The sequence below is a fragment of the Eschrichtius robustus genome, chromosome 1, assembly GCF_028021215.1.
Source record: "Eschrichtius robustus isolate mEscRob2 chromosome 1, mEscRob2.pri, whole genome shotgun sequence".
In the NCBI taxonomy this organism is placed as follows: domain Eukaryota; kingdom Metazoa; phylum Chordata; class Mammalia; order Artiodactyla; family Eschrichtiidae; genus Eschrichtius; species Eschrichtius robustus.
In genome coordinates this window covers 59,974,472-60,118,650 of record NC_090824.1, presented here as the reverse complement: position 1 = coordinate 60,118,650, position 144,179 = coordinate 59,974,472, and the positions used below count along the sequence as shown (strand labels likewise).

Genomic DNA, 144,179 nt, shown 5'->3' with positions numbered 1-144,179 from the left:
ATCCAGATGAGAGATGAGTAGATTAGACTCCTTGTTAATGGTCCAGGGATGGGCTACACCTTGGTGCAGGATGTGACAAGTGTTCAAATTTGGGATATATGTTGAAGGTAGAGTTTACAGGATTGGATGATATGAGATTAGAGAACAATAGTTGAGTAAAGATGACTCCAAAAGTATATAGCCTGTTGAACGATTGTGTCTGTTCCTGACATGAGGAAGGCTGGAAGAAGAGAAGGTTGGGGAGTGGAATCAGGAGTTACGTTTTGGTCAAGTGAACTGTGAGATGCCTATTTGACACCTAGTGGAGATATATCATAGACAAGTAAACATACAATTCTGGAATTCAAATGAGAAGATGGGCTATAGGCATATATTTGAGCTTACACAGATGGTATATAATGCCATGGAAATGGAAAGAAACACCTAGGGAGTGAGTGTACATGGAGAAGAGGTCTGAGAACTGAGCACTCCCAAGATCATGTCACAATTTCAAATTAAGGAGGAAGAGGAGTGTCCAGCAGAGAACACTTAGGACTGGCCAGGGCAGCATTAAGTCCTGGAAGTCAAGTGAAGAATAAGCTAAAGTTTACAGCAGTGAACCAGCAGCAGCATCAACTGGGAACTTGTCAGAAATGCAAATCTCAAACCCCACCTCAGACCTACTGAGTCTGAGGGCTGTGCTTTACCCAGGCCCCCAGAATGTTTTGACATATACAAAAGTTTGAGAACCGAAGAAACTCAGTATAGAAACAAAGTAAAGGCAATACTTAAAGGGATATGGTCCCCAGAATTGTTTGCTAAGACTCAAACTGAATACATACACATGTAAACTCTATGAGCTGTGCTAGATTTTAAAGTACTTTTTTCTTTCGCAGTATCAAGTGATGCTTATCTAACTAGCAGTTTTGTGGAACAAATATCTTTAGGAGTCTCCCTTCATTTTAATTTTCACCAGATTTGTCTTATCACAGATAGTAGCTATTGTTTCAAGGAACTTACTTCCCACTATTTCTTTTGCAAACAGACTTCACTCCCTTTTACAAGCAGATCTTACCACTCTGCTCCCTTTCCCACTATCCTCAACCACATTAAGGTTCGCTTTACAGGTTGGAACACAAAACAAACTCACATGAAAGAAATTTTCACATAGGACAAACTTTAAATTCTTACGTATTTTAGACCACTGGTTCCCAAATCTACCTGCTCATCAAAATCACCTGGGGAGTTTTAGGGGTTTTGGGGTTTTTTTTAGTAGATTCCTGGGCTCCACTCCAGACCTATCTCAAAACAGAATTTTGGAAGTAGGGCTCAAGAATCTATATTTAAAATAAATTTTTATATAATTTTTTGAAAAACCTTTCCAGTTGATTTTGAAGATTAGCTGAGCTTGGGAGCCACTGTTATAAACTGTAAACAATTTAGAAATTCAGGAACCATAAATCTGTCAGGACTGAGCAGTAAGGGAAAGCTCTGTGGCATAAGTGGGATTTGACTGAGCAGAACAGGCCATCAAATGTAGCAGACTATAAACTGACAGGCAGGGCAAGGGCATGAGTTTTCCAGAAATGAGCGATAATCTGACAAAAGTAAGAAGCAACACAAGCTGGTACATTTGTGGTCCTAGGAGATGATGAGACTCACCAGAAAGCAGAGAGGGTGTAGTGAGAAATGACAGGAAGTAAGTTAGACAGGGAAGCACCTTACAGTTAATTTCAACAAGTAATAGTAGTTCAAGCTTCAAGATAGATGAGTGTGACACAAAGAATAGAATAAAGGGAGTCATGACCCGCCCTGAGTTTTAGCCCAGCTCTGAACTAGCTAAAGACCCTACATAGGTGATGCTAGCTATGACTCTGGGCAAAAGGAGATTTTATACAGATTTGTGATTCTCAGTAAAATAAAAAGACAGACCTAAATGGCATCTAAGATTTCTTGCAGATCTAACCTTTATGATTCTATTTTTTTTTTAATTCAAACACTTAGAAGTTTTGTTTTTTTAAATTAATTAATTTATTTATATATATATATTTTTTTTTTTTTTTTTTTTTTTTTTGGTTGTGTTGGGTCTTTGTTTCTGTGTGAGGGCTTTCTCTGGTTGCGGCAAGCGGGGGCCACTCTTCATCGCGGTGCGCGGGCCTCTCACTATCGCGGCCTCTCTTGTTGCGGAGCACAGGCTCCAGACGCGCAGGCTCAGTAATTGTGGCTCACGGGCCCAGCTGCTCCACGGCATGTGGGATCCTCCCAGACCAGGGCTCGAACCTGTGCCCTCTGCATTGGCAGGCAGATTCTCAACCACTGCGCCACCAGGGAAGCCCCTATGATTCTGTTTTGAAGTCCTACTATTTCATCATTTCCAATGAGCCCCTTTAAGCATTCTTTGTTGTTCTTTGAACTTTACTTCTCTCCATTATGGAGAGAATAAAGTGCCAAGTAATGTGGGCAATGGCGGGTGATTTTCTTCATTAATCTCACAATAGGAAGTCTTGCATCTACATTCCAATAGCAATCAACTTGGAACAATACGCACATTTCTCCAAGGTTTGCTCTAGAGACTTTGGACCTTAATACAGATTTTTTTGACCGAGATAAAGCCTTACAAAAACACAAAAGGATGGATTCATATGCCACATCGACCTAGAAGAATAAAACTCTGCAACAAATGTGTTAGATAAATCTGATGTGACAAGCACTTCTGTGGTAGTAGCCATTTTACCCAAAGGACTTATTGATAAATGAAGACTAATATACTCACAGAAAAGAGACTACAACCTTCTATTTCCAAGTACACTTGGCACAAACCAAAATCAATTTTCTCCTCTCCTTAAAGTTAGTTCCATCTGTCAAGATCCATCCCTCTTTGGCCACATCTCCAGCCATGTCCCTTTTTCCATCATATTATTTAATGACTACCATTGCAAATCACAGAGATGAAGATTCAACAGAAGATAAAATGTTGTTGTTGAAATAGAGAATTTGATATTATTCACTTTAAAACTGTCTTGCTGAGAGGTCATGAGATTATTCCTATGATTCCAGGAACAATTCTTTTATGATTTTCCGTGAAGTATAGAATAATGTCCAAAGGAGATTTCAAGGAAAAGGAATTATGATGAAAGTGTACAAACGAAGCAAAAAGCAAGATGAAGTTAATAAAGCCTCTTTTCCTTAAGTCTGTTTAGTGCTATAACTCTGTACTATGTTAGGAATATCTGATGGCTTATCCAAGTTCCAAATAAAAGACTCACAGGATAAAACCTGTAGAGGAAACAGAATGATTTACTCGGGAAGCCCAGTTCTATTCCTCTTATATGATGTGTGCCCTGACAAATGATCTTTTTAAAAGTAGTGCCAGGATGTAGTGGAACCTGACTTCCTATTAAAAAATCCCCAGGTAAAGACCACCTGTACCAAACCCTTAATTGTTCACTGACATGTTTATTAGGTTTAAGGGTTTAAATACATATATATTTTTTAAATTATTATAATATTATATCCACATTATATATATTATTAATTTATATAAAATAAAGTTTCAAAAGCTAACAAGCTGGTAGGTAAAGGAAATATTGCAAAACAATAAAAGCCAGTATATATCTATTACAATGGACATAAAGCTGACCTCATATGTGGTGAATAATGGTCTTTCTTAGCTGTAAGTCATCAGAGATAGTTTTGTAGAAGATCAGATTTGAAGTAGACTTTGAGGGATCAGCAAAGCTAAAGACCTTAATATTTTGAGGGTACCCTCTGAGTATCCTGTCAATTATACCATCTCAGTGGATCTCACATTTGTTCCCTTCTCTCCAGCTGCTCTGCCGCTGCCCTAGTTGCAGCCATCATCATCTCTCACCTCAATGCCTGCAACAGCCTCTTTTCTTCTTCCACTTTGGCCCAATCCAACCCACTGATTGTGTCTGCCCACTTTCTGTCCTGGAATATACCAAGTGCTTTCTACCTCATTGCCCTTGTCTGTAGTTTTTACTGCTGTAGAGTGTTTGGCACATAGTAGCTACCCAATAAATATGTGTTAAATCAATGAATAATTGTTTCTTCTTCTAGTTTGTGAGCTCCACAAGGTCAGAGACCATGTATGTTTTATTTCCCACTCTATTCCCAGAAGCCTGCATAGCATATAACAGATTGTAGGCCTTCCATAAATAGTTATTGAAGGAAAAAAGGAAAGAGAGGGAGGGAGGGAGGGAGGGAGGGAAAGACTAAGCAAACACCAAATCTGCTGCATGAGTTTTGCTTTAAGGACATGTTATTATCCTTGTCACAATTATAATAATTCTTAGTTCCCTTTGGAAGCATATAATAATACTATGATTCATTGTGGAATAAAGATAGGAACGCCTATGTTGGTATTTGCCCTATTAAAATTGTTTTATAACTAGTATCTATTTGACTAAATGTGCTGTTTTGAAAAATAATGAACAGTAATAAAAATTCTATAATTCCACCTAAATTAGCCCCAAAGCATTATCACTAATACCTACTGTCTGTACTTTCAAATGCTAACTAATAACTAAATATGCATGTCTTCAGTCATTTTAACAAGGCTTTTACTTGAATATTAAAAAGACAAGGTACGTGATAGAAACTATCTTATTAACATCCATGAACAGTAGTTTGATTCCTATAAAATAATTGCATATACTCAGAGAAACATCATGTTTCTAATGCTGGAGGTAATATTACTTCAGTGACACTATCGAAATGAATTGTTCTTTTTTTCATTACAGCTAGACATATGTCATTATCTGTTGGATTTAACAAACATGCACCATCGAAGCTGTTTCATATTTAGTACCCCAGGGTATACCATGTAGTAATAATATATTATGAAAAGAAAATTGTTTTACACTCTTCCTTGTAAATTATTCTCTCTTTCCCATTCTCCATGTGTTGAGATTTATTTAAAGTTACATTTTTTAAGCATAGAGATGTGCATGGCACTTGATCAAAGTTAATAACAAAATTATACTTTGTTAGCTTACTAGGAACTTATAATACAGTATAAAACAATGTAAACAGAGAAAACAGGTTGAGAAGTTCTTCTGGTTTTGGGGGGTTTTTTTGGTGTAATATCAAGAGAGCTGCAAAGACCTCTTTGGGGTAAAGAATTTAAAAGCATATTATATACTTTGTGGGGTATACATAAGATCTGCAAAGTATAAGTTTGGCTTCATTCAACACAATAGAAATTTCAATTTCATAAAGAATTCCATCAACTATTTCTCTCAAATCAGAAAAACAAAAACTGAATTTACTATAAGATAAAAATAAATGCAACTTGAATGAAGGAAATTGGAACTAAAGTTTCCTAAAATTAGATACTCTGTGATTTTAAGAGTACTGATCCAGTTTTTATGAAGCAAGGCTTCTCTGAGGATAGTACACTGCCATCTTAGAAGGAGTTATTTCTCTGGGATGATAGTTGAACTAAATAATTCTCTTTGCTGTCAATTTTTATGATTATTTTGATTGATCTTCTGTTGATATGTTAATCATACAGTCCTATTACAGCAAACTATACAGTTTCATTCTTTGCTTTTCTTCCTGACCATTAAAAACAACGGTGTACATGATTTTCTAAAATTCAGTAAGTTTACAAATTAGTCTTTCTATACCAATTTTAATAACTTTCTTCTAACTAGTGAGAAAATTGAAAAATATAGAAGAGCTCTACAATATCACCATTATTTTGCCTCCAAGAGTTAATCACTGGTAACACTTTCACATATCCTTTTCTACTTAATGCATTTTAAATAGTCATTCATGCAATAAATCAACAAATATACATCAATGCCTGCTACGTGCTTGTCATTATTCTAGGTATTAGCAATACTACTATGACCAGGACAGTTAGGATGCCTGCTCCCATGAAATTAACATACTGGTAATAGAGATAGATTAAAAACACATATAAATATATAACATAGTAGTGTAAGTACTCTGAAGAAAAAATATTTCAGCTAAAAAGTGTCATCTGCAGAAATGGGAACACTGGGAAAGGAATACATTGAAGGGAATCAAGAGTCTGGTTTTAGACATGTTCAGTTTACAAGGACTATCAGATCATCTGGGCATTTATAGTACCATATTGTTTTTAATGGTTTGTGATCTGCTTCTTCTCTTGGCCTTTTATGGGTATTTTCCCTTTTCTTTTTTTTTTTTTTTTTTAAATTTATTTATTTATTTTTGGCTGTGTTGGGTCTTCATTTCTGTGCGAGGGCTTTCTCCAATTGCGGCAAGCGGGGGCCACTCTTCATCGCGGTGCGCGGGCCTCTCACTATCGCGGCCTCTCTTGTTGCGGAGCATAGGCTCCAGACGCGCAGGCTCAGCAGTTGTGGCTCACGGGCCCAGTTGCTCCGTGGCATGTGGGATCTTCCCAGACCAGGGCTCAAACCCGTTTCCCCTGCATTGGCAGACAGATTCTCAACCACTGCGCCACCAGGGAAGCCCTCCCTTTTCAAAATACATATTTCTATATGGTAATCTTAAAAACTTACCTAGAAATCCACCTATTGCTGAATACTTGTTTCCTTTTTTATAACTATAAATAACTGTCAGCAGAAATTCTTTGACATACATATTTATAAAAATGCCTGATTATTTTGTTATAGTAATTCCTAAACAGAGAAATATTTGGTTGAAGGATATGCACATTTTAAAATGTTTTTTGCTTATATTGTCACTTTTTTCTCTAGAAAGATTATGCCAATTTTCACACACACTAATTTGCCACTCAGTATTTTATCTTTTCTTCAAAAAAAATAAAGTATTTCTTTGCTATGTTTGATATATTATAAAAATTATAGCTAAAGTTTATTGAGAAATTATTACTTGGCAATGCTGTGCTATACACTTACATGTATCATTTCACTTGAAAGCTAAGAAATCTGAAGTTTTAAACAGCTAAATAAATTGCCAAAGGTCACTCAGCTATTAAGTCAGAGCTTAGATTTAAATTCAAGCCATCTGATTTCATAAACTTTTTCTATTAAATCAGGACACTATAAGCAATTTAATTAACTGATGATTGATGATTGGCAATTTGTGTTTGACAACTGTGATATTAATATATTTGTTTATGTTTATAGGGTTTTTTGTAATTTTGATGCTCTCAATTTATACATGCATTTATTTGTTCTATACCATGATAGACTCTATAGAAATGATGTTGAGTGAAAACTGACAGGAGCTTTCACCACACAGAGAACACAGCCCAGAGCAGGAAAGATAGTTAACTCAGGTTAGAGAAAGAACTATAGGAAGGGTCAAGCAAAGATTTGTTTTTTAAATCCGTTCCCAGTACTGACAACTCTGGAAGATCAGGGCCAGGTGTGTTGCTTGAAAGGACCCTTGGCTGGACTCTATAATAAAAGTTGAAGAACCCTAAGCCCTGTGGCTCAACTGGAAACCCTACTCTTAACTCCTAAAAGTCAAATCTGAGTTATGGAGCAGCCACAGGACAAGTGTATTGTTCCAAGGCAGGGATTAGGGTATAATGAAGTGGCTTCCTGGGCTGGAAGGTGTAATGATTAATTTTATGTGTTAACTTGATGGGGCTAAAGGATGCCCAGATACCTAGTAAAACATTATTTCTGGATGTGTCTGAGAGGTCGTTTCCAGAAGAGATTAGCATTTAAATTGTTGAACTCAGTAAAGCAAATGGCCCTCTCTCCAGTGTGAGTGGTCATCACCCAATCTGTTGGGGACCTAAATAAAACAAAAAAGCTGAGGAAGGGTGAATTCACTCTTTCTCTGCTTGAGCTGAGACATTCATCCTCTCCTACCCTCAGACAGTGGCGTTCCAGGTTCTTGGGCTTTTGGACTCACAATGGGACTTACATCATCAGCCCCCTGATTCTCAGGCCTTCCAACTCAGACTGAATTATACCACTGGCTCTCCTGGTTCTCCAGCTTGCAGATGGCAAATCATGGGACTTCTCAGCTTCCAAACCCATGTGAGCCAATTCCTATATTAAATTTCCCCATATATATATATTGATATATTCTATTGGTTCTGCTTCTCTGGAGAAGTGTGACTAATACAGAAGGGCATAAAAATGTGAGCATGTGGAAACTAGCAGGACCCCCACCCAGCAGGCCACATGAACCAGCAGACCCAGGGTGCACCTTCGTGTGGGATAAGGAAAGCACACAGTAGGTCATCCACTTTACCAAGATACCCTCTGCCCTCTCTAGCTAGCTAACAGCTTCCTTTCTACAGACCCACTAACCTGCAGGCGCCCTGCATTTCCACAGCTTGGAAAAGTAGCATGTTACAGAGAGGAAAGCAGAGTCCCTAAATCACCAAAATGACCTTTGATCAATCGCATCATCAGAGACTGAAAAATATGCAATTAGAAATGATTTCCGGGGGAAAAAAAACAAATTGAAAAATCCCAGGAAAGGAACACAGAAGGTGTTAACTGAACAAACAGCTAAAAGAGCAGACCTGAGCATCTTCAACACACTGAGTTGTTCCTATCAGCTGCTTAGTGTGAAGAAAATCCAGGTTTTCCAGATCACTGTATAGTCTCTATAGTGTTGTATTTATACTTATCTAGCTAATGTAGAGTCAAGTGTATGTAGTTTCATTAGAAAACATGAATTCAATCATTCTCATCGAATCCTTTTGTCGTCTTCGTAAAATCCAAACTAAGAACTCCCCACACACAACTATTCTTTTTTAATACAGATTCCCGAACAATGAAGTCCAAGATTCTGGCACCTAAAATGAATAGAACCAGATGCATAACCTCTCTCACAGAATGTTGTCTTCAGGTTTATTTCTCCTGGGCATGCGGAACTACCCTTTCATATGTGTCATTTCATTTCTTCCCTACGACAGTCTCATTGGAAAAGATATGCTGGAATAGATATTATTAAGCTCCCATTAAGAATGAGGAAATTGAGACTCAAAATGGATGACTTGTCCAGGGTCACACAACTATTAAGTGAGGCCTGGAACCCTGGCTCCTGTTCAACCACAATGCCAGTTCTTTTTCATTTCATCAGACTTTATGTTCTTCATCACGATTTTGAAGTTTAAAATAAAAGCATTATATTGGGACTCTCAAGTTCAATAAGCTTATCATCAAACTTGCTTTTTAAATTAGAGGTACCATAGCTTAGACTTGGATTTTGCATTGTTGGGGAATGTATCTTTTGGTATTAGAAAGATTTATATTTTTTTAAATTTATTTTATTTATTTTTAGTTTTGCCTGCACTGGGTCTTCGTTGCTGCACATGGGCTTTCTCTAGTTGTGGTGAACGAGGGCTACTCTTTGTTGCGGTGTGCGGGCTTCTCATGGCTGTGGCTTCTCTTGTGGCGGAGCATGGGCCCTAGGTGCGCGGGCTTCAGCAGTTGTGGCTTGCGGGCTCTGAAGCGCAGGCTCAGTAGTTGTGGTGCACGGGCTTAGTTACTCTGTGGCACGTGGGATCTTCCCGGACCAGGGCTCAAACCCAAACCCGTGTCCCCTGCATTGGCAGGCAGACTCCTAACCACTGCGCCACCAGGGAAGCCCAAGATTTGTATTTTTGTTTCAATTATTTCTTTCACACTGCCTTTTTCTAATAACCTTAGCCCCTGTCCCTTCTTTGCATACTATTTGTTTACTAGTGGGACCAATATTGAAATTAGGCAGTAACCTCTTCTTCTACTTCCTCTCTTTCATTTCCAGAATAATTTGAAATACATTTTTTAATTCTCAGTTAATAACTATAAAGCTACCAATAAGTTTACCCTGCTTACCATATATTCTTCTGCTTTTCCTGACATTTTTAACAGTTGTAATATCTCAAAACATAATATACTGCCCCCTTATGTCCATTATTTACTCTTAGTTCTACAGGTAAATATGTAGTGTACATAGATCACTCTCAATTTCTTACCCAGTCACTTTTGTTACCTGAACTTGTTCTCTAGTAGATTCTATGGGAAGGCTTATAATAACGATATTTCCTGAGTTCTATTATATAGAGCTTTCCCGAGGATTTTATATTTGAAGGTCAGTATTTAACTGGATATAAAATGCTTGGCCCACATTTTATTCAAATATGTTACTCCATTATCTACGGGCATAAAATGTTGATATCAAAAATTTTTATATAAATCTGACATTCTTTTCTTAATAAATGCCTTGGTCTTTTTGCCTAAATGACCAAAGAATTCCCCACCCCCAATTCTACTTATGCTGTTTGATCATAGTTTGTATTATTTTCTTAATTTTTAAAAATCATTTTGAAATACTAGGTTAACTTTTTCATGTTTTGTGGGCATTCTTTCTTTTCTGGAAGAGTATTATTCTCTCCATTTCTCTATTTTTTTTTATAATAATAACTTATATGGAATGTGATCATGGTCCAATCTTGTTGCTCATGTGTAATAGGAGGAATGGACCAGGAAAACTTTCCTAGCTTCACTCTCTACGGTTCTTTCTTCTGTTGTTAGCATGAAGTATTAAAAAATATGGCTGTGTATCTTCTGAGATATGCCACCCCTGTTCCCTCCTCCATTTTCTATCTGACATTTCTCTCCTCTGCCCTAGTATTCTTTTTTTTGTTTTAATTTTATTTTTATTTATTTATTTATTTATTTTTGGCTGTGTTGGGTCTTCGTTTCTGTGCAAGGGCTTTCTCCAGTTGCGGCGAGCAGGGGCCACTCTTCATCGCGGTGCACGGGCCTCTCACTGTCACGGCCTCTCCCGTTGCGGAGCACAGGCTCCAGACGTGCAGGCTCAGTAGTTGTGGCTCACGGGCCTAGCCGCTCCGCGGCATGTAGGATCCTCCCAGACCAGGGCTCGAATCTGTGTCCCCTGCATTGGCAGGCAGATTCCCAACCACTGCGCCACCAGGGAAGCCCTGCCCTAGTATTCTCGTCCTCTCAATTTAGATTCTACTCCCAGCAGTTATCTCTGTGGGGTGGAGGTGAGGGGGAGCTCTGTCCTAGAAGAGATTTAGTTGATTGGTATTATGACTTCATCAGGCCCAGACCATTCCAGCACCATCCAATTTTACATGGTCACCTTATACTCATGTGTGAGCTGGGAACTAGTAAAGCCTCCTCTCAGTTTTCATTGCTGTTTCTCAGTTTGGCTTTCCATGGTCACTGGGGACTCCTCTATTTGAGATGAATACCTATTGGTAATTTGTTCCCTGAAGTTCCATTACCTCTCCTCTGCTTCATTACACACAGCTGCTGATCCTACTCTGGTCTTGCTGCTGTCTGTGGTTTGGCCTTATCCTTTTTTATTTCTGAGGTTTGTGGAGATAATTCGTTACTTCATTTTTTGGTAGATGTTGCCAATGAGTTTTGGTTTTGCTATCCTAATTGGTCTGTTTTTATGGGGGAAATTCAGGGAGTTTAAAAAACTACCCCACCACTGCTGCCAACTTTTCTCTGAGTTCTCTATCAGCATGGGTTTCCCTTCTTCTCAACCCCAATCCACATTATTCTCTATCCAGCACTCAACTGTTCTCTCAAAAGCACTTGTTTTTCAATTGTTTACTGCTTCTCTCCTTCCCATTTCAATATAATCTCTGTAACAGCAGAGACTGTTTCATTTATTACCATAACCCCCAGCATACAGCACAGAGATTCCACAGCAAGCACGTGATAATACCTATGAATAAATAAATAAATGAATGGATGGACAATGTCAGTGCTGTTAATCTACATCTATAGAAAATGAAACTTTCTTTCCTTAAGCTTTCAGTATCCTTGCATACAATCTTCCATCAATTTAAAAGATTTATTCTAATTTGCATTAAAAGTTACAATGATTATTTTTTAAATCTTTAAGATAATTCATATAATCTTTATGTTCAGAAAATTTATTAAGCACACAAATAAAAAGATCTAATCCATATATTTTATAAGAAAATAAGCAATGATTTACAGTTCCTAATTTTCAGTGTTTTATACTTCATAAAAATTTAGAAAAGAATAAAAACTAGATTCTAACTATAAATAAATAAATAAATTAGAGGTACCACGGTTGGTCACAGAGGCCGTAAAAACTCTCCCTGTGGCTTTGAGACCCTTGTTTACTGCTCACTGATCGCTATGACAATGCTACCATAAATAACCCCAGATAGATTACTATGTATAATCACAGAAGACATGCATATGCATGAGTCACCTGTCAGCTCTCCAATCCCATCATTTCCAATACCTGTCAACATGTCATCAAGGACTCTCTGAGTCTGTGACACAAACAAAATTTATTCTCTCAAAAAATTATGCAGGGTTTCCCTGGTGGCACAGTGGTTAAGCATCCACCTGCCAATGCAGGGGACACGGGTTCAAGCCCTGGTCCAGGAAGATCCCACATGCCACGGAGCAACTAAGCCCGTGTGCCACAACTACTGAGCCTGTGCTCTAGAGCCCGCGAGCCACAACTACTGACCTGCGCGCCTAGAGCCCGTGCTCCACAACAAAAGAAGCCACTGCAATGAAAACCCCAAGCACTGCAACGAAGGGTAGCCCCCGCGCGCCGCAACTAAAGAAAGCCCGCGCGCAGCAACAAAGACCCAACACAGCCAAAAATAAATAAATAAATAAATAAATTTATTTTTTTAAAAAATTATGAAGCACTACACAGATTTGGGGTGGAAGAAAACAAAGTAAGAAATACCCACTATTTGGGGGAAAGAATGTGTATAGATTTGCCAGGTAGCTAGGGACTGTTCTTTGTCCCACCCCCACTATGCAAGGATCCAGTCTCAAGGATGAAAATTCAAACCCATTTTTCATTTGTGGCTGAACAATAATACCCACTCACTTCTCGTGAACCACAAAAGGCAAGGCACAGAATTCTCTCAAAATCTTCTAGAACTACCAAATGGCAACTAAACCTGATGTGGTGTATATCAGCCATAGCAATTTCTCAGCAAAGGCTTTGATCACTTGGGCAGGATTAGTTGTGATGGGTCAGTATGACCAGGAAGATGTTTAGACTGAAAGGCTATTGATAATACAAGGCCAGGTCAGAATCAAGAGTCGGGACAGAAGGGTCAGCCTCCAGGCCAGCAAGGTAAACAGTATGCAACTACTTGAACCCAGGAACAGGAAAAGGGATGAGATTTCAACAGACAAGAGCCAGGAATCAAACAATTCACAGTGAGAGGGAGGCAGGAAAGCATTCATGAAGACAATCCATGACAATCCAAAGAAAATTCATGTAGACAATCCATAGGTAGGGGGAAGCAACTTGTAGAGGTCCCGGCAAGTAAAGGAGCCAAAGCCTGGGGAGAAAAGTGGGTCATTTCAAGCATCAGCAGTCAAGGCATCATGTTATAAATCTGACTCTGATACAAGATTTGTCTCATCCAAGCGCCTCTTATATACTGGCTACCGAGTCTCAGCACACAGCTCAAAAGAGATAAGTGGCTTCACCTGTCTAGGAGATGGCTTCTGGTGGTTCTGAAAAAGAGAAGCCAAAAACAAAAGCTGAAATAAGAGTGATTTTGCATTTTTTATTGATCTAGTAAGTATATATGAATAAACGCATGTGCCATTTAAATAAGACTAATAATGCACAAACTGTACCCCTGAATTTGTTTCACTCATGTCTACAGAAAATGACTAATGTGGGTAAAAATAATAATGATAGTAATAATAAAAAAATATACATGCCAGGCACTTTTTGTGGATAACAAGAAAATAATAGTAACAACAGTAATAGCTAATATTGTTAAGCACTCGTTAACCACCAGTCTCTGTTTCTAAGTGCTTTCCATGTGATGTCTTTTATTCCTCTCAATGATTCTCAGTTAGGTACTATTATTATCTCTATTTTACAGATGAGGCACAAAGGCATTAAGTAATTTTCTCAAAGTCACACAGCTAGTGAGTGCGGATTTGAACCCATGTTTTCCAACTTCAGTGGCTACACCTAGGAGGAAGAACTAAATGACACTAGATCTTGTGATGGATCAAAGGAGAAAAAAATGTTCACTCCACACTCCAAAATCTCCCTTCTCAATTCTGATTCTGTCTAGCAAACAGCCTAAAAGTCTCAACTCTACTCCACCATCACCTCCTTCTTCCGACATCTGAAAATGCTAAGGTTGGAAAAATGGCAAGGAATTAACATTTACTGAAGTATATAGCATTACTTAGTGCCAGGTTCCATGCTCAATATATTATATATATGACCCCATTCAGCAGATGGCTTTAGAATGTTTAATCCTCAGTCAGTCCCCTCCACAGACCAGAGTGTCCCTTTACTAGCAGCTATTATTGCATAAAGCCAGAAAACAAACTCCAAATCATGCCAAAGGTCATAACCAGAAAGGTGGGTTTCAGAGGCTGGGGTAGATCCGAAATGAAAGGTAGAAACAGGAAGAGAACTTGTTGACAGTCTTGATAAACACTACAGAAAATGAGCTCTAACGGCGAGAGCCTAGACGCTTGTATGTTCATGACAAACCTTGGTCTGAGTAGCTCAAAAGTATCTGAAGGGCTTAGGATGAAAGAGACAAGTTCTTTGAACTTCTAAGGGTGGGCCAAGCTTAGCTTTCCACATTTCACATGTGATGAGTGAGTATAAAATTCACTCAAGGGGCTTCCCTGGTGGCACAGTGGTTAAGAATCCGCCTGCCAATGCAGGGGACACGGGTTCAAGCCCTGGTCCGGGAGGATCCCACACACCACGGAGCAACTAAGCCCATGCGTCACAGCTACTGAGCCTGTGCTCTAGAGCCCTCGAGCCACAACTACTGGAGCCCACACATCTAGAGCCCGTGCTCTGCAACGAGAAGCCACTGCAATAAGAAGCCCGCACGCCACAACGAAAAGTAGCCCCCGCTCGCCGCAACTAGAGAAAGCCCGCGTGCAGCAACGAAGACCCAATGCAGCCAAAAATAAATAAATAAAATAAAAATTTTTTTAAATCATATTAAAATTCACTGAAAATTGTCTTTCCAACCAATGACAAATATATGGGGGGCAGTTACTCCTTGTGTATAATCAGATGTTGAAAAATTGTAACAAACAGGGAATACATTAAAAATAAAATGAGAAATGAATATTATCATAAGGATGAGACAAAGGATAGTTAAATGGCTGTTTTCATGTAATCTGTCTACTCTAGCCCTTCTCATAAGGGCATCTCACACATTAAGAAGGGACAAGAAAGCAAGCAATTAAACATCTGTCATCCCCCTTTCCCTTTAGTGTTTAATTTGTAACAACTTTCCATTTCCTTCTAAATGAGAGTTGATTATTCAAGGGAATGCTGGCTGCACTGTACATGACTTTGACTTGGCCCAGACTAGCATTAATCAGCCAACGTATCAACACTGAAACTCATAGTTTCAACAAGATGGAAAAGGAACATTTTCACAAGGGTTCAGTGAGGCTGCCTGTGTGAGCATTCCATTCACTGACAGTAACAAGATTAATGAATATAGTCACCTGGATGGTGCTTCCAACGTTACCCTCAAGCTGATTTTCAAATACTGCTAATCAAGGAGCCAAAAATCACGAAATGAAACATATCATATCTAATGTCTATATAGCAACAGACCTTGTCTATGAGGAAATGTGGGAAATGCTTCATGTTTTACTTCTTAATTTTTCAGGTCTTCATTATAAGGGGTGGCTACCCTAACTGCCTTTGTGATGTAAATCTACTTTGACTATTAGCTCTGACCTTCCTTAAGGAGCTCCCAAATTTTCCCAGGTCTGCTCCTTTTGCTCACAGAACTCCATGATCAGTATTTATAACCCAAGAGGTATTAAGCCAAGTGGCCATTTTCCTTCAAGGTTATCCAGTTACTCAAAGAATGCACTTAACTCTCTCATCTCCCACCACACCCCCTCCTATGGCCTTGTCTCCAGACTCACATAGCTGCTCATCTTCCCTTAAACACACTGTGTGACTCTGTGAGCTGCTCATTGTATTAATCTACTCAGGCCACCACAACAAAATGCCATAGGTTGGGTGGCTTAAACAACAGAAATTTACTTTCTCACTTTCTGGAGGCAAAAAGTCCAAAATCAAGGTGTCAGAAAATTCAGATTCTTGTGAGAGCTCTCTTCCCAGCTTGCAGATGACTGCCTTCTTGCTGTGCCCTCATATGAATTTATTCTGTGAGCACAGGGACAGAAAGAGAGCTCCAGTGTCTCTTTCATTTCTTATAAAGACACCTGTCCTATAAGAGTCCCACCCTCTGACCTCAATTGACCTTAATTACTTCCTTAAAGGCCCTATATTCAAATATAGTCACATGGTGGGGGTTAGGGCTTCAACATATGAATTTGGTGGGAACACAATTTAGTGGATAACACTCATGTGCTATCACCAACCCAGAAAGTTCTTTCCTCTCTTTCTCCCTGAGAGACATTCCACTCAAGCCTCCAGATTCTGCCTAAATGTTATCATCTCCAAGAAACCTTCTCCAATTCCGTTCAGGAATAATTTATTACCATTATGCCATTTCATTTTCCCTCATATTATTTCTTGTTAGTAGCTTATATGCCTCTCTTCACTAATATACTATGAATTCCTTGGAAACAAGGACTCTATCAGACTCATCGTACATTGCCCGTAACACCCAGCACAGTCTTTTGTGTCACAGTCATTCACTCTTTCTGTTTCTGCAGTGTCTAGCACATGACTATACACAATAGGCACTCAATAAAGGAATAAATGAACTTTCTTTTTCTTTCTGCTACTCACACTTTCCCCGATTCCCCTTCAGTCCTTTTTGTCCTCTTTCTGAACTCTCTTCTTTCCCTTTTTCCTTTCCACAACATTAACATTTTTTCAAGCCCCCTAAAAGTATAGTTTGCTCTCTCTTCCCTTATTTCCTCTCCTGTATACTTTGCAAAAAAAGAAATACAAGAAGAAAGGCTTCAGATATGATTCCCAAAGTCTGTCTGCATCCCAGACCTCTCTGCTGAGTTTCAGTCCTGCATGCCCATATCCCTGCTTGACATCTCTATTGGCTGTCCCACATGCAGCCCAAATACAACAACCCATCTACGCATAAGTCACCCCACATCAAATCAGTCTCCAAATCCTACAGATTAGACTGCCTCAACATTTCCCTTTCTGCCACTTCCTTAATCGAGCCTGGTATGCTACTTGCCAGGATGATGATAACAACAATGGTGGGTGTGAGAGTAAGGCAGTGGTGGTGGTAGTGATGATGATGACGTTAATGATGATCATGATGACAATTACTTCAGCAACAACTTAGTTATTTTTTCCAATTGTGGGTCTAGGCTCATTCCCACCACTCCCCTACATTTTCTTTTTGATCCCACCAGTCCAAGAACAATTCCCCAATTACATGTGATATTTCATGCCATGTATCTATACACTACCCCACCCCAGCCAGCATTATCACCCTCCACCTTCTGGATCCAGTTAATTCTCACTCATCTTTCAAAACTTAGGTTAAGTTGCCACTTCCTACAGGAAGACTTACAGGATATCCTTTGTAGCCAATGGCACTGCAAGCAATACCTCCCACTTGTGTTGGGATAAAATTTGGAAAGATAAGCTAAGGGTTTTCCTTGCTGACTCCTGACTTTCCTCTTCTGAGTCAGTGGTCTTCATTGCCCCAGGAAAAGGAATGTACACACACACACACACACACACACACCAGAAACTAAAGAGTCATCTGACTTTATAAATAGAAATTGGATATCATGTTGCTTTCCCCAATTACAAACTTGAATTATCCAGAGTGTATGAGAACTTGGGCTCAATTTTAAAAATACAAAACTACATATTCAATCATATTAGATATCATTTTCTTACTTACATAGAATAAGCAGAGACCCTTCTATATAACTCTTTCTGGGTGAAACAAAGAAATGAATGAATCTCAACTGAGAGTCACTCTAACACCACTGAAATGTTCTTGAAACTGCCATAACTACAGTTAGTCTCAAAATAAGTTTAAAAGCAATAAAATACCTTAAATAGTTGCAAGGTAGTCATGTTTGAGTCACATCCTTCAGAAAGAATCAATAACATATAAGCTTCAGTATGATTGTGAGATCTGCAACTGCCACTGATAACACACATGGCTCCTTGAGCAGTTTCATCAATGTTTATAAGCACTAAATGATGAGACAGATTACCAATACCCAGGGCCTGAAATGTAATCAATACTACAACATAGACACTAGGCTTATTATGTTTCAAAGTGGCCAGGTTTAAAGGGCAACAGCAGAATACTAAAATAGTTCTTTATTTACCTTTGTGGGGAGACATGGAAGAAACCCTTAACAAATGGGGTAAAACACAGCTGCACGAGCAAGAACAAAGTTTGTCTGAGCAGCCCCTCTCGGCTCAAGGACTGCAGTAGACCTAAGAGCTGAGATTTGCTGAAAAACACCAGCGCAGGCAGACCAGCCCACAGCAGTGAGAAATGTGGGAGATATGGGTTCTATCTGACTAAGATTTCAAGCTGACCACTCATCACTGTACATAAACTGCCTGATAAAAATGCACCTAAGAGAAAGTTATTCAAGTGTCAGGGGTTCTGTGTGGATTTGTTCACTTGGCAATTTATTTTGAAAAAAACTATATTCTCACTGATTAATAATTGGATTTTTTAAATTTTAATCTACAAATTACTTTCAAAATAACGTTTGATTGTGCTCAGCCTACGTAATCTTTCACAAACTGATTTTCTAAGGTAGAAGAAGACTAAAAAGCCATGTTGCAAAGAACAATAGACTTCAGTTGTGACTACTCAAGCAAGCCAGAAACTAACCTTCTGGGCGCAGAGTGTGGAAACGTTCTCACAGCCTCCATTATATGTGCGAAAAGTAATTGTAAGCCATGCATCACCTTTCCACACAAAGAGTAAAGAGATCCATATACATTATATAACAAAGGTAAGTTTTAAATGACAGGACTGATTTTCTTATACAATTTACAGTAACTCTCATTGCTTTGTAATTACACTAGGTATACTTTGAGTTACAAACCTTAATACCAAACAACCTTAATTTGCATCATGAGCTATAGATTACCAAGTACTTTCATATACATTAACTCAAGTGGTCCTTAAAACATTACCCTGAGATATATTATCTCTACTTTCAGCTGAAAAAACTAAAGTTCAGAAAGTTAAGTCACTTGCCCAAGGTCATGCATTGGTGTAGTCTGGACCAGAGCTTTGCCATAAAATCTAATTGCAGCCCTTTTTCCAATGCACCACTGCTGCCTCCATACATATATGTCTATCCAACAACATCTGCATGCCCAATACTATGAATCCACCTCTTCAATAAACACTTACCGATCATCTACTCTGTGCTCAGCACTATGTTAAATGCTGGATATTCACATCCACAGATTCAACCAACCACAGATGGAATTCTGGTTGGTTGAAACCCTGGGTTCAGAAGCCACAGATTTGGAGGGCTGACTGTAGTATGCCATTTCACATAATGGAGCATCCTTGGATTTCGGTATCCACGGGGGGCGTGGAACCAGTTCCCCACAGATACTCAGAAACAACTGTAATGATGAGTCCCATAAACAGAGACCACAGCTGTTCTCCAGGCTAATTGCAAAGCACTACCTCATCAGAGAAAATATTACATAACTTTTTAGGCACTTGGACTCAAAATATTGGGTACTTTATTTCATGCTGAAAAGTGTATTACAGAATGTAATCTGTCTAGGGTAGTCTGAAAAAGAATTTTCCCAACATGTATAAACATGGGCATTTATAAGATTTTTACATAAAATTAATAAATAATAAATTCAAGCCAAAAAATTCTGGGCATCCAAAGATGACTCAGACAGGGGAGCTTCAAGATGGTGGAAGAGTAAGACGTGGAGATCACCTTCCTCCCCACAAATACATCAGAAATACATCTACATGTGGAACAACTCCTACAGAACACCTACTGAACGCTGGCAGAAGACCTCAGACCTTCCAAAAGGCAAGAAACTCCCCACGTACCTGGGTAGGGAAAAAGAAAAAAGAAAAAACAGAGGCAAAAGAATAGGGACGGGACCTGCACCACTGGGAAGGAGCTGTGAAGGAGGAAAGGTTTCCACACACTAGGAAGCCACTTCGCGGGCGGAGACTGCGGGTGGCGGAGGCGGGAAGCTTCGGAGCCACGGAGGAGAGCGCAGCAACAGGGCTGCGGAGGGCAAAGAAGAGAGATTCCCGCACAGAGGATCGGTGCCGACCAGCACTCACCAGCCCAAGAGGCTTGTCTGCTCACCCGCCAGGGCGGATGGGGTCTGGGAGCTGAGGCTCAGGCTTCGGAGATCAGATCCCAGGGAGAAGACTGGGGTTGGCTGCGTGAACACAGCCTGAAGGGGCTAGTGCGCCACGGCTAGCCAGGAAGGAGGCCGGGGAAAAGTCTGGAGCTGCCAAAGAGGCAAGAGACTTTTTCTTGCCTCTTTGTTTCCTGGTGCACGAGGAAAGGGGATTAAGAGCACAGCTTAAAGGAGCTCCACAGACAGGCACAAGCCGCAGCTATCAGCACAGACCCCAGAGACGGGCATGAGACGCTAAGGCTGCTGCTGCATCCACCAAGAAGCCTGTGTGCAAGCACAGGCCACTCTCCACACCTCCCCTCCTGGCAGCCTGTGCAGCCGCCACTGCCAGGGTCCCGTGATCCAGGGACAACTTCCCCAGGAGAACACATGGCGCGCCTCAGGTTGGTGCAATGTCATGCAGGCCTCTGCCGCCGCAGGCTCGCCCTGCACTCCGTACCCCTCCCTCCCCCACGGCCTGAGTGAGCCAGAGCCCCCGAAGCAGCTGCTCCTTTAACGCTGTCCTGTCTGCGTGAAGAACAGACGCCCTCAGGCGACCTACACGCAGAGGCGGGGCCAAATCCAAAGCTGAACCCCGGGAGCTGTGCGAACACAGAAGAGAAAGGGAAATCTCTCCCAGCAGCCTCAGGAGCAGCGGATTCAACCTCCACAATCAACTTCATGTACCTGCATCTGTGAAATACCTGAATAGACAACGAATCATCCCAAACTGAGGAGGTGGACTTTGGGAGCAAGGATGTATATATTTTTTTCCCTTTTTCTCTTTTTGTGAGTGTGTATGTGTATGCTTCTGTGTGTGATTTTGTCTGTATAGCTTTGCTTTTACCATTTGTCTTAGGGTTCTGTCTCTCCGTTTTTTTGTTTGTTTTTTTTGTTGTTGTTGTTTTAGTATAGTTTTCAGTGCTTGTTATCATTGGTGGATTTGTTTTTTGGTTTGGTTGCTCTCTTCTCTTTTTTTTAAATTACTTTTCTAAAACTTTTTTTAATAATTTTTTTATTCTTTATTATAACTTTATTTTATTTTATCTTCTTCTTTCTTTCTTTTTTATTTTTCTCCTTTTTATTATGAGCCATGTGGATGACAGGCTCTTGGTGCTCCAGCCAGGCATCAGGGCTGTGCCTTTGAGGTGGGAGAGCCAAGTTCAGGGCACTGGTTCACAGGAGACCTCCCAGCTCCACGTAATATCAAACGGTGAAAATCTCCCAGAGATCTCCATCTCAATGCCAAGACCCAGCTCCACTCAACGACCAGTAAGCTACAGTGCTAGACACCCTATGCCAAACAACTAGCAAGACAGGAACACAACCCCACCCATTAGCAGAGAGGCTGCCTAAAATCATAATAAGGCCACAGACACCCCAAACACACCACCAGACGGGGACCTGCCCACCAGAAAGACAAGATCCAGCTTCATCCACCAGAACACAGGCACTAGTCCCCTCCACCAGGAAGCCTACACAACCCACCGAACCAACCTGAGCCACTGGGGGCAGACACCGAAAACAACGGGAATTACGAAACTGCAGCCTGCAAAAAGGAGACCCCAAACACAGTAAGTTAAGCAAAATGAGAAGACAGAGAAACACACAGCAGATGAAGGAGCAAGGTAAAAACCCACCAGACCTAACAAATGAAGAGGAAATAGGCAGTCTACCTGAAAAAGAATTCAGAATAATGATAGTAAAGATGGTCCAAAATCTTGGAAATAGGATGGAGAAAATACAAGAAACGCTTAACAAGGACCTTGAAGAACTAAAGAGCAAAAGAACAGTGATGAACAACACAATAAATGAAATTTAAAATTCTCTAGAAAGGATCAATAGCAGAATAACTGAGGCAGAAGAACGGATAAGTGACCTGGAAGATAAAACAGTGGAAATAACTACTGCAGAGCAGAATAAAGACAAAAGAATGAAAAGAATTAAGCACACTCTCCGAGACCTCTGGGACAACATTAAACGCACCAACATTCGAATTATAGGGGTCCCAGAAGAAGAGAAAAAGAAAGGGACTGAGAAAATATTTGAAGAGATTATAGTTGAAAACTTCCCTAATATGGGAAAGGAAATAGTTAATCAAGTCCTGGAAGCACAGAGAGTCCCATACAGGATAAATCCAAGGAGAAACATGCCAAGACACATATTAATCAAACTATCAAAAATTAAATACAAAGAAAAAATATTAAAAGCAGCAAGGGAAAAACAACAAATAACACACAAGGGAATCCCCATAAGGTTAACAGCTGATCCTTCAGCAGAAACTCTGCAAGCCAGAAGGGAGTGGCAGGACATATTTAAAGTGATGAAGGGGAAAAACCTACAACGAAGATTACTCTACCCAGCAAGGATCTCATTCAGATTTCACAGAGAAATTAAAACCTTTACAGACAAGCAAAAGCTAAGAGAATTCAGCACCACCAAACCAGCTTTACAACACATGCTAAAGGAACTTCTTTAGGCAGGAAACACAAGAGAAGGAAAAGACCTACAATAACAAACCCAAAACAATGAAGAAAATGGTCATAGGAGAATACATATCGATAACTACCTTAAATGTAAATGGATTAAATGCTCCAACCAAAAGACACAGACTGGCTGAATGGATACAAAAACAAGACCCATATATATGCAGTCTACAGGAGACCCACTTCAGCCCTAGGGACACATACAGACTGAAAGTGAGGGGATGGAAAAAGATATTCCATGCAAATGGAAATCAAAAGAAAGCTGGAGTAGCAATTCTCATATCAGACAAAATAGAATTTAAAATAAAGATTACTACAAGAGACAAAGAAGGACACTACATAATGATCAAGGGATCAAACCAAGAAGAAGATATAACAATTGCAAATATTTACGCACACAGCATAGGAGCGCCTCAATACATAAGGAAAATACTAACAGCCATAAAAGGGGAAATCGACAGTAACACAATCATAGTAGGGGACTTTTAACACCCCACTTTCACCAATGGACAGATCATCCAAAATGAAAATAAACAAGGAAGCACAAGCTTTAAATGATACATTAAACAAGATGGACTTAATTGATATTTATAGGACATTCCATCCAAAAACAACAGAATACACATTCTTCTCAAGTGCTCATGGAACATTCTCCAGGATAGATCATATCTTGGGTCACAAATCAAGCCTTGGTAAATTTAAGAAAATTGAAATCTTATCAAGTATCTTTTCGGACCACAATACTATAAGACTAGATATCAATTACAGGAAAAAAATCTGTAAAAAATACAAACACATGGAGGCTAAACAATACACTACTTAATAAGCAAGAGATCACTGAAGAAATCAAAGAGGAAATCAAAAAATACCTAAAAACAAATGACAATGAAAACACAAGGACCCGAAACTTATGGGATTCAGCAAAAGCAGTTCTAAGACGAAAGTTTATAGCAATACAATCCTACCTTAAGAAACAAGAAACATCTCAAATAAACAACCTAACCTTACACCTAAAGCAATTAGAGAAAGAAGAACAAAAAAAAACCCAAAGTTAGCAGAAGGAAAGAAACGATAAAGATCAGATCAGAAATAAATGAAAAAGAAATGAAGGAAACGATAGCAAACATCAATAAAACTAAAAGCTGGTTCTTTGAGAAGATAAACAAAATTGATAAACCACTAGCCAGACTCAACAAGAAAAAAAGGGAGAAGACTCAAATCAATAGAATTAGAAATGAAAAAGTAGAAGTAACAACTGACACTGCAGAGATACAAAGGATCATGAGAGATTACTACAAGCAACTATATGCCAATAAAATGGACAACCTGGAAGAAATGGACAAATTCTTAGAAATGCACAACGTTCCAAGACTGAACCAGGAAGAAATAGAAAATATGAACAGACCAATCACAAGCCCTGAAATTGAAACTGTGATTAAAAATCTTCCAACAAACAAAAGCCCAGGACCTGATGGCTTCACAGGCGAATTCTATCAAACATTTAGAGAAGAGCTAACACCTATCCTTCTCAAACTCTTCCAAAATATTGCAGAGGGAGGAACACTCCCAAACTCATTCTATGAGGCCACCATCACCCTGATAACAAAACCAGACAAAGATGTTCACAAAGAAAGAAAACTACAAGCCAATATCACTGATGAACCCAGATGCAAAAATCCTCAACAAAATACTAGCAAACAGAATCCAACAGCACATTAAAAGGATCATACACCATGATCCAGTGGGGTTTATTCCAGGAACGCAAGGATTCTTCAATATATGCAAATCAATCAATGTGATATACCATATTAACAAATTGAAGGAGAAAAACCATATGATCATCTCAATAGATGCAGAGAAAGCTTTTGACAAAATTCAACACCCATTTATGATAAAAACCCTGCAGAAAGTAGGCATAGAGGGAACTTACCTCAACATAATAAAGGCCATATATGACAAACCCACACCCAACATCATCCTCAATGGTGAAAAACTGAAACCATTTCCACTAAGATCAGGAACAAGACAAGGTTGTCCACTCTCACCACTATTATTCAACATAGTTTTGGAAGTTTTAGCCACAGCAATCAGAGAAGAAAAAAAAATAAAAGGAATCCAAACCGGAAAAGAAGAAGTAAAGCTGTCACTGTTTGCAGATGAGATGATACTATACATAGAGAATCCTAAAGATGCTACCAGAAAACTACTAGAGCTAATCAATGAATTTGGTAAAGTAGCAGGATACAAAATTAATGCACAGAAATCTGTGGCATTCCTATACACTAATGATGAAAAATCGGAAAGTGAAATTAAGAAAACACTCCCGTTTACCATTGCAACAAAAAGAATAAAATATCTAGGAATAAACCTACCTAACGAGACAAAACACCTGTATGCAGAAAATTATAAGACACTGATGAAAGGAATTAAGGATGATACAAACAGATGGAGAAATATACCATGTTCTTGGATTGGAAGAATCAATATTGTGAAAATGACTATACAACCCAAAGCAATTTACAGATTCAATGCAATCCTATCAAACTAACAATGGCATTTTTCACAGAACTAGAACAAAAAATTTCACAACCTGTATGGAAACACAAAAGACCTCGAATAGCCAAAGCAATTTTGAGAAAAAAAATGGAGCTGGAGGAATCAGGCTCCCTGACTTCATACTATACTACAAAGCTACAGTAATCAAGACAGTATGGTACTGGCACAAAAACAGAAATATAGATCAATGGAACAGGATAGAAAGCCCAGAGATAAACCCACGTACATATGGTCACCTTATCTTTGATAAAGGAGGCAAGAATATACAGTGGAGAAAAGACAGCCTCTTCAATAAGCGGTGCTGGGAAAACTGGACAGCCACATGTAAAAGAATGAAATTCGAACACTCCCTAACACCGTACACAAAAATAAACTCAAAATGGATTAAAGACCTAAATGTAAGGCCAGACATTATCAAACTGTTAGAGGAAAACATAGGCAGAACACTGTGTGACATAAATGACAGCATCAAACTGTTAGAGGAAAACATAGGCAGAACACTGTGTGACATAAATGACAGCAAGATCCTTTTTGACCCACCTCCTAGAGAAATGGAAATAAAAACGAAAATAAACAAATGGGACCTAATGAAACTTAAAAGCTTTTGCACAGCAAAGGAAACCATAAACAAGACAGAAAGACAACCCTCAGAATGGGAGAAAATATTTGCAAATGAAGCAACTGACAAAGGATTCATCTCCAGAATATACAAGCAGCTCAGGCAGCTCAATATCAAAAAACAAACTACCCAATCCAAAAATGGGCAGAAGACCTAAGTTGACATTTCTCCAAAGAAGATATACAGATTACCAACAAACACATGAAAGAATGCTCAACATCATTAATCATTAGAGAAATGCAAATCAAAACTACAATGAGATATCATCTCATACCGGTCAGAATGGCCATCATCAGAAAATCTACAAACAACAAATACTGGAGAGGGTGTGGAGAAAAGGGAACCCTCTTGCACTCTTGGTGGGAATGTAAATTGATACAGCCACTATGGAGAACAGTATAGAGGTTCCTTAAAAAACTAAAAATAGAACTACCATACGACCCAGCAATCCCACTACTGGGCATATACCCTGAGAAAACCATAATTTAAAAAGAGTCATGTACCAAAATGTTCATTGCTGCTCTATTTACAATAGCCAGGACATGGAAGCAACCTAAGTGTCCATCAACAGATGAATGGATAAAGAAGATGTGGCACCTATATACAATGTAATATTTCTCAGCCATAAAAAGAAACGAAATTGAGTTATTTGTAATGAGGTGGATAGACCTAGAGTCTGTCATACAGAGTGAAGTAAGTCAGAAAGAGAAAAACAAATACCGTATGCTAACACATATATATGGAATCTAAAAAACAAAAAAAGAACTGGTCATGAAAAACCTAGGGGCAAGACGGGAGTAAAGACGCAGACCTACTAGAGAATGGGCTTGAGGATACGGGGAGGGGGACGGGTAAGCTGGGACAAAGTTAGAGAGTGGCATGGACATATATACACTACCAAATGTAAAATAGATAGCTAGTGGGAAGCAGCTGCATAGCACAGGGAGATCAGCTTGGTGTCTTGTGACCACCTAGAGGGGTGGAATAGGGAGGGTGGGAGGGAGGGAGACGCAAGAGGGAAGAGATATGGGGATACATGTATATGTATAACTGATTCACTTTGTTATAAAGCAGAAACTAACACACCATTGTAAAGCAATTATACTCCAATAAAGATGTTAAAAAAAAAAAAAAACAAAGATGACTCAGATAACACCACTGACCCCTCAGAGACACACAATCTACTAGGAAGACAGTGACATCATCAGCATTATCAAAAGACCTAACTTTTTTTGGTATTAACTGTGTGCCAGGCACTGTTCAATGCACTTTACAAGTATTAATTTAATCTCATAAAACTCTATGAGTTGGGTAATATTAATATCTGCATTCTATATACAGGTAAGGAAACCAAGGCAAAACAAAGCTGACAAAAAGAATGCTAAGTAGTAAAAAGAATAGTTTGGTGCTAAAAACAGTGTTAAAGAAATTTCAGCAAAGTAGATCCTATTTGAGCTAAGCTGCAAAAGATGAGCTGGGCTATGAAAGGTAGAAAGGAAAACATTTCTAGTGGCAAAGCTGAAGTGTTAGCAAGGCTGAAGAGCTACCTCAAATGTGTTTCGAGCTCTTTGGCCTCCCTGTCTTTCTGCTATTCCTTAGCTAGGATTCTCTTCCCTCTTATCCAACTTAATATGTCCACCAGGGCTTATCGGTTAATTGGACATGGTTGGAAAGAAGAATGAAGTCAAGGATAACTCAAAAATGTTTGACTAAAACAACAAGAAAGATGGAGCTGCTATTAACTGAAAAGAAGACTACAGGAAGTTAAGGAAAGTTAAAAAAAAAAAAAAAAAGGGAAGCAAAAAAAAAAGGGAAGCCAAAGCTGTGCACCCTACACAGGGAGCTTCTGTCTAGAGAAAGATAAGTCTTTTTTCTAATCTGCATAAAACAAATGTATAGCAACCCTAGGAAAAATCAAGAGTTCAGTTTCTGGCATGTTAAGGTATTTATTAGACATCCAAGTAAATTTGTCAAGTAAGCAATTGAATACACAAATCTGGAGTTCCCTGAACAGGTCCAGAAAGGAAATATAATTTAGGAGCTGCAAACTTAATTATACTATTTAAAACCATGAGACTGGATAAGTTTTTCAACGGAGAGGGTAAACATAAAGGAGAGGTCTAAGGACTGAAGTATAGAGTATCCAATGTTAAGAGATCAGAATGATGAAGAGGAACCAGCAAAGATGACCAAGAAAGAATAATGAAGTATCCTGGAAAATTAAAGAAACAGTGGTGTCAAATACTGCTGATTGATCAAGTAAGATAAGGACTGAGAAGTGACCACTGAAGTTAGCAATATGGCAGTCACTGGTGACTGACAAGAGCAGTTCTGGTGAATAGTAAGGGAGAAAGCTTGATCTGATTGAGTTTAAGAGAGAATGGGAAGTGAGGAATTGGAGACAGAAAGAAGAAACAACTCTTTAGAAGTTCTGTAAAGGAAAGCACAAAAAATGGAGCAGTTGCTGGCAGTGGTGTTAACTACCATTGTTTTGTTGTTGTTGTTGTTTTAAGTTGGGAGAAACAGCTGCCGGTCTGTACACTAATGCAAACAATCCAGTAGCGGAAAGGGAAATGATGATGCAAAAGAAAGAGGACAGAAATAGTGGAGCAATGTCCGTGAGTAGATATAAAAGATGGGATCTAGGGCACAAGTGGGATGATTGCCATAGCTAAAAGCACAGACAGTTCCTCCATAAAAATGGGAGGAAAGGCAGACTACAGGGGCACTGACGCAGGTAGGCAGGTAGATGTAGTGATGGGAATGTGGCATATCTATTCTGATTATTCTATTTTCTCGGAGAAATGGAAAGGAAAGTCACCATCCGAGAATGAAGACTGCAAAATACTGTAAGCATTGTTGGCAAAAAAAACACTAAAGTCTGACATACCAAAAAAAAGGAGTTGTCAATGATGTGAAACAACAGAAACCTGCATAACACTACAGGGTGTGAAAAACTGGTAGAACCACTTGGAAAATAGTGTGACAATATTCAGTAAAGGCAGAGATATTCATATCCTGTGATCCAGCAATGCCATTCCTAGTTATTTATCCTATAGAAATGTGTGCACATGTAATCGTGGCCCCTGTGCAAGAATAATTATGGCATGATTGCTCTTATGGTAGGTAGTAAAATTATTCAAAAAAAAAAAAAAGAAACAACAACCAATCATCAACATAGGTATTTACCATTAAGAGGAAGGAAGGAGCTGCGACCATGAATGAACATACTAAAAGATTCTCAAGTACCAGCAATGTCCTATTTCTTAATCTGGATGATTTGGTAATCTGTACATATATATTTTATGCACTTTTATAAACTGTTCAATTTCAACATTAAAAAATGTTTTTAATCTCTTAGTCTTGACACTTTTGATTTATAACTGTCTCACTGGGTAAATATTACATCAATTCAAGATTCTCCCACTCCCCTCCATCTTCCTTCTCCTCTGATGACAGCATAATTTCCCAAGGGGGTTACAAGAAATCTTGGCAGCTGAAGAAAGACATCTGGTCCACTAGCATCTATGGTGTAGCGCACGCCACCTGGTCACAGGGCATCACGCATTGGCATCTGATAAATAATGTGTTCAATTCCTGCCTCAACTCCAATCCAGTCTCAAAGGCAGCACATTCTGAATCTTCCTCATTCAGACCCGGGCCCTCTTTTAGCCTACCAGCCCTCTCAGCACTTTTGCGTGGCCCTGCAGGCTCAGAAAATCTGAACATAAGGACTAAGTGAGGCTGCCCCAGGCTTATCCACTTCTTCGTCCTTTGCTTTCCATCTTCCTGCACTGTGCTTTCGGAAATAAGGCACAAATCTTCATGCTCTGGGCATCTCCCTATAAACACCCACATCTTGCATCCCCTCTATTTTCAGGTTCATTTTATTTGTACTCTTAGTCCATCAGGCTCTGACTTTTAATAACTAAGAAAAGCTCTGTGGATCTAGAAAACTCTCAGGTGCCTGGTGTTTGCTATTACCTTTAATTCTGTCCAGTTTTGCTTCATGCACTTTGAAGCTCTGCTATTAGGTACACACTTATTTATGACTGTTACATTTTTCTCATGTATTAACCTTTTTAACACTATGAAATCCCCTTTATCTCTTATAATAACCTTTGTCTCAAAGCCTAATTTATCTGATGTTAAAACAGTTTACTCAGCTTTCTTATGGTTATAATTCACATGGTATATCTTTTTCCATCCATTTATTTTCAAGCTATTTTAATATTGCCCTACAGATCTGTGAGTCTCTGCTCATTTTTTTTCAATCTTTTTCTCTCTGTCCTTCAGATTAGATCATTTCTATTGCTCTATCCTAAAGTTCATTGACTTTTACTTCTGTCATTTTTAATCAACTATTACGCCCAGTGAATTTTTATTTCAGGTATTATATTTGTCAGTTCTAAAATTTATATCTTGCTCTTTTTTGTACTTTCAATTTATTTGCTGAGCTATCTTTATTTATTATAGAAGTATCTTCCTTTATATCCTTTACAAGGTTATAATCACTACTTTAAAATCTTTGTTTGCTAAATCCAACATCTAGCTACCTTTGGGTCAGTTTTGTATGGGTCACATTTTCTTGTTTCTTCATGTCTAGTAATTCTGAATTCACCTGGACATGATAAATGATAAATTATAGAGACTCTGGATTCTGTTATGTTTCTCCAGAGAGATTTATTTTTGTTTGTTTTGGCAAAAAGTTATCTAGGCTGAACTCAAACTCGAAACTCTGAAATCTCAGCTCAGCTCTCTTATTTAGCCTTAGCTGGGAAGCTTAGAGTCATCCTGCATATGTGTCATTCAGGGCCCATCTAGATATTTGGGCAATTGTACAGAGGATTTGGGGCTCCCTCTCTGTGGCTCTCTCTTTTCCTGGATTCCTCCCTTACTTTTCAGCTGCTATGGTCACCTCAAATCCTATACTCAGTAAGGCTATGGGTTTACTCTCTATGATTTGGTTTCCTAGTGTGCCAGTTGGGACTTATCTCCAGGCTAAAATCTATACGAAACTGGAAACCCACCCAGTGCTGCTCCCTTACTCTAAATGTCCATATAAAATACATACAAATGTGCCTACTTTGGTTTGCTCTCTAATGCCTTCAAATGGTTGTGTTTTCCATTTTATGCAGTGTTTATAGTCATTTGTGGAAGGGTTATTCTGACAGGAGCTTCTAAGCCATTACCAGAAGCAGAAACTAGCACCTACTATTAAAATCCAGGAATTTGGGGCTTCCCTGGTGGCCCAGTGGTTGAGAATCTGCCTGCTAATGCAGGGGACAAGGGTTCGAGCCCTGGTCTGGGAAGATCCCACATGCCGCGGAGCAACTAGGCCCGTGAGCCACAACTACTGAGCCTGTGCGTCTGGAGCCTGTGCTCCGCAACAAGAGAGGCCACGATAGTGAGAGGCCCGCGCACCACGATGAAGAGTGGCCCCCGCTTGCCACAACTAGAGAAAGCCCTTGCACAGAAACGAAGACCCAACACAGACCAAATAAATAAATAAATAAATAAATAAATGTGGGGTTAAAAAAAAAAAAAAAAATCCAGGAATTTTGTATCTATTGCCTCTAGTGTTATTGTTGTTTTAAATCTTGACAGAGTCATGAAGAACCTAGGGGCAAGACAGGAATAAAGACACAGACCTGCTAGAGAATGGACTTGAGGATATGGGGAGGGGGAAGGGTAAGCTGTGACAAAGTGAGAGAGTGGCATGGACATATATACACTACCAAATGTAAAATAGATAGCTAGTGGGAAGCAGCTGCATAGCACAGGGAGATCAGCTTGGTGTCTTCTGACCACCTAGAGGGGTGGAATAGGGAGGGTGGGAGGGAGGGAGACGCAAGAGGGAAGAGATATGGGAACATATGTATATGTATAACTGATTCACTTTGTTATAAAGCAGAAACTAACACACCATTGTAAAGCAATTATACTCCAATAAAGATGTTAAAAAAAAAAAATCTTGACAGAAACTCAATGAAGTCTTTCTTTCTCTCTGTGCTTTTTTGTATCCTTCCTTCCGTGGGACTATAGGATTCAACCTCACTGTCTAATTTTAATGCTGAAAGGGCTAAAGGAAATAAGAAAGGGAACTATGCATATATCCCTCTGTAAGTGCAGATATCTTATGGAAGAGGTAACATATTAAAATCATCATTTGAACAAATTAGGTTGCTGGCCTAGGAGGTCCTGAAGGAGAAGAATCCATGAGAGGAGAGAGTACAAAGGAGATAAAAACATCCAGAGCTGGGTGAGAGACAGATCTGGGTGAAGCCCCTTAGTGAGGTGTGAGATGGGGAGAAAAGGCTGACCTCTCGTAGATGAAGGAGGGCCCCAAAGACAGCTTAGAGCCCAAGAAAACGGAGAATCCCTAAATTTCAGAATTATAGCCTCATGACATTTTAAACCTAAAAGATACTTATCAGATCATCTAAATCCAAAAGCCTTATTTTGGAGACAAGGAAACTGAGTCTCACATTTTGCCTGCCTCATAATTTAGTCAAGGTACCCATACCCCCTCAGCACAGGGTTGGTACTATCCTATTCTTTTTAACAACAGCCTGGGGCCTGTTCACATTTGTGTTTTGACTAATCACTGTTCTGTATGATAGCTTTAGGTCTGAGCTACTCAATTCATTCTTAAACATGCCAGAGAATTCTAATATAGAGCTTTTTGTTCTTTCTCTGTATATCTTGGGGTTTTAATCACAGCAGAGTGAATTGAGGCTTTTTTTATGATTGCATAGACTACATCAGGCTCCAACTCTCTTTTCTAATTATGATAAAGCCATGTGGCCTCTCATGGATTGCTTGGTGTAGTGTCCAGGTATAGATGGCTCACAGGATTTTATAAAGATTAATTCAGATTAGCTCATAAATTTATTGAAGGAGGTATCTATTAGGTGTTCCTGTCGGTCTGTGTGACTGCTACTGACAATAATAAAATGATATGAGTTTCAAACTCCCTTGTCCCATGATGCCTTCAGATTTAATCATTAGTTAGAATCTGGATTCTTCCCTAAGGTATCTTTTTATCATTTCAAATAAGAATGACAAACTGGATCAGTGAATTTAAGAAATTTTATTTCAAATACTACCTTTATTTCCACAGATTTATCCTCTTCTCTCAATATCCGGGTTATAATATAAATTAACATCTTCTGGACAAATTAATATATAACAAGATGAGTATTACTGTCTTTTTACTCAAAAGATAGTATGTGCTTCTAATGACATCAGTGGCCAAGTAAAAACAGAGTAAACAGTTGTTGACAACCCAAGGTCAAGAGCTGCTCTGGTTTCTTTCAAAATGATGCACTATAGCCCTCTGCTGTTCTGCCAACCAAGAGCCCAAGTAGTAATTTAACAAATAGCTCCAAAGTGTCCAGTGTAACCAGAGTAACCTAGCTTTTGGGGGGAATAAACATAAGTAATAGGGTTTGTTTTTATTTCCTTCCCTTAAATTAAAAATAGAAATGTTAACATTCTTTTAAAAATCTACAAATATTCACCATATTATTTTTGAGGCTGTAATTATATAGCCCAAAATTCAGCCCTTGGAAATACAAAAACAGTGCCATTTCTTAAGCAACTACTATGTGTAGAGCCAAACAGCAGATGCCATGTTATGTCTCACCCACTGGGAACCTGAGGGTCTCTTCTAATATCCTAGGGGTCATTTATCTTCTTTTTAAGATTTTTGGGTTTAATATTAAGCTCCTCACTAAGAATATTTTCTGCAGTCCCAGATTACTGCTGTTATTTGCAGTGACAAGTCTGATGACCTCCACAGTATACGATCAGAATTCATATATAAATAAGATACTGAATCCAGATCATTTTTAAACAAAAGATAAATCATTTATTATTTCTCAAAAACCACCTATGCAAATATACTACAGAATAAATGATATCTGATTAAGCAAATTCACAAAATCAATAACAACAAACTCCCACTAGGCTACGAGACAACATCTCAGACACCTCTATCAAGATCCCATGCATGGGCCCAGTTTCAGTGGTCAGCAGGAAGAAGAGGTAAAAGAAACATCCTTTTGATTCTTTGACAATATCTCTTCTACTCTGCTATGTTTTTTTTTTTCCCCCACCATGTCCCTGGCAGTTACTGGATTCTATCTTCCTTAGCCTGGAGAAAACAAACAATGCCAGCTCCCTTTAGCCTCCAGACAACTTTATCCTATCTGAATATAACTGGTGTGTAGTATTAGTGGACACACTTATACCAACTTATTTTTTGTTGCTGTCCTCAGGCTTAAAAACTTCCTCTCTCACTAATTATTGAATGTACTCATTCGATGAACAAATATTTTGATGCCTGCTGGGTGTCAGGCAACATAGAAAAGCAGGACTGAACTAGACAAAGAAGGGGACAGGCATTCTAGGCAGAAGATACCCATCAAAGAGAGACTCTGCAGCAAGAAAAAGAGATTCCATCATATAAGGACTTATTATTTTAGTGGTAACTTGTAATTCAGCCCAAGTTATTGCTAACCCTTGAAAATTAACCCATCAAGCTAATTTTCAAGAAAAAACGGAACAACCGCATAGTATGGTAGTAACCAGGTAAGTGATTGTCAGTGTGATAGTACCAGATGGTCATACGGAAAATGCATTTTTGCATATATGCCTCAGCGGGGTTAACAGTGTAAGTGACAGGCAAGTAAAGTGCAAATGACAGGTAAAAACAGTGCTCTCAATATGGTTTTTAAGATGAATTATACTTTATATAATTTTGAAGTTCTTCTTCAGAAACTAATACTCTCTGACTAAAATGCTTGAATAGATAAATTATCATCACTAAGATACATGTCATTTTTGGCCTTACGATGCTTTAGTAACAAAAAAGAAATCTGTTTTTGTGTATCTTAATTCCTTGAGTTTTTTACTGAACTAATACATCTTGAAACAAAATGAAATATATAAGCTGAGGTCCATACTTGGTTAGACTGGAAAATAAAACATTTGCTTATAGTTTAGCACTATAATTATATTTTTTAACACAAAAGATGTCCCTAAGGGTTTTACTTCAGAAATAATCCCCTGGGAGTCTACCTCAAGACATTAATATATCTGTATATACAAAATGTATTAATACAAAAATGTGATGTCTTAAGCTTTAAACAAAGTAAATTTATTTCCTCTTTTAAAATGAGCTTTTACATTATGCAACAAAATAGCATTATGAGTACAATATTTAATATCAAACTTAAATATAAAAATTAAACGCAGAACTACCTCAAATGCATTCCCTTAAGGGTAAATTAAAAAGAAAAATATAATAACCAGATGAAGGTGCTGTCAAGATTATGAGCATCCTGGTGGAAAAATAAAGAATGCCACCTGATTTTGGATAAAAACAAAAATACATTCATAGTTTAGCTCTTCCTACTATAGTTTTCTAAAAACAACTGAAAAGGAGAAGGGAAGACAGGCATTTCCAGAAGACCCACCTTATGCAGGCACTGCAATGGGCTCTGGGGATGCAGCAGGGAACAAAACATATGTTCCCTGCCCTTATAGAATTTACATGAGACAGATGAGAATTGAGAAAAGATAGTTTTCCTATATTGTCTCTCTTCCCTCTCAAGCTCCCTGTAGCTTCCTTCCAGCATAAGGAAGAGAAATGCATCTGAAATTCCCTCTAATGCCTTTTCATTTTCTACAGAGTTCCAGCTCTCTGACCTGGTTTTCCAGGCCTTCCTCAGGCTGTTCCCAACCCACAACTGCAATCTCATCTCTCCCACTTTCTCACATGCATGTTTTTCTCAGTCAGGTTTATCTATTCACTATTTCAAGATGCCGTGTTTACTTTTAGTCAAAATAACTCACTGAATCCTTTAATATCTTCTCTTCTTTCAAGGGCACCTAGAAGGGCTCCCTTTGTGGACAGCCCTGTCCCAGGCCTAATGAAGATTTACAGAATGAAGTAGACATGTTCCCTGACCTTGAGGAGCTGCTGGGAAAATGAGGAGAAATGGGCAGAGTTGATCTCTTTGCATTAGCTGTCTTCATGATCAATATCTGTCTCCACTGAATCGATTTTATGGAGCCTCAAACTAGTGGTTAAAAGACCAGATTGAATATTCCAACCATACCATATATGCCCATTCATATTTTCCATGTTGGCTGGGCCAAGGGCTATACATTCTGAGTGGTACCATTACTGGGGTTAAATATATAGAAGCCATCTTTGAAATGAATTATTATTCTTCATAATTTTTTTCAATATGAAGTAAACACAAAGACTCTGCTATGACTTAAAAAAGGAGTCAGGAACTATAGCCCAGAGACAATAATTATAAGACCTAGACAAGATTTCTTAAACTTTCATAATGTCATTTACTTTTGTCAGTCTCCATAGTAATTAACAACAAAAACATTAAAAGAAACAACAAAAAGGCTCTGATTTTTCTTTATCTTTGGGAACTAGGGGTGAGTAGGTCCTAATCTAAAGTAGGCATTTGGTTGTTTCATCATGATTTGTAACACTGTGGCCTGCAGGGAAAGAGCTGGGGATGTGAACACCCCAACTTCTTTCCCTCCAACCTTCTGCCAAGGCTGAACCAAACCAGAAGTCAAAAGTCAGGGGAGCACACTGAAGTGCTTCTAGAGGTCACACTCCTGGGATGTGGAGCAGAATGGAGAAGAGCTGAAAGCAGGTCCAGAGGGGCAAACACAGGCTATCTAGCCGGAAGACCTGAAAACCTTTAAAATAAGACTCCAGAAAATTCTTGTGCTCAGATGCAGTTTAGGAAATGTTATGCTACATTAAAATGGTTAGAAAGATGGGGTCTTGAGTATCAGTGATTCTTACTCATATACCTAGTACTTTTTTTTGAAAGAAATATGGAGGAATTTGAACCACTTACCAAGAAAGACATCAACTAGTTGCATTTGAAGTGAGAAAGATTATTTACTTTAACAACCTACAGCTTGAAAATAACATCCCAATTTTCAAACCTTAAGGCCAGGTGATTTGGGAGATGAAGATGAGTCAGTTATCACAAAGAGATAAATAAACACACGCTAGTCTCTCATTGTCAGTAACAAAGGCTCATGCCTCTGTGATGTAGTGCTCACAGAAACTGTGAATTAATTGAGAAAGAATGGAGAATTGAGCCCAGAAGCTCAGATGAGAACACACACAAATACACAACACCACACTGAAAGAGCAGAAGGAAAATTACTACAACAGCGTGTATCTTCCTCAAAGGAGGGAAGCCCTTATCTCCAAAATTTCCTCTGCGTCCCCTGCCTCAGAAAGTACAAACCATGCGTGGACTGAACCAAAGATGGTGCCGGTGAGTTCAATGTCATCATTCTGTGAATTAATTTGGCTTTCACATATGGGTTGTTTTTCTAGAATACAGGATTACTACATTATGAAATGCTAATTGTTTCTGCTACCCAGCATGACCTGCCTGGAAGATGAGATGCAAATTAAGACATAATACAATTATGGATGCTCTCACCCTATTCAAATGTATTTTTCTTCTCCAACAGGCTCAGGTAAATGGCCCTTATTTTGTTTAATTTCCAGCATCCTACTCTTAACTCCCAACTCTTGCAGCCTACGGACTCTACTCCGGTGAAATGCCTAACAGTACCATAAGATAGTGAGGCTTCTTGTTTCAAATAAACATATCAGAACTTATGTCTCCAAATAAGTCTTGTCTTTCTAAATAACCAACTTGGGACGCTAAACATTTAGGCCACATGGGCTGCATTTTTATACCAGTGAGCTCTCATTAAAATACAATGTCAAGACAAACTCTGAAAGAGAAAAGAGGCAGCATCAGAGAAGGATGACATACATCAGCTTGGGAGGCATGTGTAAAGGCAGGGCTGTACGCTGCCGCCTTAATGACCATGGGGAGTTTACAGAGGCAGAAACCTCTCTTCCTCTTCACCACCAGCTGTTAAGCCTCCTCTTAGCCTCCTTGCCAGGTGCCCACCCTGATTCAGGCTCCTTATCTTACCAGGAAAGAATGAAATACATTACTAATGGAAGTGTTTCTAAAAAAAGAAAGACACAGGGGAGCTAGGGAGGGGAGGGGAGGGGAGGGGAGGGGAGGGGAGGGAAGTGAAGGGAAAGGAAGGGAAGGGAAGGGAAGGGGAGAAAAAAACTGAATAAAGGGGAAATAAATGCCTTTTGGCAAAGTATCTGAAAATCTCCTGTCAATAAGACATTAAGCACTTAAGAATGTTGCAGAATGTGAAGTTGTTTATGACAGTAAATACTTGAAGTTGCTGAAATGTTCAACCAAAGGAGATTGGTAAAATAATTTATGGATTATCCATGCAGTAGAATAATTGGCTGTGATTTAAAGCTATTGTATAGGGCTTCCCTGGTGGTGCAGTGGTTAAGAATCTGCCTGCCAATGCAGGGGACATGGGTTCGAGCCCTGGTCCGGGAAGATCCCACGTGCTGTGGAGCCTGTGCGCCACAACTACTGAGCCTGCGCTCTAGAGCCCGCAAGTCACAACTACTGAGCCTGCGTGCCACAACTACTGAAGCCCGCGTGCCTAGAGCCTGTGCTCCACAAGAGAAGCCACTGCAATGAGAAGCCCACACACTGCAACCGAAAATAGACCTAACGCAGCCAAAAATAAAATAAATTTATTTTTTTAAAAAAAGAGTGAATTAAAAAAATAATAAAGCTATTGTATACACCTATTTTCATTGATTTAAGTGAGAAAATCATGTTGCAGAACTATATGTATAATGTGATCTTTTTAAAATATGTATGTTTGCATGTATTTGTGAATAAGTGTATATGTGTACACAGAGAAAGAGGGAGAAAACTACAAGGAGACAGAGGGAGGAAGGAAAGATTCCCAATAAACACCAAGATGAAAATGGATATTTTTGAGAGGCAAAAATTATGAATGATTTCTTTCTTTTGCTTATTTCTATTTCCTATTTTCTACAAGAAATATGACTTACATGTGTAAAAAGTAAAGAATGCTGCCATAAAGAAAACCGAGTAGCTGTGGCTGAAGATTATCATCCAAGTAGCTACCCAGCATTTGCTTTTTTTCTACTATGTCTCTTTCTAAAAGGAGGCAACATTATGCTACAGATATAGTGATAAGCTTTGTACACAAATCTCCAGAGTCCACACCTAGTGCTCTTTTAAAATCATCAGTCTTCTCATCTCCAACATGTATTATTAAGTGAAAAAGCAAAATGAAGATGCAGGAAATGTGTAAAGTATGCAGCCAATTGTTCACAAAAGAAAGGAAAATAAAGAAAATATATCAGATTGGCTTCTATGTGCATAAAAATTATCTGGAAGGGTTAAATAAGAAACTTTTAACAGTGTTTACCTGTGAGGAATAGCCACTGAGTAGAAGGGGGACAGAGATAAACCTCTTTATATTTTTTGATGTTTGAAACTTGTGAATTCATTACCTAGTCAAAAATTAAAATTTTAATTAGTCTTTTGTACTTTTCAATGACTTATCTTTTTATCATGTATCCTCAGAATTATAACTAAGTGATTGGTTTAGTGGTTTAGTCTTGATTTAATATTAATTATATTCAAATATACATCTGCATGATTTTTTAAAATATTTCTACTTGATCTCTTTTTAAATGTTAAACGTACGATGGCCTGGGTAGAAGTGGACAGCCTCAGCACCTTAGCAACTGAATGAGACTGAATATTTTCATCCATGCTCCCTAATAGCAGGTTTACCAAAAAGGTCAAATAGAAAACAAACCCCAGCTGAGGGTTTGCTACTAAGAGGTGTGTAAGAGGCACATGTTCTCGTTTATCATTCTATTTTGGATCCAGTATTAACTTCTCTTGGATGACAATACTGCCTCTATTGTTCCCCCATTAACATGGTACACCCAGTGGGGACATCTGTCCAACACTAACGAACTATTCACAGGAGAAACAAGAACAGGATACCAAGAGCCAAGACAAAACAATTAGAAGGAAAGAGAGACTGTTGGCTCCTGACCTAAATTGAATTGCTTTTAAGAGACAGAAACAGATTTTTAATTATGTGATCCCTTTCTCATTTCCTTTAAAACTTAAAGGTCAAATTCCCCTTTCAAATGCTAAAGGCCAGATCTGACATTATTTTATCTGATGTTATTGTGTCTGTGAGACTCGCTGGACTAAAAATGGAAGAGGTGCCCTGTTCAACCCAAATGAATGCAAAGCATTTTTGTTGTTGTTGTTACCATCCAAACTACTGTTTGGAGGAATTAGTTAATAACTACTGTCTTTCTCCCTTTGCATTTCATTTTTCTTTCCAAATACTATTCTAAGAGAAATTTAGTCTGCCTTTACTAAGAAAAAGAACTGTTTGAAGGCATGAAGATCTGGGATAAGAAGTAGACTTAACTTCCACTTTTGCCAGACTTGACTTGGTGAGTTTGCTTTAACCTACTCTTTGTCACATTTTATTGTTTGCATTTCAATAATAGAAATTTTTCTTTCCACACACTTCTCCTCTGCCCTTATTTCCCCCCTCTCCTTCCCAGCCCAGTGAAGTCCGCCTCTTCAACAGCAACTTCCCCGGTTGCATCAGCTTCCTCTGATCTTGATCTCTGATTTCCTGCCTCTTTCTGTTTATAAAACTCACCTTGGCACTCAAGCCCACATTGTCTTCTCTTTCATTGGCAAGAAATCTAATAAATGAACTGCATTGGTTCCCATGGCAGAAAATAAAAGGAATTAAGGCCCAGCTAGCTGTGTCCAGAGGTTCAATCAGTGTCATTGGACTCTCTGCCTCTTTCTCCATGTCTTTCGCTCTGCTTTCCCTCTGTGCATTTTCTCTCTAAAGCAAGCTCTCCCTACAAGGTGGCATATATAATCCTAACAGTTGGAAATCCCAGAAGAAAAGGACCCTCTTTCCCAAAGTCATAGCAGAAGTCCTATGGCTGCTGGTAGGAGGCCCAGCTCTGAGTTACATGCTCACCTCTGGAACAGGGATCAAGATCAGTTCTACCCAAAATTCATGCACTGAGAAGGGGGAAGGGGGGATCCCAAAAAGAAAAGAGGGATTCTGACACCAGATGCTATGTATAAGGCATCATAGCTTTAATTCAGTGTTATTTAACAATACCTGTATATTCACCATATCTCCAACTAGAATGTAACCTTTCAACATCAGTTTCACTTCCCTATATCCCCACCCCTTTGTTAATATCTACCACAGCAGTGGTCACTGTTATACTCTATTATATCAGAGGCTCCCAGTGACCCAAAACTCCCCATATAAACACGCTCATGTGCTTCCCTCCGCATAATTAGGGTACACCGTGTGACTAGCTTTAATCATAGAATGCAGTGACAATGACACTGTGCCAGTTCCCAGTCTAAGCCTTGAGAAAACCTGGAACTTCTGCTTTTGAGCCCATGGGAGCCCATGGGAAATTGGGCAACTCTGCTGGAGAGAGGCCCCGTCAACCCAGTGTCCCAGTTTAATCCAGCTGCGACCTGACCCACAAGTTGAATGAGCCACCGGACTGACCATCAGCAAGATCAGCAGAAGAACTCTCCAGCTGAGCCCATATTGCAGAACTATAAGAAAATAAAGTTTTATTGTTTTAAGCCACTAAGTTTTGGGACTTATTATACAAAAAAGATAACTGGGGAAAGGTACTTGGAAAAAATATGTTGACTGAATAAATTAATGAATGAATGAAATTCTTGATTTTTTTATTGCTTTCACTACAAAATTGCCATGGCAACAAATGTGACATTAAAAATGCATAAAGAGGATGGATTGGGAGTTTGGGATTAGCAGATGCAAACTATTATATATAGAATGGATAAACAACAAGGTCCTACTGTATAGCACAGGGAACTTTATTCAATATCCTGTGATAAACCATAGTGGAAATAATATGAAAAAGAATGTATATATATGTGTGTATACACATACATATATATGTATACAGATATATATATATCACTGAATCACTTTGCTTACAGCAGAAATTAACACAACATTGTAAATCAATTATACTTCAAAAAAATAAATTTCTTAAAAACTCATAAAGAGTGGATTGAGAAAAAGGAGAATGCATGAAAAAAGAGAATATAGCATTTACTGATAACCTTCTATATCCCAGGCACTATACCAAGTCATTTTCACATTCACATTTCATTCTCTCAGCAACAACCCAATGAGGTAGTATTATTTTCCTGCATTTTATTATTGATGAGAAAACTGATGCTCTGACAAGTAAATTAATTTGGTCAAGGTCAAGCAATTATAAAGAGTAAAAACTTGGATTCAAATGCAATTGACCCAAATACAACTCAGGGGTTAGGGTCACCAACCCTCTGTGCAGCTGAAAAATCTGTGTACAATTTATAGTTAGCCCTCTGTATATATGGTTCCTCTGTATTCCTGGTTCTTCCATATGCCTGGTTCTGCATCTCTATTACCATAGTATACCATCTGCAGAAAAAAAATCCACATGTAAGTGGACTCACGCAGTTCAAACCCATGTTGTTCAAGGGTCAAATGCACAAATCTTTAAGCTTACAATGCCTGTGCTGTTTCCACTCCACCATACTGTCCTCACAGACACTTGTAGCCAGTGGGGTATAACCATGCCCCAGCTTCACCACTGATTTTCCATAGGATTTTAAGCTTCTTCCATACACTATACACTATACTCCTTCCATATTCTATACATTAAAGTTTCAGCTTCCTAAGCACGATACTACTAGGCTGACACTGCCCTTTCTTCCCTAAAATCCATCCCAACTCCTAAAATGCTTACAAAATTCCAGCAACTCCTTCTTGAAAGACAGTTTCTTATCACTTCACTTCTTGCGGAGCACGGGCTCTAGGTGCACGAGCTCAGTAGTTGTGGCCCACAGGCTTAGTTGCTCCATGGCATGTGGGATCTTCCCGGACCAGGCCTCAAACCCGTGTCCCCTGCATTGGCAGGCAGATCCTTAACCACTGCGCCACCAGGGAAGTTCCAATAAAGACTTTAAAAATGGTCCACATCAAAAAAAAAAAATCTTAAAAAAAAAAAATGTATATATATATATACACACAGCTTGCCCTCATGTTTCTCTACTTTGATAATTAAATGTAATGTGTTATAATTTCCAGGTCAAAGTGGAATGTGGTTAACATCCTCCCATAAAGATGCTCCTATGTTCACACTAAATAATCCATGAAAATATAAGACTAAACCCACCACACACACAACTAAATGATCAATAACCTCATGCCACAATCTTAGTGGAATCAACACAAAGCCCAAGGCATTTGAAAATACACTGAGAAAAACTTAATTGTTGTTCATCACACCACATACTCTGGTTTGCCTCATGAAAAAGAAGCCACTTAGGGAAAAAAATACACACAAAAAAATTATTTTTAAAAAAATACTTTTAAAAAAACTTTATTGAAGTAAAATATAGATATAGAAAAGTTCATGCATCATAGGTGTGTAGCTCATTGAATTTTCACAAACCAAACTCATCTGTGTAATCAGCACCCAGATCAACAGATTATTACCAGCTGCCCAGAGGGTGCCCTCAGGCTCCTGCCAACCACTAACCCCCAGACCAGGGTTTGTACCTTCGTTTAAAATTCATAAAAGATATTTCTATTCCCCCACTTTCAGTCCCCTGACTCAGAGTCCAAAAGAATGGAGCAACCAGAGTCAAAGGCAGCTGCTCTCTGTGCTCCTTGGGTGCTTCTCTACGTGTCAAACACAATACCACACAAGACTCCCCTTCCCTACCTCACTCCTCCAAATCTCTACATCCAGGCAGAGACTGCAAATACCAGAAAGTAGTGGGACAATAGGTATGTGTACAGAGGTGGCAGGAGATGCAGGGAGGGACTGGTGACATCTGTGTCCTCGCTATGAACACTGAATACTAGGGATTGTAGCCTTTGTGCATTATATTGGTTCACATATCACAGAATCAAGCATCAGAGATAGACAGTACATCAGTTGAACAAATGCCTACTTAGAAATGGGAAACTGGGTTGAAAGTGCAAAGCATCAACCTGCTCTTCACATGTCCTGTTAAAAATAGATCATACCAGAACATCTTTGAACCACATCAATACAGTTTGTGGAAGATATGGGTGAGGGGGGTAAGAAAAAGTCTACTCACCCTGTCTGATGACAAATATGGAGTCTGGACTCATCTCACCTTGTTCAAGGAAACAAAAGAAGAAAAAACCAACACAAGTCTATGGGGAAAAAATACAGGATAAAGGAAAAGAAAACAACATATCAGAGACCAGGAAAAAAGAGTTAACATCTGAAAATAACTTTTTATATTCCAGAAGAAAATTTCCAAACTCTGATTAGTCTTCAAAAACAATATAAAAAGACACAGGGGATTTCCCTGGTGGTGCAGTGGTTAAGAATCTGCCTGCCAATGCAGGGGACATGGGTTGGAGCCCTGGTCCAGGAAGATCCCACATGCCGCGGAGCAACTAAGCCCGTGCACCACAACTACTGAGCCTGCGAGCCACAACTACTGAAGCCTGTACGCCTAGAGCCCACGCTCCACAACATGAGAAGCCACTGCAATGAGAAGCCCGCACACCGCAATGAAGAGCAGCCCCCACTCGCTGCGACTAGAGAAAGCCCGCGCGCAGCAACGAAGACCCAACGCAGCCATAAATAAATAAATTTATTTTTTTTAAAAAGACACAGGATCTAACAAAGAGAAGCTGGACAAGGAAGGAGCAGGGTGAAATGAGAGGGTAAAATGAATGTTTTTAAAGAAATTAAAAGCACTATAGCACACAGCATTGTTTGGTGAATGTTCTGACAGTATGTAGTAGACTTGATTATATGTATGCTCTATTAGCCAACTCTCTAGTGGATATATAATATTTACCCTAAGAAATATCACAGGGTGCACCAGGATACAAATTTCAAATTAATAATACTGTATTGGATACTGGAAATTTGCTAAGAATAGATTTCAGGTGCTCTAATCACAAAAAAATGAAATTATATGAGGAGAAGGTATGTTAATTAGCTTGACTGTGGTAATCATTTCACTATGTATATGTACATCAAATCATCATGTTGTATATCTTAAATACATATAATTTGTATTTTTTAAATTGTTTAAAGAATGTTTATAGCAGCATTTTTTAGTAGCCAAAAACCACAGACAACCCAACTGTCCATCTCTAGATGGGTAGTATGGTGATGTACACACGAGATACTATACGGAAATGAAAATGAGCAGCATACAGCTACTCAGCACAACACAAAAAAGGGACATAAATACAGTGACTTGTGGAAGAAGCCAGACAAAAAATTCATATTGGCTGTTTTCTTATACATAAAGTTTAAAAGCTAAACTGCAATATTTAGCGATGCATACTTAGGTTGTCAAATGATTAAAAAAGAAAAAACGAGGCAGTGATTACCATCGAAGTCAGAAGGCTGTTACCTTTGAGAGGAACAAAGAGTTTGTCCGTGGGATGAGGCATGTGGGGAGCCTCTGGGATGCTGCCATGTTCTGTTTCTTAACCTTAATTGGTACACATGGTTTATTCTCTTCGAATTCCTCAATGTGTACATTTAGGATATATACATTTTTCTGTATGTGTATTATATTTCATGACTTTAAAAAGTTTTGGAAACACATAGCAGAATTAAAATCTAGGCTGACAGAAAAGGGAGGTTTGATAAAAGAAAAAATGAGAATAAACTTGTAAGAAAACAATAAGAGGTAAGATGATGACCACAAAGGAAAAAGAAAAGTAAAGACTGAAATTCAGACAACTGACATCTCCAGAAAAAAGTCTCAACAGACAGAAGGGGAAATCAAATAAATAATAATTGAGTAACATAACAGGTACTGGGCTAAATACTGTATACAAATTAACTCTCTGAATGTTTACAATAACTCTATGAGGTTAAATACCATCATTGGGTTCCTTTCTCATGCTAGTGGGAAAACTGAGGCTTAACCTTCCCAAAATCTTATGACTGGTAAGTGGTAAGCAGGTAAGTGGCAGATAGAAGCCTGAAACCCCTGTCTGTGAGGTACTAAAGTGAGTCCTCTGAACCACTATACCATACTGCCCCCTATTTTTTCCTGCCCTGGATTAAAATAAAATGTACTGCAACATTCAAGGCCAAAGGACAGGGAACAAAATCTTTTAAAGGATTTAAGGGGAAACTCATTTTTTGTTTGTTTTGAGGGGTTTTTTGGGTTGGTTTCTTTGTTTTTACCAGAGTTCATTTAATCCACTTCTAACCATAAGCACTTATTACAAAACTCATTTATTCAGACTAAATAGAATTAAAAATACAGATTTTCCTGAAACAACAACTATGAGTCATCTATTACAAAACCACATGTATTCAATATTTACTACAGAGTCCAAAATTGATAAAAACTTTAAATAAAAGTCATGCTTGAGGGGGTAAAAAAACACCTACTTAATGTTCTCTAGAAAAGAAAGCCAAGTTTACCTCAGTACTAACTGGGAGTAGCAATTACACGCTCTGCTGAGAAACACTAGTAATTCCTAGGTTCTCTGCCCTCTTTCTACAGAATAAATTGCAAAACAACCAATGACAATGACCCTTAAATATTACGCTATTTTAGTTATTTTGTTCAGAATGTATGACCCCTTTATGTTTTTTTAAACCATATTTTTTTTTAAACCCTCATGTGTGAAAAACCTCTCAAAGCGTACCATTTATCTCTATGTAATATAACTAGGTTATGAAATAATGCACAACCAAAACCATCCGGTATTCAGTACAAAATACTCACTGCTTGGGCCGGGCTGGAGACCCCGGCACTGCTGCGCGTGTTCGTCACGCCGGCCGGGCACAGGCCCGAGGGGCTCGCGAGCCACAGGGGCCGCACGTGGCCCACCTGCTGCACCAGCGGCACTTGGGGACTTCGTGTGGGCGGCTCAGGAAGCCAGGCCCGGAGACGCAGCAGCAACGCCTGCGCGGAGCTGCGCCTGGACTACATCGCAGAGCGCCGGCGGCGTGATAACCTGCGTGGCCGCAGCACGCATGGCTGCTTCCGCCCGCAGGAGTTCCGGGGGCAGCGCTGCGGCCTGGGGCGCTGGGGACGCCCAGTGGCGGAACCTGGCTGGGTGTACGGCTTCATCTTTCCGCAGAGGACGCTGCTGCAGGCCATCCCCAACACACAGGTCGTCCACGGCTTCTTTGTGAAGCACACGGAGGACATTAAGGAGTCGGCTGCCTACCCGGCCCTCGTGACGCGGGACCACAGGGACTCTACCAGGGCCACGCCCTCTCCAGTCGCCCCACCCCCCCCCCCCCCCCATTCCAGACGACCCTTCATCAGGGGCCCAGCCCTCCGCAAACCCTCTCTGCTCACTCCTCACCTTCAGTGCTCGAGCTTCAAGGACAAGGCCCAGTGGGGAGGTGTTTGCCAGGGGAAAAGGCAAAAAAGGTGGCCACCAGCCTCCTGGCCACCTGTGAGGCCTGTCCCAGGACCAGGCCACGCTGAGGAGCAACCCTCAAGTGTGCAAGTCTGTAGAGGTGTCTGGGGCCTGCTCTTAGCAGCACCTTGTCCCCACTCTACTCCAGCTGAGGGGAAACTTATTTTGACCCAAGAATTTTATACACAGCTGTTGACTGAAAAAAAAAAAAAAGCACAACCTGAAAGTTGAGAATTATGTTTTATTCGGTGGACTTGCTGAGGACTTAAGCCTGGAAGACCTGCTCTCAGATCGCTCTGAGGGACTGCTGCAGAAGAGGTAAGAGAGGAGCCAGGGTATATACAAGCTTTGCAACAAAACCCAGGTAGTTGGAACACCGAAAGACTGCTGTTAATTAAAGAAAACCAGACCTCTCAAGTTAATTAATTTAGTGCTTTTCTCTGTATGGGAAGATGCAAGAGTCTGGGCTCATTGAAATTATTCCTTTGATATAAACCTTAGCTATCCAGGGCCAGTATCCTGCTTTTCTCCATCCTGAATCCCCTCGGGGTGCACAGTTGGGCGTGGCTGTAGTGGCCACTGGCTTGATGGCCACAGCATCCTTTGTTTACTATGGCAGGCAACATTTCTCAACCATACAGCCAAGTTGTCTCACTCTTGTGAAAGCAATAAAACAAATTCAGATATTTTAAAAAGTATACCCACTCATATTTTTAAAACCTTTTAAAAAATATACATTTGAAAACAAATTTCAATTGACCAAAAGAAGCAGCCTAGAAGGAGATAAAAATGAGGGAGTAATAACATAGGCGTGTTCCAGAGCTCCAAAAATGACTGAAACCAAGATAGATTTAATCATCTAGGAATAGTTTAAAAACAAAAACTAAAGCAATAGCAAAACATTCTTGAAAGATGCAGTATTTTTTACATTTTTATAATCTAAATTTTAAAACCCAGATTTCGGGACTTCCCTGGTGGTCCAGTGGTTAAAGACTCTGCACTCCCAACGCAGGGGGCCCAGGTTGGATCCCTGATCTGGGAGCTAGATCCAGCATGCCCCAACTAAGAGCCCGCATGCCGCAACTAAAGATCCCACATGCCGCAGCGAAGATCCCGCGTGCTGCAACTAAGACCTGGTGCAGCCAAGTAAATAAATAAATATTTTTAAAAATAAATAAAAATAAAACCCAGATTTCATTAAGAAGAACTTGGTGGGTGAGGGGCAATGAGCAAGGAGAAGGTGGAGGGTAGGTTAAACTGCTCTGAATGGTAATCAAAAATATGGTTTTACTCTTTGGGGGTTAGAGAAATGTAAGTTTAAGAATGCTTTTGAAAAACTTTGAAAGCTAAGTACCGCTAGCAGAATTTAAATATGTGTGTGACTATCTCCAAAGGAAGATAATAGCAAAGAAAATTAGATCCATATTTCAAAACATGGAAACGCACAAAAATGGGAAAACAAAACATGAAACAAGATGACAAGTAACACCAAACATATTGAAGTCAAAGGGTTGCAGACTGAGTCCCAAACTGCTGTGTTTAAGAGCCCCATCTAACATCAAGTGACATAAAAAGAAAAAAAGTTAAAGGAAAGGAAAATGTATGAAAAACAAAGGCAAACAAAAAAGAAGCAGTGATGAAAATACTAATAACAAATTAAGAGGGCTATAAGGCCAAAAGCATTACATAGAGCAAATAGGATCATTTTATATTAATAAGTGAACAGTCCTTAGTATCAGTATAACAGTCAAATCTTTATATGCCGACTAGGATTGTATTGAAAACACACACAGGAAATATGTCCTTAGAAATACAAGGATACATTTTCAGCAACACAGTAGTAGTAGGGAACTTTGACACCATCTGCATCTTGGCAAATCAAGTAGGCAAAAAAAAGAAAAGGATGATGTTCAAGAAATACATAATAAGATCAAGTTACTGGATATGTAGATCAAATTATGTATACCACAAACCAAACACCACCTCCTAAAAACCTCCTAAGTAAAAGAAAAAAATCAAAGCCATCATTAGGATCAATTTAGAAATAACCAAAATGAGAACACTACATATAAAAGAATATAGTATCACCAACAAGGTACTCAGAGGAAAATATTCATAAACACTTTAAATATTAAGTAAGAAAGCATCATAGTAAATGAGCTGAGGGTCTTCCCTGGGTCCAGTGGGTAAGACTCCACGCTCCCAGTGCGGGGGGCCTGGGTTCGATCCCTGGTCGGGGAACTAGATCCCGCATGCCGGAACTGAATATCCTGCATGCTGTGGCTGAGACCTGGCACAGCCAAAATAAATGAACGAATAAATAAATAAATATTTTTAAAAATAAAAAAAATTTTTTAAATGAGCTGAGCACTTATAAAAAAGCAATAAAGCAAGTCAAGGGTAAGCACAAAGGAATTAATAAGAGAAGAAAATAATGAACAGGAAAACAGAAAAATATTAGAATGATAACCCCTAAGATGGTTCTTTGAAAGAACCAATAAAATGGACAAATTTCTGTTGAATCTCATCAGGAAGCAAAGACAGAAAGTACTTGAAGAGGATCAGGAATCCGGATATGATAACTTTTTTAAAATAAAAGATTAAAACTTTGGAAAATCTGGAACAAACAATGGAATACAGCTTCACACCAGTTAGTCTAGCAAAAATCATAAAAATCTAACAATAACAGGTGTTGCACGTGTGTGGTAGACACACCGAGAGCTGCTTTGGTTTGGAGGGCAGGCAAGACTGGAGACATAAAGTAGTTCAAAGTTGCTTTCTCTTTCGTCTGCTTTGCACAGCAAATGGTGCAAAGGATATCTATCTGAGATGCAGGTAGGTGCATGTGGCTCCCTGTTACTACCCTTGCTTTTCATGGTGGCACACTAGAATTTCAGTCCACCAGCTCAGAGAAGTATAGAATGGAGGGATCCCTGATTTTTTATACCCAGATACATTAAAATCCAGACATGAGTTTTGCTGCATAAGAAGTCAGGTTGCCCTGCCTGTGCCTAATGTTCAGATTGCATGCCTTGACATTCCTGCTGTGCCAGTTCTGGGCCAATACACTTGTCTGCTCTGCAGGATCCAGGTGTTTCCCACTGATGTCCAGTCAGGGGATTTGTGTGCCAAGGCTTGGCCATAACTTTCCACAGAGTAACACCTACTACTCTGATAGGTCTATTCATTTGTTTATTCATCCATTCAGTCATTAAACAAATATTTAACAGACTTTTATGTACCAAGCAATGGAATAAACCCTGAGGATACAAGAACTTTGGGGAAAAATAACTGCCCTCATTAGGGACAGCACATACTAGTGAGAAAGACAGAGTAAAAAAATTTATGATATCAAATGTGTACAGGTAGCTATGGAAGCAAGCTATGGGAAGTCAGGGAAGGCTTCACTGGTAAGCTCTTTAATAACAAATATGCAGGGATTTCCCTGGTGGTCCAGTGGTAAAGAATGCGCCTTCCAATGCAGGGGATGTTGGTTCGATCCCTGGCCAGGGAACTAAGATCCCACATGCCGCGGGGCAACTAAGCCCGCACGCCACAGCTACTGAGCTCATGTGCCACAACAAGAGAGCCCGAGTGCCACAAACTACAGAGCCCATGTGCCCTGGAGCCTATGTGCCACAACTAGAGAGAGAAAACCTGCACACCACAATTAGAGAGAAGCCCATGCACCGCAGCAAAAGATCCTGCGTGCCACAACTAAGACCCAACACAGCCAAAAAATAAAAGAAAGAAAATTAATTAATTATATATTTTTTAAAAAAAGAACACATATGCAGTATTTGTCTTTCTCTGGCATATTTCACTTAGCATAATGCCCTCAAGGTTCATCCATGTGGTTTCAAATGGCAGGATTTTCTTTTTTTTTTTTTTAAGGCTGAATAATATTCCTCTGTGAGTGTGTGTACACATATACACATATATTTCACATTTTCAACAATACTATATTGTATACCTGTAAGTTGCTAAGAAGATATATCTTTTTGTTTGTTTGTTTTTTTATACTGCAGGTTCTTATTTGTCATCAATTTTATACACATCAGTGTATACGTGTCAATCCCAATCGCCCAATTCAGCACACAACCATCCCCACCCCACCGCAGTTTTCCCCCCTAGGTGTCCATATGTCTGTTCTCTACATCTGTCTCTCAACTTATGCCCTGCAAACCGGCTCATCTGTACCATTTTTCTAGGTTCCACATACATGCGTTAATATACGATATTTGTTTTTCTCTTTCTGACTTACTTCACTCTGTATGACAGTCTCTAGATCCATCCACATCTCAACAAATGACTCAATTTCGTTCCTTTTTATGGCTGAGTAATATTCCATTGTATATATGTACCACATCTTCTTTATCCATTCGTCTGAAGAAGATATATCTTAATTTAAAACTTCTCGGGTTGGGGAGAAGATGGCGGAAGAGTAAGACGCGGAGATCACCTTCCTTCCCATAGATACAGTAGAAATACATCTACACGTGGAACTGCTCCTACAGAACACCCACTGAACGCTGGCAGAAAACGTCAGACCTCCCAAAAGGCAAGAAACTCCCCCCGTACTTGGGTAGGGCAAAAGAAAAAAGAAATAACAGAGACAAAAGAATAGGGACAGCACCTGCACCAGTGGGAGGGAGCTGTGAAGGAGGAAAGATTTCCACGCACTAGGAAGGACCTTCGCGGGCAGAGACTGCGGGTGGCGGAGGGGGGAAGCTTCGGAGCCACGGAGGAGAGTGCAGCCACAGGGGTGCGGAGGGCAAAGCGGAGAGATTCCCGCACGGAGGCTCGGCGCTGACCAGCACTCACCAGCCCTAGAGGCTTGTCTGCTCAGCCGCCGGGGCGGGCGGGGCTGGGAGCTGAGGCTCAGGCTTCGGTCGGATCCCAGGGAGAGGACTGGGGTTGGCGGCGTGAACACAGCCTGAAGGGGCTAGTGCGCCACAGCTGGCTGGGAGGGAGACCGGGAAAAAGTCTGCAGCTGCCGAAGAGGCAAGAGACTTTTTCTTGCTTCTTTGTTTCGCGGCGCGCAAGGAGAGGGGATTCAGAGCGCCGCCTAAACGAACTCCAGAGACTGGCGCGAGCTGCGGCTATCAGCGCGGACCCCAGAGACGGGCGTCAGACGCTAAGGCTGCTGCTGCCGCCTCCAAAAATCCTGTGTGCGAGCACAGGTCACTCTCCACACCACCCTCCCGGGAGCCTGTGCAGCCCGCCACTGCCAGGGTCCCGTGATCCAGGGACAACTTCCCCGGGAGAACGCACCGCGCGCCTCAGGCTGCTGCAACGTCACGCCGGCCTCTGACGCCGCAGGCTCGCCCCGCCTCCTCCGTACTGCTCCCTCCCCCCGGCCTCAGTGAGCCAGAGCCCCCGAAGAAGCTGCTCCTTTAACCCCGTTCTGTCTGGGCGGGGAATAGACGCCCTCAGGCGACCTACATGCAGAGGCGGGTCCAAATCCAAAGCTGAACCCCGGGAGCTGTGCGAACAGAGAAGAGAAGGGGAAATCTCTCTCAGTAGCATCAGAAGCAGTGGATTAAAACTCCACAAACAACTTGATGTGCCTGCATCTGTAGAATACCTGAATAGACAACGAATCATCCCAAATTCAGGAGGTGGACTTTGGGAGCAGGATATATTAATTTTTCCCCTTTTCCTTTTTTTGTGAGTGTATATGTATATGCTTCTGGGTGAGATTTTGTCTGTATAGCTTTGCTTTATAATAGCTTTATTTTACTTCACTATATTATACTCTCTTTCTTTCTTTCTTTCTTTCTTTCTATTTTTTCTCCCTTTTACTCTGAGCCGTGTGGACGAAAGGCTCTTGGTGCTCCAGCCAGGCATCAGGCCCGTGCCTCTGAGGTGGGAGAGCCAACTTCAGGACACTGGTCCACAAGAGACCTCCCAGCTCCACGTAATACCAAACGGCAAAAATCTCTCAGAGATCTCCATCTCAACATCAAGACCCAGCATCACTCAATGACCAGCAAGCTACAGTGCTGAACACCCTATGCCAAACAACTAGCAAGACAGGAACACAGCCCCATCCATTAGCAGAGAGGCTGCCTAAAATCATCATAAGGCCACAGACACCCCAAAATACACCACCAGACGTGGACGTGCCCACCAGAAAGACAAGATCCAGCCTCATCCACCAGAACTCAGGCACTAGTTCCCTCCACCAGGAAGCCTTCACAACCCACTGAACCAACCTTAGCCACTGGGGACAGATTCCAAAAACAACGGGAACTACGAACCTGCAGCCTGAGAAAAGGAGACCCCAAACACAGTAAGATAAGCAAAATGAGACGATAGAAAAACACACAGCAGATGAAGGAACAGGGTCAAAACACACCAGACTTAACAAATGAAGAGGAAATAGGTAGTCTACCTGAAAAAGAATTCAGAATAATGATAGTAAGGATGATCCAAAATCTGGGAAATAGAATAGACAAAATGCAAGAAACATTTAACAAGGACGTAGAAGAACTAAAGAGGAACCAAGCAACGATGAAAAACACAATAAATGAAATTAAAAATACTCTAGATGGGATCAATAGCAGAATAACTGAGGCAGAAGAAAGGATAAGTGACCTGGAAGATAAAATGGTGGAAATAACTACCGCAGAGCAGGATAAAGAAAAAAGAATGAAAAGAACTGAGGACAGTCTCAGAGACCTCTGGGACAACATTAAACGCACCAACATTCGAATTATAGGGGTCCCAGAAGAAGAAGAGAAAAAGAAAGGGACTGAGAAAATATTTGAAGAGATTATAGTTGAAAACTTCCCTAATATGGGAAAGGAAATAGTTAACCAAGTCCTGGAAGCACAGAGAGTCCCATACAGGATAAACCCAAGGAGAAACACGCCAAGACACATATTAATCAAACTGTCAAAAATTAAATATAAGGAAAACATATTAAAAGCAGCAAGGGAAAAACAACAAATAACACACAAGGGAATCCCCATAAGGTTAACATCTGATCTTTCAGCAGAAACTCTGCAAGCCAGAAGGGAGTGGCAGGATATACTTAAAGTGATGAAGGAGAAAAACCTACAACCAAGATTACTCTACCCAGCAAGGATCTCATTCGGATTTGATGGAGAAATTAAAACCTTTACAGACAAGCAAAAGCTGAGAGAGTTCAGCACCACCAAACCAGCTTTACAACAAATGCTAAAGGAACTTCTCTAGGCAAGAAACACAAGAGAAGGAAAACACCTACAATAACAAACCCAAAACATTTAAGAAAATGGGAATAGGAACATACATATCGATAATTACCATGAATGTAAATGGATTAAATGCTCCCACCAAAAGACACAGGCTGGCTGAATGGATACAAAAACAAGACCCATATATATGCTGTCTACAAGAGACCCACTTCAGACCTAGAGACACATACAGACTGAAAGTGAGGGGATGGAAAAAGATATTCCATGCAAATGGAAATCAAAAGAAAGCTGGAGTAGCAATTCTCATATCAGACAAAATAGACTTTAAAATAAAGACTATTACAAGAGACAAAGAAGGACACTATATAATGATCAAGGGATCGATCCAAGAGGAAGGTATTACAATTGTAAATATTTATGCACCCAACATAGGAGCACCTCAATACATAAGGCAAATACTAACAGCCATAAAAGGGGAAATCGACAGCAACACAATCATAGTAGGGGACTTTAACACCCCACTTTCACCAATGGACAGATCATCCAAAATGAAAATAAATAAGGAAACACAAGCTTTAAATGATACATTAAACAAGATGGACTTAATTGATATTTATAGGACATTCCACCCAAAAACAACAGAATACACATTTTTCTCAAGTGCTCATGGAACATTCTCCAGGATAGATCATATCTTGGGTCACAAATCAAGCCTTGGTAAATTTAAGAAAATTGAAATCGTATCAAATATCTTTTCTGACCACAACGCTATGAGACTAGATATCAATTACAGGAAAAGATCTGTAAAAAATACAAACACATGGAGGCTACACTGTACACTACTTAATAACGAAGTGATCACTGAAGAAATCAAAGGGGAAATCAAAAAATACCTAGAAACAAATGACAATGGAGATACGACGACCCAAAACCTATGGGACGCAGCAAAAGCAGTGCTAAGAGGGAAGTTTATAGCAATACAAGCCTACCTCAAGAAACAGGAAACATCTCGAATAAACAACCTAACCTTGCACCTAAAGCAATTAGAGAAAGAAGAACAAAAAACCCCCAAAGCCAGCAGAAGCAAAGAAATCATAAAGATTAGGTCAGAAATAAATGAAAAAGAAATGAAGGAAACAATAACAAAAATCAATGAAACTAAAAGCTGGTTCTTTGAGAAGATAAACAAAATTGATAAACCATTAGCCAGACTCATCAAGAGAAAAAGGGAGAAGACTCAAATCAATAGAATTAGAAATGAAAAAGGAGAAGTAACCACTGACACTGCAGAAATACAAACGATCATGAGAGATTACTACAAGCAACTCTATGCCAATAAAATGGACAACCTGGAAGAAATGGACAGATTCTTAGAAATGCACAAACTGCTGAGACTGAACCAGGAAGAAATAGAAAATATGAACAGACCAATCACAAGCACTGAAATTGAAACTGTGATTAAAAACCTTCCAACAAACAAAAGCCCAGGACCAGATGGCTTCACAGGTGAATTCTATCAAACATTTAGAGACGAGCTAACACCTATCCTTCTCAAACTCTTCCAGAAAATTGCAGAGGAAGGAACACTCCCAAACTCATTCTACGAGGCCACCATCACCCTGATACCAAAACCAGACAAAGATGTCACAAAGAAAGAAAACTACAGGCCAATATCACTGATGAACATAGATGCAAAAATCCTCAACAAAATACTAGCAAACAGAATCCAACAGCACATTAAAAGGATCATACACCATGATCAAGTGGGGTTTATCCCAGGAATGCAAGGATTCTTCAACATACGCAAATCAATGTGATACACCATATTAACAAATTGAAGGAGAAAAACCATATGATCATCTCAATAGATGCAGAGAAAGCTTTCGACAAAATTCAACACCCATTTATGATAAAAGCCCTGCAGAAAGTAGGCATAGAGGGAACTTTCCTCAACATAATAAAGGCCATATATGACAAACCCACAGCCAACATTGTCCTCAATGGTGAAAAACTGAAACCATTTCCACTAAGATCAGGAACAAGACAAGGTTGCCCACTCTCACCACTATTATTCAACATAGTTTTGGAAGTGTTAGCCACAGCAATCAGAGAAGACAAAGAAATAAAAGGAATCCAAATCGGAAAAGAAGAAGTAAAGCTGTCACTATTTGCAGATGACATGATACTATACATAGAGAATCCTAAAGATGCTACCAGAAAACTCCTAGAGCTAATCAATGAATTTGGTAACGTAACAGGATACAAAATTAATGCACAGAAATCTCTTGCATTTCTATACACTAATGACGAAAAATCTGAAAGTGAAATTAAGAAAACACTCCCGTTTACCATTGCAACAAAAAGAATAAAATATCTAGGAATAAACCTACCTAAGGAGACAAAAGACCTGTATACAGAAAATTATAAGACACTGATGAAAGAAATTAAAGATGATACAAATAGATGGAGAGATATACCATGTTCGTGGATTGGAAGAATCAACATTGTGAAAATGACTCTACTACCCAAAGCAATCTACAGATTCAATGCAATCCCTATCAAACTACCACTGGCATTTTTCACAGAACTAGAACAAAAAATTTCACAATTTGTATGGAAACACAAAAGACCCCGAATAGCCAAAGCAATCTTGAGAACGAAAAATGGAGCTGGGGGAATCAGGCTCCCTGACTTCAGACTATATTACAAAGCTTCAGTAATCAAGACAGTTTGGTACTGGCACAAAAACAGAAATATAGATCAATGGAACAGGATAGAAAGCCCAGAGATAAACCCACACACATATGGTCACCTTATCTTTGATAAAGGAGGCAAGCATATACAGTGGAGAAAAGACAGCCTCTTCAATAATTGGTGCTGGGAAAATTGGACAGCTACATGTAAAAGTATGAAATTAGAACACTCCCTGACACCATGCACAAAAATAAACTCAACATGGATTAAAGACCTAAGTGTAAGGGCAGACACTATCAAACTCTTAGAGGAAAACATAGGCAGAACACTCTATGATATACATCACAGCAAGATTCTTTTTGACCCAGCTCCCAGAGAAATGGAAATAAGAACACAAATAAACAAATGGGACCTAATGAAACTTAAAAGCTTTTGCACAGCAAAGGAAACCATAAACAAGACCAAAAGACAACCATCAGAATGGGAGAAAATATTTGCAAATGAAGCAACTGACAAAGGATTAATCTCCAAGATTTACAAGCAGCTCATGCAGCTCAATAACAAAAAAACGAACAACCCAATCCAAAAATGGGCAGAAGACCTAAATAGACATTTATCCAAAGAAGATATACAGATGGCCTACAGACACATGAAAGAATGCTCAACATCATTAATCATTAGAGAAATGCAAATCAAAACTACAATGAGATATCATCTCACACCGGTCAGAATGGCCATCATCAAAAAATCTAGAAACAATAAATGCTGGAGAGGGTGTGGAGGAAAGGGAACACTCTTGCACTGTTGGTGGGAATGTAAATTGATACAGCCACTATGGAGAACAGTATGGAGGTTCCTTAAAAAACTACAAATAGAACTACCATACGACCCAGCAATCCCACTACTGGGCATATACCCTGAGAAAACCATAGGTCAAAAAGAGTCATGTACCAAAATGTTCATTGCAGCTCTATTTACAATAGCCAGGACATGGAAGCAACCTAAATGTCCATTGACAGATGAATGGATAAAGAAGATGTGGCACATATATACAATGGAATATTACTCAGCCATAAAAAGAAATGAAATGGAGGTATTTGTAATGAGGTGGATGGAGTTAGAGTCTGTCATACAGAGTGAAGTAAGTCAGAAAGAGAAAAACAAATACAGTATGCTAACACATATATACGGAATCTAAGGGAAAAAAAAAAAAAAAAAAAAGGCCATGAAGAACCTAGTGGCAAGACGGGAATAAAGACACAGACCTACCAGAGAATGGACTTGAGGATATGGGGAGGGGGTGGGGTGAGATGTGACAGGGTAAGAGAGTGTCATGGACATATATACACTACCAAATGTAAAATAGATAGCTAGTGGGAAGCAGCCGCATAGCACAGGGAGATCAGCTTGGTGCTTTGTGACCACCTAGAGGGGTGGGAGGGAGGGAGATGCAAGAGGGAAGAGAAATGGGAACATATTGTATATGTATAACTGCTTCACTTTGTTATAAAGCAGAAGCTAACACACCATTGTAAGGCAATTATACTTCAGTAAAGATGTTTTAAAAACAAACAAACAAACAAAAAAACTTCTCTACACATACACACACAAAATCATAACTATGTAGGGGTGATGGGTAAGTTACTTAGCTTGATTGTGGTAATATTTTCACAATATATACATATATCGAAACATCAAGTTGCACACTTTAAATATATACAATTTGTATATGTCACAGATATCTCAATAAAGCTGTTAAAAAATAAGGAATAAGTATGAATTTTCTAGCTAAAATGAGATAACTCCAAGCAGAGGCAGCCTGTCTCTTCTCCCTCCTACAGCAATCTCCAGGTCCTGTCACTCCCACTACCCTCCTCCCAGCATCGTCTCTCTTGCCTAGATGTCCACAGGTACTTCCCAGCTGCCCTCCAGCTTGATTCCATCCAGCCTTACCAACCTTCAGGTTTTCCACTCTGATCATACATTGTCCTGCTTAAAATCTGCCTTGGGATCCTCAGTGCCTTCAAGATAAAATCTAAACTCTTTAACCTGGCTTACATGGCCCCTCAAGATATGACCCTTGTTTATCTCACCAGTTTCATCTACTGTATTTTCCCAGTGTATTAACTGGGAGAAGCAGATATTACCCAATTGAAATGACCCCCCTAAACTCTTGTAAAGTTAGATTTTCTTGCAGGTGCCAACAGTCTCTTTGCAACACATGCCTAATATAATACCAGGGCCTGGGAATATGCTATATATTCTCAGTGATGGTGACAATGCTGGTGGTAATGATAGTGCTGGAAATAGATTATATCTCCATTAAAACTAAAGAAATCAGGAGTCTGGGTAGAGAGGGAGAGGAAAGTAGGGAATGGGTAGTAGTAAAAGAGGGATATTTAGGACATGAGTGTAAGGCCGTGTACCTCAACTCAACATCAAAATGCGTGGTGGAGGAGGTAAGTCGTAGAGATTTCAGGTAAGTGTAAATCCCCAATCAATAGGAGTATGAGTCTTTGTTCCTACCTGGAGTTCTGTTCTAACAGGCAATTATAATAAAGTAGATATCAGTGTGGAGAAGGCTTATGAGAATAGTGCCTCACCCCTACTCAGGTATACCTGCAGGCAGGGAGCTAGAGAGAGGAACAAAAGTTTTCAAAACCTTTAACAAAGGATGCAGAAGTTACTTGAAAATCACAAATCAGTACACCGAGCAAGAGGTCACCCCAGCATGGGGCAGTGATGAAAGCCCACAGCCAGCGGCCAAAGTGTGGACCAGCTGAGTTTGGGAATGTCAGCAGGACCCATGTGAGCAGATGTGGGAGCTTGTCAGCAGGGGCTCGTGGCTGGGCTCTCCTGAAGCATCACCAAGAGAAACAGCCCACAAGTTACAGGAGTGACAGGCAGTGAGGGAAAGGCTGATGACTGAAGACCAAATAGAATAGCCTTCCAGCCAGAAGCCACTAATGACCAAATGACCCCATGTTGGTTCAACTGACCCCCATACTGAGAGCAAAAACTGAGGGAAGAGGCAGACCACTCCAGATTACTGGGTGACAATTTTAATAAGCAAGGGAACTTACATGCAAGGCTCGTCTTGGGTGGCCACTAGATAAGTAGATCTCTGCACTCACCTGCCAGAACTTTAAAAGTTTATATAGAGGCCGTAATTGGGTTCTGTCACATTTTCAGTTCAGATGGTCTCATCAATACCTATTCTTTTTTTAAATTATTTATTTTATTTTATTTTTGGCTGCGTTGGGTCTTCGTTGCTGCGCATGGGCTTTCTCTAGTTGCAGTGAGTGGGGGCTACTCTTCGTTGTTGTGCGCAGGCTTCTCATTGCAGTGGCTTCTTTTGTTGCAGAGCATGGGCTCTAGGCACGTGGGCTTCAGTAGTTGTGGCACGCAGGCTCAGTAGTTGTGGCTTGCAGGCTCTAGAGTGCAGGCTCAGTAGTTGTGCCACATGGGCTTAGTTGCTCCGTGGCATGTGGGATCTTCCCGGACCAGGGCTCGAACCCGTGTCCCCTGCATTGGCAGGTGGATTCTTAACCACTGCGCCACCAGGGAAGTCCCTCAATACCTATTCTCTTAAGGCTGTGTCTTTGAAAGAGCCTCTAGCATAGGAACAGTGGGCAGTACGTCATTCTGAGGATGGGGTTGGGGGTGAGGAGCATCCAATTGCCCGGGTCCAGTTCTCCACTCAACCAGTGGGCACAGCCGTTCTGTGACCTCCAACACCCTTCCCTGATCTCAGGACCCCATACAAGCCTCCACAGGAATTTAAATCACCCTCAGGGAAAAGAACAAAAATAGGTCATGTAGTCCTGGATCAAACTACCTGGACTTATATCTCAAGTCTACCACTAAGTAGCTATGTGATCTTGAGTGAGTTACTTAACCACTCTGCACCTTGGTTTCCTCATTGGCAAAATGGGAATAATAATAGTGCTTATCTCAAAGGTTATCCTTAGCACATCTAACAGTGCCTGACACAAAGTGAGTGCTCAATTCATGTTATTAATTACTACTAAGTATATTATTCATTTGCAGTTTATGATGCATTTGTATACAATCGGTACAGTATAATCCATGGACTTTACTACTTACCAGCTGTACAAGCTTTTATAAGATCTTTAAGTCTTAATTTCTTCATCTGTAAAAGGCAGATAATAACGTGGGGTGCCTAATAGACAAGGAAGAATCAGAGAGAAAGAAGTAAGGCCTCCCGTGACAATGATGACAGCCAACACTTGCAGGGCATTTAGTAAGCTCCAGGCAATGTTCTAAGCATACTACAGGCACTTAATCATTTAATCCTCACACAACCCTGTAAGGTAGGTACTGTGATTGTCCCCATCTTACAGCTGAGGAAGCAGGTCCAGAGAGGTTAGAAAACGTGCCCAAAGTGATTCAGCTGGGGAGCGGCAAAGCTGGGACTTGAACACATGCAGTCGTGCTCCTAAACACCTCACTCTACCACCCTCTGGCCTCTGCATTTGTTCTTAATATCAACACTGGTGGATTCTTCTTCTTAAAAGATATGGACTATATCTGTTTTCCTCTATTTACTAGATTAAAATACATCTGATTATACTAAAAAAAAAAAGAAAAGAAAAAAAAAGAAAACACCTCTGAATCTAAACTCTGTTGGATTACCCCTACTGGAAATAGCAAATACTCAAATCTTGGTGCTTAAAAATAGCTGAAACACCTGCTATATCTCACATTTACCAAAGCTGATCTCCACTCATATGATAAGTAATTCACTCAATCAAGGAAACTGAAGAGTGAGAGAATTTTTAACATTTTAGAATCTACCACTAAATATAACTTTGTGTAATTCCCCTGGTTAGGGTTATTGTGTTTTTTCCTAAAAAAGGAACATCATACTTTAAATCTATATTTAGATTGCAACCAAATGGAAATATGACTAAAATATTAAATATTCTACAAGAAATTATAGGTCAAAAATGTGGTCACATCTGGAGGTTCTAGGATGAAATGTGACCTCAAAATCCCTACCCAGCCTCTCTTAATTGTGCTATAGAGTCCACAATTGCTACTTTTAAAAGAATTGATTTACAGAGAAAATTTTAAATTTCATGTATTTGTAATTTTCTACTGGGAACTCAGATTTTGAAAGCTTTCCATGCATGATGTGGAGCTAAAGTCATACTTTCCAGTTTTGTACACTTTCAACAAACTATTTTTTCACTTTGGGGGTCCAACTATTTTAGACAGTAGTAAGGATTAGCTTTCAAAAATCAAACACTAAGGCATGGGCATTGATATAAAAAAATCACAAAAAGAAATAGAAAAGTTCAGAATTTAAAGTGGAGGAGAAAGATACTAAAATGACTTGTTTCCAGTTTTGTAATAGCCGCTGCCCCCCTGAGGTGAAAAAGTGTTAGTGCCTTCAAGCTATTTTCACCTCTTGATTGAAATTTCTTCAACATTTTCTAACGTTTCTCTGAAATGCTTTCCTTGTTATTTTTATTATATCGTTATTTTCTTCCTTTAGTCATTCTCTCTTTTGTTTACTGATGGCTTAATAATATAAAAAAACAGAGTGAATTAAAATATTCACTCAATTCAAGAGCTAGTTCAGCAATTCTTACAAAAAAGCCAAAAGTGAAAATAATACAGAGAAATGTAATGACACATCTATAAACAGAAAAAAAGAGCACAGAATAATTTTTGTCTCTTGACAAGTTTTGTTTTTCAATCCTTCTAAAATCTAATAGTAAAGAAGACTTGGCTAGAAATAATATTGTAATATTAATTTTGTTAAATCACAGAGTCAGAAATAAAGGACAAATATACTCTAATGTATGAGTCACCTAACACATAGAGAATCTTTCATTGATTATTTGAAATGAAATTATAATTTTCTTTCCAGGGAGGGAAAATGATTAAATACCTCATGCCTCCCTCCCTGCAGATATCTGACTGGTAGGTTAGTTCTATTTCTAACTTTCTAGAATCATCAGCAACTGATATTTTTAGCACAAGGCACTGCCCTATAAATCATTTTTATCTCTAGTGTATCAGCACTTATGTAACCTACATACTATTGCATATGAAGTGATTGAATTATAATATCTCTGAGATATTTTTTATCAACAACTGCCAAGAAACACCGATGTTACACAGGCATCGTAGATTTATGCAAAGTAGTGTCCATTTTCAGCCCAGACTCCTAGGAGGGAGGGACTCTCATCACCAAAACACCCTTCCCATGGCTACAGCCCACAAAGAATCCCCACCAGCAGAACGGACCCAGCAGGCAGAGAAGATAACCACACAACATTCTGCACAAAGCTGCTGCATCAGATCACCATTTTCATTAACAAGAAAAGCAGACAGACGGCCTTGTCTAGCATTTGAGAGGCACACGTAGCCTTTCATTAGAATTCGTTGATGAAGATTTGTCTCTTCAGGTTTACTTTGAGCTGTTTATAAGCAAATCCTGTGACTCAGAATAAAGGTCCTAAAGTAAGAACTATATATCACAGAGCAAATACTGTGGAGGAAGAGGTGAATGGGTGGGACCCAGGAGAAAATCTCCAGGTCCTGGGAAAAGCATATATGGAGAACAGAACTATTCGCAAGACATGCTGATTAAGAAGTATCCCTAAGAGAAGAGCCAGAGACTGACAGTGGGATTCTCCACATAGGTATAATTTATACTATTCTTGTGGATGAATGTGAAACAAGTGACTTGGACTAAGATAACACAGAGAGCAGATTACAACGTGAACCATAAGATAGACCACCATTCAGAAATGTAAATGGGATGATGCATGTATCCCACCTAGCACAGGACATGGCTATTGTTAAGTGGGACTATGTCTATGACTTAGAGGGATCTATTTGGTAAAAGTGACCCAAAAATTATCAGCCTGCTAGGGTCTTCCTCAAGTAGTTGACAGGTGGAAAACTACACACATTGAACAAGTTTAAAGGGACAGATAAAAATACATAATTACGGCTCATGATCCCTACTCATTCAATGCACTAATTACAAAGATGTGAAGTCAATTATATATAACTCCTATTACTCATTGATATTAAGGCTTTTTGTTGTCTTCAGGAAGCTGAAATTTAGGAATTCTCCTGGATACTGTTAGAAAGACACCCAATCCAGGTGAACCTTATCTGTTTCAAGTGAACAGGTAAGATAAAACAGTGTATCTTCTGGGACTCTGTCCAAATGTGTCACATATCTCACTTTCTCTGATTAGTTTTCTGAATACTGAATCCCTATTCTTAGCAATAGCCAGGTGAAAAGGTAATATCATCACGGTCACTGTGATCTTTGTTTCACCAATAAGTTTAACTCTTCTTCAATAATGGGGATTTGATGTAAGGGCACATTTGGCAGTAAGGGTGAAAGGATTCCGTAAATAGCCATGCTTCAAGATTCAAAGCCATCTAGGAACTCTCCTCCAGCTGGAGCTCATGAACCTTAACCCTCTTGTTCCACCATCAACGTGCCTTTTCCACTCCTTGTTTCTTCTCATTTTTTTCTCTCATTACAGAATGGCTGCTTCTCTCTGGGTTTTCCTATTCAACTCTTAGAGGAGGGAAGTATAAGTAGTCTAATTACCAGTATCCTTACTGGGAAAACTTCTTCATGCCAAGTCATTTCAGCAGCCAGTCTGTGGATTAGGTGCCTTTAGGAAACTTGATCCTGTGCCTTTGTTTAAGGAAGAGACTGGTGCTGGCTGCTTAGCTCAGCAGAGGAGCTGCAAGCAGAGACTTGCTGAGTGTAACAGGCGCGATGATTGACGTCTCTAGTATACTATGTTAAAGGTTTGGTTTTCTTGCCCTGTAGTGGCAACTTTAGATTTCATTTATGAGTGGGTTTTATCTATGACAGGAACAGAGCTATATATAACATATAGCATAGCTTACATCATTATTAAACACATTTTGTGTTCATATTTTTAATAATAAAAGTAAGTTCTGGTCATGTTTAAACATATCTTTTCGACCATCACAGTTTCATGATCTATTTAATCATAAGAAATCCTCACATCATTTCACATAACTATTTTTTTGTGGAAGGTCTTGCAGAAAGGTGGAGTGTTTTTCAATCCAGTTAGTTTCCTTCATTAGATAGTCGGACAGCTATTGATATCGACTTAAAACTGAAAGGTGCAGATGGAGAAGCAGATGCAGCTGTCATCCATAAGGCTGAGCAAGCACAACAGGCACCGTGAATGTTCTTGCCAGAGAGCCTGCAATAATAAAACATTAGCTCCCTGAAACCCTGCTGGACTTTAGACTCCAAATGGAAACTAATCATTAGAGTCACTTATAACAAGCCATGTCAAAATGTGTATGATACTCAATAAGTGAACATAATTGAAAAGGCCTACTGTAAATAAATATATAAGAAGATGAGAAGACACAACAAACACAGAACAGTAGTCTGTTGGTCTAAAGACTGCTCAGACTGTCAAATTTATTTTTCTAACTCCAGGAATATCCGTGTCTATCTAACCCATAATGGTTATCTAAGTAACTAATAAACATACCTAATTAAGAACATTTCATAACATGCCTTGGCTTTCACAGTCCTAAAAAGTAGGATGCATCTTCCCTAAAATACTTAAAGGCAATTATTAACTAAGCCATTCCACAGTTTATTACTCAGAATCTTATTTTCGCAACACCCCTATCAAAATATAGAAGCTCATTCTGGGTATTATCAAAACCCAGGATTCAATGAAAACATTCTCTTCAGTTATATGATATTGTACTCCCATTAATATTTCAGTAAATTGATAGCTTTTTTTAAATAAATTTATTTATTTATTTATTTTTAATTTATTTTTGGCTGTGTTGGGTCTTCATTGCTGCACGCGGGCTTTCTCTAGTTGCAGTGAGCTGGGGCTACTCTTTGTTGCAGTGCACGGGCTTCTCATTGCGGTGGTTTCTCTTGTTGCAGAGCATGGGCTCTAGGTGTGCGGGCTTCAGGAGTTGTGGCACGTGGGCTCAGTAGTTGTGGCTCGCGGGCTCTAGAGCACAGGCTCAGTAGTTGTGGCGCACGGGCTTAGTTGCTCTACGGCATGTGGGATCTTCCTGGACCAGGGCTCGAACCCGTGTCCCCTGCATTGGCAGGCAGATGCTTAACCACTGTGCCACCAGGGAAGTGCTGATAGCCTTTTTTTTTTTTTTTTAATTTATTAATTTATATATTTATTTTTGGCTGTGTTGTGTCATCGTTTCTGTGCGAGGGCTTTCTCTAGTTGTGGCAAGCGGGGGCCACTTTTCATCGCAGTGCACGGGCCTCTCACTATTGCGGCCTCTCTCGTTGCGGAGCACAGGCTCCAGACGCGCAGGCTCAGTAGTTGTGGCTCACGGGCCCAGCTGCTCCGCGGCATGTGGAATCTTCCCAGACCAGGGCTCAAACCCGTGTCCCCTGCATTGGCAGGCAGATTCTCAACCACTGCGCCACCAGGAAAGCCCCTGATAGCCTTTTTAATAGAAATACTTCCTTGCTGAAAAAGATGCATTTGATAAATCAGTTGGCTTAACGTTCTCATTAAAAATAGAATTTTAGAATTAAACATTTCAAGAGACCATACATGACGGAATAATCTGTGCTCAACGGAGGAGGACTGTGTCTGACTCTGTGCTCCCTACCTACCTTGTTAGCACTTAGTCAAAAATTAAATAAGAGCAACCTCATCTAACCCGTGGCTTCACTTATCAGTTTTATGCTTATGGTTCCCAAACCTGAGTCTCCCGATTCCAGAATGCACATCTCCAACTGACTGCTGGACTTCTACTTATGGAAGTTCCAAACCATGGTGAAAATGTTGCTTCCAGCTGAACTTGCTATTTAAATTGTGGTCCAGAAAGCAGCAATGGTATCTGTCACCTGGGAGCTTGTTAGAAATGCAAAAATCTCAGACTCAATTTCAAACCTACTTCAAAATGTGCATTTTATCATTACCAGGTGATTCCTATACCTGGTCAAGTTTGAGAAGCACTGCGCTATGATTCTCTCATCTCTGTCGAATTTTTCTTCACAAATGTTTTCAAACATGCAAAATACTTGACCTATCAGCATCTCACAAGGATTTTATGAAGATTAATTTTTAAACCTCTGAGGATTAATTTATTTTTAAATTGCCTTGAAGACAGGCACTATCAGCCCTAAACCACTAAATCTAGTGAAATGTGACCCTTCCTCATTGGAGGTTCTTTAATCAGTACACTTATCACTTCTAATGACATTTTTACTGTGATTCATAAGTAATCTGCAGATTTGTTATTCTTAGAAAAAATTCTAACCCCTACAAAAATTGTTGATTTTAAGGATTTCCCTGTTTTGCCAAAACAAACGGTGCAGTCCTTAGAACACATTAAATGTATACATAGGATCATTCTGTGGCTGCTTCACCCTGTTAAGGCAGGTAAGCAAGATCTTGACACAGATCAGAAAATAGAATTTTCCCCAGCAGATCAGGCCACATTTCCCCTAGGAAACAGATTCACACCACCAACCTCTTAATGCCCTTTTCTCACCTAAATATGTACTCCAGTTACTGAAGTTGGGAAACACATAGTGCTGTGTTGGAAAGTGGGTGCATGATGTCCTGCTTGGAAAGCATATTTCTAAACTGGCACACACTTCCTGCATTATGGGCTGCCCCGCTCTCTTTTAATGACAGTATCAGAGTGCCAGATGGCTTTGTGGGTCAATGGCTATAGTCCTCAGAATGTGTTGTGCAAAACAGATTTAAATGTTCACCATCAAATTCTGGTCAAGGCTTATTTTGGCATGTCACATATTAATCCCTCCCAATTCACTATCTTTTCTCTAAAAGTGTAAGTCACTTGTAGCACTCAGCAATTTACAGCTCTCTTGTCTTGTCACTGCAAGTGTCCTGCAGAGGCCAGATGATCAACCATCAGGGATACTGTGAGGGAATTCCTGAACTGGGTAAGGAGATAGGACTTAATGACCTCAATGGACTCTTTTAACTACAAAATTCCACAATTTCTCAACTTCATAACTACTTCTACATTCATAAGTAGTAAGTGTATGATTTTAACATCAAGTTTTCCCTGAAATTCATTAAAGGATAAATTTTAATTAAAAAACTAAATAATTAAACAACTAAACAATGATGCTTCTTAATTGGACTGGACAAAAAAAAAATTGAATAATTATTCATTTAAGATTTCCAGTAAAAGATTATTCAGAAGATAAGCTGATACTCAATTTCCTTCTTAGCTTTAGAAATGGGTTTAAGACTTTCAAAGCTATTATCTTTTTGGTTTTATGAAACATCTCCTCCATTTATTTTGTTTGTTTTCTATCTCATTAAAATTCTTATTTTATCATTATTATTTCCTTTGCCCTTCTTAGATTTGTTGTTGCTTTTCATTTTCTTGAATACAAAGTTCATTTATTTTCAATCCTTCTTCTCCAGTTGCATTTAAAACAATATATATCCCTTGATATATAATCCTTTTTCCCATACCACAGGTTTTGATAGAGAGCACTTTTATTGTTCAATTCTAAATATGTTGTAATTTTCATTGAAATTTCTTATATAATTATGAGTAAATCAAACCTGATTGTTTAGTTTCCGAGGACAGTAGTGTAACAAGGACCGAACACTAGGTTTGAGTTTTATCACCATATGCCAGCAATTCCAAATAATGTCAGTGATAAAATACTCCAACATGAAACAATTTTTATTGGTCTACAATCTATACAATTGCTATGGCTACTGCTGAGTTTTAATAATATGTGTGTAACCTTCTGATTAGTACATTGTTACTACTTATCCTTTCATAAACATTGTGTTCTACATGGAACTTGATTCAGAGAACTCCCGTACAATCCAGTCCCAACATAACACAGACACCCTTGCATTTGGAAGGTTAAGTTAGTAACATTTTTTAAATCATTACACCTCCCTTGGGAAGATTTTGTGTCTTCAATACCCATGGTTCTAAATATCCTGGTGTTTAAACAGTAGGTTCAAATAATACCAGTACAGTAATTACAAAGATGAAAAAACAATTCTCTCAATCTATATGACCACTTGGAGTTTTTGTTTGTGATTAAATTTTGAAACAGTGAAACACTGTGAACTCTGAGGTGTAATTTTTTTTGTAAGCGCAAATTTTAGTGTGTATATGGAAACTTTTACTGAATTTTAGTATCTTTACAATTAAAATTGTCTTTTTAAACTATTGCTTTAAAACTAAAGGACTAACCAAGAAAATAAATCAGTACATTAGTGGCACAATTTAGAAATTTTTCTTGGTGTGAAGTTTTAGATGAGGTTGATCAGAAATCAAAATGGTTGCAGCCTAAACAGAATTGAACAATGTACAGTAAAACATTAAAAGTTTTAAAATTGTTCCTCGAAGAGCAGCACACAGCAATTGTAGAGAAGACTATTAGCTATGCAATGACGAAATGTAAGATAGGCATTTACACTGAAGAATCAAATTCAAAGAATGCCAGGAAAGCAACAAAAAGATGTTGGTCTTAAATGGTCAGAAGAAACTAAAAGAGCAATGTTCAAATGCCTTGATCATTTTCACCATAAATGGACATTTGTTCTAAATCAATGGATCAAATAATGTCAATGTTCACCAGCACTGAGCCATTTGCTCTCCTTTTGCAAAAGAAAAATTTTGGAGGGTTTTACCAAATGTAATAGGAATTTATCTTGAATTTTCTGGTTTATATATTTTAGTGGAATTTTAGACCAAGAAGCTTTTTGAAAGCCACTAAAATAAATCCTAAAAAAACAGTTTTAAGAATTTAGGAATTTATTGTGAAATGGAATTTTCATGAATCTCTATCAAACTTATCTTTGTTTTCCTATTCGTGTATCTGTTGCTTTAAATGAAAAAAAAAAACTTTTGAAATTAATAAAAAGTGTTCTTCAATCAACTGTGAACAAAGAATGACCAACCTGTCTATACTCTGTAGAGCATGGGTACATGAAAAGACCAATTTTTATAAAGTCTTAAGACACATTTGCAGAAGGTTCAAAAATAGTACATGTAATGTTGTTTATTACAGTGAAAGACCAATAAGTAGATATTTTTCCATTTTCACAAAATTCACTAAAAAATATTAATCCATTATTTCTTCCTTTTTGTGTTTCTTATTTACCATGCTTTCCCATTTGCCATGCTGCCTCTTTTTTAAACATCTTTATTAGAGTATAATTGCTTTACAATGGCATGTTAGTTTCTGCTTTGTAACAAAGTGAATCAGCTATACATATACATATATCCCCATATCTCTTCTCTCTTGCGTCTCCCTCCCTCCCACCCTCCCTATACCACCCCTCTAGGTGGTCACAAAGCACCGAGCTGATCTCCCTGTCATGCTGCCTTCTTAATCTTTCTTGCCTTCTCTTGATTGATCAAATTACTTTTATTGCTTCTTTTCCCCTACTGTTTGGAAGTTACACATTCTGGTTTAAAAAGTATGTATCCTGGTTTTATCTTTGTTACCCCTAACTTTTAAAAATACATAGCTAATTTTATGTTGATCTAACAAAGCCTAAAGTTAATATTTCTACCCATCTTCCAAATGCTTTAGATGCATTACTATATATTTTTTTCTATGTTTACTTAAGTTAAAAAAATCCTTAATATTCCAGGATCACATCTTCAACCCAAATAATTGGGCTTTATTTCAGTATAAGCCATAGATAGGGATGGGAGAGAAAAAAAATCTGATTTAGTAATGTAACTTCACTATTACATACTTGGTATTGCATACCTATTATTATAGTCACCAGATAATACATTAAACTTAGACCAGCTTTTGTTTCAATATATTAAACAAAGAAGGTAGAATGAACATAAGGAGAATGTATTAATTTAATAAAGTAAACTACTAAAAAGCAAACAAGAAACAGAAATATCTCTAGAATTACTTGATAAAATGCTCAAGATGAATACAAATTGAGCACATAAGAGTACCAGATGTATGCATGTACATCGGAAACAGGAAAAATATAAATTAAAATGTAAAGCTAGACATTAGATAAACAAATAATCCTAATTTGTCAGTATTGTTTGAAAAATAACTGAAAAAATGTTCATTTTTTTAAAAGCCAAGTGCAATAAGCCACAGCATTTGGTCTGTAACAGCTAATAAAGAATGCATTTGCTCTTGTCACTATATTGACCCCAAACATCACACCTAAGACTAATGCTTAGGTAGAGCTAGAGACCACTCTCCAGCACTACCTTTCCAATTGCATCCTTTGTACTATTTCTAGGAGAGAGCTATGGATTTGATGTATAGTATACAATGTTACCAGGTCAAAGTGTTTGGATTTCATTATGAGGGCAGAGGGAATGACATAATCATATCCACGTTTCAGTGAATTGAAGAGAAAGATGGAGAAAAAGAGACTGGGGAAAGCAGACTGGTTAGAAGGCTATTTCAACAAACCAGGTGAGATATGATGAAGGTAGAAAGCAGTAAGATGGAGAACAGTAAACAGATTAGGGAGATATTAGAGAGATAGAATTGGTATAATTTGGTTACTAAAGATGTTGAGCAGAGTAAGAGTTGAAAATGATTCCTTAGGTTCTGGTCTGGACTGGAAAACAAGCACATTCCTTAGATGCAGTCTGGGCTAGGGAATACGAGAGGGAAGTTTATCAAGTGGAGAACTGGATAGAGAAAGTATCAGATCATTTTTAGAATCAGCCAATAAAATAATAAATATATTCTGTTACAACAAAATATAAGTGTGCATAGATGAGATCTGAAGTCATTTTTAGAGATAAAGCCACTAGGGGTTAAGTAGGTTCAAGAATGAATTCCCTAATAGTTCTGGACACACCAAAGCTTCTCAGTGCTGCTAGTGATTTAGCAAATATTTGCTATCCACTCTAAGTTCATTAAAAGGGTTAAACATTTCTTCCTTCAAGTGTATTTAAATAGCCAGAAATTTAGTAATAGCTAAATTATACACAAAAATTATCCAGGGTGACTTCTTTCAAATGGTAAGCTAAACGGGTATGATGATATATTCGTTCATCCTTATCCCTTAAATACAGAGATACTTTAGTACCTTCGGCTGTAACTGATTTAGAAGTAGAGGACAGTTTAGGAGTAAGTAGCAGCTCATTACTCAAGAGAAGAAAAAACAATGCATTCTTAAAGGATATAAGTTAAGGGGCCAGGCAAACTAAACATGTATCCTCATCACAGGGATTTTCCTCAGTTCCTTATAGCAAAAACAAATAACCATTTGGGAGATGAAAATGCTCTAAAATTGACTGTGGTTATGGCTACACAACTCCATGAATATTCTAAAAACCACTGAGCTTTACACTTCAAATGGGTGAATTGTGTAATATGTGAATTAAACCTCAATAAAGCTGTTATTTTTTAAAATGAATAACTTTTTAATCCACTAATATCAGGTTTTATAAATGCTTTAATTTTACATTAGGCTTTTCAGGCTTACTAGGTTTCAAAATAAGCAGGAAAACAGAGAAAAAGTATATTTTATTGGTATTTAAACCTAGCACAGTTCAATTCAAATAAAATGGAACAGAGCAACTTATTTACTCTAATTGAATATAACATATAAACAAACTTTTTTTAAGTTTCTGTCTATTTTACCATCAAATGATAGTGTTCATGCAAGTACAATCATGACACTGTCCTTCTGGGCCCATATCATAGCACCACCTTTTATTTGCAGTTCTTGATGTAAATTTCATTGTCAAACATATCTGGCTTTAGCAATGTAAACATTTGCTACAAGTAAACTTTAAAAGGTAAAAGTGAATGATACTAATGAATAAATCAAAATAGAACTGAGCATCACCACATGATAAAATTCAACAGAATATTAGATAATACTGTTTCAATAAGAACTACAACTTAATAAAGTTCACAAAATGGAAGCAAAAACCAAAAGTAGTGTGTAAACTCCCAAAATAGTTTAAAATACTGAAGGATATAATGTAAAATTTACCTCAGAAAAACAAAGGGAAACAACAAAACCATGCAGTGAATACCAAATTTGGTTTAGAAGTTACAAAAGTCCTTTTACTGCAAAGCCTTTCTAAAATGTACTGTGCCAAACTGTTTATTTTCTATCTCCCTTTATAAAAAAAATTATCACTTTTAATCACATAGTTGAGTACTTTGTGGGAATTTCACATATGTTGTCAACTATGGAACTGTTACCCAAAAAAACTTTCATCTCTAAACTATTTTTTCAAATGACCAAAAACATTAAATTATCTTCATGAAAATTACCATATATAAAGTCAAATAATTCCTAAACAAATCATCATAAAAATAAAGCTGCCTTAACAGAGTAAATACAGAAATAGTGTATACGTAAGTGCTGAAGATCACAGAAAAATATTCAATGAATAGGCAAAAATTCTCACACTTATCATTACTGTTGATGATTTTGTTTACTTTTTGGTTAAAATTAAGAAACAAGTTTTCAAAAGGTCAAGAACATTCAGTGCCACTTTGAATTTGTCTGCAACATACAAATGAGTTATATCTCTGTAGTACAAGGCAGACTCTATTTTTACTTTTTAACATAAGTTATAAAGACCTCAAATTTCTAAAACCAGTTATAATACTGTGGCAAGCAAAACAAATTTGTTCTTATTGCTCTTATATTCTAGCTTAATCTACAAACATGAACATTTTTCCATTTGCTGTCTCAAACCGTACTAATACAAAAAGAGTCTAGAGAGATCTCTCTGTTGGTTTCCACAGATTAACTGAAAAAAGGGGAAAAAAAGAAACTGAAATATTATTTCATCTTCTTAAGTGTTCTTAATACGTTTAGCACATCAAGCAGCACTTGACACAGCAAGTTTCTTTAAGTGATCCATAAACACTTGTAAACTAACATCATCTGTGAGAATAGGTGCTCCAGACTCCTAGAGGAAAAGAAAGATATTTTCTATGATTAAAACATAGGATGATACCTTAAAGTGTATAAGCAAATGTGTAAAAAAATAGACAAGGAAATCATTTTAAGCAGAATAATGTCTATGCTCCTGTTGTATAATAAAGAATCTGCTGGCCTTTGTCCCAGATTCCTGTCCCAGATTCCTGAGAGGGAAACTACATCCTTAGAATTTCCTGATAGTAGTATCTGTTATTCATGAGCCCCTCAGATCACACCTGAGTTTATGCTATGAGATGAGATGACTCAGGATAGGGACCAGTCACCAGAAAGATCAACCACGTAATTAGATGCCTGGGCTTTAAGAGAGCCTGACCTCCAAGGAGGAAGAGATTCGGGGCTAGAGATTCAATCAATCATGCCTAAGAGAAACAAAAGCAAAAACAATAAAACCACTGGATACCAAAGCCCAGCGGAGCTTCCTGTTTGAGGAATACATCAATGTGCTACGAGGGTGACGCACACTGATTCCATGGGAAAAGGGCACAGAAGCTCTGTATCTGGGACCCTCCCAGACCTTGCTGTCTCTTCATTTAGCTGGACCTAACTTGTAACTTTTATACTAAAACTGTATTCATAAATATAGTGCTTTCCTGAGTTCTGTGAGTTGTTCTAGGGAATTACCAAACCTGGGGAGGGGGGTTATGGGAACCCACCCCCCCTACCCACTCTACCCACCCACTGCCCACCCCACCACCCTCCCTTTCTCACCACCCCACACACAAACGGATTTGTAGCCAGTTGGTCAGAAGTGTGGGTAACCTGGGATTCGACTTTCGGCTGGCATCTGAAGTAGGGGCAGTCTTGTGGACCATGTCCTTTAACTTTTGGAGTCTGCACTAACCCCATGTGGTCAGACTCAGATTTGTACCGCAGTTTACCAATTGGCCTTACAATAGCTCCATACCCAACTTAATCTTTAAAGTAGTAAAGTGTTCATTTGCCTTGAATGTATTGGTGTTTTTATCACTACTAAGAAATAAGTCTCCCTTATTGCTGCCTGTTTACTAAAATAAAATTCCACTTACACATTTTAGCAGAACCGCCAGATGGAAGGAAGAGAATTTATATCATTTTTTAAATAAACTATACTTATGTATTTTCATTCAAGTAATTTTAATTGATTTCTGTGGGTTCTAAGTAACAAGAGTTAGGGAAAATTCCTAACTTCTATTTTAATAAAAACTGTGTTGATGGAATGACCTTAGTAATCCAATCCACTAATAATGAAATTTTATTGTAGCAAGAAAGTTTTTCTACAATATTTTGTATCTGGATTTTTAAAGTTTTCACCTGATATCCAGTTTCTTATTAGTATATATAAAATGTCTAAAACAGGAAAATTAAGTAATTTTCAGAGGATATCAGCAAGTTTATGGCAAATATGAGCTCTGACTTTATAGCTCTTGTGGTTCTAGGCTGGCATAGCCACAGATATGCCATAACCGCTCCTGAATAATGGAAAATCAATTTTTTTATGTGTTTTCATATGTGAATTTATATGAACTTGAAAAACTTGATAATGAAGGGAGACAACAGCACTGGAATTAAGAGCTCAGAGTTTGGAGTCAGACTGCCGAGCTCATATCCTGGCTCTGCCACTTACTTAACCTCTCTGAATCTTAGTTTCCTCATTTGTAAAATACAGATAATAACAGAACCTATTTCACATGGTTGTTATAATGATTAAATGAGTTAAACTTTGTAAAGCAAATAGAACAATACCTGACACACACAGTAGGCATACAACATTATTATTATTATACCTTAATTTTTTCCATTTTACACATTTTCCACCTCAATTCACCCAATCCCAGATCTATTTCTCCTGGTCAAGACAAAATATATATGGATTTTCTAACTCATATACTGTGATCTTATTTGAAGTGATTAATACTAATGCTCAACTCAATATTATCAAAAATTTGCAATTGATTGATCTCAGTTTTACAACTGCACTCTTTTTCTCTTTAAAATATATCCAGGATTAAGCAAAAAGTTCCAAGCTTTATATCATTTAGTATATGAAGCACTATAGCAACAGAGACCTCCAGCACCCTGTCACAGAAGCAGTGTTGCAGTGGTGCCCTCTTCAGGCCATCCGTGGATAATACTTACACTGGGTACTTGATTTCTGACAAAAAGAAAACTAAGGTGTTAAATTCCATAATTTTTAGTGAAATGCTTGGCTACCATGTTAACTCCCTAAATTTCAATCATCAATTTAGCTTAATGGTTAAAAATTCAGATTCTGGGGTTAGAATGACCTAGGTTCAAATCCAGACCCTGTCACAGTTTAGCTGTGTGATTTGAGGTAAGTTACTTAACCTATATAAGCCTCAATTTCCTCTTCTGAAAAATAGGATTAATAGTACTCACCTCACAGGAGTATTTTAACAAATAGAAGTGTATGAAAATCTTAGCATAATGACTAAAACACAGTACAGATTCAGCTTATTAGCTATTATTATCTATAAAAATATTAACATAATTTCCCTTACAAAAATCATAGGTCAAAAAAGACCTTAGGGCTCTTGGTTTCTTTCTTACTTCTAATTAACATATTTATTTAATTTTGACATTTCAAACAGCATTACAGGAAAGGGATGTTTTCAAATTTAACAAAATATAAAGACTGAGAAACACTGATTTAAATGTCAGACCAAAATTTCATTGTTTTTAGACACATCAACAAGTTTAATACAAATGAAAGATTTTTCAAATAGTTTGGAACCAATCTGAAAAAAAGAAATGGTCTAAGTAAAATCCTATAGAAATTTTTTTGTTTTGTTTTTGTAAGAATCTATTCATAAAAGATAGGATCAAATGTCAGTTTCCCCCAAAGGTGTAACTGTAACTAATTCCTAAATTTTGCTAAATCAAATGCATTTCTGGGGGCCTTCCCTGGCGGTCCAGTGGTTAAGACTTCGCACTTCCAATGCAGGGGGAGCAGGTTCGATCCCTGCTTGGGGAACTAAGACCCCACATGATGTGCGGTGTGGAGCGGCCAAAAAATTACAAAAATTTTTAAAGTGCATTCCTAGAAAAGATGATTATATTTTCTAAAATGCAATAATGAGAAGAAACCCAAACTGTCTTCAACTGCCTCTTTGAGGAAAACACTTTATAAAAAATCTAAGGAGAGACAGACCTGATAACAATGTAATTAAAACCACCATATAGTATAAGGACATAATTTAACTTAATGACTGTAAATATTTAAACGACTTTTTATCAAATCAATAAAAAGAATTCATTTAATAACAAGTAAGTACACTTAAGTTTCTCCAAAGGTGATGGCTTTCAAAACTGAGTACTGAATAGATGAATGGGTGGATGGATAAACAAACGGGTGAATCAGATAAACAATATACGTTTGTTCCTTTGCCTGGGATTTCCTTCTCCATCATATTCACCCAATGAAATAATCTCCGTCTTTCAGGGTCTGGCTTAAGTGTTAGGGCTCTTGTTTATGTCTCTAATGCCCCTACTTCCAGGCAGTAATAATTAAACTTCAGTTTAAAATAGGTTTTCTTTCCTATCTTAAATATCTTTAGAGAGACTTTTTTACCAGTGATAACAAGGAAAACTAATAACTAATATTTACTGAGTATTACTGGGCATATCAAGTATGTGTCATCGGGCTTCCCTGGTGGCGCAGTGGTTGAGAATCTGCCTGCCAATGCAGGGGACACGGGTTCGAGCCCTGGTCTGGGAAGATCCCACATGCTGCAGAGCAACTAGGCCCGTGAGCCACAACTGCTGAGCCTGCGCGTCTGGAGCCTGTGCTCCGCAACAAGAGAGGCCGCGATAGTGAGTGGCCCGCGCACAGCGATGAAGAGTGGCCCCCGCTTGCCGCAACTGGAGAAAGCCCTCGTACAGAAACGAAGACCCAACACAGCCAAAAAATAAATAAATAAAAATTTAAAAAAAAAAAAAAAAAGTATGTGTCATCAAACTCTGTAACAGACAAGGAAGAAAAGGCATAGGAAGTTTAGTAACCTGCAGAGTTTTCAATTACCACCCCAGAATGATGCCTCTCCATGTTTAACAGCTCAACAAGTTCTTTACTTTATATGTCTTCCATCTACATCTCCACGTTGTAATTTAAACCTCCCAAAACAAGGAACAAGCCATTATTTCCATGAACTAAACCGTGCTTTTTTAATGCAGAAATTCAGCCACAAAGAGATAGGTTTTATTTGGTCTTCATAATGTGAGCTCACAACATTTTGTTAATTGAATTATGTGTATGGCAACAATCATCTGGAGGGGAGGAACAGCTACCCCCTTTAGAAAAGGATTTGTGTACCCTCCCCACAAACCCTAGTCTGCCATAGGCCGCTGCCCCCAGGTATTGCTTTTTGACACTGAGAGTCAAGTTTTCTTATATGCAGCCAGCTTCACTCATTTGTTCACCTGGTCCCTAGGGGCATGTGATATGTGACCCCTGACGAGTACTATTTTCAAGTATCCTTCAAGCCTTTAACCTCCCCTTCATATTGATTATTCACCATTTCCATTAACTCTGTTTATTGGTGCTACTTTTCTATATTCTTGCAATTTTCTTTTCTTAAATAAGTTCCTCTTAAGTTGTGGGATCCAGAACCAAAACCAATACTCAGTTAACTGGAGTTAAGTATAATGGAAAGGCTGATTCATGGTACGTCCTGTACTCCAAACTTCCACATCACAGTAATATTTGGCTTTTTGTTCCCCCAGCAACTGGAAGAGGGTGAGGGGTGATATTGAGAGTCTATACGTATATGTATTATACGGGCACAAATTTTTCTCACATGTGCTATGTGTACCCTTTGAACGCCTTCCAAGAGTAAGTTTCTTTCTTTGCTATAAAAAACTCCTCACCTTTCAGAACTTTTAGACCGTGAATTCAATTTATTTATCTATATCACGAAAGCTTCTTAACTCCTAAAGCGTCTCCACAGACCTCCCATACTCTAATCTCTGTTCTCCTGTCCAGATCTACTATGGTCAATATATGCTATGTTTAAGGTACTGTGGAAAGTCAAAGATGAAAATGACACAGTTATCACCCTTAAGTAATTTATAATCTAACAGGAGAAATAAGTGCCATCAGAAATAGATGAAAAAAGGGGGCGGGGATGAAGCGCCAGGGATATTACACAATATCCAGTCATGCAATCATAGAAAAGGTTTCATGGAGTCAGTAAACTTTGCACTGAGCCTTGAGGGATGGCTATGATGTGTTACAAGTGGTGATAGGGACAAGTCACATGCTTAGTGTATTCAGAGTGGAGTAAGAAGTCCAGTTTGGCTAAAAAGACTAAAGAGTAGCTAAAAGTGGACAAAGCTATTTGGAGCATACCATAAAGGACCCTCAATAGCAATACAGAACTTATATGTAACTTAGTAGGGGGTTATTAAAGATTTATAGGCAGTGCTTTGACTTAGAACTGCTTTAGGGAGACCACTCTGGCCAGTGCCAAAATGGAGGAAAAGGCTGAAGCACCAAGAGCAGGTAATTCCAACAGTCTATGTGAATAGTAACAAGGGCTTGACTTCGATTAGTGACAAGGAAAGGAGGGAATGGACAGGGAAAATAAGTCAATAATTAGGGGCAGAAGGGAGAAGATGTAAATGACTAAAGTTCCAAGCCTTGGGAATTGAGAGAACAGTGGGGCCCTCTATAAAAATAGGAAAGTCAGTCAGTACAAGATAGTGTGAAAGAGTTCAAGTTGGGGCATGCTGCTTATGAAATGTCTACAGGAAACTCAAGTGCTGTGCAGCAGGCAGTTATAGAAATTCCAGTCTATAGGTCACTGTGAAGCCAAACCAAAGATGGAGATTTACAAGTTAGCCTCAGATGAAAGCTGAAGCCATAGGAGTGGATACAATCACCCAGAGAAACAGTGAATATACAGAATTCAAGGCAAACTTTTGAGGCACCTCTATATTCAAAGGAAAAGGGCCTTAATCCCAATTACTGCTTCGTTTCTCTTCTAACCAGCCTGGACCCCATAGTCAGTTATCTAACATCGCTCTCAATTATTCTACTCCCTTTGCTGTGTCCATCTTTCTTATCTCCAGTCCTAAATTAGCCCCAATGCAATGTCTGAATTACAAAGCATGGCTAGAGAACATTACAGAAGCATGCTCAAGAAACTGTTAGTAAATAAAAGGGACCCTCACCATGCTGTAAAAGTCTTTTATTCATCTTCTGTTGCTTTCTTATATTCCCTATAGCTGTTTTTAATCTTTTCTATTTTCTAGTCCTTAACCCCAGCATTTCTCTCTCTTAGAAAATAATCTTTTACTGAAAAGAAACAGGCTTATCCAATGTGAGTTTTTTCTCCACCTCAAAATCTTCCTCTGTCTTCACCCTTCTTCTCACCCTTTGCTTTTGCAGAAAGAAATGTCCTGCCTCCTTACCAATGCTTAACCACCATACAGTGCGTGTGATCACACTGTCTCCTTTTGAGGATCTTAAACATCTATGCACTGTTCTTTTGTGTTTACCCTACATTAGCTCCTTACACTTGGTCCACAAATTCTGTGCCCTTACTCTAATAACAATCATCCTACTCTTCACTCAGGCTAAATTTGCAAAAGAATAATTTACACACACACACACAATCATTTACACTTATGACCTCCACTTCTTTACCACCTACTAATTCCTTACAATCTATCTGCTACTCAACCACTATATTAAAACTGCTTACCAAGGGCCAAAAATAACCTCCTAGTCATCAAATCAAGTGTCTGCAGCACCTCAATATTTGCTACTCCCTTCTTCTTCCTTCTATAACGTCCTCCCTCATCATTTAGGATATGGTATTCTTCTCATTTTCCTTCCACTTCTCTGATTATTTATAAAATATTCCTACCACTTGTACTTCCTCAAGGTTTTATCTCATCCTTGCTTTGCCTCTCTATTCTCTCCTTGGACAAGAATCCACTGTGATGACTTTAAGTATCGCTTGTCTATGAATCCTTGCCCTGGTCACCAAACCCAAAATTTCAACAATCTGCTCAATTTGGGCATCTAGATGGTATCTCAAACTCAAAGTCTAAACCCAAACATTTTCAGGAATTCCCTGGTGGTCCAGTGGTTAGGACTCTGCACTCTCACTGCCAAGGGACAGGATTCAATCCCTGGTCAGGGAACTAAGATCCCACAAACAATGCGGCAAAAAAATAAAATAAAATAAAAAATAAAAAATGAATAAAATCAAACATTTTCTTTCCACCCTCCCACTTACTGGCACATATTCTCCTCAGTTACCTAGGCTCAAAACCCCATATTATCTTGTTCTCCCTCAACTATTTATTTTTCAGAAATTCAAACCTAGAGAAAAGTACAATGAAAAAACACCCACATACTCTAAACATAAAATCATCGATTAATATTTGCCACATTTTCTTTATGTTTCTATATATTTTTCCTTTTCTTTTTCTTGTTAAATAATTTCTGCAAGTTGAAGACATCATGATATTTTACCCCCAAACACTTCAGGATATATCTCTCAAGATCGAGGACACTCTCCTACATAACCACAACACCATTATCACACTCAAGAAATTTAATAATATTATACTAGTATCTGACATATAGTCCACATCCAAATATCACAAATCATCCCAATTATGTTCTTTATTATAGCTGTTCCCTCTCTCTAATCCAGAATTCAGTCAGAATTCACATTTTGCATACAGCTGTCTTGCCCTGGAGTAAGTTTTACTTTCCTGCAACTTCTAATCAAATCTCACTGAGTCTACTTTTGAAATATCGCTGAAATCTACTCTTTTTCACCATCTCGTCTTCTTTCCCTCTCACTTGGATTACTTCGACAGATAGTTTCAACCTACACACTGCTCCCAATTAATCTTAAGATTCGACTGTATTGTCTAAGACTCAAATTTGCCCCTCTGTCCAAAAACCTTCAATAACATTCCATTACTTACCAAATAAAGACTCAACTCCTCAGTCCTCAGCCTGGCCTTCAAGAGCCTCCACAATTTGGCTGCACAATATATTGCCAATGTATTGTTCTACTATGCATCCCTACGTGTACCCTTTACCTTACTCCATACTGTCTTCTACCTAGAATTCCCTTCCTCATACAATTTCTACTTACTGGATTAATAACCACTCTAAAAGGAAATGTCTCATTTTCTGAGCTCTATTCTGACACCCTCTCCTGCTGCCACCATGTGACCTCTTCCACTCCTCCTCATCTATCCCCCTGTAATACTTTAAATCTTCCTAAAAGCACATAGCCCACTCTGCCTTGTACTTTAACTACTTAGGTATGTATTTTATTTCTAATACTAGACTACAAGCTCTTCAAAGGCAGGGATGATCACTGTGGATCTTAAAGTACCAATATAGAGTCATGAAGATTGGAACACTTGATAAATGTTGATATATTGTATCAAGAGGTAGGACTTCCACCAAATTAAAATATATTAATAATGATTTCCAGGCTTCCAGCCTCTCCTGCTCAACCACAATCCCTGACCACTCCCAGCTTACTGTGGCCCTTTATGGTTCATAGCCTAGCATTAAACTTGAATCACCACCTCCTATCTCATATTATACACTTTATTGCTTTTTGTCTCAAGGGTAAAATGTTAAGCTTGAAATATGAAGGGGTTCTATCTATTTGATATAATCACTTTTTTATTTTCTGTGGTGCCACCAAATGCTAATTCTATTTTCAACTCTTATTTTTTTATTACTTTTCCAACAGAAATTACCAAATACGTAGGGAAAAATGTAGCTTTCACTAAAATAACAAACTATAATAACACAAAGAAATAATTTCCAACATCTGCTATTTACACTTACCTGTCCCCAGGCATACATATTATTATGAGTCTGTGAAGGGTTGACTTTCGAAAGCAGGAAACGCGCCTTAAAAGCAAAGAAGAAATAACATTATCCATCAAAAATAGATTTGGTCAATATAGGCTAAACAAATGTATTATACTATCTAAACTCAACTGTATTTAATATGTTTGGGTCAAATTAACTTTATTAAAATGCAACTTTAAAAAAATGAACTAAATTTTGAAATATATAGGCCACTATATGTTACACATAAATAATAAATGTAACCTCTTCTTGCCAAATCATACATACATAATAACATTCATAGTAACAAATACAAATTGTTGAGTCCAAAACTCAGCATATAAAGATTATGTCTGCAACAATTATGACAAGGTTACTGTGACATTTATCAAATACCTGGTCTGAAACGTCATCAGAGGTTGGAAGTCCCCAAAAATGATAAAAATAAAAACCATGAAATCGGGCTTCCCTGGTGGCGCAGTGGTTAAGAATCCGCCTGCCAATGCAGGGGACAGGGGTTCGAGCCCTGGTCTGGGAAGATCCCACATGCCGCGGAGCAACTAAGCCCGTGCGCCACAACTACTGAGCCTGCGCTCTAGAGGCCGTGAGCCACAACTACTGAGCCTGCGTGCTGCAACTAATGAAGCCCACGCGTCTAGAGCCTGTGCTCCACAACAAAAGAAGCCACCGCAATGAGAAGCCTGAGCACCGCAACAAAGAGTAGCCCCTGCTCGCCGCAACTAGAGAAAGCCCGCGCGCAGCAACAAAGACCCAACGGCAGCCAAATAAATAAATAAATTAAATAAATTAAAAAATAAAAAAAAATAAAAACCATGAAAACCTATACATGTTCTTTTACTTTAAACAATGACTCTCAAACTTTTTTAAACTGTAGGCTATTCCATGAGGGCACTTACCCAACATTTTACCCATCTATCCACTATGCCTTATCATCATTAAATAAAAACCAGAATAAAAGAGGAAGATAGCACTACATGTGGTGAAACATCAATGAGAGAACCAGTCATAAATTATTATTACATGTTGGAAGAACAAGGACAGTCCTATCTTTTGAAATTTAGTACCATATAAAATCTTTTTCTACTCTAAAAGTAGAAACACAAGAGCACTGGCTCAAGAGTCAGAACATCTGGATTCAAATCCCAGTTCCTCCATTTACTATGTTTCCTTGGCCACAAGTATCCTAAGTCTCAGTTTTATTATCCGTAAAATGGAGATAACAATAGGACTGCTATGAGAATCAAATGAGAGAAGGTATGTAAAGTGCTAACTATCAGCTTTGCAAATTCTCAGTACAGGGTAGCTTCTATTATAGTAAAACCCTAATAATAATTGCTATCATTTCTGAATAATAGTTACTGATATTTATTACCTACTATGTAATACTGTGCTAGGCACTAGGGATACATTAATAAACAAAGAAACATCTGTGCTTTTAAGGAGCAAGTGAAACAAACTTATAATAATCTATAATTAATTTATATAACTCTAATAAGAATTACAAGGGAGCAGTAAAAGTGTTTTAAGAGTGTATGTTAAGGGGTCCTAACTGAGTCTTCTGTAAGGCCCAAAAGGGCTATGTGTATATGTACATGTACCTTATTTAATCCTCATAATTCTAAAAATTACACACCTTTTTACAATGCCATAATGCTTTCCTATTATATTTCCTAGAAAATTGAAATGATAGAATGAGGAAAACAGAAAAACATTATGTTACCACAAACTTCATATTCATAGACTTTACCAGTAAGTAAACAGATTTAAGAAAAGTACACTAAATTATTTCCCAAGTTGTTCATATCTTCTTGCTCAACTAAAGCTTGCATACCACCATAATGCCATCCTGGCTCTTTACTAGAGCTGGGCTGGAGGAAGAAGACGGGATAAACCACCAGCTTTAGACAGCTAGTCAATAATCTTACTGCTCTGCTCTCAAAGCTAAAGCAAAAAGCAAGCATACCTTCCCCTGGAAACCATCTGCCCATCTCCTTCCTTTTTCATGTGCCTGGTGAAGCACTCTATTCAAGTTAACGTCAGAAGGCAAGCAGGATCAACTCGTAAAACCAGCAACAAACAAACACACAAACAAATTAACAGTACTTACCTGACTGCCCCCATGTTCAGTGTCAATGTATCTCGGCATTGGAAATCTGGAGTGAAGGATCTCCTGTGCATCATCCACTGGGGCTTGCAGAAGGTGGCGGAAATTTTCATATTCTGGCATGTCCTGGTATCCCGACTTACGCCACTGAGCTATGGTCTAATTTTACAACAGTTAAAAACTTATGACTTTTTTTCTTGCCTAACCAAAAACTTTAAGAGAAGATTTTTTTTCAAATGAAGCAATCTTCAGAAAATAAGAAAATTATAGAACATTATCCTATTTATTTTTTTAAGTTACAAGTACTAATTTCAGTATTCTTGAGTAAACAGATGCAAAATTAGCATATTTCTTTTCCTTTAAAAGTAAAAGGAAATAATAATTCAGCCAGAAAAATTGTAAAACACTATACTTATCATATTCATGTTAGCTAAAAGCTATCTACCTAAGTTTATGATAAATAAGGGGGATTTTCACTACAGAAGATTTCCCAGAGACTTCAAAGTTAATGACCTACTATTATGAAGTCTGTACCAATGAAGTTACATTCTCCCAAGATACATAAGCATAGAAACTTTAATAATAATAGCAGTAATATTATAAAAATAATATACCTGTAAAAGAGCATCTGAATCAGTTCTTTTATTAAGGAAAACGACTCCAAAAACCATGTAATTAAATCATCCACAAATTTAAACCTGGCTTGATTTCTAAGTTAACTGAATCAATCAATGTATACTCTATATTGCTTTATATCTCCGTATTTAACAGAGGAACAGTCATCTGCATTTCTGATTTCTCATTTAAGCATATTAATGAGCTATTTGAAGAAACAAAAGTACGAAAAGACAAAAGATATAAGCAAAACACCTAGCTCTGTCATATCATAGGCATTATTCTTAAAAGGTAAACAGCACTAGTAACTGGTATCAATTAAAAATAATAATCAATAGGTCTTTAAAAGTCCTGGATAATATCACTTAAAGTAGTATTTTGAATAAGGTCTTCACCATTACAGTGCAAATCTAAAATCATTTACAATTAAAACACTGGAAAAATATATCTGCTGGAGTTACTAGAATACTAGACTATAAGCTTGAGTGTAGGTTTGTGAAAAAAAGAGATCTGTATCTCTCAAAGAATCTAGATTTCAGCGCTTTCTTATACAGAGGAAGCACTTAAATACTGGCTGAATGAATAAATGCAGGAATGAACAGAGTTATGCTAAATACCTAGATTAAAGTTTAACTGCTACTCAAATATTCTGCTCTTTTCAATCATTTACCATTCCAATTAAGTGAAGTTATAAATTTTAATTAATTTGTGCTTTAAATGAGTTTTTAAGATCAAGTGAAATATTTTTTTAAATACTTCATGTGGAATACTTTTTAAATGGTTACATGAAATAATGAAAAGGAAAGCCTGCCTACTGACAAAGGCTGACTTTTCTCCTCTCAATGTCTTCAGGTAAAACCCAAAAGTATGATATGCTAACACTCTTACTTTCACAACTATGCTTTGTATAAAATCTATTTCTCCAATTATGTGTGGACAAACAGACAAAATAACCACAGATGGGTCAACTGCAAATTAAGTCTAAAAACTTGTAGAAGGAGAATCACATTTTACACATATCTTATAAAAGTGGAAATAAAGCTTATCATAGAGGAAACACTAGTCACATAGTAAAGGGGGGAAAGCTTCTATGAATAAAAAGACTTTACTGAAACTACGTGCTTAGCTTTAAATGCTATGGACTCTTACCTCACCATGATAAATCAAAATCTGGAAAAATGTGTCCATGAGGAGAATACGATCTGCAAGAATGCTGCTGCTATCAAGAAGAACCGGCTGACATGAAGAAAACAATGAAAGAGGAGGCAGGAAAAAATAATTAAAAACACAAAATTGCTCTTTCTAGGATATTTTAATTTTTTAATTTATTACCTTATTACATAAAATCTCTTGGTATTATGAATTCTCAAAGTATATTTCAATTTAACTTTCTAAGGAATCTCTAAACTGAAGTAACAATTGAAAAATAGAGTCCAGTCAAGAGGAAAGAGTCCTAACTGATGGTGGCACCACTGAGTGAGAGGGGAAAGGCTTGGGACAGAACAAATTTGGAGATGGAAAAATAGTACTGAATATGAAATAGAAGGGGGGCTTCCCTGGTGGCGCAGTGGTTGAGAATCTGCCTGCCAATGCAGGGGACACGGGTTCGAGCCCTGGTCTGGGAAGATCCCACATGCCGCGGAGCAGCTGGGCCCGTGAGCCACAATTACTGAGCTTGCGCATCTGGAGCTTGTGCTCCGCAACAAGAGAGGTCGCGATAGTGAGAGGCCCGTGCACCACGATGAAGAGTGGCCCCCACTCGCCGCAACTAGAGAAAGCCCTCGCACAGAAACCAAGACCCAACACAGCCATGAGTAAATAAATAAATAAATAAATAAATAAAAATTAAAAAAAAAAAAGAAATAGAAGGAAGTGGCCTGAACTTGGGTATTACATGCATAAAGATGGTAATTAAAGCTATATGGTGAGACTGCACCACTTAGAGAAAGGGAAACTAGAGAAGACGTCAGAGATTGAGCCCGGAGCACGCCAACACTTAGAGGTCGGAAAGGGAGAAACCAGCAGGAAGAGACTGAGAAGGAACAGGCAGTGAGAAGGAGGAAAACCAGTAGGTGTTGTAGGTGTCAGAGAAGCCTAGAGCAAAAGGTTTTCAAGGAGAATCCTCAAGGTAAATACTGTTGAGAGTTCCAGCAAGATGAAGGCTTTGGTGACCTTGATAAGAGTTGTTTCAGTATAATTTTGGGACAAGAGGAGTTCCCTGGTGGCCTAGTGGTTAGCATTCTGAACTTTCACTGCTGTGGCCTGGGTTCAATCCCTGGTCAGGAAACTGAGATCCCGCAAGATGCACGGCGCAGCCAAATAAAAAAAATAAAAAATAAAAAAATTAGGGACAAGAGTTTGACTAATATAGGTTGAGAAGAGAATGTGACGTGGGAACACATAGACAAGTAACTTTCTGCATTTAGCTGTGACTGGGACCAGAGAAATGTGGTGGCAATTAGAGAAAATGTGAAGTCCAGGGGCTTTTTGTTTAACATGAGCGCTATTAAGGTTTCTATGTTAATGAGAATGATCCTGATGAGAGAAAGTGATGATGCAGAAGAGAAAGAGGATAACTTCAAAAGCAAAGTCTTAAGAAATGAAGCTAATGGGATTCATGGATTAAACAGAGAGTTTGAAATTTGATAGGAGTAGGCAGTGGGATTCCAATTTTCTTCTAAACAGTTTTCTACATTTTCTGGATGTCTACAACTTACATATATTACTATGATAATAAGAAAAAAAGTTACTTCTAAAACTTTTTTCCTGATTCAAAGGACTACAAGACCAAATATAGACCAACATATTAAAAATGCATTTTCTAGAAAAGTAGAAACTATGACAAATTACTTAAAAAATTATAGTAACAAAATACAACATTTTAGGGGACTTCCCTGGTGGCGCCGTGGTTAAGAATCCACCTGCCAATGCAGGGGACATAGGCTCAAGCCCTGGTCCAGGAAGATCCCACATGCCGTGGAACAACTAAGCCCGTGCACCACAACTACTGAGCCTGTGCTCTAGAGCCCGTGAGCCACAACTACTAAGTCTGCGTGCCACAACTACTGAAACCCAGGCGCCTAGAGCCCGTGCTCCACAACAAGAGAAGCCACCGCAATGAGAAGCCCGCACACCACAACGAAGAGTAGCCCCCGCTCGCTGCAACTAGAGAAAGCCCGGGCGCCGCAACAAAGACCCAACGCAGCCAAAAACAAATAAATAAAAAATAAATAAATAAATTTTTTAAAAAATACAACATTTTACCCACTATTTTTTACAAAACAGTGAATAAAGGGATCATTAGAGATCATTAATCAGTAGATATTATAAATATTATCTTTATAATAACCCTTCCTAAAGTATTATTTTCAAATATAGTCACTACATACTTTTAAGTAGTGAAACAGATAATTTTAACCTTAGAACAGAAAAACTCTTTATTTAATAATAGGTTAAAATAAGTGTGACAGTTTGCTAAGAAGGCAAAATGGATGACTTTATCACTTTTTTAAGTATATCTTTATAATCAACTGTATCTTATGTTCCAAAAAGACTATAGGAGAATGAGACTGCATTAAAACAAGAAGTTCTGTTTAGACAGAATGCCCTAATTGTCAGACACTAAACTCTGGAATACAGTTTCTAGAATCATCACTACCTCTAGACATTTTAAAGACATAAGAATAATCATGAGCCCTATAGGATTTAATCAACTAAACGACTATACAAAATGATCTTTAAAAAGTCTCTTCTACCTCATTGTTGTTTTATTTTTAAATGATTTCCTAATACAGCCTAGCACTGTATATAGCATATAGTAAGCACTCATAAATATTTTTAAGTGAATATATGAATAACTTAAGATAACTACACTTGAATTAAATTCTTGTATTTAATAACTATATTTCAAGAAAAACCTGGTTGTTTTATTTTTTTAATAGCACACATCACAGTAACAAAACCAATTTCTTTTTCTGCCCCTCTTACCTCTGGTGGTCCACTAAAAGAATATGCATACAGAATAGGCTGAATCATGATTAGAGACTGGGTCAAATCTTGACGCATAAAATGGTGACGATAATATGAACTCTCATCAGGACTATTGTTAAAAACTTGCAAGAAAGGAGATCTTCTTAAATGAAACATAAACTACAAGATAAAACATGTGAGATAGCTTTTACTGATTTTAATATTACAACAGAAGTTTAGTACTACAAAAGCATTTGATTACAACCATTAACACAATAAAACAGCACCTTACAATAAGAACATTCTAAACTGTATTTCTCAGAAAGAATCTTACTCATGATATTTATCAGTTACTTAAAAATATAATTCAACAACAACTTAAAAATTAAAGCAAAAGAGGTGACTCAAAAGGAAGACAAGAATAGGGACAAAAACCCCTTGATCAGATCTAAGTTATTAGAGACTGATGCTAGGTGACGCATTAGCAGCAACCTTTGTTTTTATTCTTCATCTCTCTGTCCACATCTCTGAGCTTTTTTATTTCTATTCATTACCACCACCAAAAGACTCTAAGAGAACATAAAAACAGATTAACAGATAGATCCCCAAAACTGCACTGGTTTAAAAAAAAGGACTTATATATACTCACTTATTTCTTAATATTTAAGGTCTCCTTTATCCTTAAGAAACATTCTCTAGGCTTTGTTTCATAATTTCTTTCTCCTTTCATTTTCTCCCCTTCTACCTACTCCTCATGTGAAAGAGATCAAAAAGAGGGTGAATTAGGCCTGAATGAAGGACATCTACACTGTCCTTTGACACCAGGGGTCTCTAATATAATCAATAGGATCAGCTCCAAAATACTCCCATTTGTCTTTTAGTTACTTCTCTCAATTTCCTTCAGCCCTCAGGTCTCAAGTGCCTACATGCTGCCCTGCCTGGGATTCATTCCACAGCTCTCTCCCAACACATGCCACTCACTGAAATTCTTATTCCTGTTCCTTTTTTCAGTGATCCATAATTCACTGAGAGGCTCTCTCATCCCTTACCACTTCAATCATTCTTGTTTACTTACAAAAATGTATAATTGGTAAATCTGGGGGTAAATATTTTATAAATGAAGACCTCCCTTAGATTTAGTTTATGTCACCTTTTAGAAGATCATAAGGCTTTGAAAACCCAAAGAAAAAAGCACTTCTGGGTCCTCTGGCTCTCTACTTTCAATAACAGGAAAAGATGGGATGCCCAGATCTCTTGGAAGATCCAAAAGCCCAAAGAGAAGGCTTGGAGAGGGAGGGAAGAGAAAGTAAGGAAAGTGTGGAGAATTTAGTCAAATACTTAGACTAATGCCCTCAATTCCCTTTCCTATTAGTTTCTCTATGAAGATGAGGCCTGAGAATTCCCAAAACACAAAGGGTTGCCTCCCTTAAGACAAACAGACCCTGCCTTTTCCTAGCTCCCCAAAACCTCAACCAGAGATTTAGGAAAGTCTCCCCCTATAAACATGGAGTTTCTAGGTTACAGATCACTAAAAGATTTTCAAAAAATAAGTATAGCTCTTATACTTCAACTTAATAAAGTTGAAGCTTTAAACAAATTTTTTGTGAGCAAAAATTTGAATTTCCACATCTCAATATTAATCATCCTTCCAGACTGAGCTAAAACAAAACACTACCTCTTCTATAAAGATATATCAAATCATCCATTTGGAAGGATTCTTTAAAGTTTCCTTTAAATGTTATATATCTCTCATAGTATTTCTCACTTTCTTTTCTGTGTTGTTTAGGTATATTTCATATCTCACCCTTCAGAATGAAAGCTCCTTGAAAGTGGGATCCATGTCAGCCATCTTTATTCTCCTAAATTCCTTGCACATAAATATATACTCAGTTGAATAAATATTATCTGAATTACTCGTCATATAAACAACCTAGACTTTTAAAAACGTCTATCAAAACAACAGATAGACTCCACTACCCAAGTGGAAAAGGTTCTGTAAGATAAATCAAATTAGCTTCTTTTCTATTTATCTGGGATGTCCCCATAAAGTTGTTCTCAGGCAATGAGACCATACTATAAGACTAGCTGATTTGTAAAATTACTTCCTTTTGGTACTACTGTAATTAGTTAGATCCCTTATATCAAATGGAAAGCTAATCTGCTTCACACCTAATTCTACTCCACAGTAGGGTTCCAGTGTAAATTTCCACTCAACACAAATAAATGCTATCTGCAAGGCCATCATAAAAATACTACATACTTTTCACTAGCTATTCAAGCATAATACTAATTTCTTAGCTATCTCAAAACTTAAAACCTAACCAAATGAATGACCCTATAAAATGAGTAATAAAAGACAACAGGAAAAGTGAAACCCAATGCTACTGTCAACACTAAGAACACGGACCTTTTATCTACTTACCTGTGGATAAAGGGAGAAAGTTTCTGAAAATCTGAAGGAACTTGGATCATCTTTGTGATACTCTCCAAATTTCTGACACTAAATAAAATAAAACATGTTAGTAATACATTCCCTGGCACAGAGCTAAAACTTTGTCTATGCATACTCTATTTTTTTGAATGTTTGTCACTTTTAATTCAGCAACTGTGAACAACCATGAACAATTCTGTTTAAAAAAAGAATTTCCAAATCTGTTCTGTATGATAACACACAAAATTGCTTGGGACACAAATTAAAGAGAGCAAATATGTCCCATCAGCTGCATACTCTATTTTTAAAGTTATTGCTCTTTAGGAGGCGGATACTTGACATAGGATAAAACTGGAATATTACTTATAGACTTACCAAGAGAATGATTACAACCAAAGACATAAACTTGAATTTTGGAAGCAAATAATACATTGCTCCAATGCAAAACAACTCATCTTAAAATGTTTGAATTTTTTTAAACTAAGTGTCTCTGATAGCAAATAAAGAGCTCTTGGATGATGGCCGAAAGAGCTCAACAGGCACCCCTTAAGACTCTACCTAAAAAAGTCAATAGTCTACTGACAGAAAGATGCACTATCAAAATACCATAGTGGCTCCAAAGGCAAACTGATGGTATAAAATTGGGTACACTAGAAACAAGACCAAAAAGAAAGAATTGTTGAAGAAAATCAAGATCAACAGGTAAACCGGTAAAGAAGAAATGCAAAGGCAGAAATCGGAAGGAAATCAAGGAGACACATACTCTAGCAACAGAGAAGTAAACCCTCTATGATAATGTGACAAAAGGCATCTAAATAACTGAGATAATCCACATGAGAAAGTGCTTAGCACAATGACTGACACTAAGCACTCAATAAATGTTAGCTTCCTCTCGTTCTTGAGCAAAGTCTCTGACCTGAAAAGTTTTTATAGTACTTATGTAACTGGTCTACTTCCTGGCAACATTTATCGGTACTCGAATATGATCAAGGGCAAAAATAATAAGCAAAAAATAACAAAAGGTTCACTGCTGCAAGTAGTACAGGACTTTTACAGCCTAAAATGTTCAACTAAATAATTTATGTAGTTATCTGTGCCTTAAAGAGCACATACAAAGGCCTAATTGGTTTGATCATATTTTTTGGCTTCCAGGAAAAATCATTTCAAAACCACAGTTATCCAAAGGATAGAAAAGCTAGAGTTGTAGCACTAATGCTCAGAAAATAGATCTTGGTATGTGGGAATAAGAATGTTTCTGTCTTCAAAGCCCCCTAATAACACTTCACTGATGAAACTTATAGATTTGGACAATAATCTTCACTGTCCAGTATGAAAGCCACTAGCTATGATGCAATTTAAATTAATTAAAATTGTATTAAAATCCAGCTCCTCAGTTGCACTAGCCATATTTCAAGTGCTCAAGAGCCACATGTGGGTAGTAGTTCCATAATGGACAGTGCCGAATACAGACCATTTCCACCACTGTAGAAAGTTCTCTTGGACAGTGCTGATCTAGAATATAAAATACACTTGAGATCTAGAATATCAAACACATTGAAAAGATTTTGTGGAAAAGCCAGTATGTCACACATTATCTGATTTGATTAGAAATAAGATTGGTAACTTTTTCATATGTTTATTGGTCACTTGCATTCCTTCTTTTGCTAATTCCTTGCTCATCACCTCTGCTCATCTTTTGCCCAAATACTACTGATTTGTAACAGCTCTTGTACATGAAAGTTTTCACATTCTGTCATACATATAACAAATGTTGGCATGAAATTCTGCTAATAGTACTTTTACCACACAGACTTTTGTCTCATTTTAATGCAATAAAATCTTTTAATATTTTTATTTAATGGCTCCTGATTTTACCTTTCATGTTAAAATCCTTCTGCATACAGAGGTTAAATACATATTAACCTATTTTTTGATAAACATAATCTATACTCTACCAAAGATAACAATATAAATTTTGTATAATATACACATATATAAATTTCTAATTTTGGGGTTACTTCTCAAAATTTTTTTGAACACTTATCAAATGCCCCAGCATTAATTACTGGAATCATGAGGAGTAGTCCTTATTTACAACCCAACCAAAACACTAATACAAATAAGAAAAAAGATTGAAGCATAAAGGAGGTATATCAAAGATCCACTGTTCGAGTTATTTAGAAGTAATAAGATTGGGCAGATAAAGCATCAGTAATACAATTTTCTTGAGGAAAATAACAACACTTGCAAGAAGTTTAGTCATGTCTTCAATTCAGCAATTAGTTATGCATAAAGCCACCCACATAAATGGGCCCAAAGGGTCAAAGCATAACCTCTATAAGAAAATGGTAATGACAAAAGTGGTCCTCCTTAAAAACAGCACAACTGAAGTGCCTGGTTCCACTGGTATAGCAAGAAGAAAACCTAGCTGTGATAAAATTTGCAAGGAAAGCCCCAGAGTCTTAAACAAGAGAGATTTCCTGGGAATGAAATTTCCTGAGAAATGATTTCCTGAGAGATGAACTGTTTATCCATCGTAGCTAGCAGCACAGCTGAAGGGAGTAGTTAGTGGGTAAACCAAAGGTCAAAGATGAAAAAAATCAAATAGTAATTTTAAGTTATACGAAGATGTCATTCAGTAGAAAAGGTCAGGAGCCAAAAAGGTAAGGAACAGATCCATGAAGGCAGACACAAGATGGACCCAAACAAGAGTCTGAGAATGGAAGCAGCATATCATGTGTTGATACCGATACCTTAAGTGATTCTGACAAAGGAGAATGAAAGCTTATATTAAAGCTGTCAGAAGCAAATGTGGTACCAGCACCAATCTGGCCATATGATGCTCATTAGCTACAAAATAGTTTTTAAAAAGATGTTTATTTCTGGTTTTTTTCTTCTATTTTATCTATTTTAATTGGGGTATAGTGGCTTTACAATGTTGTGTTAGTTTCTGCTGTACAACAAATTGAATCAGCTATATGTATACATATATCCCCTCCCTCTTAGATCTCCCTCCCACCCTGCTACCATCCCACCCATCTGGGTCACCACAGAGCACTGAGCTGAGCTCCCTGCGCTATACAGCAGGTTCCCACTAGTTTATTTTTAATTAAAATGACTCTTAGTCATCAAGAAAAAAATTATACTCACTATACCAAATTGAGGCAAAGAAGTTTGTTAGCATAATTTCACAGGTTTTTCATTAGGAAAAAAATTAGAAAAGTGTAGTACCTAAGAGGTATTAATCCTTTCTCTGTTTGTGTTGCTATCATTGTTATAGCTGAAAATTCAGCAATAGGGAATCAGTACAAAAAATGAGGCTAGGGACTTCCCTGGTGGCGCAGTGGATAGGAATCCACCTGCCAACGCAGGGGACATGGGTTCGATCTCTGGTCCGGGAAGTTCCCACATGCCGCGGAGCAACTAAGCCTGTGCACCACAACTACTGAGCCTGCACTCTAGAGCCCGTGAGCCACAACTACTGAGCCCACGAGCCGCAACTACTGAAGCCCACGCACTCTAGAGCCCATGCTCCGCAATGAGAGAAGCCACCGCAATGAGAAGCTCGCGCCCCGCAACGAAGAGTAGCCCCCGCTCTCCGCAACTAGAGAAAGCCCACGCACAGCAACGAAGACCCAACACAGCCAAAAATAAATAAAATTTTAAAAAATTAAAAAATGAGGCTACACTATGTTAGCTACTTAGAATAGCTTCTATAACTAAGGTTCATCTGTCATCACCTGAAACTTCAATTGTACACTAATTTGATTCAACCAATTAAAGAAAAGAATGTAAAAACCATAATCCCACCACTTTTGCCATATATTAGTCACTAGGGTTTCTATAAGAAACTGTGATTTCTTAAAAATTATTTTTTGAACTTTGCACACCATATGATGCCAGCCACAGTGATGCAGTTTCCAAGTTATCCTGTTAGCAGTTTCACTGCAGATCTTTTAGTCTCACGTGGCAGTAGGACTATATTCATTTGGATAACTCCATTCTCAGTTTTTGACACAAGACAAGGGGGGGGTCATGGATAATTGATGAAAGCTGTTTTGCAAAGAAAGCATGGCAATAGTCTGATGATGTCAGCCTTTCCCTCCGAAACTACCTCCACCAATCCCCTCTTACACACAGTTGCCAACTGACTCATGGGAACAGACAAGCTATACTGCTGTGACAGATGATCAGAGTATAATTTTCATTATGTCATGACTCACCTGTCCTCTACCCTCAACTTGCTGCTGTTGTAAATGGTGCAAACTGCAAGATATGTAGCTTAGAATTGAATCATATTGTGAGATTTTTATCATTTTGTACTTTTTGCAACTGTCTCATTTAGTTATTTACAAGACCAGTCTATTTTATTAGCATTTGTGTTTTACAGGCATGTCAAACAATATGGCAATTTTTGAAGCTGAGGTGTGAGAAGAGAAAGATTCTAGACAGAAGCCTACAGAGAATTCTGAATTACAATCTTCTGAGTCATTTCACTAAACCCATACAACAGAACACAGAAAAAGTCCATCTTCACACTGAAAGCTACTTATCAATGGGTTTTACGTGGCGTTGATAAGCCAAGTTGTACTATCCAATTTTGTGTCATGTCATAACCTACAAATGTAGTCATAGCTCCAGCAAAATGGAAAAAGTACTTTACTACAAATCATAACCATTTGACAAATAAAGGTGCTGATTACTTCAAACAGCTTTTAGACTCTCAAAACAAAGTGTTTGTTAAAATAAAGTCACAATCAGTGAAAAGGCTCAGGAAGCAAGATACTTCAGAGCAAAATTTATTATCTAGAAAAGGAAAAGTCATATAGTTGATAAGCACTAACAATGACATGTAAAATTACAGTAAGTAAAATGCTAGGACAAGATGAAGTCTGAGAAATTGAAAAGGTTCCATCTTAAAACAATATAACAAGTGAATGCATTCGTGACATGTTACACGATGCTAAAGAGTTTTGTGTAATTGGCTGAAAAATAACAGCTTCTCTGTTCAGGTTGATGAGTCAATGGATTTCACCAATGTCATGTCAAGTTGCTAAATAATAGTGAAATTCAAGAGAACTTTTCTGCTGCCCTAAACAAGCAAAGGTCAAAATATTTAATGTTTTGATCTTCTTATATGGAAACAAAAGTCCACCTTGGAGGAACTATGTTGACATCTGTACTGACGGTGTCCAATCAGTGGTTGACTCCAAGAGAGGTTTTATGCCTATTGTTAAAAAAAGACAGGCTGATGTCATCATAAGACTGATTTATTCACAAAGAGGTGCTAGTGTAAAAACACCCTCAGAAATGAAAGAATAAAAGCTCTGGATGATGCTACAAAAATGGCTAACTTTATTAAACAAAGACTAGTTCCCTCGATAATGTTTTAAAAACTGTGTGAAAATCTAGACAAAGGGCACAAAAACCTCCTGCTACAAACAGAAATTTGATAGCTTAGCAGAGAGAGTTCTCAACAGGCTGTTTGAGCTGAAGGGTGAACTGAAGAAGTACTTTCAAGGAAATTATAGGCCAGAATTTGCTGAGTGAAAATGAAGCATTAAGAACAGAACTTGGGACTTCCCTGGTGGCACAGTGCATAAGACTCTGAGCTCCCAATGCGGGGGGCCTGGGTTCAATCCCTGGTCAGGGAATGAGATCCCACATGCATGCCACAACTAAGAGTTCGCATGCCACAACTAAGAAGCCCGTGTGCCGCAACTAAGACCTGGTGCAACCAAATAAATAAATAAATAAATAAATAAATATTTAAAAAAAATAAAAAAAGAACAGAACTAAGCATTCTAGGTCATAATGAAAGTAATGGGCTCCTGACATGTTAAAAGCTCAAGTAAATCATGATTATCAATAACTTCACTAACATACACTTTGGTAATCTAGATCCAGATAAAACAGACTTGCCTATATTTTTATATGTTAATGTATATAATTTTTATATCCTAATTTCTCTTAAAATTTCCATTAAAATGAAAATAGAAAATTTAAACCACAGCAATGAAGGAAAATATGCAAAAAAGCAGTAAAAACAGATATAGTAATTTAGGATTAAATTGGGAATTAATTTCATATCAGCCCCCCAAAATAATACCAATAATAGGTTACATAATTGTCACTTTTTCATTTTAAGGAAAAAAGGCATTTTCATTTACTGGAAGAGATAAATTAACTCTGCTATTCATTACTATGCCTTTCTCAGCAACTTTATTAGGAGTCCCTCATACGGACTTTCAGTTACACTGTCAAGTACCTTGAAAGAGATTATCAGAAAATAATTGACTACAAATAAATGCATACGGATTTAGAAAAGTATGATGTTTACTTCTTACCAGTCGAATGAGCTGTCTGTCTAGCCATCTAAGCACATCTGGACCTTCTTCTGTTTCTGCTCTATATATTGCCAGCCGAGCCATAAGAATGGCAGCTGCCTCCTGGTCAAAAGATGCAGCAATGTTTTGGATTTGAGTTTGAGCATCTGCCCAGCTAAAGACAAGAAGAAGAAAGCAAGAAGTGCTGCTAAATTATTATATTCATGATATCATAGTTGGCTGTCACACAGATTTAAATTTAAAAGATACAGAAAATTACTTCAATATTTCAAAATTCCAATATTACCTAGAAAAATTAGCTTTAAAAAAATCACTAGTAGTAGTTCCAATATAGTACTCACTGTTTTTCAGAAAAATATATCCAAACCTAATAAAATTCTCTAAAATAACTGTAAAGGTCGATTTCCAAACATATTCCTTAAACATTAAGATTTTTACATGTAAAAATGTGTGTGCATATGCACATAGATACACAAGTTGGCATATCAGACTTTAAAAATTCACTTCTTCAATTTTATAAAAGCAAAAATATGGAAATAGAAAAATAAAGTTTTCTCCCAGACTAAGTAATTGTCATTTACTAAACTGGAAAATGAATAAAGTATCAGAATATTTTCTCATTGGTTTTTAATTCAATTATTAGTGATAAAAGTTACATAATTAAAATTATTATCTATTCTTTTCTCTCCACATTAACACACTAAAACCAATCAAAAATTAATAAGTAAAAATTTTAGTCTAAGGGATAAATTTGAAATTACGTACAAAATAGCAGTAATTTATTAAATTCACATGTTCTATAAATCTAATCCAAACTGATCCTGGGTAGACCCAGCAATAACTTTTGTATGTTTAACATTTCACAGAGTTTTGTAATACTTCAGCTGATCTTAGTTCTAAAGTACCTCACTTTAAGCAATTCTGGCAATAGTACAGACTTCGTGAAAAGCTGAACCCCTTTTACATGACTCAAAGATATAAGACATGATTCCAAGAAAATCCCGGCAGCAACGTTCAAAATTCTTCTTCTTTCTTCCTCTATTTTTAATTTTTTTCAAATAGACAAAAAATTTTAAAATATTTTGCAGATGACTGATACCCACGAATTATCTCAGTCTAACGAAATACCAAGAGGCAGAAAAGAATGAGAATAAATAAAGGAATAAGAGCTGGTAATTAATTTTTAAAAAGATACACCATGCAAAGCACAATATATATATATATACATATTTGGCTGCACTGGGTCTGCGTTGTGGCACACAGGCTTCTCTAGTTGTGGCACATGGGCTCCAGAGCACATAGGCTCTGTAGTTTGCACACGTGGGCTCTCTAGTTGAGGCGTGCGAGCTCAGTAGTCACGGTGCATGGGCTTAGTTGCCCCACAGCATGTGGGATCTTGGTTCCCCGACCAGGGGTCGAACTCGCATCCTCTGCATTGGAAGGCAGATTCTTAACCACTGGACCACCATGGAAGTCCCCAGAGCTGGTAATTTCAAAAGTTATTTTTAGTGCAATTTGAACACTTAGTGATTATACTAATAGCTTAGTTTAGTTATTTTTTTATTTTTTTAAATTTTTTTGGCTGCATCGGGTCTTAAGTGTGGCACACGGGATCTTCGTTGAGGCATGCGGCATCTTTCGTTGCCGCGCACAGGCTGTTCATTGCGGTGCATGGGCTTCTCTGTAGTTGTGGCGTGTGGGTTTTCTCTCTCTAGTGTGGCGTGCAGGCTTCAGAGTGCGTGGGCTCTGTAGTTTGCAGCACACGGACTCTCTAGTTGAGGCGCATGAGCTCAGTAGTTGTGGTACGCGGGCTTAGTTGCCCAGCGGCATGTGGGACCTTAGTTCCCTAACCAGGGATCGAACCTGCGTCCCCTGCATTGGAAGGCAGATTCTTTACCACTGGACCACCAGGGAAGTCCCTATTTTTTAATTTTTTAATTAAAAAATATCATAGAGCTAAAAACAAAGCTGGGTTTTGTTTGTTTGTTTTGGCCACGCCGCACGGCTTGTGGGATCTTAGTCCCCCAACCAGGGATTGAACCCGGGCCCATGGCAGTGAAAGTGCCGAGGCCTAACCACTGGACCACCAGGGAATTCCCAAAAACCAAATTGTTTTAAATCGGTATTTTCCCAACTTGTATGACCATGATATTCACTTGCTTCAAACTGAAACATAAAGGTGACATTTTTCTTCTGAAAATATCAATATAATGGTTCAGTAGTGAAAATAAATTAGCAAGTAAGCATATACAAATTTACTACTTAAAAGTTCTTTAGCCATAAATTTAAAATTTTGCTCTTAAAGTTTAAAGGGTTTGTTCACATTGTAAAATCTGTCTTTTGTATTTTCAGTACCCCTTCACTGTGATTCTTACAACTAGTTTCAAACCAAACTTTCCAGATCAAAGTTATTTTCTCTATAAATACAGGATAACTTGACTGTATCTCAGGAACTTGAGTCCTTTATTTTCATATGGCTTATTCACTTAACAAATGTGCTTGCCTAGGCCCCTAAAGTTATATTTCTAATAAATAAAGAAAAAAATAAGCCTTGATTATTGAAAATGGTCAGGATAAGTTAATTTGAAAGAGTGGGTGCTTTGGTGAGACACAATGATATAAATGGCACCATAACACACATACTATCTCTCTACAAATAGCCTCATAAATTCTGTGTAAAAAACTGAAAATATATAAACCCATAAAAAATTTCTCATGACAAAAGATCCCTTTCTCTTGAATGATTAACCTAACTCCTTTTAGAGCTTTTCATTTTAAGAATATTTCAAACATAAAGCTATAAGTAGAATAATCTCCTATATATCCATCACCTAGATTTATCAATTGTTAGCACTGTAACATTCTGCTTTATCATTCTCTTTTCCTTCATACACACACACTTTTTCTTTTGCCAAACTTTTTGAGAGTAAGTTACAGATACATCACCCTTTCCCCTAAATTCTTCAGTGTGTATCCTAAGAACAAAAAAATCCTCTTATATAGCGCCAATTAATTACTAAATTAATGAAATTAAATACTGATAAAATACTATTATCCTATATGTAGACCATATTCAAATTTCCCCAATTGTCTCAACAAGGTCCTCTATAGCAAAAATTTTCCTGACAGGATTTTACCCAGGATCACATATTGGCTTTAGATGTACTTCTCTTTAGTCTCCTTTAATCTGAACTGGTCACTAACACTTTCTTTGCCTTCTAAGACATTTTTGAAGAGTCTAAGCCAGTGGCTTTATAAAATATCCCTCAAATTGGTATGTCCAGTTGTTTCCTTAAGTAAATGTTTTGAATTCCAAGTTAAGTTATACGTGCATTTGGGGTTGGGGATGTGTGTTGAGGGGCCATAAATAAATTGACATGTTTGCCAAGAATCAATACTTCCAAGTTCATGATCTGCAAATGAACAGATCTAAAGGAAAACTCAGGGAGCACTTTTCCTTCAAAGGAATAATGTATTCCCTTAAGATTCATCTAGGATTTTAAGTCAAAGCAAAGTTACAGCAGGACAATAAATCTCTCTACATACTACCCTCTGCTAAGTATAAGACCATCCAACACAACACTCTGCTCATTAGGCCATGTCCGTCACTCACCAAAATAGTCTCATGGTTTTCAGAAATGAAGCTAGAGTTTAAATACAGTTCAATAAAATGAGAGTTACGAAGCCTTCAGTGTCCATTTTCTAGGCTACGCCTAAATCAGGTTAAGTTTATACTGACCAACACTTTTCCTACCCAGACAATCAAGTCCAAAACAAACAGAAAAAGACCAAAAGGCTGTTCACTTCTAGACTCACCTCATCTAAGAATCCTTTCCAGACTAACTTCATTCCAAAACGTCACTCAAAATAGGAAGCCAGTTTGGGAGCACGACCCAGAATAGTTTTGACATGTAAATCAAATCTCTAACAAATACAACTTACTTCCTAGCAATGGTGGTCACTCGGATACGTCTCTGCCCACTTGAATGCTGATACTGAGTCACAAACTGGATTGCACCACGTCCTCCTTGAGGAATTGGAGCATTATGCTGTATAAATATAAAAGAGTAGAATCTAAGCAAGATCTATTACATTGTTGTCATATAGTCATGGACTGCATATCCTAGCACTAACAAAATTCATTCTAAAATCTATCAGAAGGATGCTTATTTCCAGTGCATACAAAACAGTGGTGACTTGCCATGTGAAAAAGAAACGGATTTGGGAGAGGAGAAAAATTATGAAGGATAAGAGGAGTGAGCCAAGCTAGGAAATCAATTTCAAGTAATATATAATTCAGAGAAACATGAAAAAACAAAATGAAGGGAGAAGTGTAAAGAAATTAACAGATAAGAAAAGGCACAAGTGAGGCAATTTTGCCTAACAGTAACTGGATAAAAAGACATTGAGCTAACATTAAAAATAATGAAATAATGTCTTCTGCAGCAACATGGATGGACCTAGAGATAATCACACTAAGTGAAGTAAGCCAGACAGAGAAAGACATATATCATATGATATGGTTTATATGTGGAATCTAAAAAAACAATGATACAAATGAACTTATATACAAAACATAAATAGACCCACAGACATAGAAAACAAACTTATGGTTACCAAAGGGGAAAGGGCAGGGGATAAATTAGGACTTTGGGATTAACATACACACACTACTATATATAAAACAGATAACCAACAAGGACCTACTGTACAGCACAGGGAACTATACTCAATATTTTATAATAACCTATAAGGGAAAAGAATCTGAAAAAAGAATAGAAAAATATACATGTATAACTGAATCACTTTGCTGTACACCTGAAACTAACACAACGTTGTAAATAAACTACAATTCAATTAAAAAAAAGAAAAAGAAATTGAGCTAAGTTCTCCTCCCCTAGGTACATAAGATGAAAACATAGCTTTGAGGAAGATAATCACATGATGAACAGATGACTAACAGAAAACCATTTATGAAAAGAGACCAATAGTAATATATGATAATGATCCTCAGAAAGAAATAGCGGGGTGGTCAATAGGGAAACTTTCTTCATGCCCTTTGACAACATTCTTGCTTTGTTGTTGTTGTTACTGTTTGTCAATAAGAGCCACTATCTTTTTCACAAATTTTAATTGTAAAAAACAAATTCCTGCACCTGTCTTAGGAAGGCTGACTACTAATACTTTGTGGTTCATTTTATGCCTAATAACTATTGGTATGTAAGTCAATAATTTATCCATTATATCATTCTTTAATATGATAACTTTTTCCTGCAGCAGAAGAAAAAAAATCTTTCCAAATATTGGCATCTTTACCTTCCAATCTTTTTCTATAGGTTTTGATATATTAAACTTTCTCATAGGAGGACTCAAATATCATTTTATACCTTGAGACACCTAGGAGGAACTAGATACCTAATTACAAAAATGCATAACTAGAACAGAATTTAAGATTTTATTTATGCTTCAATTTTTTGTTAAAAACAAAAGAAAACTAAGACAAAAAGTTGGGTTGCCCAAGGTTGGGCATTTGCAGGTTTCCCTGACATCTCTATTATAGTATGTCCTCTCACCAAGGAGTGTAGCCTTGAGAAACAGAAAATGACAAACAAAAACTCCAAAACAGAATAAGCTTTGGGTCATAAGCTCTGGAAATATTCATGGCCTAAATTAAGTATTTTTTCAAATATACATTTCAATATTCAAATATAAAAAGTCATACCTGATTGACAACTTCAAAATATATGGCTAAGGTTGTAGTGGGACTGAGTCCACATATCTTCCATTGACAAGTGCCACCTGTTCCTATCTCCTGTAAAAATAAAACATAGTATATTTGAAAACCAGAGAATATAGTTTATTACTATATATATATGAAGGTGAAAAAGTGGAAAAAAATGCCAGTAAGAAAAAATCTATTTCAGGTTTCTAACAAATTCAATAAATGTTAGAGGTTTAAGAATTTTTTAAGATCATATAAATATACCATGAAATAAACTTAAGCAATTTTTACACAAATAAAATTATAATTAATTCAAATTCTTGTTAAGTAAATTACAAAAGTATTGATACAAGTTCTTCATATTGTAGACTTTAAAAATATACACCATTTAATGAAGTAATTACAACTAACATTATCCATCTATCCAACTATTTAATCTGTGTAAAGAGATAGTGATTTAACATATAACATATGCATATATGAATATAGGTTCTCTGGATCAGAACTGTGTAATTTAAGCAGTCTAATTCCCAAGAAAACTTCTTAGATATAAATTTTTCCATGCAAACTGCTTAAAATTAATTTTTAAACTGTCATTGTAAAGATGATTGCACACTTTATTTGTCCCATCATCCTCTCCACAGCTACATGATTCTACCATTTCAAAGTGCCTTATATGTCCACTAGATGTGACAAAAGAAAAGAAAGGAATTGAAGCTTAAAAGCTTAAATCTTCTGGCTACTTTGACGGAAATTCTACTAACGAAAAAAATTTCAGAATTAATTTTGACTTTCAGGAGTCTCCAAATTTCCAAATCATAGTTGTTGTTGTTTTTTTCAGGCACGCTGGGCAAGGAATAACTTAGGCATAAAAAATAGAAGACTGGTGACAGTACAAAAGTTTTAATTTAGGGGTGGATGGGAAAAGGGGTATGTGGAAAGAACAACAACAAATAGAGGTATACCAATGGAAGCTGAGCCACATTCTACTGAAAAACAGCCCACACAATAGTTTTGAAAGGAATGCTATAGACTGCCACCCCAGGTCTCTCTTGGATCTGCCCTGAGAATTAACTGTATTTTCTTTTTAGAATAAAGATGACTTACATTTTCAGACACACAGGGTCCTTTAGAATTGAGAGACACACAGGGTCCAATAGCTCCTGAAATCTTTATTTCCCTTGAGGTCTGCAAAATAAGAATATACTGTCAGCCCTCCATATCAGTGGGTTCCACAGCTGCAGGTTCGACCAACCTCGGATTGAAAATACTTGAAAAAAAGTTTTTCAGAAAGCTCCAAAAAGCAAAACTAGAATTTGCTGTGCACAGGCAACTATTTACATAGCATTTACATTTTATTAGGTATTATAAGTAATCTAGAGATGATTTAAAGTATGTGGGAGGATGTGTGTAGGTTACATAAGAATATTACACCATTTTATAGAGGACTTGAGCATCTGCAGTGGTGGTGTGGGGGAGGTGTCCTGGAACCAGTCCCCTACAGATACCAAGGAATGACTCTAGTACACTTTGGTGTACCATCTTCTATTTTAACTCCCATTGAAAATCTCTCACCAAGACTGGTTTCTTTCCAATCTCCACTAACCCCAAAATTTAAGCTAATGTTATCTTCTATCTAAAAATTTGGAAGCCCAACTCAAGTTTTCTTACATGAGATTCTTTTTCCTGACAAATCCTGAATACCACTATCAAGACAAATTTTACCCCAAACACTGTTCTTCATTAACCTATAAGGGCTTCTTCTGCCTACACATGCATCTCCAAACTACAACCAAACCACACAATTAAAACTATTTCACTTACATTCCAATACAAACCATCCACTCTCACTGGGCAGTTTTCCCAAACATACCATGCTGATTCTCACCTCTGTGCCTCTCTTCACACTGGGCTCCCAACTAAAATCATCCTCCTCAGCCAAGTTAAACTCTGCCATGTTTCAAAAACCACTCTAAGTCACTGTAAAACCATCTAGGATAAATTGTATCCTGCATACATTCATTTTTCTTCCCTAAACCTTTACAGCTCTTTTATAATCTACTATTGTTTCATTCAATCACATGTGTTAATCTTGTCTTTCTATCAAGAATAAGTTCTTTATAAGAATACCTGTGCCTTAGATATTCCCTGAGATCTCTACAATTTCCTAGCTTAATGCTGGACATATAGCAAGCATTCAATGAAATAAGAAGATTAACAAGAAATATTTAATAATTCAAAATCAATGTGCTTGTAAGACACTTATAAATAACACTAAGTCTTTGGGTTTCTTGAATCCCAAATTTGAAATGAATGATAGAATTGAATGTCAACAACTTACCAAAAACAATTACTGATTATCCAAATAGAACAGAAAATGTTTCTCTTAAGTTAGATACCAACTCCTGCAACTAAAGAATCTAGCACTAACATAAGCAAATTTAGTACTAAAAAAAACATACAGGCATACCTTGGAGATACTGTGGTTTTGGTTCCAGACCACCAAAATAAAGCAAATATTGAGAATAAAGAGAATCAAACCAATTTTTTTATTTCCCACAAAGTTATGTTATATAACTTTATGTTACATAAAGTTATGTTTATACTACACTGTAGTCTATTAAGTGTGCAATAGCATTATGTCTTAAAAAACAATATACATAGCTTAATTTTAAAATATTGCTAAGAAATGCTAACTATCATCTGAGCCTTCAGTGAGTCATAATCTTTTTGCTGGTGGAGGGTCTTGCCTCGATGTTGATGGCTGCTGACTGATCAGGGTGATGGTGGTTGCTGAAGGTTGGGGTGACTGTGGCAATTTCTTTTTTCTGTTTCTTTTTTTTGAAGTATAGTTGATTTACAATGTTGTGTTAATTTCTTCTGTACAGCAAAGTGATTCAGTTACACAAATATACACATCCTTTTTCATATATTCTTTTCCATTATGGTTTATCATAGGATATTGAATACAGCTCTCTGTGCTATACAGTAGGACCTTGTTGTTTACCCATTCCATATATAATAGCTTACATCTGCTAACCCCAACTTCCCACTCCATTCCTCCCCCAGCCCCCTGCCCCTTGGCAACCACAAGTCTGTTCTCTATGTCAGTGAGTCTGTTTCTGTTTTGTAGATAGGTTCCTTTGTGTCACATTTTAGATTCCACATATAAGTGAGATCATATGGTATTTGTCTTTCTCTTTCTTACTTACTTCACTTAGTATGATAATCTCTAGTTGCATCCATGTTGCTGCAAAGGGCATTCTTTCTTTCTTTCTTATGGCTGAGTAGTATTCCATTGTGTATATGTACCACATCTTCTTTATCCATTCATCTGTCGATGGACATTTGGGTTGTTTCCATGTCTTGGCTATCATGAAGAGTGCTGCTATGAACACAGGGGTGCATGTATCTTTTTGAATTAGAGTTTTGTCTAGATATATGTGGCAATTTCTTAAAATAAGACAACAATGAAGTTTGCTGCATCGAATGACTCTTCCTTTCACAGTTTCTCTGTAGCATGCAATGCCGTTTGATAGCATTTTACCCACAGTTGAACTTCTTTCAAAATTGGAGTTAGTCCTCTCAAACCCTGTCACTGCTTTATCAACTAAGTTTATGTAATATTTTAAATCCTTTGTTGTCATTTCAACAATCTGTACAGCATCTTCATCAGTAGATTCCATTTCAAGAAACCACTTTCTTTGCTCATCCATAAGAAGCAACTCCTCTCCATTCAAGTTTTATCATGAGATTGCAGCAATTCAATCACATCTTCAGGCTCTACTTCCAATTCTAGTTCTCTAGCTGTTTCCACTACATCTGCAGTTACTTCTTCCACTGAAGTCTTGAACCCCTCACATTCATCCATGAGGGCTGGAATCAACTTCTTTCAAGCTCTTGTTAAGACTGATATTTTGACCTCTTCCCACAAATCACAAATGTTCTTAATGGCATCTGAATGGTGAATTCTTTCCAGAAGGTTTTCAATCTACTTTGTCAAGATTCATCAGAGGAATCACTGTCTATGGTAGCTATAGCCTTATGAAATGTATTTCTTAAAAAATAAGACTTGAAAGTTGAAATTACTCCTTGATCCATGGACTGCATAATGGATGTTGTGTTAGCAGGCATGGAAACAACTTGAATCTCATTGTCCATCTCCAGCAGAGCTCTTAGGTGACCAGGTGCATTGTCAATGAGCAGTAATATTTAGAAAAGAATCTTTTTTTCCTGAGTGGTAGGTCTCAACAGTGGGTTTAAAATATTCAGTAAACCATGTGGTAAACAGATATGCTGTCATCCAGGCTATGTTGTTCCATTTATAGAGCATAGGCAGAGTAGATTCTTAAGGGCCCAAGGATCTCGAGAAATGGTAAATGAGTATTAGGTCAACTTAAACTCACCGACTGCATTAGCCCCCTAACAAGAGAGTCAGCCTGTCCTTTGAAGCCCGCCACTGACTTCTCTCTAGCTATGAAAGTTCTCAATGGTATCTTCTTCCAGTAGAAGGTTGTTTCATCTACACTAAAAATCTGTTGTTTTATGTAGCCACCACCTTCATTCATTATCTTAGCTAGATCTTCTGGATAACTTGCTGCAGCTTCTACATCAGCTCTCGATGCTTCCCCTTGCACTTTTATGTTACGGAGGTGGCTTCTCTCCTTAAACCACATGAACCAACTCTGCTAGCTTCAAACTTTCTTCTGCAGCTTCCTCACCTCTCTCAGCCTTCCTAGAATTGAAGGGAGGAGAGGCCTTGCTCTGGATTAGGCTTTGGCTTAAGGGAACATTGTAGCAGGTTTGGTCCTCTATCCAGACCACTAAAACTTTCCCCATATCAGCAGTCAGGCTGTTTTGCTTTCTTATCCTTTGTGTGTTCACTGGAGTAGCACTTTTAATTTCTTTTAAGATCTCCTCCTTTGCCTTCACAACTTGACCAACTGTTTGGAACCAAGAGACTTAGCTTTGGCCTGTCTTGGCTTTTGACATGTCTTCCTCACAAAGCTTTTGATTTAAAGTGAGAGATGTGGGACTCTTCCTTTCACTTGAACACTTAGAGACCATTGTAGGGCTATTAACTGGCCTAATTTCAATATTGCTGTGTCTCAGGGAATAGAGAGGTCTGAGAAAAGGGAGCGAGACAAGGGGAACGGCCAGCAGCTGGAGCAATCAGAACACACACATTTACTGATTAAGTTCACTGTCTTAAATGGGCACGGTTCATGGTGCCCCAAAACAATTACAATAGTAACATCAAAGATCACGGATCACAGATCACCATAACAAATATAATAATAATGAAAAAGTTTGAAATACTGTGAGAATTACCAAAATGTGACACAGAGACATGGAGTGAGCAAATGCTGTTGGAAAATGGTGCCAGCAGACTTGCTCCACACAGGGTTGCCACAAACCTTCAATTTGTAAAAAACTGCAGTATCTGCGAAGCACAATAAAACGAGGTATGCCTAAAAAAAGTTAAACCCTATATAAACAAAAAATAGAGTTAAAGGAAATTTTACTTATATAATTTCCTCTTGTTTTAACAATTATTTAGGGATGCTCAAGTAAAATTTCATTGTACATTTAACGATGAACATTTTTCTGGTGAACAAATCTCTAACTCCAGGTTTCAATATAAAATAACCACTATTTTTAAAGCATATCTTGAATTTGATTGATGATGTTTTAAAATTATGATCAAGCCTACAAATTTCTCTCTTGGTAACATACCATACATGTCAAGTTTTGGTTCTTACCTTTATTTCTAATGTACCACCAAAGCCCATTTTAAACTGTCCATGCATATCTTTGGTAAAAACTCTTTGAAAAGTTTGCTTGAATAAGGAAGTGTTGAAAGAGTCACCCATTACCATGTATCCTCTGCATGGAAAGAGCAAAAAACAATGTGACACAAGGGTCCATGTGTAAAACCAGAAAAGTAAATTATTTTTCAACACTACCAACAAAATTTTAAAGATATTTCCCAAAATGTGTGATATTAACATTAATTTTAAAAACTCAATTATATGAAAATACCCCCACACCACAAATAATCTCAATTCTGAGGGTACCTGAGCGCCCCTAACACTTGTATCTGTCCTCAGTAATTTTTAAAAATTCTTTTTTAAATAGGTAATACATCTATACATTACAAAATTCAAAAAGTACAAAAGGGTACATAGTAATATATGTGTCTCTCCCATCCCAGTTACCCAGTTCTCCCTACTGGTGAAGACATCTGATAGTTCACAGCATTCATTCTCATTCTTAAAAATAAATATCTCCATGTGTAGTGTGTGTATATGTATATATTGTCTCTGTGTTTCACACTGAACTTAACAGCGTTATATCCAGTGAATGAGAATACAGGCATATTTGGGGAGCATTTTCACTTTATGCACTTAAGTACTGTTAAATTTTTTTCAGTAACCATGTACCTTTATAAATTTTTTTAAGTTTTAAAAAACACTAACTGTCAAATAAAAACTATTCTGAGATGCCATTTCCATCCTAATAAATCAGCAAATCAGTCTGACAACATATTCTGTTGATGAGGCTGTGGAAAAACGGGCATGCTCATAATTGCTTATGGGAATGGAAAATGGTGCAAACCCAATGCAAGGGAACTTGACAGTATCTAACAAAATTACATATGTATTTTCTCTGTAATCCAGCCACCCCACTATTAGGAATCTATCCCAAAGAAAATCGGGCAAACAAAAACCAAAAAGCAAAATATAGGCACAAGTCTATTCACTGAAGTACTATTTATAATAATAAAAGATTGGAAACAATCCAGATGACCATCTATTAGACTAGTTGAATAAAATATGGTACAACCACACAATGGAGTAATATACAGTTGACCCTTGAAAACCACAGGTTTTGAACTGCGTGGGTCCACTTATGAGTGGATTTTTTTCAGTAGTAAATATTACAGAACTACACTATCCACTGATGGTTGAATCTGAGGATGTAGAACTGCAAATATAGAGGAACCACAGATATAGAGGGCCAACTAAAAATTATATTCAGACTTTCCACTATGCAAAGGGTCAGTTCCCCCAGTCCTCAAATTGTTCAAGGGTCAACGGTACTACTATAAACCCATTTCCAAGATATAAGTAAAAGATGCAAAGTAGGGGAAGCTATGTAAAATTTTCTACTGTTTAAATTAAAAGGCGGATACATATACCCATACACAACATGAGTACAAACATTTATATGTATTTGCTCATCATATTTTTAAAATATTTCAAGTAGTTTTTAAAACAACAATAAAACAATCAAAAATTACATTAGGCAAAAGAAAAAAACAGATGTGGTATAATTAATCAATGGAAATTTTATTTTTGATACTGCTAAAGTCCTAATTTATGTTATCTCTGATGGTATTATAGATTGTATGCTGTTAAATTTTGTTTGCTCTTTATAGTTGACCCTTGAACAATGCGGAGTTCAGGGCACAGACCCTTATGTGCAGTCAAAAATCTGTGTAAAACTTTATAGTCAGCCCTCCGTATCCATGGTTCCACATCCCTGGATTCAACCAACCAAGGATCATGTAGTACTATAGTATGTATTTATTGAAAAAAATCCACATATAAGTGGACCTGTGCAGTTCAAACCCATGGTGTTCCAGGGTCTACTGTATTTGTTACTGGTATACAAAAATATAGTTGAATTTTGTACACTGACCTTGATTTAGAAGTCTTGACAACTTAACATACTAATTCTAATAGTTTGCATGTAGATTTTTTCAGATTTTCTACTTTTACAAACATGTCATCTAGAATGATCTATGTTATCACTAAACCTAGTAAAACATCCTAAATTAATGGCAACGTATACCATACCCTACTTATCCACTCCCTTTTACAGCAAACCTCTATGAAAGAGCTGTCTATACCTTTACTACTCAGTGTGGCCCTTGGTCCAACAACATTAGCATCACCAAGGGTCTTGTTTGAAAAGCAGAATTTCAAGTCCCATCCTATGCATACTAAATCCAGAATCTATATTTTAACAAGATATCCAACTGACTTGTACATGTGAAATGAAAGTCTGAGAAGCTCTGGTCTATGTCAGCTGCTTCCGATCCCCTCCTCCTGTTCCTTTTCTTATTCATTCTAAGTCAACTTTCAGTGCTCTTAGGAAGGTCACCAATGACCTTCGTAGTGTTAAATTATACGATCTTACAATCTCATCCATTTTTATTGCTTTAAAAAACCAACAATAGGGACTTCCCTGGAGGTGCAATGCTTAAGAATCCGCCTGCCAATGCAGGGGACGTGGGTTCAATCCCTGGTCTGGGAAGATCCCACATGCTGCGGAGCAACTAAGCCCGTGTGCCACAACTACTGAAGCCCATGCACTCTAGGGCCCATGCTCCGCAACAAGAGAAGCCACTGCAATGAGAAGCCCGCGCACCGCAATGAAGAGTAGCCCCCGCTTGCCGTAACTAGAGAAAGCCTGTGCGCAGCAACCCAATGCAGCCAAAAAAAAACACCACAGCAATATTCTGACAACTCCCGCATTTATATCTCTAGATATAAATTCAGAGCTACCTTCTGCATTGTAGGTTCTAACATCCAACTGCCTACTCAACCTCTCCTCATGGATGCCTACTGGCATCTTAAACCAAACATGTTCAGAACTGAATTCCTAATCTTCTCCCCAAATGTTCTTCCTCCCAGTCTTACCCATTTCAATAAAGGACAACTCAATCCTTCTAGACTCATTTGGTGTTCTCAAACCCCAGATCCAACCTCCTAGCAAATTCTCTGTCTTCTAAATATACCCCAAATCCAACCACTTCTCACCAGCTGTGATGCCACCACTTGATATTCCTGTGTCCCTCTACGTACTAAAGACGACTAAAGTCAAATGATCCTCTTAAAACATTAAGTCAGATCATATCACTCCTCTCCTGAAAACTCTCTATTGACTTCCCATCTCACGCAAAGAAAAATCCAACAAACTAGGGATAGGAACATACTCAACCTGATAAAGGCATCTACAAAAATCCACAGCTAACATTATACTTAATGGTGAAGGATAAAATGGTTTCCCCCTAATATCAAGAACAGGCAAATCTATAGAGACAGAAAGTAGTTTAGTGGTTGTCTAAGCTGAAAGGGGGAGGGGGAGGAAGGAGAAACGGGAAGTGACTGCTAATAGGTACAGAGTTTCTTGCTGGGATAATGTTAATGTCCTAAAATAAAATTATGGTGATGGCTAGAATATACTAAAAAAAAAAACCCATTAAATTATATGCTTTAAATGAGTAAATTTTATGGTATGTGAATTATATCTCAAAAAAGCTACCAAAATAATAATATAAAACAATGACTGAAGGGTATGAAGATGAACTTTTCAAACAGAACTTGTGCCTTTTTAACTGTATTTTAGAAAAAATTTAAAGTAAGCTTTACTGAAAGGAGTATCAAAAACTGTTAATAGCTGTTGCCCTGGAGTGGCAGGATGATGACTATTTTTTTTTCCATTATTGGTTTATATTTGTAAAGTGTCGCTATTAGTTTATAACTGCAATACTTATAAAAATGTATATACATACCCAGTAAGGTTAGGACAGCATTTCATCTCCAGGAGACCTGTCTGATCTAATGCACATGCATAGATATCAATAACATGACCAGTCGTAGCAGCGCGATTAGCCAATGCTTCAAAATGCTACAACAGATTTTTTAAGATCAAATCAAAGTAATGTACAAACTTAATCATCCTATAAATCTTTTGCCATTAATAGATCAAAATGATATAAGAAATACTAAAAGAATAATCCATAATAATTTAAATGTGATTTGTTCTAATTTAATTTTCTATAACATCTCATAAAATGATACGATAACTTCTAATAAGTCTGACACTTTCACATTCTTTTCTTTAAATGCCATTCATTCTAAATGAACTCCTAAATTTCGAGCTAACCTTGAAGAAAGGCATGTTGCTCTTCATACATACACATGATGGAAGAACAACACAGAACTCTTTTTCCTGGATAAATCTATACTCAAGTAACATGAAAAATAGGCAATAGCAAAAGCATTAAGATAAACAAATATAAAACTTTTTTTGAAGCTCTAAGAAATACTCCAAATTCAAAAGGGAAATTAGGTGACAGGAAAAAAAGCATCCATTAATAGTGACAAAAATTATCTGTTACTAATTACACCCTAAAAATATAATAATGACTACCAAAAAGAAATATGAGATAATACAGGACAACTAAACTAAAATTGTAAACTCCAGACAATTTTTTTAAAAAGGGGGGGAGGGATGGGACATTAACAAGCAGAACCAATACAAGGGTATCAAGAATCAACAGTAGTGAAAATGAACTGACACAAACCCAGATAAAATTGAAGTTACATGAACAGAGAACAACTTATGAGAAAATGATGGACTAGTCAAGCTATGAACAATATACATATCTAAAGGGCAGCCTCTTGGAAATGAAAAATTGGAAAATTCAAGAAATTCTTCCTGATGGGAAAGACATTCTTTAACATGAATATTAAAAAAGACACACAGGTTTTCTCTCAGGAGTAGTTTTTAAAGAGACACCTATTGGTGCCCCCCTATTAAGTTTTTAAATATTTAAAACCAGAAAAAATATAACAAATTATCGAGGAAAAAAAAGACTGTTTCTCTAATTCTGAGGAGCAGTTGCAGGATCATCACAATATCAGATTTATCATAATGTAATTATGTTCTTCCTCTTCCATCAAATGAATTTTTCTAATAAGGCAAAAAGACTTAAAAACCAAAATTACCTTTGTTCCTTTTTTAACATATTTGGCATTGTCTTTTTCAATGTCATGCCATGATCTTATGGGCGTCTTCAATTCATCTCCAACCACCATTCCAGGCCCCTGAGTGGCTGGACCACCAATGAACGTCATGATACGAGCACCAGTGTTGGGAAAAGTACACTATCAGGAAAAAGTAACTCATGAGAAGAGTTTAAAGGAAAACATATGGATATACATTTATGATAGTGAATTTTGATATATTCTTTCTAGAAAACAGGAAAGCATACATTTTCCAAGAATAATCAAATGTTTAAAACAAAATTTAAAAACAAGATGTTTGTGTGAATATCTTTCTTTTGAAATCCTATTCTAATAGCAATGCCTTCCTAATTTTAAAATAATCTATAAACCTGATCCCTATAAGCAAGGATGTTCCTCCTGCTTAACTAGTACTAGACAGGGAAGAGTAGGGAAAGAAGAAGAAAAGAGGGTATCTTTTTCTGTTTGGTTGTTATTTTTGTCTTCTATGCTTAAAATACATGCACAACTTATATTTCTAATTCAAACTGATGGATTGAGTACTTCAATCTACCTCCCCCTTCTTCCCAAGGTGCCAGTGAAATGATATAAATGGTACTGTTTAAAAAATAAATAAGAAAGAGTACTATCAGCAGACTAGAAATTTTGAGGAATCCAAACAACAGATTGTACTGGATTGACAAAAGAATTTTAAATATATATATTATGTATAATTTTAAAAATATATATACATATATATATTCCAAAAGTAAGCCAGATCGTCCCAAGGGAATATCTTAAAAACTCCACATTTAGAGTCAAAAAACACAAAAAGCAGCAATGGGCCAAAGAAGTGCAGTCAGCTCCAGAAACAGCAGCTAATGACAACAGATTTTAGCAATTCCTAAGAACAGCTCTCTGAGAAAAGTAGGCAATCTTCCCAGAGAAGGTTCTCAGAATAGAAATTGGGGGCTGAAAGATACAGAACAGAACACATGTTACAATGAATATCAAAACAAATATGACAACTCTCAAGAGATTCTAGAATTAAAATCATGGCAAAAGTAAAAATACCTCAACGAATGGGCTAAAAAGCATGTCTGAAGACCAAGTTAGAGATATGGAAAATAAACTTGAAGAAACCTCCAAGAAATAGGAGCAAAGAAGGAAAATATGAGGAAAAAAATAAAGATATGAAGAAATGCAGAAGTGCAGCATCAATCTAATGAATATAGAATAAAAAAGAAAAAAATAAAGTAAGCTGAAGAATGACAGGAGTCTTCAGAATGAAAGGACCTACCAAAAACCAAACATAATTAATGAAAAAATAATCAAACCTAAACGCAGCCTAATGAAATTTCAGAACTCTAAAATTAAAGAGAACATTCTAAAAATGTTCAGTGGGAAAAATAAGTTTCCTGAAAAGGACTAAGAATGAGACTACATCAAATTATCCAATAAACTATCTGTTAGAATACTAGCGAGGAATGGCTCAAAGATCCTATTGAAGATGGCCCACCCAAAGTACAAATGAAGTGAGAGGGAAAAATTAAAAAACATTTTTAGACATGCAAGACCTCAGAAAATTTATAATAAACAAAAGAACTGAGTACAATCCAAAAGAAACAGGGAATCTAGAAAAAACAAATTTAAAGGTATCCTAAGACTTTAATACATGAAAGATTCCCTAGCAAGCAGCAAAACTGCAATGACAAAGAATTACATCTCCTTCTCTATGTGTATAACCACTCCATTCCACAATTAACAATATTTATATACATTTGAAATGCTTTTATTTCTAATTTCTATAAGCAGTTATTGAACAAAAATACACAGTGCATTTTCAAGCTACATTATAGCTTCAGAAAAGAATGTCAATGATATACTTTGATGATAATTTTAAAAATCATGATTAACAAATCTAGGCAAGAGCAAGGAAAACGGCCTTTTACTTTTCATTTTTATACATCCTTGCATATTGTTTGAATGTTTTTATTAGGTATACTTATTACTTCTAAAACATTCTTAAACTAGATTAATAAACAAATAAAAATACTGTTTTCATACTGGGTATCATCCTGCTGAGGTAACAGCAGTCATGTAAAGCTGAAATATCAGTAAAGAACAAGAACAAATTAAAGTATACAAACCATGCACCTTCATAACTAGAACACAAAAAGCATTCAAACTTCAAGTTACTTATAAGTAAAAAAATAATAATAAACACTAAGTCCCAGTGAGCTATCTCCCATGCAAGCCTTCACACAAGCAAGGGCAGTTTGGGGAAAAGTACATGGAAGAAAGAAGAAGGAAGCTAGCAGCCAGCATAGAACAACTGCCAGATTCAAATGAAAACTTATTAAGGGGCACTAAAGAAAAGCAAGAAAATAATCAAGAGCATGAAAACGAAATAAATAAGAATAAAAGATCAGAGATAAAGTGGTTGAAATGCAAAACAAGCAAAGATCCAATTTATGTATAATTGGAGTTCTTAAAGAAGACAAAACAATGAAAAAGCTAACACTTAAAACTGTAATACAAGAAAACTTTATAGAAACAAAAGATTTGAATACACATATAGAAAAGGATCACCAGGCACTAGAGAAAGTTAACCCACAAGACATACTAGTAACACTCCAAGCAAATGATCAAATAATTTACAAGGGCAAGAGAATTAGGCTGGCATCAGTCTTCTCAAAAACAACATCAAAGCAAGAAAACAATGGAGCATCATTTTCAAAAACTATAGGAAAGAAAGTGAGAACCAAGGCTTTTTATATCCAACCAAGCTATCCTTCAAGTATAAAAAGGCCACAGAAAAGCAGTTTAAACATTCGACAGGTTAGGAAATTCTGTACCCTTAAGTCTTAAGAAATTTATTAGAAGACAAGTTTCATCCAACAAAGGGACTGAGACTACTCTGAGTATATCTTTTTGTACAACTGTGATTTGGAATCATGTTAATGCTTCCCTACGCATATATACACATGCAAAGCAAGAATGGGATTTTTAAAAAAGAAATGCACAGAATGTACACCAAATGAAAAACATAACCACACTAAGAGGAGGGAGGTTGTGGATAACTAACCCCGTTCACTTTTGAGTACAGTATATTTTGTCCTGTTTATCCTCAGAATGTTAAAAAATACTGAGCGCTAACTCCTAGGCTTCTTTTTCAGAGGTCCGAGCTAGAAATTCTAAAACTATTCTATGTGTATTCTAGGACGGAGCAAATAAGTAAACATATTTTGAATAGTCCGAACCAGGTTCCTGTGGTCAGAGAAGGGAGTTACAAATATGGGAAGGACAGAATAAACCCTGTGGTACTGAATTGGAATTAGATATATCTGAAAGAACTCTTGGTTTTTAATATATAGCGTTGTGGTTTTAATAGAGATAGACATAGATGTATGCAGGGGTACTTAGATATATGTGTATATATGCACACATACATACTTAATTATATAGGTATGTGTGTATATATACATTTATAGAAACACACATACATACATATACGTATGCACATACATATATTTCTTAGCTCCATCCACTAGGACATACAAGCAATGACATTCCAGTAACAGTGAGCACATGAAGCATCTAGATCTGCCTGGTGGAACCAAAGCTAAAAGAAACCAGGGCTTCAAAATGGCTGATATCAGGTCCAGGGCAGGTGTAAGATGAGTCTTGAACATCTTATTGTACTAGAAAGCAAGCAAATGTTCAGACAATGATGACATATAATAAGGACCCAGGAGCCAGCTTGAAGGGGCTCCCACTGGCCAAATCTGGGACAATTTGAGTATCAAAATAAATAATGACAGTAAAGGAATATAATCCATTGGATGAAATAAGAATCCACACCAATATAAATATATAAATGGGGAAGAACAGAATGCTCTTCCTCAAGTAGAAAGCCAACTAATAAATGTAGAAGAAGTTATGGAATTAGAAAGTCACTATTTAGCACCCATCACAATAATAATTGACCAGGCAAGAATCATGAATGGATGCTAAAACTATTGGGTAAAAGTTTGATGAATATACAAGGTATCTCCCCATTAGATACTTAACTCTACAGTGAAAATAATGTAACTCTACAGTGAAGAAACCTGGCAGAAACCACCTTATCCAAGTGATCAAAGCTAAGTAACAACAGTAGTAATAAAACTTCCTGATATGTTGCATAAGCAGAACACAAATCAGTTTTGCAATATTCCTGTGAAAAGTGCATAAGCTCAATCTACTCATGATTAAAAATCAGATAAACCCAAAAAGTATTGTCATGAAACACAAAGGAAAACTGTGGAACTGTTCCAGAATAAAGGACACCAAAGAGACATAACAATTGAATACAATACACGGTATTACTAGGATAACTGGTGAAATCTGAATAAAGTTTAAAGATTAGAAAATAGTGTTATATCAATGTTAATTTCATGATTGTTAAATGAACTGCGGTTATACAAAGGAATGTTCTCATGTAATTAAGAAATGCGCACTAAAGAACTTAGAAGTAAAGGGACATCACGTTTGTAACTGACTTTCAAATGGCTTTTTAAAATTTATATGTGTGTAACATATAAATAGATACCTATATATAGCTACATCTATATTTATAGAGAGAGCACACTATCTATATAAATATCTGGAGAGAGAAGGATAAAGCAAATGTAATAAAATGTTAACACTTGAGGAATCTGGGTGAAAGGTTTAAAGGAATTCTTTGAACCATTCTTGTAACTTTTCCATATGTTCGGAATTATGTCAAAGTAGAAAGTTAAAAGAATAAAAAAATGATAGCAACAGATAACTCACTGTAAAAAACAGGAAACCAGGAATCCACAGTGATATTAATAAATAAATGAATAAATTGAAAGTTTGATGAGGAATAGGATATTTGCATGGTTTCAAAGATCCTCACCATCTAATGTTTATTAATCACAAAAGGAGGGGAAATAAGAGTAATTTTACAGTGGAGAAACCTGACAGACACGCCTTAATGAGTGATCAAAGTGATAATCATCAATAATGGGCAAATGAAAATCATGTGCCACCTGAGAGGATACAATAAGAAAAGACCATTACTTCTGTGATATTCCTGCCAATGATGCAAGACCTCAATCTAATTGTGAGGCTACATCAAGACAAACCTAATTTGAGAGACACTCTATATACTGGCCTGAATCTTCCAAAGTGCCAAGGTCATGAAAGTCAAGGAAAGGCTGAGGACCTACACCAGACTAAAGGAGACTAAACGGACATAACCACTACATACATGCCTCTGAATTAAATCCTTTCAGTAAAAGAAATTATTGAGATAACCAGCGAAACTTGAATGAGTTTTGAGAATTAGATGGTAGTAATGTATCAGTGTTACGTATTGTACAGTACATCAGTGTATGTATCATATATTTCAAAACCTGACTTTGAAAGTTGTATTATGGTTATGTAGGAGAATATCCTGGTTTATAGGAAATACAACTAAAGTATTCAAGGGGTTGGTAACATCACTTCAGCAACTTAATCTCAAATAGTTCAGAAAAAAAGTCCTTTGCAGCTTGTCTATAAATTTAATAACATTTCAAATTTTAAAAAACATTTTTTAAAAAACTCTTCTAATTACAAAGCTAAGATATGTCAAGTGTAAAATTTTCAAATTCTACTTAAAAGTAAAACTCTCCTTAACCCACCACTGTTAACAATTGGGTAAACATCCTTCCAGAAGCCTCTCTATACACAAAAGGATATACCACAGATCAAACTTTAAATAAAATCACATATGTGCTGTCCTATGACCTGATTTTTCCACCCAGCGTTATCTTGTACATATCATTCCATACACACACATACACATTTACATTCCAAAACAAAGCTATTGTCACTACCTCAAGTAGTCCTACAGCTATGGAAAGTGCCACCCCAGAGGAACGCAAAGGTCTCTTTCCCTGTGGTACAGGCCACGGGTCTCGCTGCAGTTCTCCCAGAAGATCTGTGAGATTCATATCTATTTTCTGTACTGGCTGCAAGAATCTGCAAAACAAAATTAAATAAAAAGTCATTTATAAATGTTTGTGGGTGAGGGTTTAAGAAACAAATTGTCCACTTTCTTAAAAATAGAGAAAAATAATTTGAATACACGGTAGACCAATGGTTCTCAAACTTTTGTGTACATCAAAATTGGTGGGAGGGCTTTTTTTAACATAGATTGCTGGTTCCAGAGTTTTGTTTCAGTAGGTCTGGGGTGGTGACCAAAAATCTGCATTTCAAATAAGTTCCCAGGTGATGTTGCCCACTGGTGAGGAACCACACTGAGTACAGCTACTATAAATAAAACACTCAAACCAAGTATTACTTTGAGACTGCATCTTCCATTTACCAATCTAGTAAGTCTTAAGGTTACTGAATTAATTATGAGAAGATACATCAACTCAGTTTTAGTAAGACCACCTCTGATTAGTAAGTTTAGTGGAAAAAGCTACTACAAGGCTAAGGAGGCAAAATGAAAAGCTTGTGGGGGCACTATTTTTGCTTGGCTGCCCTCAACCACAAAAATTAAGTTTTTCTGAACTTAGAAAATCAAAAGTATATCAAAACTAAAGAAACTCCTTACATTGTAATAATGAAAAACCAACCTTTTCAGCGATGTGATTCTACCTCAACTCTTTAAAAAGTATACTAATGCAATATTTATATTCCTAAAAATATTTAACAATATAGTATCACTGAATCCCTACATTCAAGTTAAGGATATAGGATGCTTAAAATAGCCACACGAATTGTAAAATTCTCTTTGCTGTATTTATTACCTATTGGAAGGAGGTGGCTGCTGTACCTGAGGACCACGTGTTGCTTGAGTAACTGGTACTTTAGAGAGCCCCAGCATTTCCTGTAAAGAGATTATTTTTGTGATATCCATTTAATTACTCCTACAAAGATGTATCAAATATTTATGACATGCAAGGTGCTTCTGTAGGCATTAGGAACACAAAAATAAAGAACACAAAGTCTCTTCCCTCAGAAAGCAAAAGTTCTAGTTGGGGAGACTGTCAGGTAAACAGTAATACAATGAAATGATCATCGTAAGACAGCAAAGTACAAGGTGTTATGTGAGCAAAAAAGAGGGATACTAGCTCAGAAATACTTTATTTCTAATTAAGTAAAAGTAAGCTACTGTGTAACTTGAATTTCTCTATTTCTTAACTTGTCTTCATTCATTCCTTTCAGCAACTATATCGCAATGTGCCAGGTATCTAATGTTGAAAAAAATATATAGTCCCTGACCGTATGGAAATTTATATCTGGTGAAACAGACAAGAGTTAAATCATTAGCTAAATAAGTGTAAAACTGCAACTGTAATAAATATAAAGGAGAGATACAAGGAATTGTATTAATGGGGTTTATAAGGTACACACACCTTGTACGTCTATGCTTCTTAATTTTCTGACTTAATGCCTAACCAAACTGCCAGTTTTGTTCTGAATTTTAGATGTGTGCAGAATTCCTCTCTAGACACATGAAAATAATGTTATTTTACTAAAATTTTCTTGAATCTAGAAATGCTTAGTCATAAAGTAATAGAATAAAAGTATATAACAGAAAATCAGGAAGTCTAAAGATTTGCAAAAAAAAAAAAAAAAATTATTGAACCAATCCTGCAGTATTTCCTACACTGCTAGAAGGAACAGCAACTTTTTACTGAGGACTTATGTGCCAGATTCTGTGCTAAACTCTTTGTATATACTATTTCCTCACAAAATATAATGAAGTAGATTTTTAAATTCCTGCTTTGCAAATGAAAACTGACACTCAGAAGGGCTAAGTAACTTGCCTAAGGTTACAAAACTAGTAAGTAGCAAAGCAAGATATTAATCCAGATTTTGCTATAAAAGCCCTAAAAGAGTTTATACTACACTGAGTGTTCTCACTTACATCATTTCATTTAGTATTAAAATAAAATAATCTGGTAAAATAGGTATTGTTTATTCCTTTCCATAGAGGAGGAGAAAACAAGCAAAGAGATCAGCCCAAGATCACACAACTAGAAGAGTTTAAGATTTGAATCCAGAACTATTTGGGGAACAAAGACCAGGCTCTCTTCAACAAGATGGGTAGAGAAGGAAGATAAAAACATTTTGATGGAGAAAAAAATTTAGTTTGCATGCATTCATTGTTTCAAAAAGGCAGATGTTTTATGTATTACATACGTATTACATAATTTAAGTAAAAGGTATTCTGCAGTCAGAACTAGAAATAAACTACTTTAAATAAATTTACTGTTTAAAAATAACAGTAATAGCAAACATCTAAAAGCACAATCCGGGCTTTCCTGGTGGCACAGTGGTTGAGAATCTGCCTGCTAATGCAGGGGACACGGGTTCAGGCCCTGGTCTGGGAAGATCCCACATGCTGCGGAGCAACTAGGCCCGTGACCCACAATTACTGAGCCTGCGCGTCTGGAGCCTGTGCTCCGCAACAAGAGAGGCCGCGATAGTGAAGAGGCCCGTGCACCGCGATGAAGAGTGGTCCCCGCTTGCCGCAACTGGAGAAAGCCCTCGCACAGAAACGAAGACCCAACACAGACAAGAATAAATATAAAAATAAATAAATAAATAAATAAATAAAGATTACTAAAAGCACAATCCATTTAATTTTCATGACTGCCCTGTAAGATAGATACTATTATTATCTCCCTTTACACATGAAAAAACTAAGGTACATAGAGGTTAAAACTTGCCCACTCTCTCTTGTCTCATGGAAACAAGTGATCCTCCCCTTCAAGGTACTCTGCTTCTTATGCTCCTGAAGGAAGCCCTGTCATGTTTTGTGAAAGCTCCCTCTCCTCATCTCACTCTTGCTTTCACTCACCCTCTTTAGTCTCTTTCTTTTTGTGTATAAACACATTCAAGTGTCCCTCCTAAAGTAAACCTCTTTAACTCAGTCCTCTCTCTCTCAAACTTTCACACTATCTCCTTCCCTACCTTCAAAAACAAACCTCTTGAAAGAACACAGACTCTAATTTTCCCCACTTCTTCAAATCTTAGTCACTACTATGATTCACTATCATATTCACTGTTCATTTATCCTCCCCCTCCAAACCTGCATATTCCTCCAGTATTTCCTGCCTCGGTTAACTGCGGCACCACTATCCCAGTCTGCTAAGCTTCAAACTAGTCATCCTCAAAATCTTTTTTTTTTTCATTTTGGGCTACCTGGATGCCTCCAAAGTCTGATTTCATATCTGTCTACTTTATACCAGGCTTACCAATCAGGGTAATTTCTCAACTGGGGGTTGTATAAGAATCACTTAGAGGGACTTCCCTGGTGGCACAGTGGTTAAGAATCCGCCTGCCAATGCAGGGAACACAGGTTTGAGCCCTGGTCCGGGAAGATCCCACATGCCGTGGAGCAACTAAGTCCGTGCGCCACAACTGCTGAGCCTGCACTCTAAAGCCACGAGCCACAACTGCTGAGCCCGCAGGCCTAGAGCCCGTGCTCCACAACAAGAGAAGCCAACGCAATGAGAAGCCTGCACACTGCAATGAAGACCCAACGCAGCCAAAAATAAATAAATAAATAAATAAATTTATTAAAAAAAAAAAAAGAATCCGCCTGCCAACGCAGGGAACATGAGTTTGATCCCTGGTCCGGGATGATCCCACATGCCGCGGAACAACTAAGCCTGTGCGCCACAACTACTGAGCCTGCACTCTAGAGCCCACGAGCCACAACTACTGAGCCCACGTTCCACAACTACTGAAGCCCGTGCGCCTAGAGCCCGTGCTCGGCAACAAGAGAAGCCACCGCAATGAGAAGCCCATGCACCGCAGCGAAGAGTAGCCCTCACTCATCACAACTAGAGAAAGTCCGTGCACAGCAACGAAGACCCAACGCAGCCAAAAATTAACTAATTACTTAATTTTAAAAAAAGAATCACTTAGAAAGTTTTTCAAAACGCTTACATGAACAGTCTCTACCCTCTCAACTATCTTCCAGTTGAAGCACATATTCACTCACTCTCTTAGGATCTATCAAAATCTCTGGACAGGAAAAGATTTTGAAAAATACACCAAGATGATCCTAGTATGTTACACATAACTCCCTGCGTTGGAAGACAAAGCTTCAATTTGCCCCAAAGATAAAAATGTCCTAGTGTGTGAAAAAATATATATACTCATGGTTCACCTATTAACTCTCAAGCCTTAAAATATGCCCCCTTGCCAAACACAAAGTGTTTAGTGCCTAAGTGAGATGTAAAGAAACAAAAGCTAAAATTCTGTGGTTGCCCTCTCTCAGTCTTCAGCATGACTCTTCTATAAGCCCTTCAAATCTCTAGTAAAATAGCTTCAGTTTCACTCTAAATTTTAAAAATACTTCAAAAGTGAAGGGTCTTCAATCTCTACAATAAAAATTTAAGGCAAATGAAAGAACGCTGAGGCCAACACTAAAGGCTTTGTTATAATACAATTATATTAGTCATTCATAATATTTTCTAGAAACTTATATATAGAAGGCATTTATAGACATACATAGAGTGATGTGCACAAACAGTCTAAAACTACCATTCTTGTTGTTTACCTGGAGTTGTTTGGCAGACAGATCTTTTGTTCCTCTGAAGACATAGCTTTTTGAAATGCCCTCACATCCAAGTTCATGAACCTGCACCATTCTCCCAAAAGTAATTAGGCCAACCAAAGCTGTAGGTGGTAAAAGACTTAATGACATCTGCATAGATTCTTTCAGGGCTTGTAAGTCTTCATCTTCCATGCAAGTATCAACCACATAGAGGAATATCAAAGGCATCTGAGGACCACGCTTTTAAAAAATGGTGCGATAAAAAAAAATGTTTTAAAAGTATTAACACTTCAGCACAATACACAGGATAATCAGCAGAGGACTAATTAAATAATTTACAATACATTTACACAATGGAATCCTAATAAAGCCATTTCAGAAATGAAACAGGTTATATATGCATGGAGAGATATCCAAGACATCATCAAGTGAAAAATTCAGTTTAAAAACATTATTCATAGTTACATGAAGGAGATTTTCACTTTCAATTTTACTTAACTGCATGAGGTTTCATTTCTTATAACAAGCATTTATTTCTTTTAAAATAAGAAAATAGTAACTATAAAGCTTAAAAGCAAAATTAGGTGATTTTTATAAAATAATTATCTAACCCTGAATTGGATTTTAAGAGAACTGGAAACTAGCCAGAGTGGACAAATTACTGACTGGCTCAGTGAACCATATTCTGGTTTCTCTACAACATTCATAAAAAATATTACCTTAATACTTAAATATGTAAATAACTATGTAAAGCTGTTCAGAAAGGGAAGAAAAATGATTTTCTTAACAAGGGCCAATGCAAGAGTAATTTCATTATTAGACTTGGGAATATATCATTAGGCTCTAGCATCATACTGACCAAGTATTTGTAATTGACCTTCCAACTACAAAGCAAAATTGATACTTTACTGTTTATTGATCTATTCGGTATAGCAAACCACACCACCCCACCCAATACCTTGGCCACCTTTCAAATAACTACAACAGAAATTACCTTACTCAAACTGACCTTGACAGTTCTTACCTTTGAAATTCTCAATCAATTCAATGTAAGAATCAAGAATGATGCCTTTTAAGTCAGCTCAATTTAACAGTTATTTTGGTATAAATTACTGGATATTTTAAATTTCTTAAAGAGTTACTCTTACGTTCTTACCAGAACTACATATTCAATGCTAGAAAACTGAGGTAAAAGTTCAGCAGGTTGATTCAGTTCAGATATACCAGCATAAGTAGGTGGAAACTGCAGGTAGAAAAAAACAAAACATTTTAACAAATTATTTGTGAGTAATGAAATTTTAAACTGAAAATAATTATTTCCTGATCATTTAATTATTAAAAAGGATAGTTTCATCATATATAAAGTTATTTCATCTTTATTTTTAAATATGCATCTTTCTGCATATTTAGAGCAGTATTATAGCATTAACATATGCAACAGGGGTTTTCTTACCTGATTCCTTTGATAACAAAAGTTGCAAGCCCAGAGTTTTGCTCGATAATCCACTTGACTGTTTTAAGAAAAGATACAATAGCTCATGGTTCAGTTAAATTGTACAATAATCCTAATTTCAATAAAATTAATTTCTTTCTGAAAATGAATACATTCAAGTTGATATCAAAGCAATCTTTAAAAGCCATGTATTTTTAGGTGTTGCCATTATTTAATTCATACTTTTAACACATACAAGTTCACCAAAATGAATATATTGTAACTTTTAATATATCACAAATATCAACAATAAAATTAAGATAATCCTATTTTTTTCTCCAAATGGCTCAGTAACTTCTAAACTCAGATCTAGAAAGCATTTATTCAATAAAAATATATTTATTGAATGCCATTATTCTAGGTGCTGATGATAAAGAAGTAAACAAGATCAAAGGTCCCTGCTATCACAGAGTTTATATCTGTGATATATATCACAGAAGATACTTTTAGATAGTGATAATAAAGATTAAAGATTACAAAGCAGGACATGAGAATGTATTTGGGAGGGCTACTTTAAAGGAAAGCCTTCATTAATAAACAACTGAGGGACTTCCCTGGTGGCGCAGTGGTTAAGAACCCGCCTGCCAATGCAGGGGTCACGGGTTCGATCCCTGGTCTGGAAAGATCCCACATGCCGCGGAGCAACTAAGCCCGTGCGCCACAGCTACTGAGCCTGTGCTCTAGAGCCCGTGAGCCACAACTACTAAAGCCCGCACGCCCCAGGGCCTGCGTGCCACAACAAGAGAAGCCACAGTAATGAGAAGCCTGCGCACCACAACAAAGAGCCTTCTCGCCGCAACTAGAGAAAGCCCGCGCGCGGCAACGAAGACCCAAACGCAGCCAAAAAAATAAAAAATAAAAAAATAAACAACTGACATGTAATCGAATTGAAAAGAAACCAGTCATAGGAAAATCTGGGGGCAAAGCAATCCAGGCAGCACATATAGCTATTGCACAAAGTCTGTGGTAGAAGTAAGTTAGGTATATCCAAGGATAAGAGAGAGGGTAAGGCATAATGCAGATGAAAATAAAGAAAATGGGTGATACAAGATTAAGGCAGAAATACACAGAGGATAGATCATATAGGGCTTTATAGGTCTTGATAAGGGATATGGATTTTTCATTCCAGTGTGATAAGTAGCTATTGAACGATTTTAATAATCTAATATCCATTTGTAAAACTCTAGCTTCTGAGTGGAGAAGAGACTGCTGAAAAGCAAGAATGGAAACAGGAAGACCAGTTAGGAGGATAATGAAACCATCCAGGAAAAAGATGGTATATTTTGAAGTACCATGTTCTAGCAGAGAGTAAGAGACAGAATCCTGATGGTTCTGGAGATGGAATCGACCAGATTTGCTAGTGGACTGAGTGGAGAGAGAGGGAGCAGAAAGAGGAATAAAAGTTAATTCTTGAGAGTCTGGCTTATGTAACAAGAAATCATAACATTTTTCAAACACCATACCACTCAACTATGACTTTTCAAATGACACAAGATGGGATGATTGCCAGCATCAGTATCTAGAGAATACTGATAGAATCTAACAGTTTACACAGTGACAACTTCGCATTTGGTTTCTTATCAACTCACTACAACTAGCATGATCCTAAAATTTTATAGCTCTTTGGATCTGACTACCTTAATTTGAAAAAATAACTATAAACAAAAACAAAGACATTTTTATATAAATGAGCAAGAAAGAAACTACATTTTTTTTTTAATCATAGTGACACATTAGTTTTTTCCATATACTTTAATTACCATAAAGGATTCAAAACTGCACGGCAAGTGGTCCTACTACACAGAACAGGTTCATATTGAATGGGTGGCAAATCTGGTCTCTCCTTCAGTGGTGTAAATAAGGCTGCTACTGGAACGACCATTCTTGTAGCTTCCAGTCGACTTGATGGCCAAACATTCCAACTAAATCGGACTCCATCTCGTTCTTCATTTTGTTGGATGAATTCCAAATAGGTTGTCATTGTAGACCTTGATTCTTATTTCTGTAACAAAATTAAAGGATATTTTTAAATCCTCTTAAGAAAATTCAAAATAAGTATGTTTTTCCCACTTCCAGCAATATTAATCCATTAGAAATCATAGCCAAATGAAAATATTTATCTCAAAAAAAATTAGCAAACAACAATGACCACAATTAAAACAAAATAATGAATGGCTCTACAGAACCCAATGCCTATTAGGCCCAATGAGAGGTATTTTATCCTTTTTTATTCACTCTCAAAAAAAACTACGGCAAAAAATAATAAATAATAAAATAGATGTCCTATTGATTTAAGGCAAAAATGGGGGAAAATCTAGATCCTAAGTTTTCCGTATCAGCCTTGTGAGTTACATTATTCTAATAAATAGATTGTCAAAAACATTAAATTCTAAAACTCACATGCTTTTCTACCCAGAAAGTAGTAAGTTTCCACTAAACTTGCTAGAAGAGAATATTTAAGGGTGCAAAACAAAAATATTTTTCTAAAACTAGGTACTTCTATTTTAGACAGGTAATTTTTTTATCATGCATCATTTAACCTCTCTTGCAGAAACTTAGTTCAGAATACTTTTAACATTCCAACTTAAGAGAGTATTTTAAACTCTAATTTGAGATATATAATTTCAATATAATCATTTAACTTTACCACTGGAAGAGGGAGATGCCACTCTGGTTAGTGCCCAGTGTCAAGAGACATCTCCATCTTGTTATTCTTTAGCTTCCTGACTAGGATGCCAGCTCTCCTACCTGGGAAGCAGTTCTATCTATCTCATGCTCTCAAAATGCAACAGTGGTTAGTGATGCAAGGAAATTGTAAAATTTAAAGGTCTGAGAAGATAGAATTTCAAGTACTATGTGGCTGGCTAAAAGACTTGTGGGAGAGATGAATGGCATAAAGAACCGAAGAATTATGAAGGTAGGGTGCCAACAGAGGCAACATGGATGCTGAAGTAGCTAAGAACAACAATGGGATGAGGAACTGATTCTAAAATATAAGTAAGGGAAGAAAAGGTATTATTAGATACAATAACAATTTTAATTTTAGAAAAATGTCCAAATATATTTTAGTAATACAAATTACAGAAAGTGAGGCTTAACAAATCTTAAGTATCTTAAGCAGCTAAGACCTTTCCCTTCTCTAAAAGAAAGGTTATATGTCAATTATATCGCAATTAAAAAATAATAAAATAGGGCTTCCCTGGTGGCGCAGTGGTTGAGAGTCTGCCTGCCAATGCAGGGAACACGGGTTCGATCCCTGGTCTGGGAAGATCCCACATGCCGCGGAGCGACTGGGCCCGTGAGCCACAGTTACTGAGCCTGCGCGTCTGGAGCCTGTGCTCCGCAACAAGAGAGGTCGCGATAGTGAGAGGCCCGCGCACCGCGATGAGGAGTGGCCCCCGCTCGCCGCAATTAGAGAAGGCCCTCGCACAGAAACGAAGACCCAACACAGCCATAAAATAAATAAATAAATAAATAAAAATTAAAAAAAATAATAATAATAATAATAAAATAAAAATTAAACACTATTTCTTCCTACCAGAATTTCAGAGACAACTAAGGAATTTTATGCTATTCAAAAGCGATCATGTATTTTTCAGAGATTGATAAAGGGTAGAGAGAAATCCTAAGATATCTAGATTTGTTTAGAAAAGATTATTTTAAAGCTAAATACAGGAGACAGCTTTGAGAAAGATAATATGAGCTTTCAAGAAAAAGTGGCTGTTGAAAGATAATGATAAAACAAAGGTCTGGGATAATCAGAGAGGAGTTAGAAGATGCCAACCTCAGTTTTAACACAGGCAACAATAAGAGGAGAAACAACCTCTTCTGGGAGAGAAATGGTTTTTAGCAACAGCTTCCATGCTACAGATGTGAGTGTAAATTCTAGGAGTATGCAATCCCTCCCATTATTTCTACAGAACATAAAGCAAATGAAGTTTTCTGTTTATTACTTAATTGCATCTATAATCTGAGATACATCTAAAATGCATCACCAAAAAGCATCAAAAGACTATTAAAATATCCTCAACCAATCAGGGTTGTTCATTTGAACGACAAAACACAAAAAATGTTTTGAGTGACTATTTTCTCAATTCTCCAAGAATAGTATATAACTAGTACTTAGGTATTTGTTATATATTTTCTTAAAAATGGATGAAGTGAGCCTGTCACCTGCAAAACCATTCACAGTATTTGTTGCCAATGATAAAATCTGAGCTTTCTCAAATTTAAATTAAAAAATTAAAATTTTTGAAAACTTGTATCTAATACCATAAGCTTCACAACTTCCTAATATGTAAAGATTTTGCTGATGAGACCAGTAGTGATAATAATATGATCTTTTATATATTGTGTAATGAAACATGCCAACATTTGGAAGATACACATTATTCAGTGAAGCAAGATCTCCCAAATGATCTGTTCATGATGTTACAAAATCATGCATGGGTAAATGATCCATTCAAAGTGTAGGATAGACCAATGGGTTATAACGCAATAAGTACAAGAAGTTCATTTTTAAGGTTTCAGACTCCACACTGCAATTAACCCTTGATTTCTTAATTAAAACTGTCGAGTTTGGGTATAGTATCAAAGAATATGCATATTTTTTAATACGAAAAAGCTATTAATATTCTCTCTCCTTTTTCCAACTACGTACCTATGTGAAGCCAGACTTCCTTCACACAATTCAACCAAAACAACATATTACAATAGACTGCAAAGCAGTAGATATAAAAATCTACCTGTCTTCTATTAAGGTTTTTCTTTTTTTTCTGGATCTTATAATACTCTTAAGTATTATACGCTTTATAATGCTTAAGAGTATAAAGAGTTCTTGGGACTTCCCTGGTGGTGCAGTGGTTAAGAATCCTCCTGCCAATGCAGGGGACACGGGTTCAAGCCCTGGTCCAGGAAGATCCCACAGGCCGTGCCTGTGAGCCACAACTACTGAGTCCGCGTGCTGCAACTACTGAAGCCCATGTGCTTAGAGCCCATGCTCCGCAACAAGAGAAGCCACTGCAATAAGAAGCCTGTGCACCTCAACGAAGAGCAGCCCCCGCTTGCCGCAACTAGAGAAAGCCCGCGCAGCAACGAAGACCCAATGCAGCCAAAAATAAATAAATAAAATAAATAAATTTATAAGTGCATCCATTCTTCAAAAAAAAAACAGAAAAAGAGTATAATGAGGTCTTGAGAATCACCTCCTTAGGACTCTAGGGCTTAATTCAAAATCTGGGAGCCTAGTAGAGAAAGGCTCTATGAAACTTAGCATGAAGACATCTACACACAGGCAACAGCCAGATTTAAGTTTCTACAACAGGTAACAAAACCTGGACTGTAACTCCACATCCTTACTTTTTTTTTTTTTTAATTTTATTTATTTATTTATTTATTTATGGCTGTGTTGGGTCTTCCTTTCTGTGCGAGGGCTTTCTCTAGTTGCGGCAAGTGGGGGCCACTCTTCATCGCGGTGCGCGGGCCTCTCACTATTGTGGCCTCTCCTGTTGCGGAGCACAGGCTCCAGACGCGCAGGCTCAGTAATTGTGGCTCACGGGCCTAGTTGCTCCGCGGCATGTGGGATCCTCCCAGACCAGGGCTCGAACCCGTGTCCCCTGTATTGGCAGGCAGATTCTCAACCACTGTGACACCAGGGAAGCCCCATCCTTACTTTTTATTGAGACATACTAAATATCACCTGACTGAGTACAATTCCTTTCCTCTTCCTCACTCTTTTTCCTCTCAGTCTCTCTCCTCTAAGATCATATTTGTTCACTAAATCACATTTATTTCTTACCTTCTCACTTTCCAGCAGTGGTTTGAAAAAGTCCCACCTGTTTCTTCTTAACTGGTCCAATTACATAGGCATGCAAAACACCCCCCCAACTTCCCTCACCTTTCCAAGGGAGAAATTACTCAATCTTAAAATCACTCATTCTAGTACAAATTTTGCCAGGTTTGGTCCCATATTCAACAATAGCATATCTGAAATAAAGTCCTTTTACAAACCAGCTTTTTATAAAATGGCATTATTTGATAAGCATTCTCTCCCCTGATATTATGTTTGTCTAAAAGCATAAAACTAAATAAATACGATTCAAACACTATATTAGGATGCACACTTAATATACTAGTCGCTATATTTTTTTTTAAGTGGTACAAACACAAAAGACCATTCTAAAGAAATGTCTCATTTTTCAGCACAACTTATAATCATTGGGAGTTACTTTAGTTAAATACTTTCTCATGGTATAACTAAAAGCAAAGAAGCATTAAGTCACTTTAACCTAGAACATCAGATATGTGCCCACAGTATTTTAAAAGGCTTTACCTATTCAGTAATAATTAAAAGTTTTTAAATATTCCGATTTTAGCCCATTTATAGATAACTAAGTGCAAAACATTGTAAATTGCAAGTAAAATTTGAGTTCCTTCCCATCAGATATATTTGTTAACAATTACATGTGCCTCTCCCACTTTTCTGTCCTAAAATCTTCAATGAAGTGTCTTCAACTACTTCCCATGACTAGATTTATTATATTGGAAAAATAGCTTAACCCCTCTGATCCTCAATTTCTCATCTGTAAGATCAGGGGTTTGGGTTAGAAAACTACAAGACCCCTTCTAAATCTAAAATTCTGAGCCAATTAAAAATGACTGGACTTCCAAAATGATGTCCATTAGACTAGTGGAGAAGGGAGACAAGGAAGACAACACGCATTTATATTTAAATCTATATTTAAATCTAAAACTTCTTTTAACCAATTTAACTTGGCTAGTTATCCACGACTTTGAGGGGTGTAAGTTGAAGAAGTTCACGTGAAAACACGAATTCAACTTACTCAATCCAGTGATTACATGCAGATTTACTATGACTTTTCCCTTCCCACCAAAACGGGAAAACACTTAGGGCTGAATGAAGTAGGTACAAGTGGCCTAATCTGATAACTGAAGTCTATTTGTAATCAAGGCCCAAGGTGTTAGCTATACCTGGCACTTTTCTCCTTATCCCCTTTAACCCCCAAGGCCGAACTACGGGTGACGAAGTCACCTCGGTTCAAAGTCTAGGGCTCCTCAGCTCAGGCAGGGAATGAACCAAGAAGTCAAAGTACCCAGAAGCGGTGATGGGGTGGGGTGGGGAAGGTAGATCGGCCGGGAGCGGAGGGTGGGGTGCTGGGGGAGGTGCCCAAACAGCTGTTTTTCACCCGACTCCCATCTTTCGCACCTGATACAGGGCAGGTGGGTGAGGGGACCAGGTTCCCAGGCCCAGACAGAACTAAGCAGAGGGTGGTGGGTGAGCGGGTGACAAGTTCAGGGTTCCAGGCAGCCCCGCCGGGCCGGGTCGCAGCCCCTGCGCACCCCGCCCGCCCCGGGGCACCAAGACGGCAGAGCAGGCACCACCCTTGAGACCCCGGCCCGCGGACCCGCCGCCGCACAGCCGCCCCTCCCCCGCCTCCCACTGAGCGCCCGCGGACCCCCAAGGGAGCCGAGAGGAGGCAGCCCTGAAGTGGATCCTTACCACAGAGCCACCACGTACGAGATCCGCGCCTGTCGCAGCCTCTGCCTTACAAAATCCGCCCTCTCCGCCGAGCCAGAGCAGCCGTGGCACCGCAATCAGGGCCGGCGCCGCCCCGCCCCCGGCCTCGGCGCAGAACTCTGCGGGACTAACATGGCTGGTGCCGCTTCTGCCACGTCAAAGGGGGGGGGGGGGGAGGGGCGGGGCGTGAGGGGGAGGGAGGGGGAGGGGACGGTTCTGGGGGCGGGGCGACCGGGCCAGGGAACTGAAGGGGAGGGTGCGGGACCAGGGCGGAGCGGGGGGAGGGGATGGGGAGGGGAAAAGGGAGGGGAAGAGGCGGGTACCAGAGCTGGAGGGGCGGGGTGACAATGACAAACCTAACAGGGGTACTCAGAAGGGGCGGGGAGGGGCGCGGGACCTGGTGGAACAGGAGCGCGAGGGTGGGGTGCGCCATGGCGCTCCGGTCCCCTCTTCCCGGAGCCATGGCGGATCCCACTCCCCGCGGGTCTCATGATGTGTGACCTTCTGTCGCCAGACTCCTCAGCTTGCTGAGAGAAATGGAGGTGTCCTCTAGGACAGTGGTCCCCAAACTTTCTGGCACGAGGGACCGGTTTTGTGGAAGATAATTTTTCAGGGGTGGAGGGGTAATGGTTCAGGCGGTAATGGGAGCGATGGGGAGCGGTGGATTAAGCGTCCATTACTCCGCGCTGCTCACCTCCTGCTGTGCAGCCGGGTTCCTAACAGGCCGCAGACAGGTGAGGGTGGGGGCTTGGGGACCCCTGCTCTAGGACATCCTCTCCTCTAGGGACCGGGTTGATTCCAAGAAACACAGGCTGCATCGCCCCTGAGAAAGCAAAGTGAGAAGTTCGTTCTTTCACTTAGTGCAACAAACATTTACTGAACATCTATCTACTTTGTGCCAGGCACAGTAGCGATGCTGTGATACGATGTAGGCAAAACAGCCAAATGTCTGGTCTGGAAGAATTTATATACTATTTATACACTATTCATGTATTCCTAGTCAGTTTACCTCTTTCCTCCTACACTGCCTCTGCCACCTCTCCCCCTACACACACAAACACACACACACACACACACACACACAAACATACACACACACTACAATCTTTGGCTGATTAATCTTGATGTGTTTTCTGCTCTCTTTCCAAGAAAAGAACTGAGCAAAATAGGACAGACAGAAACTGGTTGGAAAGGCATTCGAGCTTGGTGGTCTCAGGCAACCCCACCCTTCAGTGAGGGGTTGCTCACGGAATTATTTCCAGATAGGACAACACCTAAAATCCTGCAAAGCTTAGCCCTATAAGCATTTTATGGAATAGAGAAAAAGATCAATTTTTTGTTCTTCCAAGCTTATATTCACAAGAAATAAGTTATGCAGCAAACATATATTTTACTTCCTCTAAGCTTGTTTTGTAAGGTAAAAGAGTATGAGTTTGCTTATCAAATTTTAATACAATCCTGAAGAGGAAATGGGAATCAAAAGCCAAAATTCTGTATAGGCCTGCAAATAAAGTGGGCTCAGGATACTACCTTAACAAGGATTCCTGGCTGAAAGTACAGCAAGTAATTAGCTGTAGACAATGATATAAAGGTGGAATAAGGACAGTCGCAAAAAGAAACAAGATCTAGGAATGAGTAGGGTAAATAGACATAGATGAGAGGATCCACCGGGATCCTGGAATTCAGTGAGGAATACACCAAAGTATAGCACCTTCGGTAATTTCATTCATTTTATGGTCCCCAGAAAGGGATCTTTGCCATCCAGCTCAATGAAGTCTAAGAAGTCATAATGCCTATGTTTTCAGCTGAACAAAAGGCTTTTGTTTCCTATTACAATGAAATAAATGCTATGATGGGTAACAAATTCATTCATATGTCTTTATGTGCTTAAAGGTGAATGAGTTTAAGAGTTTAACCCTTGTACATATCATCAGGATCTATTAGACCCAACTTTAGTTTTCTGAGATTTCCTCTTTTGGGAGTACTATTTGTAAGGATTGATTTTTTTCATGACTTTTATTCTTTCTTAAAGGTCTTCCAAAAAAAAAAGAGAAAACTTATTTTTTAAAAAAATAGGATAAAACTTACTCTATTTACAGTGGTCATATGGGTCCTTTGGACTCTTGTAAATCTAGGATACATCATGGAATCTTACTGATCTTATTTTTCCTATGTCTTGCAACATTCACCTACTTCATCATCCATGGAATTATTTCATCATTACTCATTAATTGTTCCAAACCATGCTTCAAAATATACTAAAATAATAAGAAAATGGAAAATGATAGAATTACCTAAGATGATAAAATAGTGAAGTAAGTCATCACTATTGCATTATCCTTCAGATTTCTTTTTGCAATGCTCAAAGTACTGCAGCATCTTTCTAGATCTTTGTACTATGCTTTAGCTCTCATTGAATATAGTTGAGAATTCAGAATTCAGAAGATTAATGCAGAGATAGAGAACAGCACTCTAGACCCTAATAATCTTAGACTAGGAATCTTTAGATGACCACCTCCTAAATGAATTTTTCAAACTCAAGAATTAATGAGTTAACAATATATTTCTAAGGACAAAAAGAAAATGTGGTATTCTCATCTACTTACTCATTCAAAAGGAATAACTTCATTCCACAAGATTTTGCAGCAAACATCTGGATGATCTCATTTTGCTAAGAGCACATATGATAGTATTCTTTCACCTTTTATGATGTTTATATGGATACATTTACTTGATATGATTCTTAAGTGCACAAATGCTAGTTGCAGTTGTGTATACCAAGATGATAAGAAGGAAATAGATAATCTAGAAATTAAAAATTCTTTGAGTTGATCATTTATAAAACTAAAAATACAAATGTTTTGCAACTAGGTAGCAAAGAAGATGGCTGTCCTCTCTTCAACAAAATGATGAGCCTTTAAAGGTTTCAAAAAATTCTTCAAGTCTTGTATTTTGATAATGCAACTGCAAAAAGAACCAGAAGCAACAATAAGCTAGTATGTAGTAGTGATGTATTTGGAATCTGCAGTCACTATTTACAAGATGAGTATGCTCCAGACTCAGCATCATGGGTAATGTGTAGGTAGTTGCATTTAGAGGACATTGCCCATTTTGGATATATCTTCAAAACCAGGAAAATATGGAATAAAAACTAGGGTTTTCTATGTTCAGATACTTACTTAAATGTCCAATAAAGTTGTTTTTCATTATCCCTTTACTCTTTTTTTATAACAGCTTTATTGAATATCCCTTTACTCTGTGTATAAATTATTCATGAAATGACTTAAAGATATAAAAATTAGAAAGGATCCATTGGACCCAGATGGTAAATGGTAAAGACTAGTTTTTCGAATATACTGAAAGTTAAGAGGTTTTGATCTGAGGAAGAATAGAGAGAGAATGGAAAATTTCTTTTTTTTTTTAATTGAAGTATAGTTGATTTACAATGTTATGTTAGTTTCGGGTCTGTTGTCAAGCAAAGTGATTCACATATATATATAATATATATACAATATATATTTGTATACGTATATGTATTCTTTTGATTAGGTCAGTCTGATTTATGTCAGAGAATGTTTTGCCTATGTTCTCTTCTAGGACTTTAATGGTGTCATGTCTTATATTTAAGTCTTTAAGCCATTTTGAGTTTATTTTTGTGTATGGTGTGAGGGTGTGTTCTAATTTCATTGATTTACATGCTGCTGTCCAGCCTTCCCAACACCACTTGCTTAAGAGACTGTCTTTTCCCCATTGTATAGTCTTGCCTCCTTTGTCCAAGATTGATTAACCATAGATGTGTGGGTTTATTTCTGGGCTCTCTATTCTGTTCCATTGATCCACATGTCTGTTTTTGTGCTAATACCACACTGTTTTGATTACTATAGCTTTGTAGTATTGTCTGAAGTCTGAGAAGGTTATGCCTGCAGCTTTGTTCTTTTGCCAGGATTGCTGGTCTTTTACAGTCCCATATAAATTTTAGAATTATTTGTTCTAGTTCTGTGGAAAATGTAATTGGTAATTTGATAGGTATTGCATTAAATCTGTAGATTGCTTTGGGTAGTATGGCCATTTTAGAGAATGGAAAATTTCTTGAGCTCCTGAGAAAGGAGTCAGACTATGAATTGGGAAAAGGGAGAAACTCCAAAAACAATATTTATTGGCTTTCTTTTTTTTTTAATTAATTAATTTATTTATTTGGCTGTGCCCAGTCTTAGTTGAGGCACACGGGATCTTAGTTGCCTTGTGTGGGATCTTTAGTTGCAGCATGCGGGATCTAGTTCCTTGACCAGGGATCGAACCCGGACCCCTGCATTGGGAGTGCAGAGTCTTAACCGTTGGACCACCAGGGAAGTCCCTTTACTGGCTTTCTAACTTAATTATAGACATCCCTGGACCAAAGCATTTTAGATCAATCTGTGAACCTGAAGGATTCTTGTTAAACATTTGCCAACATGCAACTGATTATAATTTTGCTTTCAGTTACACCACCTTGTGCAGGTCCTGGCACAAAATGATTGTTCCCTAAGTATTCATGAATTGAGCATGAAAACCTAAACAATTATAAAACATTGTTTTTATCATCATCATTTTTATGTATTTGGATGGTAAAACTATAAAATCTGACATAAGTCCACCCCCCAGAAAAAGTCTTTTTTTTAAAGCAAATACTCCTAAGATAATTACTTCTTCAAACTGGTATTCTTGAAAATGCCAGAGAATATTAAAAAGAGAGAGACAGGGAGAGGTCCTGTGGTCAAATACCAGTTAAATTATGTAAAATAGGTCTCTTGACTTGTCAAGAGTTTTAATATGCTAATATTCATTGTGAATATTTAAGAGTGGCATTTGCATACATTTCCCAAAGATATTTGACCTTGGAACTTTTTTTCAGGGACTATCTGGGGGCAAGTATTCTAAACAACCTATGACTTTGTCTTCAGTCATTAATCATATCAATCACAAGTTAATGTGTAACAGCCAGTATTTTCCTTCCTACTTTTCAATCCACAGATGTTTCTAAACTGGAGATTCTAGTATTACACAGTCAGGTGAAGTATGATAATGCAAATTCCTTGGAATTTTATATGGTCAACACCAGATGGAGCTTTAGCCTCTACTTTTTGGTTTAATCCAGTTTCTGGTTTTGGGTTTTTTTGTTTGTTTGCTTTTGTTTTTGTCCCCACCCAGGGACTGACCCCCGGCCATGACAGTGAAAGCGCCAAATCCTAACCACTAGACCACCAGGGAATAAATAAAGCATTTGCAGTTTTTTCTAAGATGGATTCTCTTCCATTTGTTCAGATAGTGACATTATAAGGCACTAGCCAACTATTTTTGGACTACTCACTACAAAGAGTAATACTCAGCATCGGCAGAGTGTCAAGTCCATATATATGATATCTGTCTGGTGTTGTAGTCTGCACACACAATGACTACAATCATATCAGGTATAATAATAGTAAATAAGACTAATAAATTACACATAAATTCAACAACAACAACAAAAAAACAAAAAAAAAACCCAATCAAAAAATGGGCAGAAGGGACTTCCCTGGTGGTGCAGTGGTTAAGAATCCTCCTGCCAATACAGGGGACACTGGTTCAAGCCCTGCTCTGGGAAGATCCCACATGCCATGGAGCAACTAATCCCATGCACCACAACTACTGAGCCTGTGCTCTAGACCCCATGAGCCACAACTACTGAGCCCGTGCCACAACTACCAATCCCGTGTGCCTAGAGCCTGTGCTCCACAACAAGAGAAGCCACCGCAATGAGAAGCCCATGCACCACAACGAAGAGCAGCCCCCACTCGCCGCAACTAAAAAAAGCCCACGTGCAGCAACGAAGACCCAACGCAGCCAAAAATAAATAATATAGGGACTTTCCTGGTGGTGCAGAGGTTAAGAATCCGCTTGCCAATGCAGGGGACATAGGTTCGAGCCCTGGTCCGGGAAGATCCCACACGCCGCGGAGCAACGAAGCCCGTGCGCCACAACTACTGAGCCTGTGCTCTAGAGCCCGCGTGCCACCACTACTGTGCCCGCGCGCCACAACTACTGAAGTCCGCATGCCTAGAGCCTGTGCTCCGCAACAAGAGAAGCCACCGCAATGAGAAGCCTGCGCACCGCAATGAAGAGTAGCCCCCGCTTGCCGCAAATAGAGAAAGCCCGTGCGCAGCAGCGAAAACCCAACGCAGCAAAAAATAAAAATAAATAAAATAAATAAATTTTAAAGAATTTCTAGCTCTTGTTCAAACAGCAATTGCTTCTATTCCACAGAGTGCCCCACCAGTATTATACTCCAATACCATTTCATTCTGCCGCTCTGACCAACTCCAGAATTATTACTGAGTTCATTTAATCAAACTAAACAAATGAAATCCTATGATCTGCTCTTAAACCATTTATAGCTAAAGAAACAAAACATGGTTATCTACTAACAGTTTTTTCCTTTTCTTTTTATCTAATGTTTATTTGATTTGTAAAGAACATGAGAATTATTAAAACCATGTAGCAAAGAAGGGAACTCCTACTTTAAAAGGAAGGAGCTAGATTTGTATTTTTACTTTAAAAGAGGAGTAAAGTTTTGGGTTTTGGGTTCCATAATTAAACTAGACTTCACCTTAATTTTCTGGCATCAGTGAGCTTTGTTGGATCTGGACCCCAAAGCCTAAGAACAGCATTCTCAGACAGAGGTAAAGAGACTGACTCTGCTCATGCCCAGAGGGTGTGACCTAAGACTAGGATCCCCTTGCGTCTAACTTAATTGCCTCTCTAATCTACGACCAGTGGGTCATAAAGCCTCTCATTTGTGCTGAGCTGTATCTTGTGGAGCATAGTAATTTTTAGAGCAATGGTTCATAAGTCTGACCACCCAAGATAGAATCTCAGCTCCATCTACTTCCTACTTGTATGACCTGGGCATGGTATGTAACATTTTCTGAGCCTGTTTCTTCATCTGAAAATAGAGATAACAATCATACTTACCACTTAGAATAACAATACATTGTGAGGATTGAATGTGATAATCTATATAAAACATTTAGCCCCATATAGCCCTAGGAAAGAAAAAAGCAGCTTCTGAGAGCCTGAAATTGGCCTGGCTCTACCAGTTGGCCCCAGCTGTTGTTAGGAGCTGCCCGGGCACTCACAGCCAGGCCACATTATTCTTTTGTTGAACCTAAGCCATATCACAGCACACCAACATCAGACAAAAACACTCAGGAACCCTGAAGGATCATGACAAAAACAAGACCACTCTGTAATCGTGCCTCTGAAGTCTGACAAAATCAGGAAGATTGTCCAAACCACAAAATGACCGAATACCTCCCTAACCTGGCTAATATGAGTGACTGCTGCTTCTTTACCAATTACACCATTAGCTTCCCTTCTTTCTTCTACTTTCTAGATGAGTGATTAAAATACCTAATCACAGAATTTGTCAAGTGTTCAGATGAGCCGAAGAGAGAACTGAGCTTCCAGGTGTCAGAGAAGCCAATCAAAGCAACAATGAACCAAAATGAATGCAAACGTGAAGCCCGTAATCACTTACTGTGATTGTATAAGCAAGAGTCTAAACCTGGTGAAAGCACAGACTCCCCCTGTTCCATTACCACCATGGAATGGCATGACTGGTTGAGGGTCATCTCACGGTTGAGGGTTTCCCAAACAAAAGACTCCTGCAGATTTATGGAACTGGGGGTGGGGATGGGAAAAGTACTGGGTACTGACCCAGAGAGGTGAAGTTTCCCGTGAAGGAGACCTCCAAGTGGAAACACCTGAGCTAGGAATGCAGCAATGCCTTAGAGCATGGCTGGCTAGGGAGGGCTGGGTTGTTGACTGCAATTCCCTTCAGAGACTGCAATGCATTGAATGGGAGCATCAAGTCTGGTGTGGCGAGGGCAGGTTTCCCTGTGAAGCCTGCCAGGTAAAGCCTTTGTAATTGCGTATAGTCAGGCCTAAAAAAAGTCACACATAGGTTTTTAACCAGGAGCTGGACTCCTCAGAATTATCCCCATTTCCTGACAGAGAAGCTCCACTGTCCCCAGATCACCGAATAAAGCTCAATGCTTACCATAGTGCCTGACACATAATAGAAAACTGATAAACATTAATTGGATGACTGAATTTATTAAAGTTTAACGGCATAAAGAGGCAAGTGAAATTTTAGATTGTCGCCAAGGAGAAAAGAACTGACAAAATATGGTAATGTAGGAGAAATTCTAGGGTAGTAAATCTTAAAGAATAGGGAGGGAAAAGATTAAATGGATGGGCTAAGCTATGTTTCTCATTTGGAATGCTTCTTAAAGATCTCAATTTCAGAGTCCTACAACCAATAAACAGACTCAGAAACTCTGGAGGAAGAGAGTTATAGGACACAGGAGTCTGTATTTTAAATAATTTCTTCCAGATAATTCTTATATACACTAACATTTGAAAATAACTGAGCTGCTTAAAGGGATATAAAATACAGGGACAAATTTTTCATTTAGCTCTGTAATTTTGACTTAGCAGATGCCATCTTCGTCAATAAACAGTCATTGAGCTCTGTTCTCACAACCTTCATACTACTCCTACAGCCAACCACCAATGTGAGAAACACTGAAACACAAAAGCCTTTCCACTGTAAACTGAGAAGTGAGTGGAAATCTTTGAAAACGGGGCACCGGAACCAGTTTGGTATCTTAGGAATAGTTCTTCCTAGAAGGAGGTTAAATGAAATGGTTATTATAGTTTTAGAAGTTCAGCTTTCTAAAAATTAAGTTTTTTTCAGAATAACTTAATCAACCAAATATAGTTTCTTCTCAACTGTCCCATATCTAACTGAAACATTCAAAAATACTTAGTGCAATTTCCAATTTAATAACCATATTTAAAATGTGTTCCAATGTTCATTCCTTAATTATTTTAAGTCAGATTAGTTTTAAAGAGTAGAAAGTAACCCTTATAAATTTTTATTTTCCTCTCTCTTGAATGAATTTATTCCTGTGTATTTAAGTTTTTAGAACCATTTCAGAATCAATGATGTACTTTATAACTCACATTTTCTTTTGAAATAGATTTTCTTAATATTTCCCAGGACAACCTTTGTTCCATTCTGCTATTCCTCCCCTTGTTCCCTTCATCCCTGTGTAGTTCTGCCACGCACTTATACGTGCAGTCCAATATTAAGAATTGTTCCCTTGTGGTTGGTCTACTAGGTTCTTTTCTCCAGAAAAATGGGGATAAATTGCTAATAAGCTAGTTTCAAAGAAAAAAAAGTATTTGTAGGAAAATCCAGAAATGACACACTGTTTACTTTTTCTAATTTGTTCCATTTGTTCTTAATCATTACCAAAACGTTTGGTGACAGTATTTCTCCATATTTCTTGCTAATAAGCTAGTTTCAAAAATATATATATATTTGTACATATATATATATTTGTAGGAAAGTCCAGAAATGACACAGTTTACTTTTTCTAATTTGTTCTTGATCATTACCAAAACGTTTGGTGACAGGAGCATTTCTCCATATTTCTTAT

General features: G+C 37.8%; 1 protein-coding gene across 1 annotated transcript; it reads right to left on the bottom strand.

Annotated features, from left to right (window-relative positions):
• Nucleotides 1-72,679: 72,679 nt before the first annotated feature.
• SEC23A (SEC23 homolog A, COPII coat complex component) lies at nucleotides 72,680-134,806 on the bottom strand. Its single transcript, XM_068545998.1, has 20 exons — nucleotides 134,641-134,806; nucleotides 128,882-129,123; nucleotides 127,083-127,140; nucleotides 126,786-126,872; nucleotides 125,633-125,869; nucleotides 121,863-121,942; nucleotides 120,942-121,086; nucleotides 115,057-115,215; nucleotides 113,838-113,953; nucleotides 110,017-110,140; nucleotides 105,362-105,442; nucleotides 104,255-104,344; nucleotides 102,475-102,581; nucleotides 98,533-98,686; nucleotides 92,177-92,254; nucleotides 89,773-89,934; nucleotides 86,935-87,021; nucleotides 85,174-85,329; nucleotides 83,040-83,105; nucleotides 72,680-74,177 (listed from the first exon to the last, which is right to left on the bottom strand). The coding sequence occupies exons 2-20, from the start codon at nucleotides 129,100-129,102 to the stop codon at nucleotides 74,088-74,090; spliced, it is 2,298 nt and encodes a 765-aa protein (XP_068402099.1). The 5' UTR covers nucleotides 129,103-129,123; nucleotides 134,641-134,806; the 3' UTR covers nucleotides 72,680-74,087.
• Nucleotides 134,807-144,179: the final 9,373 nt, after the last annotated feature.

What these genes read in the sequence shown, in the direction of transcription:
- SEC23A (XM_068545998.1), bottom strand. Translation starts at nt 129,102, where the DNA reads ATGACAACCTATTTGGAATTCATCCAACAAAATGAAGAACGAGATGGA. An exon ending in GTGGTACATTAGAAATAAAG is followed by an intron (nt 105,443 to 110,016) that starts GTAAGAACCAAA and finishes CTTATTTTGCAG; the next exon opens with ACCTCAAGGGAAATAAAGAT. An exon ending in GACCCTGTGTGTCTGAAAAT is followed by an intron (nt 104,345 to 105,361) that starts GTAAGTCATCTT and finishes TTATTTTTACAG; the next exon opens with GAGATAGGAACAGGTGGCAC.